General features: G+C 43.3%; 4 protein-coding genes and 1 long non-coding RNA gene across 26 annotated transcripts in view; 3 read left to right on the forward strand and 2 right to left on the reverse strand.

Annotated features, from left to right (window-relative positions):
* The window catches only part of ddx4 (DEAD (Asp-Glu-Ala-Asp) box polypeptide 4), a 12,854-nt gene extending 9,800 nt beyond the window's left edge, over nucleotides 1-3,054 (reverse strand). For 2 of the 3 annotated variants that reach the window (XM_052525147.1, XM_035775439.2), the window contains exons 1-6: nucleotides 2,916-3,054; nucleotides 1,405-1,439; nucleotides 1,214-1,229; nucleotides 397-456; nucleotides 270-320; nucleotides 137-184 (exon numbers count right to left, since the gene is read on the reverse strand). In XM_052525147.1, the coding sequence (XP_052381107.1) occupies nucleotides 137-184; nucleotides 270-320; nucleotides 397-456; nucleotides 1,214-1,229; nucleotides 1,405-1,422 (193 nt within the window). In that variant the 5' untranslated portion in view covers nucleotides 1,423-1,439; nucleotides 2,916-3,054. Of the gene's footprint in view, nucleotides 1-136; nucleotides 185-269; nucleotides 321-396; nucleotides 457-1,213; nucleotides 1,230-1,404; nucleotides 1,440-2,762; nucleotides 2,796-2,915 lie in introns of those variants that run through there. The other variant, XM_035775440.2, reaches the window with a different exon arrangement.
* A 10,182-nt stretch (nucleotides 3,055-13,236) lies between these two features.
* Nucleotides 13,237-41,516, forward strand: slc38a9 (solute carrier family 38 member 9). Of its 2 annotated transcripts, none has more exons than XM_052525150.1 (15): nucleotides 13,237-13,398; nucleotides 16,934-17,058; nucleotides 18,826-18,955; nucleotides 20,249-20,367; nucleotides 20,931-20,994; nucleotides 22,211-22,304; nucleotides 25,352-25,522; nucleotides 25,980-26,039; nucleotides 28,286-28,510; nucleotides 29,346-29,453; nucleotides 29,905-30,011; nucleotides 32,227-32,340; nucleotides 33,673-33,821; nucleotides 39,152-39,241; nucleotides 39,500-41,516. In XM_052525150.1, exons 2-15 carry the CDS (start codon nucleotides 16,964-16,966, stop codon nucleotides 39,663-39,665), a joined length of 1,692 nt encoding a protein of 563 aa, XP_052381110.1. In that variant the 5' UTR covers nucleotides 13,237-13,398; nucleotides 16,934-16,963; the 3' UTR covers nucleotides 39,666-41,516. The 2 variants fall into 2 exon arrangements, with proteins under 2 accessions (XP_052381110.1, XP_052381111.1); XM_052525151.1 differs by having other exon boundaries at nucleotides 13,282-13,398; nucleotides 16,940-17,058.
* LOC127931731 (uncharacterized) lies at nucleotides 33,832-39,144 on the forward strand. 17 transcript variants are annotated; one of them, XR_008142756.1, is made up of 4 exons: nucleotides 33,832-35,384; nucleotides 35,447-36,004; nucleotides 36,094-36,713; nucleotides 36,776-39,144. It is a non-coding gene; the product is annotated as an uncharacterized LOC127931731 (long non-coding RNA). The 17 variants fall into 17 exon arrangements; XR_008142759.1 differs by lacking the exon at nucleotides 33,832-35,384 and having other exon boundaries at nucleotides 35,444-36,004; nucleotides 36,776-36,837; nucleotides 36,900-39,144; XR_008142762.1 differs by lacking the exon at nucleotides 33,832-35,384 and having other exon boundaries at nucleotides 35,444-36,004; nucleotides 36,094-36,279; nucleotides 36,342-36,713.
* Nucleotides 41,517-48,874: 7,358 nt separating the features above from the next.
* sh2d4a (SH2 domain containing 4A) lies at nucleotides 48,875-64,242 on the reverse strand. 2 transcript variants are annotated; one of them, XM_035775442.2, is made up of 9 exons: nucleotides 63,945-64,242; nucleotides 62,788-63,125; nucleotides 61,637-61,796; nucleotides 57,596-57,791; nucleotides 56,269-56,401; nucleotides 52,159-52,357; nucleotides 51,254-51,384; nucleotides 50,032-50,249; nucleotides 48,875-49,700 (listed from the first exon to the last, which is right to left on the reverse strand). In XM_035775442.2, exons 2-9 carry the CDS (start codon nucleotides 62,960-62,962, stop codon nucleotides 49,608-49,610), a joined length of 1,305 nt encoding a protein of 434 aa, XP_035631335.1. In that variant the 5' UTR covers nucleotides 62,963-63,125; nucleotides 63,945-64,242; the 3' UTR covers nucleotides 48,875-49,607. The 2 variants fall into 2 exon arrangements, with proteins under 2 accessions (XP_035631335.1, XP_035631334.1); XM_035775441.2 differs by having other exon boundaries at nucleotides 57,584-57,791.
* Nucleotides 64,243-64,369: 127 nt separating this feature from the next.
* On the forward strand, nucleotides 64,370-98,123 carry LOC118372034 (uncharacterized). 2 transcript variants are annotated; one of them, XM_052525149.1, is made up of 8 exons: nucleotides 64,370-64,438; nucleotides 73,290-73,388; nucleotides 74,103-74,216; nucleotides 75,388-75,874; nucleotides 88,109-88,361; nucleotides 91,504-91,584; nucleotides 91,741-93,690; nucleotides 93,818-98,123. In XM_052525149.1, exons 2-8 carry the CDS (start codon nucleotides 73,351-73,353, stop codon nucleotides 94,342-94,344), a joined length of 3,450 nt encoding a protein of 1,149 aa, XP_052381109.1. In that variant the 5' UTR covers nucleotides 64,370-64,438; nucleotides 73,290-73,350; the 3' UTR covers nucleotides 94,345-98,123. The 2 variants fall into 2 exon arrangements, with proteins under 2 accessions (XP_052381109.1, XP_052381108.1); XM_052525148.1 differs by lacking the exon at nucleotides 64,370-64,438 and adding an exon at nucleotides 72,930-73,200.
* Nucleotides 98,124-138,410: the final 40,287 nt, after the last annotated feature.

Below are 138,410 nucleotides of genomic sequence, written 5' to 3' on the forward strand. Positions count from 1 at the left end.
ATATAATAATAATATAATAATAAATAATAATAATAATATATATATATTATATATATATCTTGAGTAAATACTCAATTTTACACAGCAATAATTACATCAAATATAAAGTATTTAAAATAATTCTGAGACTATGCACCTGAAGAGAAACTCTTGAAGTCTCCACCACCTCCCCTGGACCCTCGGCCTGTAAGTAAAAATTGCAAGAATTTCAAGTCAGTAGAGTAATAACTCAGACCAGTGATAAGAACCATTTATTTTAAATAACTTGCCTCTGCCACCACCAAAGCCACCACCTCCACTGTTCCAGGAGCTGACTTTATCTGAAGAGATCACAAATCTTAACATTGTTTCAATTCTTGCAAGTTACCTAATGGATATAAAAAGGCACAATCCTACCAGTCGGTCTCCCAAAACTGGAACTTTGGCCACCACTGGTCCACGAGCTCATTCCACTTTCTACAAAAACACATGCAAGCTCAGCCATTAAGCCTTTGTTACATCCTGTGATTATTTTGTTTAAAGGCTTTCCCAACACCCGTGAAAAATCAATATATCACTAGCCACTTTAAACAATGCTACCTAATATAATGTTTACATACCCTACATTATTCATACGTATATACTGTACTCTATATCATCGACTGCATCCTTATGTAATACATGTATCACTAGCCACTTTGTTTACATGCTCATCTCATATGTATATACTGTACTCGATAGCATCTACTGTATCTTGCCTATGCTGCTCTGTACCATCACTCATTCATATATCTTTAATTTTTATTTTACCTTTATTTAACCAGGCAAGTCAGTTAAGAACAAATTCTTATTTTCAATGACGGCCTAGGAACAGTGGGTTAACTGCCTGTTCAGGGGCAGAACGACAGATTTGTACCTTGTCAGCTCGGGGGTTTGAACTCGCAACCTTCCGGTTACTAGTCCAATGCTCAAACCCTGCCGCCCCATCTTTTTGTACATATTCTTTATCCCCTTACACTGTGTATAAGACAGTAGTTTTGGAATCGTTAGTTATATTACTTGTTGGTTATTACTGCATTGTCGGAACTAGAAGCACAAGCATTTCGCTACACTTGCATTAACATCTGCTAACCATGTGTATGTGACAAATAAAATTTGATTTGGCTATTACAGAAAACATGCCCATTTTGCCAAGGGAATCCAGCTAGTCCACATACAAATTACATGAACCTACCATTACTTGTGGTAACCTGCAAAGTAAAATAAAAAATGTTTTTAAAAAAAATGAATGTTGCATATGCTGATTTAAGCCAATATTACACATATATTGTCACTACTTGGTGTGAAATGTAAGCTTTGGTTCACAAATGACTCCACTAATATGTAAAGCATTACAGCTCAAATGACCTGTTTACAGTAATTTACCTCATCCCAGTTGTCCATGATCTACAAATGTGGTTCTGAAATCAAGAAAAGCCAAAAGTCAATTAACTGCACCTGGTTATCCATTACCTAGCTTGCTACATTTTAGGATGCGTTGGTAAATTAAATTTCACAGAACTCCGATAAAAACAGCCTACCCAGCTCTGCTAGGGCGTGTAAAATGGTCAGAGTGAAGGTTTCTCTCAATTGTGTCTGGAAGTAGCTTAGCAAGCTAGCTAACTTTAGCCAGTTAACTTTCTTGACTGCAGTTGTGAGGTCCGAACGCTCGGATCAATCCCTCATCCAGTGTGCGCTCTGAACCAGTCTCTCTGAACGGTCCTAGAGCGAATCGCTCTGAACAAGTCGCTCTAAACCAGTCTCTCTGAACGGTCCTAGAGCGAATCGCTCTGAACAAGTCGCTCTAAACCAGTCTCTCTGAACCGTCCTAGAGCGAATCGCTCTGAACAAGTCGCTCTAAACCAGTCTCTCTGAACCGTCGCTCTGAACGCTCCGGGAGCCAAACCTCTGAATTTACAGACGCCCGGAGCGCACTCAGACACTCAATGTATAATTTAATCACATCTTTAGTAGTCAATGTTTCAGAACACGTTTCGGAGGTTCTCTAGTTAACTAGCGCTACTATAGTATTATCAATTAAAACAAGTGTGACCACTGACTAACTAGCCAACATTAGTGTACTTTGTTGGGAAAGTAGAATCAAAGCACATAATGACATTGCAAGAAATTAGCTAGCTAGGTTGTTACACAGCCACCAGAAAGTACTTATTTTTTTCCAATACTGTACAATGACAAAATGAGCCTCGGAAGATGAATAGTCAGTGATATCAGTAAATCATCTCCCATCTAGGCCGCAACGAAGTAACGCTAGTTTATAACTACTTGTCACGCCATTTGTCTGCGGTCATTAACTCACCAAGTTTACCCAACACGTGCAGCCATTGATTTCGAAATGTAAAGACAACATTAACTAGCTAGATAAGCATTTCTAACAAAGTTCAGTAATGTTGAGAGCTAGATAACATTTAAAAGTTAATTATCCAAATAACTGACTATTGTTATTTTTTTTTAAATTGCCAGTCATGTACAATATGTAGCTCGTTGGCAAGCTAATGTTACCCTAGTTAATAACTGGCTGAACAAGCAAATTAGTCTCATGCTCGTCATGTTGACTAGATAATGTTAGCTAGATAGCATTATGTAGATTTATAAATAATCTGTCAAATGTCCCAAATTGCACCAAAAATTACAATATGAATGGTTATATGTAACAAGTTTTGATAACTAAACGTTTCAGTTCGTTAAAAGTTAACACCAAAGTGGCTTCCTATGGCGCTAATTACCTAGCCAACACGAACCTAGCGGTCTTCTTGCTAACCCATAAAGATTACTAGTTAAACAGCTAATTAACTTAAAGATACGTTTTCCTTGCAATCATTACAAACATAAAAGCATTTTGATGCACTGAGGAAAAAGTACAATTGAAACCTCCGTACATTTTCGAAACGCTTTCCCGCAGCGTCTTGATGTTCTTCCACGTGGCAGAAGGTTGTGGATCGTCAAAAAGAGAGCGCGCTTGTTGGGGACGCGATAAAAACCCAGCTGGACCGCGGGAGGGAGACAAGGATGAAAGGGGGTGTTACTTTTTATTAAAACATTTTATAAAACCACTGCTCGGGATTTATTTACTTATCATTGAAAGGTCATATCAACATGAAATGTTGATTTACAAATATATATATTTTTAAATATAAAACTATAAAGCTTTCTATGGCAGAGTAAGTGAGGAGTTACTATTTAATGTGACCTCCCATCGTTCTCATTTACATGTGGCTCATCCATATTAGTAATTATTTCTCCCTGGTATTTTTTTATTGAAACGGAGGGACTGTGAAAATATCTTTGTTTCAACAACTCAGACAAAATGTGTAAACAAGAAGCGCTGTAAAATCGATGTCATCCATGTTGTGATTGGCAATTAGGGTCATTGCTCCGGTCACGTTGTGTGTTAGGTCATGTCAATCACCTGGAGGAATGTTTTGGAACGTTCAGATAGAAAAATGTAATGTAGAACAAACATGCCTCTCTAACATGTACAATAAGGAATTATGTCGGCTCTAGTGATCTAATTTATATCTGCAACATTTGAGACCATCTGGCAACTAAACATGGTTCAGAGGAAACACAATGGTCCAAAATCATCTTAATTGTTTGATTCTTGGTGATTGAGGAAATTCGGCTTGTCACCAAAAGCACTCACAAACTTCTACAGATGCACAATCGAGAGCATCCTGGCGGGCTGTATCACCGCCTGGTACGGCAACTGCTCCGCCCTCAACCGTAAGGCTCTCCAGAGGGTAGTGAGGTCTGCACAACGCATCACCGGGGGCAAACTACCTGCCCTCCAGGACACCTACACCACCCGATGTTACAGGAAGGCCATAAAGATCATCAAGGACATCAACCACCCGAACCACTGCCTGTTCACCCCGTTATCATCCAGAAGGCGAGGTCAGTACAGGTGCATCAAAGATGGGACAGAGAGACTGAAAAACAGCTTCTATCTCAAGGCCATCAGACTGTTAAACAGCCACCACTAACATTGAGTGGCTGCTGCCAACACACTGTCATTGACACTGACCCAACTCCAGCCACTTTAATAATGGGAATTGATGGGAAATGATGTAAATATATCACTAGCCACTTTAAACAATGCTACCTTATATAATGTTACTTACCCTACATTATTCATCTCATATGCATACGTATATACTGTACTCTACATCATCGACTGCATCCTTATGTAATACATGTATCACTAGCCACTTTAACTTTTTTTTTTTTTTAACTATGCCACTTTGTTTACTTTGTCTACATACTCATCTCATATGTATATACTGTACTCGATACCATCTACTGTATGCTGCTCTGTACCATCACTCATTCATATATCCTTATGTACATATTCTTTATCCCCTTACACTGTGTATAAGACAGTAGTTTTGGAATTGTTAGTTAGATTACTTGTTGGTTATCATTGCATTGTCGGAACTAGAAGCACAAGCATTTCGCTACACTCGCATTAACATCTGCTAACCATGTGTATGTGACAAATAAAATTGGATTTGATTTGAGGTCACCTCTGGGCAGAGGAGAGCTTATCCTTGAATTGGGCAAATATTTTAGTGTAACCAGTGGTGCGTTCAGCAAGACACAACGTTTTGGAATGTTCTGATAGAAGTATCAATGTAGAACAATATATGCTTGTTTGACAAAAAGACCAAGAAATCATGTTGGCTCTATTCATGGCATTTCTTTCTGCACTGGTTGGCAATTGAAGGTGGCCCTGAGTTCCTATTCCCAACTATCTTTTATTCTGTACCTAACATTATTTTTCCACCAGAGGGCAGGAGCCTCATCTGACAAAAAAAATCCCAGATTGTAGTCTTATAAGAATAACACTACAATATAGATTCATACTGTTAGATATGATCATTTAGCCTGGTCGCCAGTCTCTGTAACATTCCACTCCTTGTACTCTGTTTCATGTGCCAAAGAACCATGAATGTGAACTATTTAATTAAAGATGAATTTTAATACAATATGTAACTTTTCAGGGACAGTACTGTCATTCTCAGTGAAAGCAAGTCTAAGAAGCAGTATATCTGCTCTACGTGTGCTATTCCTATAATTCCATCTCTTAAGTTTTGTTTTTATCTTTTACATTTGGTTTTGTACACCAAATTCAAACAGCTGAAAATACATATCTTCATATCTTTTTGGTTATTGAAAAGTTATTTCACAGTGGTTAAGATGGTACAATGATTCTCTACACTATGCATTGCTTGTTTTGTCACATAAACTGAAATTAGGGGAACTAGAAATGTAGCAATCAGGAAATGATGAAGTGATTTTTGCATATTGTACCTTTAAGCAAAGAGTGGAATAAATAACAGGTGGCGTTTGTTTTGCATGGCCCAGTGCCCCTGGTGGGTGAAGATTTCACTTAAAGGAATAATCCACTCAAAACCACAAATTCTTATGATTTATGTTGTTAAATAATGCAAATATGTGAGAACAATATATGCTGTGAAATGTTTTTGCGTTTAATTGTTCTAATAAGGTAGCCTAGTGGTTAGAGCGTTGGGTAGCCTAGTGGTTAGAGTGTTGGACTAGTAATCAAAAGGTTGCAAGTTCAAATCCCTGAGCTGACAAGGTACAAATCTGTTGTTCTGCCCCTGAACAGGCAGTTAACCCACTGTTCCTAGGCTGTCATTGAAAATAAGAATTAGTTCTTAACTGACTTGCCTAGTAAAATAAAGGTAAAATAAAAAGGTAGGAAGCAACATGTGTATCATCACTATTGGCGAGTCCAGATGGGAGGAGTCTACAGTCACATGTGGCATCCCACAGTGTTGGGGCATATCCTGTTTTTCATTTATATGCTTTATCAACTTCCACTAATGTATAACATCATCTTCCACTGCTACGCTGACGATAGGTCTACATTAACACCAAACCGGACACCCTCTCTGCCCGGGCAAAACTCAGCAGCTGCCAAGAGGACATCAGGGCATGGATGACAGAGACCTTCCTCCAGTTGAACAGTAGCAAGACTGAGGCTATACTTATTGGGACACCCAAGCAGGTCATCAGTGCTGGAAACACCTGTCCTACAATCAACTGCCAGATCATTCACCTGTCCTCTGTCACCTCCAACCAAGGAGTCAAGTTTGATCCTTCTCTGTCCTTCGAAGCCCACATAAAACAAATATGTAAAACATAATTTTTCCATCTTATAAACATCGTCTGGGTCATACTGTCACTCTAGGCGCAGAGAAACTGTGAGGATTGGATTATATTGAGCTACTCTAGGCGCAGAGAAACTGTGAGGATTGAATTATATTGAGCTGCGGGGCACCGGTCTGAGGTAAAAGCAGGTTAGGTTCTTAAACCGAACAGTAATCTGCAAAAAAGGCAGTCATCCAGAAACATACATCTGTTTTCCATAAAATATATGTTTGAATTTTCAAACTAGTTTTCATTGGGAATGCAGATAAAGCTTTTTTTTTTTTATATCAAAAGCAATCACTTTTACATGTGAAAACACAGAATCCTACTCATTACTCCACATGCTAATTATGTCACTTTTGTTTCACCGTGGGCTTTGACCGGGGCACATGGCTCACACCCAGGAGGCAGCCCAGTTTCCAAAACAAATGCAATCAACTTTCCTGGTGCAAAACACGCCTACCTGTGCTCCCGGGCCAGATTAATCAAATCCTCTCACTCATCAACGGCTTTAATCTTCTCTAGGATCAACTACGGCAAAGCGCTGTTTGGGGGCCTCCCAGCCAAATCACCAAAAGATTTGATCATATTACTCCAGTGCTAGCCTCTCTACACTGGCTTCCTGTCAAAGCAAGGGCTGATTTCAAGGTTTTACTGCTAACCTACAAAGCATTACATGGACTTGCTCCTACCTATCTCTCTGATTTGGTCATGCCGTACATACCTACACGTACGCTACGGTCACAAGACGCAGGCCTCCTAATTGTCCATAGAATTTCTAAGCAAACAGCTGGAGGCAGGGCTTTCTCCTATAGAGCTCCATTTTTATGGAACGGTCTGCCTACCCATGTCAGAGACGCAAACTCGGTCTCAACCTTTAAGTCTTTACTGAAGACTCATCTCTTCAGTGGGTCATATGATTGAGTGTAGTCTGGCCCAGGAGTGGGAAGGTGTTCCCCTCTTTCCACTGGGATTCTCTGCCTCTAACCCTATTACAGGGGCTGAGTCACTGGCTTACTGGGGCTCTCTCATGCCATCCCTGGAAGGGGTGCGTCACCTGAGTGGGTTGATTCACTGATGTGGTCATCCTGTCTGGGTTGGCGCCCCCCCTTGGGTTGTGCCATGGCGGAGATCTTTGTGAGCTATACTCAGCCTTGTCTCAGGATGGTAAGTTGGTGGTTGAAGATATCCCTCTAGTGGTGTGGGGGCTGTGCTTTGGCAAAGTGGGTGGGGTTATATCCTTCCTGTTTGGCCCTGTCCGGGGGTGTCCTCGGATGGGGCCACAGTGTCTCCTGACCCCTCCTGTCTCAGCCTCCAGTATTTATGCTGCAGTAGTTTGTGTCGGGGGGCTAGGGTCAGTTTGTTATATCTGGAGTACTTCTCCTGTCCTATTCGGTGTCCTGTGTGAATCTAAGTGTGCGTTCTCTAATTCTCTCCTTCTCTCTTTCTTTCTCTCTCTCGGAGGACCTGAGTCCTAGGACCACCTTGGTTTCTGTACAGCACTTTGAGATATCAGCTGATGTACGAAGGGCTATATAAATACATTTGATTTGGTTGTTGGTCACATACACATGATTTGCAGATGTTAATGTGAGTGTAGCGAAATGCTTGTGCTTCTAGTTCTGACTGTGCAGTAATATTTAACAAGTAATCTAACAATTCCCCAACAAATACCCAATACACACAAATCTAAAAGGGTGAATGAGAATATGTACATATAAATATATGGATGAGTGATGTCATAGGCAAGGTGAGGTAGATGGTATAAAATACAGTATATACATATGATAGGAAGTAATGTAAGATATGTACACATGATTAAAGAAGCATTATTTAAAGTGCCATTGTTTAAAGTGACTAGTGATCAATTTATTAAAGTGGCCAGTGATTGGGTCTCAATGTAGGCAGCAGCCTCTCTGAGTTAGTGATTGCTGTTCAGCAGTCTGATGGCCATGAGATAGAAGCTGTTTTTCAGTCTCTTGGTCCCAGCTTTGATGCACCTGTACTGACAAAGCCTTCTGGATAGTAGCGGTGTGAACAGGCTCAGTTGGTTGTTGTCCTTGATGATCTTTTTGGCCTTCCTGTGACATCCGGTGCTGTATGTGTCATGGAGGGCAGGTAGTTTGCCCCCGGTGATGAGTTGTGCAGCTCTGGAGAGCCTTGCGGTTGAGGGCGGTGCAGTTGTCGCGTACCAGGCTGTGATACAGCACGACAGGATGCTCTTGATTGTGCATCTGTAAAAATTTGTCAGGATTCTGGGTGACAAGCCAAACTTCTTCAGCCTCATGAGGTTGAAGAGGCTGTGTAAGTGGACCATTTCAGTTTGTCTGTGATGTGTACACTTTCCACCTTTTCCTGACACCACAGTTTGAGTGCCCTCTCTGCCTCCCTGTAGGCTGTCTCGTCGTTGTTGGTAATCAAGCCCACTACTGTTGTGTCTTCTGCAAACTTGATGATTGAGTTGGAGGTGTGCATGGTCACACAGTCATGGGTGAACAGGGAGTACAGGATGGGGCTGAGCACGCACCCTTGTGGGGCCCCAGTGTTGAGGGTCAGCGAAGTGGAGATGTTGTTTCCTACATTCACCACCTGGGGGCGGCCCGTCAGACAATCCAGGTTTGTGCCCCAGCACTACACAGCTGATTCAAATAATCAAAGCTTGATGATGAGTTGGTTATTTGAATCAGCTGTGTAATGATAGGGTAAAAAACTAAATGTGCACCCAGGTTGGGGGAACCCTGAACCTACAGGATCAACTTCTAAATTGTTACGTTTGCCAGCCAACCAGAAAAGCAAGGCGAAGCAATTCAGGCATTCTTGAAAGTCAGGCCAATCCTTGTCCTGCAAAGAAACATTATTTGTATAGTTGATTTTTTGTTGTTGTTGCAAGCAGTAGGAATTTAGAATGAAATGTGGAGTGGAGTTCATACTTACGTGATGACATCACATAGTACCTTCAATAGTATTCGGCAATCATCATTTATTTGAAAAACACAGTTTCCAACATAATTTTGTTGCAATAAAGAACATTCTACAAATGAACAATTCAGTGATAACTGGGGTGGCGTTAAGTGTGGAGGAAGATCAACTGTATGTAAGATTCCCAGTGTCTGTGACGCCCACTGTGACTCCCACTGTTTAGTGCGACTTATTTATTTATTTATTTTCACCTTTATTTAACCAGGTAGGCTAGTTGAGAACAAGTTCTCATTTGCAACTGCGACCTGGCCAAGATAAAGCATAGCAGTTTGACACATACAACAACACAGAGGTACACATGAAATTAACAAAACATACAGTCAATAATACAGTAGCAAAAAAGAAAACAAAGTATATATACAGTGAGTGCAAATTAGGTCAAATAAGGGAGTTAAGGCAATACATAGGCCATGGTGGCGAAGTAATTACAATATGGCAATTAAACACTGGAATGGTAGATGTGCAAAAGATGGATGTGCAAGTAGAGAAACTGTGGTGCAAAAGGAGCAAAATAAATAAATACAGTGTGGGGATGAGGTAGATGGATGGGCTGTATACAGATGGGCTATGAACAGGTGCAGTGATCTGTGAGCTGCGGGAGATGGGAATCTCCAGCTTCAGTGATTTTTGCAGTTCATCCCAGTCAGTGGCAGCAAAGAACTGGAAGGAAAGGCGACCAAAGGAGGAGTTGGCTTTGGGGGTGGCCAGTGAGATATACCTGCCGGAGCGTGTGCTAGCGATGGTGACCCGGTGGAGAGTGTGATGAAATGGAGAGGACACTATTTGTCCTGCTGAGTTTTGATGCAGTCTTTGCTTGACAAGGTCAAGTAAGGATATGTCATTTGTCCCATGAGAGCTTTTGTCCCAAACTATTATGGTGTTTTAGGTGCCAAGTTTATGGTCATGTTGCAGGAGTGTGTAGGAGGAGATTCCTATGCACACCATGTTAGAAGTGTGCAGGAGGGCATGAGACAGAGGACTGTGTAGTATCGGTGGAAAACGTTGTGCGTGTAAGCTGTGGGGGTGCCCATTGTGCTGCAGATCGGAGGTGTCCGGTTAAAGAAAGGCAGGTTGATGTTGCCAGGATCAGAGTAGTACAGAAGGTGTCGTATACTGAGGCAGTGAAGAGAATAGTAGAGGAAGATGGGTAGATGGCGAGGGATCCTGAAAGGATTCCTGTGAGTAGGCCGAGGCCAATTGAGTGATGGGAATAATATACTGTATGTTTCAGGAAGGGGGTTTCTTAGAGTTTATAGCCAGTCACAGAACATAGAGGTTGTGGTGGGTGTCCTCCTCTGGGTACATAACTGTACATACCATTTCTGTCCTCCTCTTCAATACAAAACCTAGGAGGCTTATGGTTCTCAACCCCTTCCACAGACTTACACAGTAACTATGACAACTTCTGTAGGATGTCCTCAAAACTATCAGAGCTCTTGCAGCATGAATTGACATGTTGTCAATCCAATCAAATGATCAGATAATGAATCTAGCAGGGGCGTGTATTCATGGATGCCAAAGGAAGCCAGGCTTCCCCAAATATCTGACCAATAATAGCAAAAAGTATTTATCTTTCGCCTCTCTCTGTGTTTTCATAATTTTTCGTCAATTCGCAGGTGGCTGAATTTCACCTGAGAAATCATCCGAGCAAGGGAAACAGCGCCCCTCTGTCTCAATATGTGTGGCCCATGTATCTGATGCTGTCTGGACCAAAACAGTATAAGATTTTGGTCCAGCTGCTATTTATTAAATAATTAGCCAATCAACTTTGAGCTGAGCTCAACTGTGGGTTATCCTGGTGCATCAAATCCATACTGGCTTCAGACCAATCAAATCACTTTTATACACACACACACAAATCAGTACCATGGACAGCCACATGATATTTAGCAACATTGATTGGACTAAATAGTTGTTTTTATTGTTTTTATTTAACCTTTATTTAACCAGGTAGGCCAGTTGATAACAAGTTCTAAATTACAACTGCGACCTGGCCAAGATAAAGCAAAGCAGTGCGACACAAACAACAACACAGAATTACACATGGAATAAACAAACATACAGTCAATAATACAATAGAGAAAGTCTATATACAGTGTGTGCAAATGGTGTGAGGAGGTAAGGCAATAAATAGGCCATAGTAGTGAAGTAATTACAATTTAGCAAATTAACACTGGAGTGATAGATGTGCAGATGATGATGTGCAAGTAGAGATACTGGTGAGCAAAAGAGCAAAAAAGAAAATAAAAACAATATGAGGATGAGGTAGGTATATTGGTATCTTTAAGTTTGTTTCAGTGTATTAAATTAAGCATACAGTTGAAGTCGGAAGTTGACATACACTTTAGCCAAATACATCTAAACTCGTTTTTTTGCAATTCCTGACATTTAATCCTAGTAAAAATTCCCTATCTTAGGTCAGTCAGGATCACCACTTTATTTTAAGAACGTGAAATGTCAGAATAATAGGAGAATGATTTATTTAATCTTTTATTTCTTTCATCACATTCCCAGTGGGTCAGACATTTACATACACTCAATTCGTATTTGGTAGCATTGCCTTTAAATTGTTTAATTTGCGTCAAACGTTTCACGTAGCCTTCCACAACCTTCCCACAATAAGCCGGGTGAGTATTGGCCCATTCCTCCTGACAGAGCTGAGTAACTGAGTCAGCTTTGTAGGCCTCCTTGCTCGCACACACTTTTTCAGTTCTGCCCACAAATTTTCTATAGGATTGAGGTCAGGGCTTTGTGATGGACACTCCAATACCTTGACTTTGTTGTCCTTAAGCCATTTTGCCACAACTTTGGAAGTATGCTTGCAGTCATTGTCCATTTGGAAGACCCATTTGTGACCAAGCTTTAACTTCTTGACTGATGTCTTGAGATGTTGCTTCAATATATGCGCATAATTTTCCAACCTCATGACGCCATCTATTTTGTGAAGTGCACCAGTCCCTCCTGCAGCAAAGCACCCCCACAACATGATGCTGCCACCCCTGTGCTTCACGGTTGGGATAATGTTCTTTGGCTTTCCTCCAAACATAATGATGGTCATTATGGCCAAACAGTTCTATTTTTTTGTTTTATCAGACCAGAGGGCATTTCTTCAAAAAGTACGATCTTTGTCCCCATGTGCAGTTGCAAACCGTAGTCTGGCTTTTTTATGGCGGTTTATAAGCAGTTGCTTCTTCCTTGCTTAGCGGCCTTTCAGGTTTTTTCGATATAGGACTGCAAAGAAACATTATTTGTATAGTTGATATAGTTGATTTTTTGTTGTTGTTGCAAGCAGTAGGAATTTAGAATGAAATAAACGGAAGCAAATGGAACGAAACAGGGATAAACATATTGGAATTTGTCCAATAGAAACTGTTGGACTAATGATTACACCCTGTATCAGCTCGATGCAGACAAGAGTGTGCAAGGCGGTGTTGAATGTGTCTCTGTTTGTCACCTTGATTACTCAAAATGTTCTCTCTTCCTGTGTACCTATTTTGTAAACTTTCATTCATAGGCTAGTTTTTCACAACCTCATGATGGGTATAGGAAGAATGTGAGTATCATGTAGTAGCCTAAACTTATCAATGTTACATTGAGCTGGGTGAATGGAATATGAATGACAGTCATCCAATATGCTGCAATTGAAATAAGGCCATGTCCATAAAACATTTTTTGGTCCTTCTCTGTGCTTGACATAGACTGAAATAGGTGCCGGTACTCATTTTGGGTGCCAGTACTGTTTACATTTAGGTGCAGGAGCTCCACAATACTTTTACGTTAATGTTTTATAAGAGGACCTGGAGCTCAGGCAGTGGACTGGACATTTGAGTTGCTGGTACTCAGCTCTGGTGAGCTCCTGCCCAAGTCACACTGGTCCTCCCTCATCTTAAACGGCAGTGACCGCCACTGGATGAGGGGTAGTGTTCTGTCCTCCAAGGCCGTCGACCGGGTGTAGGATTAGATAGGGTTAAACTATTATAGACGGTTAATAGTTGGCAGGGTAATTGAACTTTTTCCTAATTTGTATCATATTTTACCATATATAATGGATTGTACAGTAGGTGGCGGCATGCACCAAACATTTGTTTGCGGACCGCTATAAATATTATAGAAGAAGAAGAAGAAGAATGTTCATGACACGTTCGTGTTGTTTTCTTTTTCAAACTGTACGTTCGGACAAGTAGTCTTGGTGAAGGGCAGCCTCCGGAGGTGAGTATCAGACATTTTTATAATATGTAGTAGATACGTTTGCAAAGCTGGACTAAAACACAACCTCGAGGTAAGAAGGTTAATTTAGCTAAATTGTTTTAGAAGCTGTTTTGTGTTCAAATAACCAGCACCCCCTGGCTCGCTACACTATCTGGCTACTAACGTTCCTGTAGCTAGCTAGCTAGGTAATGTTCATATGTTTTTACCCCCCCCACCCACTTTGTTTGTTATCCCTTAGCTAGGTATGTCATAGGTGGTCAACGAGATTCTTGGTTAGGTGCCTATTGAGTAAGTATGCGGTGTATGTAATATCAATTAATTGCTATTGATAACATAGCAAGCTATAGTAGCTGTTTCTCATAATGAAACCTTGCCCACTAAATGAGCTAAATTGCTCTCCGACGGAAGATGAGTGTGATATATCTAGTATCAGATTGTTGCAGAGCGCAAGAAACACCATTTGTTTTTTAACCGATAGTAGAACACCGTACTTAACAGACGGGAAATTAGGCAATATACTGTTTTTAACACGCAGGTGTTTTAGGGACTGTCGTAAAATTGCAAAACCGGTGATGGCTCGTAAGCAAAAATAAAACATGTTTTTGCATTCCCATCCAGGACTGTTAGCCACATGAAGATTACACTCTGCATAGGGCCACCAATTGCTAAATGGCCCAACATTTTATTAGTTACCTATAACTACTGTGCTATATTTGACCCATTTACAATACTTTTCAAAAGCTTCCTATCTCGGTAAAATGGAGATGTAAAACCACATAATGTGAAGTCACTGACCCCCTTCATGCATGCAACATTCATTAGAATTCCAGTTCACCACTTCCCTGATTTTATAGGTAGCTTTCTTTATGAAAGCTAGGCCTTTTATGTATAAATAATTTTTTATATATATTTTTTAAGTTTTCTCCCCAATTTTGTGGTATCCAACTGTTAGTAGCTCCTATCTTGCCTCATCGCTACAACTCCCGTACGGGCTTGGGAGAGACTAAGGTCGAAAGCCATGTGTCCACCGAAACCCAACCAAGCCGCACTGCTTCTTAACACAGGGAGCATGAGACAAGATAGTAACTACTAACAATTGGATACCACGAAATTGGGGAGAAAAGGGGGTAAAATCTATGTACATAGTATCCCCACATTGAAACCAATATAAAGTCACTTTGAAAACAACTGGGATAAAAATAAGCTGTACCTTGCTCTATTGAGCTGTACCTTGAAATCATGTGATTTCTAGAAATATCAACTAGGATGTAACTTTTTTTAACAGTAGTTTATTTAGTAAATATTTTCTTAACTCTATTTCTTGAACTGCATTGTTTTTTTATTAATTAATTAATTTAGACCTGTATATAAGTAGGAAAGTCAATTAGATGGTCTACCAAAAGGCCTCCTGCAGGGGCTGGGATTAAAAAATAAAAAATATAGACAAAACACACATCACAACAACACAACACTACATAAAGAGAGACCTAAGACAGCATGATGGCAACACAGCATGGTAGTAATACAACATGGCAGCAGCACAACACCGGGTACAAACATTGGGCACAGACAACAGCACAAAGGGCAAGAAGACAACAATACATCATGTAAAACTGTCAGTAAGTGTCCATGATTGAGTCTTTGAATGAAGACTGTCCAGATTGAGTGTTTGTTTGCAGCTCATTCCAGTCGCTAGCTGCAGCAACCCAAGGATGTGTGTGCTTTGGGGACCTTTAACAGAATGTGACTGGCAGAACGGGTGTTGTATGTGGAGGACGAGGGCTGCAATAGATATCTCAGATAGGCCTCACTCCCCCCTAAGAGGGTTTTTATAAATAAGCATCAACCAGTGGGTCTTGCGACTGGTATACAGAGAGGACCAGTTTACAGAGGAGTATAGAGTGCAGTGATGTGTCCTATGAGGAGCATTGGTGACAAATCTGATGACCGAATGGTAAAGAGCATCTAGCTGCTCGAGAGCACCCTTACCGCCAATCTATAAATTGCGTCTCCGCAATCTAGCATGGGTAGGATGGTCATCTGAATCAGGGTTAGTTTGGCAGCTGGGGTGAAAGAGGAGCGATTACGATAGAGGAAACCAAGTCTAGATTTAACTTTAGCCTGCAGCTTTGATATGTGCTGAGAAAAGGACAGTGTACCGTCGAGCCATACTCCCAAGTACTTGTATGAGGTGACTACCTCAAGCTCTAAACCCTCAGAGGTATTAATCACTCCTTCTAGTCATTGAGCGAATGATTATCCATTTAAAAGTCTCGGTAGAAATATGTATGTTTGTATGTGGGTCAACACTGCTAAATTAATATAGGGGGAACACTGTTGAGCTGCTTTGTAGGTCATGTTTTTTAAGTTCTTGTTAGAACAGCCTTAAACAATATTTAATTTGTCCTATTGCTTAATCTGACACTGGTGATAAGATAAGATTGCTCTGTTATAAGATACAGTGGCATTTTGGCTACCGTAAGTGTGTCACTGCCAAGCCTCGAGTACGTGTCTCCCTCGCTAGGAACGTAAGACAGAGCTGTGAACTGACACTTCCTGGAAGTGGCATATGTTCTGCAAGTTAGTCTACATAGTTGTACATACACGCTCTCAGTATGTTTTATAACAACAGCTCTTTTCCCATGTTTAACTGGGGTACCTATGACCTTATCTTCCATGTAACCTGTAATGGTAAATTACATATGAGCTTTTTACAAATTCTTAAAAAATAATAACAATGTTAAGAAATTGGTGCTATTGCAGATCACTCTGTAGATAAGTTAATTGATTTGGTTGGTATTTTGTCCCACATCCTAATTTCATTAGGTCATTATTGCTGTTGATTGGTATTTTTTGTTTTAGTTCTGGATGATGATACTTAACAGATTTGAGTTAGACTAGTCTACTGTAATGAAATCTAAAATGTTATTTTTAATTGGCTAAAGGCTACAGCCGGCCTACTTGTTGTAAGTGGATTACATTTGTCCCAACCCAACACAATGACCAATCAGTGTGATTTTAATGTAGCCAATACAGATTTGCTACAGTACCATTGGACTCTAAAGTACTCTTCTTACATGACATCGTAAGGTTTTGTCCACTGTTTTAGTTAACAATAGAGGTAATCAATGATAGGCCAATCTAATAATCATCACTAGTTGGAGTAGTCCATGGGCCAGTGCAAAAATGTGTCCACTTCGGGGTGGCAGAGGTTTCGTTGTATTAAATTGTTCGCCACAAGCCCCTGATCAAAATGGAGAGCGGCATGCATTGTTGTTGGATTGTCCTCGCTGGAGGTTAGGTGGCATGTGAGTTCTCACCTCTGACCCCTAATGAGTCATGCAGTAGCAGGCAGTTCAGTAATGGATATTCCTGAGGAGGGCATATTAGGAGTAATTCAGAAACCAAGCTGTGTAACCACACAGCTTTAAATGATGTATCTAGTTTTTACAGTTGGGATAAGTTGGTGGATGGAAGTATTAACATTTTTTTTAAATCTAAAATGTTGATAATTTTTTTGTTCTTCTCCACTCAGGTGAAGACTAAGGCACTGATTGAAAGCATCATGGAAGGGGACAGTAAACCACTACTGGACCCAGTGTGTAGAGGAAGCTACACAGACAAAGGCTCCACAGATTCACTGGACCGAGGGGCAAGGAGGTAGGCTATTTCATAATCTCATTTGTACTGGGTGCGCTGGAGTAGCTCACAGCGGAAAATCTGACGGAATAAGCTTACACAGTTTTTTGTATGAACGTTGTATGATAAGATTATAATAATACTAGTATTTTATTGTCTTTTATTGAGCATTTGTTATCCGAAACTTAACTCGCAAATGGTTTGACTCAATATTTTCAAGCTTCAATCTGTAAATTCAAGTGAGATCTCTAACCTGACAGGTTAATTCAAGTTAATCACTGACCGCTCATGTGCCACACAATCTAGCATTGCTTTCACATGTCACAGTGCCAAAAATGTTTTTCTAAAGCCATATAGATCCACTCTAGGAGTTATGACTGCATGTGAATCTACTGTGCACATTAGCTCAGCGACCCCCAGCATGCCAGTGAGTTGTTTACTAGCCAGGAGAAGCCCTTAACTTTTATTTAACTTGGTTAGTTCCTGGTGTAACAGTCTTGTCACAATTTATTTAAACTTTTTTTTTTACCTTTTATTTAACTGGGCAAGTCAGTTAAGAACAAATTCTTATTTTCAATGACGGCCTAGGAACAGTGGGTTAACTGCCTGTTCAGGGGCAGAACGACAGATTTTTACTTTGTCAGCTCGGGGATTCGATCTTGCTACCTTTCGGTTACTAGTCCGACGCTCTAACCACTAGGCTACCTGAGCTGAGCTGAACCGAGCCAAGCCAAGCCAAACCAAGCTGTGCCGAGCTGGTCTGGTTACCATCCACCATTAGTATCAGAGCCAGCACAGTTTGGTTTGACACAATAAAGGGGAAGGCGGTCAACCCTGCTTCCTCAGAAGAGTAATGATCTGTCAGTGTTTGAAGTCAACAGCGTGCCCTCTGTGCCCTCACTTCACCCAGGGATTGTTTCAGGCCGCATCACAACCCAGGCATCCAGTGGATTAATCCACTTTGGTATTTCACAAATTCTAACAAGGTGATAGCTTGATTTATTAGAAAGATGCAGCATTGCTTTGCTGTAGACTTATTCCAGAACCCGGAGACATTGTTTTTCACGCTGCAGCACCAACTACACCATGTGTATGGGATATTCCGTCCAATGAAATGCTTACCAGTAGGTTCCTCCTCGACACTACAACAGCACAAAGAAATGTAGGACTGGAGAGGTCAATGTTTCTTATTTTGTCATGTCTTTTATGAGCAATTTTACTATCAAGCTTAACTGCTTTGGACAATGCTTTTCTGATGTCAGTAGAATCTGTTTTGTGGGATGACAAAGTACACAAGTGTTTTCATCACTGCTGTCTAATGTGTACCGGTCTCTCTTTCTGTCATTATGTAAGGACGGTTATACTGTGTGTGTGTGGAATAGGATGTTTTTGAGGCAAAATCCTGACCAATACTTTAGGAAAGGTTGCGTAATTTGGTTCTGGAAATCTTAGACAATCTTCTTGCTCATTTTAATCAGGGCTGTTCCATTATGGTATTGTACTGCGTGGACCTGGTTCCATCTAATACCTTTTCAAATGTTTCCTTCCTTGTTCCCTTCTTTGAGATAATCACTGATCTGTACTGTAAGTGTGTGTGTGGATAGGCATGGTTTCACTCCCTTGCTTTCACCAATATTTACATGTTAGGTCAGTGGGTTTCTCCAAGAAAATACAGCGTTTTAAAAAAAGTTTTCAAACTGGATCCATGTAACCAAAGAAGGTAGATAATTTTACAGTAAACTATTTAAGTCATTTAGCCTAATCTGTCTCTGTTTGTGTTGTCTTCAGGCCTTTCCACGTGGAGCATCGGAATATAGTGGAGAATGAGCCCTCTGAGAGGGTGTCAGCAGAGGCCTCTGTCCTCAGCAGCAGAGTGCACTACTATAGCCGACTCACTGCCTCCTCTGACAGACTGCTGGTAGGCTACACACACACACTGACAGACTTCTGGAACAACACACACACACACCACATGCGTGCACACACACACACACACTCACCACATGCACACACGTACACACCTGTTTTAAGACCAGTAGATGCATATTATTAGTAATATTCATATTGATCAGACTTGCTGTATATTAAGTGGTTTAAATAGTATTCATCAACACCCAATCCATCAGTCCGTACACGTGAAGCTGGGAGCTTGCACATAGGAACCTGTGTTCATGCCACTTGTATACTGTGGAGAATTGCGTGCCAATTGAGAGGACAATCATTGGGAGAGTAGACAAGCAATTGTCAATGGCTTCATTTTTCCTGCAGAGATCTGTTGAGAATGGTTTTGGAATGGCATATTACACAGTTCTGCCACTGGTGAATAAAAGTCCTGTTTTGTCTCTTAACAACAGTTGGCTGTGTCAATAACCTTAAGGCGTGCTTCCAAGGCGAAACAGTTTGGAAGAGTTTGAATGTGACATTTTGGACTTCGGTAAAGTTTTTTTGGGCTGTTCCGGCACACACATTTTTTCCCCCCTCGAGGCAAGCCGAAGTCTACGCCCCGTTCGTCTGTGATTGGTCAACAGTAGGGAATCTTCAATAAGTCTTTCATTCCAGAGACATGCATCATTCATTCATATTTTTTAATTGAGAAATACTGCACCAAACATCTTAGTTAGATGTACAATTGTGCAACTAAGTTCTTCCTTAGCAAAATTTAATGATAGATTTTTTTATTTGTTTGTTGTTATCTTAGATTCATTCAGACTATTTTGAGGAAGTGTATACTGGCTCCAGCATCTCAAAATGGACAAAGTACTATTGCCGCTTTTTCCAAGTATTTCAAGTGAAAGTGTCTTATGTATGTAAAAACACTCGAAGCATACTGAAGCATGCTGACGCCTTTACATCCATCCGCTTCAAATTGACCGCTTTCAGACACGCACCCTTTATTCATTTGAATGTGTTGAGAATTTGAAAAGTATGAAAGCCGACGGTCTGATATTCTAGAACACTGCTGTGCGTGTACGTTTGGTGCTCTGATAGACCCTTTAGGATAGACCCTTTAATCAATAATGCTTGGAATGTAGCCTCATTCTGCTGTGGCTGCAAAGCACAGGTCACTGGACTGTCTGTGTGTACATTTAGACTCTGAAATCCTATTGATTTGGTTAGAGCTTAGCCCCTACTAAGTGAGGTGGTTGTTGATTCAGCCATGGATCATGTTCATTAGGCACCAAACAGAACTATTTTTTCCCCCCCATGTCAGAGCCCTCCAGACCATGTGATCCCCTGTCAAGAGGAGCTCTACGTGTACAGTCCTCTGGGAATGGCCTTCAAAGTGACTGGAGGGGACGGAGGGGCCAAAAACCCCAGCATCATCACGATGTAAGCGCTCAACCATCACCACTGATATTTCCTCCATAGATTAGTTGCATGGTGCTAAATGCCTGTAAAAAAAATATCACACTGTACTCATCTTACCTCTTTACATCAAGTTGATAGGTTTACATGTAGGTTTATTATCTTACCTCGCTACATCAAGTTGACAGGTTTACATGTAGGTTTATTATCTTACCTCGCTACATCAAGTTGACAGGTTTACATGTAGGTTTAGTATCTTACCTCGCTACATCAAGTTGACAGGTTTACATGTAGGTTTAGTATCTTACCTCGCTACATCAAGTTGACAGGTTTACATGTAGGTTTATTATCTTACCTCGCTACATCAAGTTGACAGGTTTACATGTAGGTTTAGTATCTTACCTCGCTACATCAAGTTGACAGGTTTACATGTAGGTTTAGTATCTTACCTCGCTACATCAAGTTGACAGGTTTACATGAGGGTTTAGTATCTTACCTCGCTACATCAAGTTGACAGGTTTACATGTACTGTAGCTGGTCTAATTGTATGAATCCTCCAAATAACCATGAGGATTTTCTCCTCTTAGTTTTGCCATATGGAACACGATGATGGGGACATCTATACTCAGTATACCATGGGGGATAAAGCAGGTAATTCATCGATACTCAGTATACCATGGGGGATAAAGTAGGTAATTCATCTATACTTGGTATACCATGGGGGATAAAGCAGGTAATTAATCTATACTTGGTATACCATGGGGGATAAAGCAGGTAATTCATCTATACTCGGTATACCATGGGGGATAAAGCAGGTAATTCATCTATACTTGGTATACCATGGGGGATAAAGCAGGTAATTCATCGATACTCAGTATACCATGGGGGATAAAGTAGGTAATTCATCTATACTCAGTATACCATGGGGGATAAAGCAGGTAATTCATCGATACTCAGTATACCATGGGGGATAAAGCAGGTAATTCATCTATACTTGGTATACCATGGGGGATAAAGCAGGTAATTCATCTATACTCGGTATACCATGGGGGATAAAGCAGGTAATTCATCTATACTTGGTATACCATGGGGGATAAAGTAGGTAATTCATCTATACTCGGTATACCATGGGGGATAAAGCAGGTAATTCATCTATACTTGGTATACCATGGGGGATAAAGCAGGTAATTCATCTATACTTGGTATACCATGGGGGATAAAGCAGGTAATTAATCTATACTCAGTATACCATGGGGGATAAAGCAGGTAATTCATCGATACTACCAGTAGGTACCATGGGGGATAAAGCAGGTAATTCATCTATACTTGGTATACCATGGGGGATAAAGCAGGTAATTCATCGATACTCACCATGGGGGTATACCATGGGGGATAAAGCAGGTAATTCATCTATACTTGGTATACCATGGGGGATAAAGCAGGTAATTCATCTATACTTGGTATACCATGGGGGATAAAGCAGGTAATTAATCTATACTTGGTATACCATGGGGGATAAAGCAGGTAATTCATCTATACTCGGTATACCATGGGGGATAAAGCAGGTAATTCATCTATACTCAGTATACCATGGGGCATAAAGCAGGTAATTCATCTATACTCAAGTATACCATGGGGGGGATGAAACAGGTAATTGTGATTCATTTCTCTATCCTAACTGAATAGTCATTGTAATTCTACCATACAACACTGTAAGTAATAGCCCACATTATCCCAGATCTGTTTGTGCTGTCTCGCCAACTACTACTACTGATTTTGTTATAGTTAACATGGTTATACAGATCTGGGACCAGGCTAAAGTGTAATGCGTAGCCAACTCCCACTGACCTGTCTCTTCTACTTGCAGGCAGGGTTCACATTGGGCATCATCCTCCTGATCTCTATGGGTCTGCTGACTCTCTACTGCTGTCTCAGAGTGCTCAAATCACCCAAGTCAATACGTAAGACCATCAGCAGTGACTTAAGTGTTTCTCCTACCCTTGTATATGTGGGACGATGCCCCTCACGTGTCTTTCTTGCACCTCTGTCTAAAAGTGTTTAGATCAGGGCTGTCAAAACATCTGGCCCACGGGTGGTTTTAGTAAAACAAATAATGATATATTTAAAAAATATATATATTAATTGACATTGAAATGACTAAAGCTATATAAATTATAATGGATAGTCTTCACTCTGTTCAGCTAGCTAACAGTCATGTCATCGAAACAAAGCTCGACAGTCAGGGAGCATCAAATTGAAGTGATGGATAAGAGGCCTTTTTTTATTTGTGCAAATTTTACGGCAAGGAAATATAATACATTTTAAGTGCGTCACTTCCGGACTTCGGTGAAGACTGAATGCTGCCTCAGGTCAAAAATAGTTTGACACCCCTGGTTTAGAGTTCAAATTGTATTGCTTTCAATTGACAAGTCTGATGCCAGAAGGCCTGAAGGTATTTATTTCAGCAACAGTTGTGATCGTATTAAATCTGTCACAAGTTTACTTTAAAAAAAAAAAAAATTTGTATAGGTAAGTGCCAGACTGTTGAGAGGTTAGTTATGTGACATGGGATAATTGACAGCCTTGTTGTCCCCTCACATTGTGTAGAGTAGCTGTTGTCTGTAGAACATTGTAGAGTAGCAGTTGTCTGCAGTTGCCCAATGTAGATGAGGCTGCTGTCACACCAGCATGCTACTGTTAGCACCTCGGGGCATGGTGCGCTGAGTAATGTCATAGCAGGCAGTTTAACCCCGGTCACACGTGGGACAGTACTTTACTGTTTTACAAGCCTACAGTACATGTTCTATAACAGTGCATGAGGAAAGTATTCAGACCCCTTCCGTTTTTCCACATTTTGTTACGTTACAGCCTCAATCTAAAATTGATTTTAAAAAAAATTCCCCTCATCTACACACAATACCCCATAATGACAAAACAAAAACAGGTTTTTTAGAAATTTGTGCCAATTTTATAAAAAATATAAAACAGGAATGCCTCATTTACATAAGTATTCAGACCCTTTGCTATGAGACTTGAAATTGAGCTGAAGTGTGTCCTTGATGTTTCTACAACTTGGTTGGAGTCCACTTGTGGTAAATTCAATTGATTGGACATGATTTAGAAAAGGCACACACCTGTCTATATAAGGTCCCACTGTTGACAATGGATGTCGGAACAAAAACCAAGCCATGAAGTCAAAGGAATTGTTCGTAGAGCTCCGAGACAGGATTGTGTCGAAGGCACAGATCTGGGGAAAGGTACCCAAAAATGTCTGCAGCATTGAAGGTCCCCAAGAACACAGTGGCCTCCATCATTCTTAAATGGAAGAAGTTTGGAACTACCAAGACTCTTCCTACAACTGGCTGCCTGGCCAAACTGAGCAATCGAGGGAGAAGGACTTTAGTCAGGGAGGTGACAAAGAACCCGATTGTCACTCTGAAAGAGCTCTAGAGTTCCTCTGTTCAGCCATCTACCATTCAGGCCTTTATGGTAGAGTGGCCAGATGGAAACCACTCCTCAGTAAAAGGCACATGACAGCCCACTTGGAGTTTGCCAAAAGGCACTTAAAGGACTCTGACCATGAGAAACAATATTCTCTGGTCTGCTGAAACCAAGATTGAACTCTTTGGCCTGACTGCTTAGCGTCACATCTGGAGGAAACCTGGCACCATCCTGACGGTGAACCATGGTGGTGGCAGCATCATGCTGTGGGGATGTTTTCAGCGCCAGAGACTGTGAGACTAGTCAGGATCGAGGGAAAGATGAATGTGCAAAGTACAGAGAGATCCTTGATGAAAACCTGCTCCAGAGAACTCAGGACCTCAGACTGGGGCAAAGGTTCACCTTCCAACAGTACAATGACCTTAAGCACACAACCAAGACGACGCAGGAGTGGTTTCGGGACAGGTCTCCGAATGTCCTTGAGTTGCCTAGCCAGAGCCTGGACTTGAACCAGATCGAACATCTCTAGAGAGACTTAAAAAAGCTGTGCAGCGACGCTCCCCATCCACCCTGACAGAGTTTGAGAGGATCTGCAGACAAGAATGGGAGAAACTCCCCAAATACAGGCGTGCCATGCTTGTAGCGTCATACGCAAGGAGACTCGTGGCTGAAATCACTGCTAAAGGTGCTTCAACAGAGTACTGAGTAAAAGATCTGAATACTTAAGTAAATTTGATATTTCATTTTTTTAATTTGTAATAAATATGCTAACATTTTTAATAACCTGTTTTTGCTTTGTCATTATGGGGTATCGTGTGTAAATTGAGGGGATTTAAAAAAAAATCCATTTTAGAATGAGGCTGTAACAAAATGTGGAATAAGTCAAGGGGTCTAAATAATTTCCGAATGCACTGCATGCCAGTGGTACACCACCCTGGGGTGCGTTCAGTTTGTTTCAACGTTTGCTATATTACGGGGTGGTTTTTGCTGAATTATATTTTTCCCCAAAACGGTGCACACCTTTGTTCAACAGCCTTTGAGGTACGTTTGGGTCCTGTGTGGCCTGATCAATATGAGTGTGACCATTTTGAAAATCGGAAAACGCGTGCAGCACACCATATGGTCACTTCCTTCTGGGTTACCATAATCACAATGTTTTTCAACTGGTCGTTCAGTACCGTTTCCGTTGAATTCGACGTTGCACACCGTACTGAACGCGACCCTGCTGCTTTTGTCTCTATAGAACTGAATGCTAAAATCATATGGTACCAGGGGACTGTTCAGGAGGGGGTGACTTTACTGAACTTTCAAATAGAAATGTATTGTGCAGATCAGGTATAAATGTTTCATGTAGAACTGTGAGCCATGTCAGCTGTACACATTACATTTCTACCTGTTGTGATTGTTTCACGCCATTGAACACCCCAGGTCAAGATGGTGACCCCCCCCACAAAAAAAAATAATGTGTGGGAAACCAGTAGACAGTGGCCCTTGGGGACCCTTACATTGTCCATCCCGGTTAATGACTTGAATCACACCTCCTATTTGTCTGTCTCTGTTTTTGCAGCGTATATCGACACGTCAGACTGGGAGTTCCCTGACGTGTGTAAATATTACTTTGGGAAGTTTGGCCAGTGGTCCAGTCTGGTGTTTTCCATGGTGTCACTCATTGGTGCTATGGTGGTCTACTGGGTCCTAATGTCCAACTTCCTCTTCAACACAGGCAAATTCATCTACAGTAAGATCCTCTATAACTATATATATATATATATATATGCCATTTAGCAGACGCTTTTATCCAAAGAGACTTACAGTCATGTGTGCATACATTCTACGTATGGGTGGTCCCGGGAATCGAACCCACTACCCTGGCGTTACAAGCGCCATGCTCTACCAACTGAGCTACAGAAGGACCATATAAACTCTATAAATTAATCTACAGTAAGTCATAACTATAAACTAAATACATTTGTGTACTGTAATTCATATTCTCAATTATACAAAATATAGCCTATAGTACAAATACTGTGATTTACAAGAGTTTAGAGAACTATACAAACTTGACGTTATTTACGTTCTCAGAAGTAGAAAGGAACAGTCATTTAGTGTTTCACCAGTAGTCACACACCAAAGGATTTCTGAAAAGTTATCTTGTTCACCTTGAACTGCTACTAATCTGTTTCCGCCTTCTACAGACTATGCGCATAATGTCAGCATGTCAGATACAGAGTTTGGAACCAACGGGTCAGAAAGAGGTGAGACTCGTTCTTCATGTGTCATTTATGTATTACTATCCAATCTCTGGTTCGCTCCTCTCTCTCCCCATAGCCTGCTCTGGTTCGCTCCTCTCTCTCCCCATAGCCTGCTCTGGTTCGCTCCTCTCTCTCCCCATAGCCTGCTCTGGTTCGCTCCTCTCTCTCCCCATAGCCTGCTCTGGTTCGCTCCTCTCTCTCCCCACAGCCTGCTCTGGTTCGCTCCTCTCTCTCTCCCCACAGCCTGCTCTGGTTCGCTCCTCTCTCTCTCCCATAGCCTGCTCTGGTTCGCTCCTCTCTCTCTCCCATAGCCTGCTCTGGTTCGCTCCTCTCTCTCTCCCATAGCCTGCTCTGGTTCGCTCCTCTCTCTCTCCCACAGCCTGCTCTGGTTCGCTCCTCTCTCTCTCCCACAGCCTGCTCTGGTTCGCTCCTCTCTCTCTCCCACAGCCTGCTCTGGTTCGCTCCTCTCTCTCCCCACAGCCTGCTCTGGTTCGCTCCTCTCTCTCTCCCCACAGCCTGCTCTGGTTCGCTCCTCTCTCTCCCCATAGCCTGCTCTGGTTCGCTCCTCTCTCTCTCCCATAGCCTGCTCTGGTTCGCTCCTCTCTCTCTCCCACAGCCTGCTCTGGTTCGCTCCTCTCTCTCCCACAGCCTGCTCTGGTTCGCTCCTCTCTCTCTCCCACAGCCTGCTCTGGTTCGCTCCTCTCTCTCCCCACAGCCTGCTCTGGTTCGCTCCTCTCTCTCCCCACAGCCTGCTCTGGTTCGCTCCTCTCTCTCCCCATAGCCTGCTCTGGTTCGCTCCTCTCTCTCTCCCACAGCCTGCTCTGGTTCGCTCCCTCTCTCTCCCCACAGCCTGCTCTGGTTCGCTCCTCTCTCTCCCCACAGCCTGCTCTGGTTCGCTCCTCTCTCTCCCCACAGCCTGCTCTGGTTCGCTCCTCTCTCTCCCCATAGCCTGCTCTGGTTCGCTCCTCTCTCTCCCCACAGCCTGCTCTGGTTCGCTCCTCTCTCTCCCCATAGCCTGCTCTGGTTCGCTCCTCTCTCTCCCCATAGCCTGCTCTGGTTCGCTCCTCTCTCTCTCTCCCCATAGCCTGCTCTGGTTCGCTCCTCTCTCTCCCCATAGCCTGCTCTGGTTCGCTCCTCTCTCTCTCCCACAGCCTGCTCTGGTTCGCTCCTCTCTCTCTCCCACAGCCTGCTCTGGTTCGCTCCTCTCTCTCTCCCACAGCCTGCTCTGGTTCGCTCCTCTCTCTCCCCACAGCCTGCTCTGGTTCGCTCCTCTCTCTCTCCCACAGCCTGCTCTGGTTCGCTCCTCTCTCTCCCCATAGCCTGCTCTGGTTCGCTCCTCTCTCTCTCCCACAGCCTGCTCTGGTTCGCTCCTCTCTCTCCCCACAGCCTGCTCTGGTTCGCTCCTCTCTCTCTCCCCACAGCCTGCTCTGGTTCGCTCCTCTCTCTCTCCCCACAGCCTGCTCTGGTTCGCTCCTCTCTCTCCCCACAGACAATCATGTAAATGACTGCCGCACACTGTGTATACTTGCCAAACAAACAACTTTTCACTTTTGTTTTTGAATCTCCTACGCATCTGTCTAGGTGTTCCATCACGATATGTTCAGATGTGCAAAAGTGTTTTCTTCTATAGTCACCATCCTCTAGCCTGGTCCCAGATCTGATTTTGCTTTTGCCAACCATTGGCAAACTAAACTCTGTCCTAAAGTACTGCACCCTCGTCCTGTCCGAACTGCCTTCCCCAGTGGTCTGCCCGTTCCCTAACACCCATCTGCCTCCCCCAGTGATCTGCCTGTTCCCTAACACCCATCTGCCACCCCCAGTGATCTGCCCGTTCCCTAACACCCATCTGCCACCCCCAGTGATCTGCCCGTTCCCTAACACCCATCTGCCACCCCCAGTGATCTGCCTGTTCCCTAACACCCATCTGCCTCCCCCAGTGATCTGCCCGTTCCCTAACACCCATCTGCCTCCCCCAGTGATCTGCCCGTTCCCTAACACCCATCTGCCTCCCCCAGTGATCTGCCCGTTCCCTAACACCCATCTGCCACCCCCAGTGATCTGCCCGTTCCCTAACACCCATCTGCCACCCCCAGTGATCTGCCTGTTCCCTAACACCCATCTGCCTCCCCCAGTGATCTGCCCGTTCCCTAACACCCATCTGCCTCCCCCAGTGATCTGCCCGTTCCCTAACACCCATCTGCCTCCCCCAGTGATCTGCCCGTTCCCTAACACCCATCTGCCTCCCCCAGTGATCTGCCCGTTCCCCGACACGGGGGACCACAGAGGGAACTGCAGCAGCGGCATCAGCGGCCTCTACCTGAACACCAACAACTACGGCAACGACACGTCAGACACCGCCGTGTTCGACCGCTGGTGGAGCAAGACCAACACCATCCCATTCTACCTCATCATCCTGCTGCTACCGCTGCTCAACTTCCGCTCTGCTTCCTTCTTCGCCCGCTTCACCTTCCTGGGTAAGGACTGGAGGAACAGTGTTGCCAGTGTTTCTCAATCCTGGTCCCGGGGACACAAAGGGGTGCACATTTAAGTTTCCTCCCCCTAGCACTACACACCTGACTCAAATAATCAACTCATCAAACCTTTTGAGTAGAGGAATCAGGTGTATCACAGCAAAAACAAAGATGTCCCCGGGACCAGAATTAAGAGCTGGTCTATGCTAACTGAAGCTAAGTCCCAGTTTTTAATTTTTTTTTTTTTTTTTTCACCTTTATTTAACCAGGTAGGCTAGTTGAGAACAAGTTCTCAGTTGCAACTGCGACCTGGCCAAGATAAAGCATAGCAGTGTGAACAGACAACACAGAGTTACACATGGAATAAACAATTAACAAGTCAATAACACAGTAGAGAAAAAAAAGGTGTTCTTTTGCACTTTCCCTTTCATGGTTGAAAAGCATTGGTTAGGTGTAAGCATTAGTTAGTGAGTTTCCACCAAAGGAGTGTTCAACTGTACACTTTGGGAGAAAGGTATACATTCATTATTTATGTTTGTGAGGAGCTATTATGGATTTTCCAAGGTTTTTTTTGTGTTTTGTTTTTTTGTCTCTTTATCGTTAATGAAAGCTCAGGTCAATGATATAACCTTTTTTGCTATGGCTAGTGAAAGTTGTAGTCATTTTTGCTCATGGTTGTCAATGAGGCATGCAAACAATGACTTGACTCTGGAAAAAGCAGTCAGCTTTTTATTAAAGTGAAGTGAACGGCTTGACCCGAGTCATTGTTTGTTGTCTCTAATTTCTGGCTGCCTTGTATGACTTCTATTGCTTCACTGATCTCTATCGACCCCCCTAGGCACCATATCTGTGGGCTACCTCATCATCCTGGTCACACTGAAGGCTATTCGTCTGGGCTTTCACCTGGAGTTCCACTGGTTAGAATCCACTCAGTTCTACGTTCCAGGTAAATTAATATGATGACTAGGATTGAATTGTTTATGAAAAAAAGGTGGCAAAGGTGATGGATGAAGATGATGTAATTGTATGCAAATAGGTGCCGATAATGATAAATCACAATGTTATTGTTTACGATGAGGCGGCCCAGTGATTTTTTTTTTTTTTTTTTTTTTTTTTTTTTTTTTTTTTTTCCTTCCCCCCCCCACAACTTTGACCCCAAAATACCTTGGATATTGTCTGCCCATTAAACAACAATGCTATCTTAATCAGTGTTTGCAGACAGTTGGTGCCTTTTTCTGTTCAATTTCAATGTCTGGGTAGATTGATACCTTAGTTTGCGGTCAGGCCTTTACAAATCAATAGGATAACATGTCAAGTTAACTATGACAGACCCCTCCTTATTTGCTCTAAGTTAATTCATGCAACTAACTTAGTAACGTGTGTGTCCACCCCCCCAGAATTCAGGCTGCTGTTCCCTCAGCTGACTGGTGTTCTCACCTTGGCCTTCTTCATCCACAACTGCATCATCACCTTGATGAAGAGCAACAAGCACCAGGAGAACAACGTGAGTTAGTTGGCCACGCTAGCAGTTGTGTCTCCATTACACCAGGAGAACAACGTGAGTTAGTTGGCCACGCTAGCGGTTGTGTCTCCATTACACCAGGAGAACAACGTGAGTTAGTTGGACTGGTGCCCACATTTCTTACTTACCTCCTAAACCCCAACACTACCACCTGTTCACTGTGCTCCTCTGACACTGGCCTCCTGAACCCCAACACTACCTACCATCTGTTCACTGTGCTCCTCTGACACTGGCCTCCTGAACCCCAACACTACCTACCATCTGTTCACTGTGCTCCTCTGACACTGGCCTCCTGAACCCCAACACTACCTACCACCTGTTCACTGTGCTCCTCTGACACTGGCCTCCTGAACCCCAACACTACCTACCACCTGTTCACTGTGCTCCTCTGACACTGGCCTCCTGAACCCCAACACTACCTACCACCTGTTCACTGTGCTCCTCTGACACTGGCCTCCTGAACCCCAACACTACCTACCACCTGTTCACTGTGCTCCTCTGACACTGGCCTCCTGAACCCCAACACTACCTACCACCTGTTCACTGTGCTCCTCTGACACTGGCCTCCTGAACCCCAACACTACCTACCACCTGTTCACTGTGCTCCTCTGACACTGGCCTCCTGAACCCCAACACTACCTACTACCTGTTCACTGTGCTCCTCTGACACTGGCCTCCTCACCCTCCCTCGCACCAGGCTCCGCTCTATGGGAGACCAGGCTTTCAGCAGTGCAGCTCCCCAGCTCTGGACCTCCCTCGCTCTCCATGTCAGAACCTCACGCTCCATACACATATTCTAGTCCACACTAAAGACGCACCTCTTCACACAGGCTTACCCAGATTCTCTGTTGACTTAGATTTTATCCTCCATCTAGTTCACTTTCCTGGATAGTCTGTCATTATGTTTAGTGTTCTTTTATATACTTATTTTTAATGGGATTTTCTCGCTTTTTATCCTGCTGATTTTCTTGTATGTAAAGTCACTTTTAGTGTTGTGAAAAGTTCTTAAAATAACTTATTATTTTACATCTATGTCTGTAAATGAAAACAGTCTACAAATGCAATTTATTTCCAATGGGTGAACAAGACATGACTGTTAGCGACTATGAGCTAGTCCAATCAACTCATCAGTCCAAAGTTTAGCAAAATGTAACCTATCTTGGTCTTGCAAGATAGGTTAACAGCCAATGTGACGTTGTGCATGCTGTTTGGAAGATGCACACACACAGAGAGAGCTTTGCGATGCCTTACTGCTCTGTAGCGTTTGGTCTAACTGGGCCGTTAACTACTTATTTTCTCCAATTACATCAGTTTGAGACTGCTGGTGTTAAGCATGACTAACCATTAACATTTGACCACACACATTCTTACTTTTTTTAAAATTTGTAGTTTTTCATTTTTTTTTGCTGAACGGGCAATTTAAAACATTAGTCACACCGTGTCAGTGTTTTTTGTTCTGAGAACCACTGTTGAGACAGAAAAGAAGTGGCTTGTCAGCGTTACGGAGTAGACTAATCGTACGTCCCAAATGGGACCCTATTCCCTACTGCACTTTTGACCAGAGCCCGGTGCACTTCCCATTGTTCTATTGTTAAGTCTGGCTGTGGTCTCTGTTTCCTGTTCCTTTTTTTTCTTTTTCTCTTACCCACAACCCCCAGTATATTCAGTCTCTAGTCTCATTACAGTTACTGTTGGAAGCAAACTTTGAACGCCTCACATGCTTGTCCTGCAGATTTTGAGCAATTCATTTACCTGATAAAATAGACTACAATTGTCTCTTTTGCCAAGCTTTGAACTCTGAGTATGACTAAATATTAGCATAACCTGGTCACCAACAGTGCTGTGAAGAATAGTCTATTTGATTATGGTTTTGTTGCCCTTGAGCAAGGCACTTAACCCCTAACCTACTTTCCTCCTACGGCTGACCATGTGCTGCACCCAGCCTTTTGTGTGCGGGGGGGTTGAACACTGTCAGCAGCAACAACAAAAAGTTTCCCTTATATAATGAAGTAATAAAGATGTAATTCAAATGTATTTATAAAGCCCTTCTTACATCAGCTGATGTCACAAAGTGCTGTACAGAAACTCAGCCTAAAACCCCCAAACAGCAAGCAACTCGGGTGTAGAAACATATGTTCCATCTGTGGTGTCTATTGTGTTCAATCATGAAATGAACAGTGTTGTGTTGTCATTTCAGGTGCGGGACTTGTCTGTGGCCTACCTACTGGTTGGACTGACGTACCTATACGTGGGAGTGTTGATCTTTTCTGCGTTCCCCTCCCCTCCTCTGTCAAAAGACTGCATTGAACCAGTAAGGCTTTTCACTTCACTTTTGAAGAGAGAGGGTTTTATCATAAATGACAGGAACTGGACAACACAAGTAAAAGTTCTGAGACATGGAGGAGAGCAGAGTGGATATTATTCCCCTCTTCTTTGACTTCACCTCTAGCAGTTACGTCTTAACTCTCATGTCTACGCTATATATATATACAAAAAAAAGTATGTGAACACCCCTTCAAATTAGTGGATTTGACTATTTCAGCCACACCTGTTGCTGACCGGTATATCAAATCAAGCACATAGCCATGCAATCTCCATAGACCAACATTGACAGTAGAATGGCTCGTACTGAAGAGCTCAGTGACTTTCAATGTGGCACAGACGTTCAACATGGGCACTGTCAATTTCTGCGCTGCTGGAGTTGCCCCGGTCAAATATAAGTGCTGTAAGTGTCTCAATGCCAAGTGTCAGCTGGACTGGTGTAACGCTCGCTTCCATTGGACTCTGGAGCAGTGGAAATGCTTTCTCTGGAGTGATGTATCATGCTTCCTCATCTGACAGTCTGATGGACAAATCTGGGTTTGGCGGATGCCAGGAGAATGCTACCTGCCTGACTACACTGTGCCAACTGTGAAGTATAATGATCTGGGGCTGTTTTTTATGGTTCGGGCTACGTCCCTTAGTTCCAGTGAAGGGATATCTTAACGCTACAACATACAACATTCTATATGATTCTGTGCTTCTAACGATGTGGCAACAATTTGGGGCCATTCACTGTTTCAGCATGACAATGCCCCCATGCACAAAGTAAGGTCCATACAGAAATAGTTTGTTGAGATCGGTTTGGAAGAACTTGACTGGCCTGCACAGAGCCCTGATCTCAACCCCATCAAACACCATTGGGATGAATTTGAACGCTGACTGTGAACCAGGACTAACTGCCCAACATCAGTGCCTGTCCTCACTAATGCTCTTGTGGCTGAAAGGAAGCAAGTCCCCGCAGCAATGTTCCAACATCTAGTGGAAAGCATTCCCAGAAGAGTGGAAGCTGTTATAGCATCAAAAGGGGGACCAACTCCATATTAGTGCCCCTGATTTTGGAATGAGATGTTTGACGAGCAGGTGTCCACACACACTATATGACTACAAGTATCTGAGTTGGCTCCAGGGTGGTTTCCCGTAGGTACAGATCTAGGATCAGCTTCCCCTCACTCAATCCTAACCATAACCATCTAGTGGGGAAAATGCAAAGCTGGCCCAAGATCAGCGTCTAGGGGCAACTTCACCCTACTCCTTTTCAGTTTGGGGTTATGAAATGACAGTTGCCACCCTTCTGACATTCTGTCTTGTCTGTTTACTACAGAACTTCCTTGATAACTTCCCCAGCAGTGACGTGCTGGTGTTTGTGGCACGGACCTGTCTGCTTTTCCAGATGACCACTGTCTACCCCCTTCTGGGCTACCTGGTGCGTGTCCAGATGATGAGCCAGATATTCGGCAAACACTACCCCAGGTAACAACTGCCCCCACTGGCCCTAGCCTAGTCCCACAGTGGACGAGAAACCCTAGATGACTCAACCCTGGAACCGGAGTTTAGAAACTCTAGAGAATTCAAAAAACTGTACACCATTCTCAAGGAACACGTATTGTTTTAACACCAGAACTGCTAGGCTTCTCAGCCTCCATGCACCTGTTAAAGATCCGGCTGTCGGCTGCAGTGTCCTTTAGCCTACGAATCAGGTGAACATACTGTTTTGTTATTAGAGGTGTGACATCCTGGCTATACTCGTGATCGTATCCGTAAACTGACAGTTGGTGATCGTATCCGTAAACTGACAGTTGGTGATCGTATCTGTAAACTGACAGTTGGTGATCGTATCCGTAAACTGACAGTTGGTGATCGTATCCGTAAACTGACAGTTGGTGATCGTATCCGTAAACTGACAGTTGGTGATCGTATCCGTAAACTGACAGTTGGTGATCGTATCCGTAAACTGACAGTTGGTGATCGTATCCGTAAACTGACAGTTGGTGATCGTATCCGTAAACTGACAGTTGGTGATCGTATCCGTAAACTGACAGTTGGTGATCGTATCCGTAAACTGACAGTTGGTGATCGTATCCGTAAACTGACAGTTGGTGATCGTATCCGTAAACTGACAGTTGGTGATCGTATCCGTAAACTGACAGTTGGTGATCGTATCCGTAAACTGACAGTTGGTGCTCATGAGCAGAAAAAAACTGAAGGGTTTTATTGTGCTGATGTAGATGTTGACAAAATACCAATGTCCCTGCAGGTTTATAGAACAAAACAGCTGCAGATTAGTAGCAGCGCACGGAGAGGTGTCTGTTTATTGTCCTCAGCAGGCAGACATGTTTGTGGTCAGAATGCTCATCAGCGGTTCTTCTTTCCCTACTCTCACTTTGCTTGCTAGATATTATTCACATTGATGGCTTGCTAGCATACGTCCTCACCTATGGATGTATCATAGGGGGACGACGACACGCTGTTGGCAGTAGTAGTTGCTTTCTTTGTTCAATATCCTTCATCATTATTACGCTGTTCTAAATTCAATCATCTTCATCATTAAGTTAATTAAAATGTAATTGTAAAGCCATGTGCACAATTACCAGTTTCTATCAGCCATTCATCTATTGACAGCATTCATTCAGCGAGGAGAGAGACATTCGCGTCTGGGTACCAGCACCCAGCTGCCCGTTTTGTCTTGGCACCTTAATAGGGATGTAATGGTTCATCAATATGCCTGATTTTTAATATATGACTGCATCGGTCAGAAAATCTATTCAAACGTTATGAATCGCCAATTCACTAATGTTTTTTGCTGATATTACCTTAAAAGGTATTTTCCTATCTTCTGTGACGTCTTGAACTAAGCATGTAACTGTGTTCAGTCATTGATCTACAAGTAATTTTGTGCTGAACAACCCCAGGTAATATCAGTAGCCTAGTCAAACTGCTGCACTGTGCCCAGCTTCATGCTGAACAACCCCAGGTAATATCAGTAGCCTAGTCAAACTGCTGCACTGTGCCCAGCTTCATGCTGATCAACCCCAGGTAATATCAGTAGCCTAGTCAAACGGCTGCACTGTGCCCAGCTTCATGCTGAACAACCCCAGGTAATATCAGTAGCCTAGTCAAACGGCTGCACTGTGCCCAGCTTCATGCTGATCAACCCCAGGTAATATCAGTGGCCTAGTCAAACTGCTGCACTGTGCCCAGCTTCATGCTGAACAACCCCAGGTAATATCAGTGGCCTAGTCAAACTGCTGCACTGTGCCCAGCTTCATGCTGATCAACCCCAGGTAATATCAGTAGCCTAGTCAAACTGCTGCACTGTGCCCAGCTTCATGCTGAACAACCCCAGGTAATATCAGTAGCCTAGTCAAACTGCTGCACTGTGCCCAGCTTCATGCTGAACAACCCCAGGTAATATCAGTGGCCTAGTCAAACTGCTGCACTGTGCCCAGCTTCATGCTGACCAGACTGAGGTAATATCAGTAGCCTAGTCAAACTGCTGCACTGTGCCCAGCTTCATGCTGACCAGACTGAGGTAATATCAGTAGCCTAGTCAAACTGCTGCACTGTGCCCAGCTTCATGCTGACCAACCCCAGGTAATATCAGTGGCCTAGTCAAACTGCTGCACTGTGCCCAGCTTCATGCTGAACAACCCCAGGTAATATCAGTGGCCTAGTCAAACTGCACTGTGCCCACTGTGCCCAGTAATATCTTCATGCTGACTGTGCCCAGACTGAACAACCCCAGGTAATATCAGTAGCCTAGTCAAACTGCTGCACTGTGCCCAGCTTCATGCTGAACAACCCCAGGTAATATCAGTGGCCTAGTCAAACTGCTGCACTGTGCCCAGCTTCATGCTGAACAACCCCAGGTAATATCAGTAGCCTAGTCAAACTGCTGCACTGTGCCCAGCTTCATGCTGACCAGACTGAGGTAATATCAGTAGCCTAGTCAAACTGCTGCACTGTGCCCAGCTTCATGCTGAACAACCCCAGGTAATATCAGTAGCCTAGTCAAACTGCTGCACTGTGCCCAGCTTCATGCTGACCAGACTGAGGTAATATCAGTAGCCTAGTCAAACTGCTGCACTGTGCCCAGCTTCATGCTGACCAGACTGAGGTAATATCAGTAGCCTAGTCAAACTGCTGCACTGTGCCCAGCTTCATGCTGACCAGACTGAGGTAATATCAGTAGCCTAGTCAAACTGCTGCACTGTGCCCAGCTTCATGCTGAACAACCCCAGGTAATATCAGTAGCCTAGTCAAACTGCTGCACTGTGCCCAGCTTCATGCTGACCAGACTGAGGTAATATCAGTAGCCTAGTCAAACTGCTGCACTGTGCCCAGCTTCATGCTGACCAGACTGAGGTAATATCAGTAGCCTAGGCAAACTGCTGCACTGTGCCCAGCTTCATGCTGACCAGACTGAGGTAATATCAGTAGCCTAGTCAAACTGCTGCACTGTGCCCAGCTTCATGCTGAACAACCCCAGGTAATATCAGTGGCCTAGTCAAACTGCTGCACTGTGCCCAGCTTCATGCTGACCAGACTGAGGTAATATCAGTAGCCTAGTCAAACTGCTGCACTGTGCCCAGCTTCATGCTGAACAACCCCAGGTAATATCAGTAGCCTAGTCAAACTGCTGCACTGTGCCCAGCTTCATGCTGACCAGACTGAGGTAATGTCAGTAGCCTAGTCAAACTGCTGCACTGTGCCCAGCTTCATGCTGACCAACGGCCTGTTCTGATCTTAAACTTCTGCACAACACCTTCAGCTTTCAAATGCTAAAATGGCTTGTGGGATATTAGGTTGTCACTCAACTAATAAAGCCTATGTAATTTGCTATAGGTTATTATCTATGTGCTGTTGAAAATTGTGTTTTACCATAATAAAATTAAGTTACCGGAGACCACTCATCTGGCTATTCCTGCTGAACTGGCTTACAGTAGATTTTTATTTTGCTTCTTCAGGTTCACCATCAGTAATAGTTTTGCTTTAAACAATCAGTATTTTATGGTCATTTTTAGATATACAGGTTCAAGTTTAAAAACATGTTTTATTTATTTTAATTTTATGTCATAACGAAGACCGCAATCATTTTGCGAAGCGGACTGACTGCATGGCCAAAGCAGGAGGAGAAAAAATAAGCTCACTGAACTTCCAAATGGTGAAAAACATTCGAGAACACCTTCCTAATATTGAGTTGCACCCTTCCTTGCCCTCAGAACAGCCTCAATTCATCGGGACATGGACTCTACAAGGTGTTGAAAGCGTTCGACAGGGTTGCTGGCACATGTTGACTCCAATTTTTCCCACAGTTGGGTCAAGTTGGGTGGTGGACCATTCTTGATACACATGGAAAACTGTTGAGTGTGAAACAGTGTTTAATTTACTGATGTCTGGGTGGACTTTCAGCATTTTCTGGAGTCGTCACCTTAGCTGCCTCGTTAGCTGCCTTGTCTTCTCCAGACACGCTTTTTTCCAGATGCCCCAAACAATCGGAAAGGGGATTCATCAGAGAAAATGACTTTGCCCCAGTCCTCAGCAGTCCAATCCCCGTACCTTTTGCAGAATATCAGTCTGTCCCTGATGTTTTTCCTGGAGAGAAGTGGCTTCTTTGCTGCCCTTCTTGACACCAGGCCATCCTCCAAATGTCTTCGCCTCACTGTGCATGCAGATGCACTTACACCTACCTGCCTGCTGCCATTCCTGAGCAAGCTCTGTACTGGTGGTGCCCCGATCCCGCAGCTGAATCAACTTTAGGAGACGGTCCTGGTGCTTGCTGGACTTTCTTGGGCGCCCTGAAGACTTCTTCACAACAATTGAACTGCTCTCCTTAAAGTTCTTGATGATCTGATAAATGGTTGATTTAGGTGCAATCTTACTGGCAGCAATATGAAGCCCTTTTTGTGCAAAGTAATGATGACTGCACGTGTTTCCGTGCAGGTAAACATGGTTGACAGAGGAAGAACAATGATTCCAAGCACCACCCTCCTTTTTGAAGCTTCCAGTCTGTTATTCAAACTCAATCAGCATGACAGTGATCTCCAGCCTTGTCCTCGTCAACACTCACACCTGTGTTAACGAGAGAAACACTGACATGATGTAAGCTGGTCCTTTTGTGGCAGGGCTGAAATGCAGTGGACATGTTTTTGGGGGGATTCTGTTCATTTGCATGGCAAAGGGGGATGTTTGTAATTAATTGCAATTCATCTGATCACTCTTCATAACATTCTGGAGTATATGCAAATTGCTATCATACAAACTGAGGCAGCAGACTTTGAAAATGCTTATTTGTGTCGTTCTTAAAACTTTTGGCCGCGCCTGTACATGCATCATTTAGACAGACACATTCAGCTCCAGTTCAGAGAGGCCCACCTCGTGAGCTCATCAGCAGCAGATTTGAATTTAGAATGGTAAATTAATGTGTTTAAAGATGCACATTCCTACCCCTTAAGATAGGAAGAGGTGTGAGGGGGAAAATAAATGTAAATAGGCTCTAAATACTTTGCTCAGCTGTCAGAATTTTTATAACACAATGTAAAATAAAACGATATATAGGAAAAGTCAGTGAAAGGAGGACATTGCTTTCAAAATCGCAGATTTATTTTAATTACAACATCTATTGGCATGGGGCATTGGCCTATGTCAGTTCTAGTGTGAAAAGGTGATGTTAGTTGCAGTTTTTACCCCAGCTAATGTACCCCTCATTGGAAGGGGGCCCAGTCTTGTGTGTGTTGAAGCTTTTGATGGTTAAAACGAGCTTTCTACAAAATGTTACAATTCTTAATCTCTTTATCCCCTAGTTTCTTCCACGTTTTCACTCTGAACATTTTCATCGTTGGCACTGGTGTCTGCATGGCGAAGTATTACCCCAACATTGGCTCCATTATAAGGTAAGATGGCTGCTGAGATAGTTAAATGAGAGATTATGATGTTTGTAGATAAAGGTATTCCTTGCAAATGGAAAATAAAAATGCATTGAAATTATCCTTCAAATTTCCCCATTGACATTAATGCACGATTTGACACTATATAACATTTTATTTTCACACATGTTTAGCCCAGTCTCACAGTAAAGTAACACCCCCTCTTTGAATTCACCATCTTTTGCTCAGTCCATATAGATCTGTTCTCTCTGTTTCTCCTCCCAGGTACTCAGGGGCGACGTGTGGCCTGGCCCTGGTCTTTGTCTTCCCCTCTCTAGTCCACATGATCTCCCAGAAGCGTAGAGGGGAGCTCAGCTGGCCCTCGGCCATCTTCCACAGCCTCCTCATTGTCCTGGGCGTGGCCAATGTGGCAGGACAGTTCTTCATGTAGTTATGCCACTACTTGGTTGGTCTGTCCCTCAATGAAGCTGGGTTGTGTTCATTAGTCACCAAACGGAAGAAAATGGACAGAAACAGGGAGGTGGGACTAATTTTTGTTTTCCGATGAATGCCCTGATGATTACGACCCGGCACAAGCCTTTTGTATACATTGTGTACAGTTCAGAGAGATGCAGGAGACGGCATCCAACTGTCATGGTCTGGTTTGCACAGGGAGCAGTCTCTGGGGAATTCAAGCTAATGTCTTTGTCTTTCTACTTTAACTGCACGTTCTCTTCTTTCAGTGGGATTTTGATGTCCATTTAGATTGCTTCTTTGGAAATGTACATTAGTTTTGCTCCCTCCACAAACATGCTAATCATTCTGACTTTTTATTAAGGGCATTGACTTTCACCTCGGAACTATCCTCCTTCAACATGATGGTGCAGAAATGTTTTAGGTTATTTTATGTTGATTTAATTATATATTTTTTTGGTAGTTCAGTAGGACTGAGCTAGCCTTGCACAGCCTTGTTCACATGTACTGTTCTGATAACTAATCTTTTGTTATTTCCTCCTTTTTAGGTTGATTTATTTTGGGGTTTCCATTGTAGTTTGAACAATTTAAGCACTGTTCTTCTCAGTGTAAAATACACTCATATTTAATTTTTTGGTTTAAATGCAATTCATATGTAGAACATAGAAAGCAACCCAATTTAATAAGTTGATTATAAATAATGTTTGCGTAGGTTGCGTCAAAGTAGAACAGTGCAATGGCAAGAAGTCTGTGGGAGAGTTGTCAATAGATAATCATGTGGTCAGACTTTCTGTAGCATAATTCCCCAGAGAGTGAAGCATTTGACTGACAAATGTTACTGAATGATTCCCTTAAACGCGTTCCCCTCCCTCCTATTCTCCCCCTTCTGTTTGAACACTACGTTCTATATAGTTCATATTATTCTGGGGAAAATGCACAAATCATGTCCTGTATTCAGTCATCTTTTTGAGGGGGAATCTGGATGGAATTATTTGACGTGTAAAAGCAGGGAAGCAATTTGTGACTGTTAGGCCTTTTGAATTGTCTTGGCCCCTTGTGGATATTTGGGGGGAGTTCATTTGTTCCCTGGTTCTTAAAGGGAAATGCCACTCAAACTATTTTAACGTTTGTTTCATTAGTCCACTGTCGATACGGTCCAATAATGTTTTGCATGTCAAGCAATCAAGTTTTAAAATAATTTGTATGTCTTCTTATCGCATCATACTTTGAGAGTTCTATATCTTAAACTCAATTGCTGACGTAAAACATTTTGGGACCATGTCAACAGTGAACTAATGAAACAAATACGAACGAAAATAGCTTGAGTGGTATTTTTCCTTAAATGTATTACATTGTTATTGTGAAGTTGCCCCGAGATGCTGATCTTGGGTCAGTTTTGTAATTTCCCCACTAGGATTTGGAAAGCTAATCCTAGTGTAAACCTCAATGTTCATCTGCCATTTGACAGAATGATGCCATAGTCATTTTGGAGCACCAACCGTATACTTGAACAAATGGAAGCTAACTCTTTTGTTGTTGGTTATTGCTACATACGGTTCTTCACTCTTAATTCTTCAGAGAAACTGCACCTTAATGTTATCGGATGGATAAAGGGATTGTGTACGTTCACTAAAATGTTGCTTGTCATACGAAACCTGACCTCATTCTTTGGTAAGTAAGATGATAGCCGTTATGGTGTTTTTAATGGCAATTCACAGGGAGGTGTGTGTGTGTGGTTGTCTGAAATTACAGAATGAAGAGGGCAATGATAAGTAATTCAAATACGATCAGGATATAGTAATAAACAACATTACAATGAAGTAACAAACTGCTATTGGAATAATTTATAACCAATGATGGTTATAAATGCACCATTGATTTACAAAGGAAAACCGCGACTAAAAAGGTCCACAAAGGAGCAGACTTATAGAAACAGGCCTAATAGCCTTCAGCATGACAACGAAGCCAGTCTTAGCATACAAGCTAGCAATTATGTCTCCATATTAACATAGTTAGAGCTAAATAACTAGTGGAGAAATGTACATAAGCACATGGACAGAGTATTCACCGTAAAGCACATAAACAATACCTTGCTGTAAAATACTTTGCGTGTCCGCAGTTAAAACAAGGCAACTGTATACATGTGCTCTATAGAGCTCGCCAGCTTGTAGTCCTAAAAGCGTAAGTGAGTTACTTCTGGTTCGTTTGGCCATTCCTATCCGAATAAACACAGAAATAAGGTCTGAGGTTAACATCGGTTTAGGAGATGTATTCTATGAGAAGTCAGTTAACATGACCTTTATGAATTATGAAGCCTCAGTGCTTTTAAAAAAAATGACAAATGCTTAAAAATTCACAATGTTACATTACCTGATGAAGATTCTCATAGAAAAAATGTGACCTGTGTTTACGACAGTTTTATCCAAAAACCCTACAGAAATGAAATTCCCCATAGGCTTTGACCAACGAGCCATGGTGGCATTAGTGCCTACAAAAATACGCCATTACTATTGCTATCTATACATAGTGCATTTGGAAAGTATTCAAACCCCTTGACTTTTTACACATTGTTACATTACAGCCTTATTCTAAAATGATTAAAAACTGGTTCTCAATTTACACAAAACCCTAGAATGGCGAAGTGGAAATATGTTTAGAAATTTTAGCAACTATTTTAAAAATAAACACCTTATTTACACAAGTATTCAGACCCTTTGCTATGAGACTCAAAATTGAGCGCCGTTGCATCCTGTTTCCATTGATCATCCTTGAGACGTTTCTATAATTTGACCTGTGGTAAATTCAATTGATTGGACATGATTTGGAAAGGCACACACACCTGTCTATATAAGGTCCCACATTTGTCAGAGCATAAACCAAGCCATTAAGTCGAAGAAATTAGGAGAACCTTCCAGAAGGATAACCATCTCTGCAGCCTTCCACCACTCAGGCCTTTATGGTAGAGTGGCCAGATGGAAGCCACTCCTCAGTAAAAGGCACATGACAGCCAGCTTGGATTTTGCCAAAAGGCACCTAAAGGATTAAGGCTGAGAAACCAGATTCTCTTGTCTGATGAAACCAAGAATGAACTCTGGCCTGAATGCCAAGCGTCATGTCTGGAAGAAACCCTACGGTGAAGCGTGGTGGAAGCATAATGCTGTGGGGTTGCTTTTCAGCGGCAGGGACTGGCAGACTAGTCAGGATCGAGGGAAAGATGAACGTGCAGAGATCCTTGATGAAAACCTGCTCCAGAGCGCCCATGACCTCAGACTGGGGTGAAGGTTCACCTTCCAAAAGGACAACTACTTTATTTTACTTTTTTTTTTTTTTAACCAGGTAGGCCAGTTGAGAACAAGTTATCATTTACAACTGCGACCTGGCCAAGATAAAGCAAAGCAGTGTGACAAAAACATTTGTACAGTCAACACAGAAGAAAAAAAGAATCTATATACAGTTTGTGCAAATGTAGAAGAGTAGGAAGGCAATAAATAGGCGAAATAATTACAATTTAGCATTAACACTGGAGTGATAGATGTGCAAGTAGAGATACTGGGGTACAAAAGAGCAAAATGGTAAGTAATGTGGGGATGAGGTAGTTGGGTGTGCTATTTACAGATTGGCTGTGTACAGGTACAGTGATTGGTAAGCTGCTCTGACAGCTGATGCTTATTAAAGTTAGAGAGGGAGATAAGACTCTCGCTTCAGTGATTTTTGCAGTTCGTTCCAGTCATTGCCAGCAGAGAACTGGAAGGAAAGGCGTGAAATATACCTGCTGGAGCGCGTGCTACGGGTGGGTGTTGCTATGGTGACCAGTGAGCTAAGATAAGGCGGGGCTTTACCTAGGAAAGACTTAAATGACCTGCAGCCAGTGGGTTTGGCGACATATGTCGTGAGGGCCAGCCAACGAGAGCATACAGGTCGCAGTGGTGGGTAGTATATGGGGCTTTCGTGACAACGGATGGCACTGTGACAGACTGCATCCAATTTGCTGAGTAGAGTATTGGAGGCTATTTTGTAAATGACATCGAAGTCAAGTATTGGTAGGATAGTCAGTTAACGAGGGTATGTTTGGCAGCATGAGTGAAGGATGTTGTTGCAAAATAAGAACCCGATTCTAGATTTGATTTTAGATTGGAGATGCTTAATGTGAGTCTGGAAGGAGAGTTTACAGTCTAACCACACACCTAGGTATGTAGTTGTCCACATTCTAGGTCAGAACCGTCCAGAGTAGTGATGCTAGTCTGGCGGGAGGGTGCGGGCAGCAATCGGTTGAAGAGAATGCACTTTGTTTTACTAGCATTTAAAAGCAGTTGGAGTCCACGAAAGGAGTGTTATGGCGTTGAAGCTCGTTTGGAGGTTTGTTAGCACAGTGTCCAAAGAAGGGCCAGAAGTATACAGAATGGTGTCATCTGCATAGAGGTGGATCAGAGAATCACCAGAAGCAAGAGCAACATCTTTGATATATACAGAGAAAAGACTCAGAATTGAACCCTGTGGCACTCCCATAGACTGCCAGAGGTCCGGACAACAGGCCCTCCGATTTGACACACTGAACTCTGTCTGAGAAGTAGATGGTGAACCAGGCGAGGCAGTCATTTGAGAAGCCACGGCTGTTGAGACTGTCGATGAGGATGTGGTGGTTGACAGTCAAGCCTTGGCCAGGTCGATGAAGACTGCTGTACAGTATTGTCTTATCGATGGCGGTTATATCGTTTAGGACCTTGAGTGTGGCTGAGGTGCTCGGAAGCCAGATTGCATAGTGGAGAAGGTATAGTGGGATTTGAAATGATCGGTGATCTGTTTGATAACTTGGCTTTCTAAGATTTTAGAAGGGCAGGATGGTTATAGATCTATAACAGTTTGGGTCTAGTGTCTACCCCTTTTGAAGAGGGGGATGACTGCGGCAGCTTTCCAATCTTTGGGGATCTCCGATGATATGAAAGAGGTTGAATAGGCTAGTAATCAGAGGTTTAGAAAGGGAGGGTCCAGATTGTCTCGCCCAGCTGATTTGTAGGGATCCAGACTTTGCAGCTCTTTCAGAACATCAGCTATCTGGATTTGGGTGAAGGAGAGGCGGGGGTGGGAGCTGAGATATTGGCTGGGGTAGGGGTAGCCGAGTGGAAAGCATGGCCAGCCATAGAAAAATGCTTATTGAAATTATCGGTGGTGACAGTGTTTCCTATCCTCAGTGCAGTGGGCAGCTGGGAGGAGGTGCTCTTATTCTCTGGACTTTAGTGCCTCAAAACCTTTTGGAGTTGGTGCTACAGGAAGCAAATTTGTTTGAAAAAGCTAGCCTTTCCTTTCCTAACTGACTGGAGGCTGAAGGGGGTCTATAACAAGCCGCAATGGCGAGTCTTGTTTCTGGAAAGGTGTATTTTTAAAAGTAGAAGCTCTAATTGTTTGGGCACAGACCTGGATAGTATGACAGAACTCTGAAGGCTAACCCCACCCCCTTTGGCAGTTCTGTCTTATTGTTGGAAACTGGAAACTGTTAGTTAGGGATGGAAATTTCTGGATTTTTGGTGGCCTTCCTAAGCCAGGATTCAGACACTGCTAAGACGTCCGGGTTGGCGAAGTGTGCTAAAGCAGTGAATAAAACAAACTTGGGGATGAGGCTTTTTTTACGGTTACAGCTGTCAACAAATGAGAGCGCCTGGGGAATGGGAGTGATGCTGGGGGCTGCAGGGCCTGGGTTAACTTCTACATCAGAGGAACAGAAGGATAAGGGTACGGCTAATGGCTATAAGAACTGGTCAGCTAGTGCGTTCAGAACAGAGTAAAAGGAGCAGATTTCTGGGCGTGGAAGAATAGATTCAAGGCATAATGTACAGACTGGTATGGTAGGATGAGAGTACAGTGGAGGTAAACCAAGACATTGAGTGACGATGAGAGAGGTTTTGTCTCTGGAGGCACCAATTAAGCCGGGTGAGGTCACTGCATGTGTGGGGGGTGGAACAAAAGGGCCATCTAAGGAATATTGAGCCAGGCTGGAGGCGCTACAGTGAAATAAGACAAATCACTAACCAAAACAGCAATAGACGAGGCATATTGACATTAGGGAGAGGCATGTGTAGCTGAGAGATCATAGGGTCCAGTGAGTAGCTAGGCGAGCTGGAGACGCGGCGATTCAGACAGCTAGCAGGCTGGGGCTAGCAGATGGCACACAGCCGGGACAAGTCTCTGAATGTCTGAGTGGCTCAGCCAGAGCACGAACTTCAATCCGAACATCTCAGGAGAGACCTGAAAATAGCTGTGCAGCAAAGCTCCCCATCCACCCTGAAAGAGCATGAGAATCTGCAGAGAGGAATGGGAGAAACTCCCCAAATCCATGTGTGCAAAGCTTGTAGCATCATACCCAAGAAGACTCATGGCTGTAATCGCTGCCAAAGGTTCTTCAACAAAGTACTGAGTAAAGCATATGAATACTTATGTAAAATGTGATAAAAAAATAAATATATATTTGCAGAAATTTCAAACCTGTTTTTGTTTTGTCGTTATGGGGTATTGTGTGTAGATTGAGGGGGGGGACAAATGTTTGAATAAGGCTAACTTAACAAAATATGGAAAAAGTCAAGGTGTCTGAATACTTTCCGAATGCAGTGTATAAGCAATTACTTATTATTATTATTATTATTACAATCAGTCTTGTGAGAGAGAAAGAGCTTGGGGACAGTTTTGTAAGTAAGTTCTGTCTCCTATGACTGCTGGGTGAATCACTGAAGAAAAAAGGCCACAGTAAACATGTCCCCCATGAATGATGCAGCACCTCCCTTGGGCCAATCAGTGTAATTTTATAAAATGCCAGATCTCTATGACAAGAAGCACCATTCCCCCAAGTTTCGTCGAAATGCGTGCCAGTGGTGTCCGAGATATCGCATGGGTTAGCTAGACACACATCCCTGAGCATGTGTGCCAGATTTCAGCACTCAGTCAAATAGATCAAGAGATAAACATGTGCCAGTTATAGTGCCACCATGTGGTCGATATGAATGCTCTTACATATGTCGAGTCTTGAGTGTTTGCAATGTGTACCAATACAAATATTCTTGACTGATTTTTATGCGTATGTGCCAGACCACACCTGCATGAATGTTTCTTGGTCAATAGCAGCTATGTTGTTTTAGGTACGAGTCTGGAAAATATTGCGTTGAGACCTTTGTCCATAGACGCCACAAAGTTTTGTGCAAATCATTTTTTCAGTACCAGAAGAGTAGCCTTTGACACATTTCTCACAATTCTTATTTGTTCCTTGTGAGAGGGACCTATGTACCAAATTTCATGACTAAGTCAAAACGGACTGACTTTTTAATTGTATTTTCACTTGTTATAGCACCACCATCTTGCCAATCAGTGTAATTTTGTAAACGGCTGCTCTCTGTGGCAAGACGCAGCATTCACCTAAGTATGGTGCCAATGGTGTCCGAGATATCGCGTGTGACTAAAGGACGGATGGAGACAGATACACAGTACCCTCAACCAATTTCATCGTGGGGGAAAATGAAGGTTACATGCACTATGATTTGGTACTTACTGTTGCATTAACATGTACAATGTTTTATCGGTAAAGAAACAGAAAAGGCAAGATGCGCCAGGGGGAATTGCGCTGATGCATTGAAGTTCATTGAACAATTATTATTCATGCTTGGCAGAGAAATGCACAAGGCGAGTAGAACAGAGACCGTGCATAAAGTAGAGAATCCCGCCCATGCACAGAAGAAATGCACAAGGCGAGTAGAACAGAGACCGTGCATAAAGTAGAGAATCCCGCCCATGCACAGAAGAAGAAATGCACAAGGCGAGTAGAACAGAGACCGTGCATAAAGTAGAGATTCCCGCCCATGCACAGAAGAAGAAATGCACAAGGCGAGTAGAACAGAGACCGTGCATAAAGTAGAGAATCCCGCCCATGCACAGAAGAAGAAATGCACAAGGCGAGTAGAACAGAGACCGTGCATAAAGTAGAGAATCCCGCCCATGCACAGAAGAAGAAATGCACAAGGCGAGTAGAACAGAGACCGTGCATAAAGTAGAGAATCCCGCCCATGCACAGAAGGAGAAATGCACAAGGCGAGTAGAACAGAGACCGTGCATAAAGTAGAGAATCCCGCCCATGCACAGAAGGAGAAATGCACAAGGCGAGTAGAACAGAGACCGTGCATAAAGTAGAGAATCCCGCCCATGCACAGAAGGAGAAATGCACAAGGCGAGTAGAACAGAGACCGTGCATAAAGTAGAGAATCCCGCCCATGCACAGAAGGAGAAATGCACAAGGCGAGTAGAACAGAGACCGTGCATAAAGTAGAGATTCCCGCCCATGCAAACACCTTTTGCTGGCTGGAAGAACGGTCCAGAAAAGTCTCATCTGCAGCCTCTTCCTTTTTTAAAATAGTTTATTAAAATTGCTAGAGTAGAATGACTTCTTGTTTTAGGAATGTGTGGGTGATACATTTAGTAGAACCCATTAATGTATGCTGCATTCACACAGGCAGCCCAATTCTGATCTTTTGCCCATTATTGGCAAAATATCTGATCTTAATGGTCTGAAAAACAAAGTGGCAGATCGGATTTCAGCTGCCTGTGTAAACCCAGCCGTAGACTCCCCAAAGCTGAATCAGTTATTGTTTCTTTGCAGGTAATGTATTATGTTTATAATGTGCTTTTAGAAAACAAAAACTGCAACATGAAATTAATCTCTTTGTCATGTGTTTTGTCAGACTCCTATAGGGGTATAATCCAAACCACGATTCATTAGTTAGCCAGCTAACTTTGATAAACAACCAGACGTAACTATTGATTTTCCGGTTCGTAAAAGCGAAACCTAGATGGGTTTTTGGTTGTTGAGTCAATTACACCATGCCCATCTTTCAAAAAAAAATGTAAGCAAGATAGCTAGCCAACTCATTGAGCATGCTTTTTGTAGTAAGTACTAGCATACTCCTCAGGTCAGCATTGATGGTGCTTTTTGTAGTACTAGCATACTCCTCAGGTCAGCATTGATGGTGCTTTTTGTAGTACTAGCATACTCCTCAGGTCAGCATTGATGGTGCTTTTGTAGTACTAGCATACTCCTCAGGTCAGCATTGATGGTGCTTTTTGTAGTACTAGCATACTCCTCAGGTCAGCATTGATGGTGCTTTTTGTAGTACTAGCATACTCCTCAGGTCAGCATTGAAACCAACTAGACAGTTGCAATAAAAAGTGCAGAATTTATTCAAGTGATTCGTCCCTAAACAGGTGACTGTTGTTTGTTGTCGCTGTCAAATGTGCCTTTACAATACTGGCCACCTGGTACTTGTCTATGAATACATTAGCAGAAATGATATTACAGGCCTGTTCATATTGTACATGTGGGATAGAGGAGGTCTAGATATAATAGAAAGTCAGTGGCTTGACAGTTGGCACTGGGGGGATAAGAGTCAACACGGATGTGAAACTTTCTGAACATCGCAGATAGAAATAGAATTACTTGAGCAGACACGATTTTCTAGTATGAAGTCAACCGAAGTTCCTCCTTGATAAAAAAAAAAGAAGGTTATTCTATTATTGTTCTTGTCTACATGAGACATCGTAATTGGTTCTAAACATTACACTTCTATCTGAACATCCTGTAAATCCTCCTGAGAAAAAAAAAAAAGCTATGTTGTTTATCTAACCATAACGTGAGTCTCTCGTAGAAACACTTTGTTCCACAGAGATCCGTCTCATGCCTGAAGGTTGTGTCTTAATATTCTAAAGTGGCTTCCTTCCTTGTCTCTTTCCCACCTTGACTACTGTCCATAGACTTTAAAAGCTACTGACAGGTGAAACCACTTGGTCTCGATCATTCACCTGTTGAGACCTTTCTGACCAGTGGTCATGCAGGAAGGAGATTAGGAAAGGAGTCTGTTTTAGACTTTTGGGACATGACCCTTGCAGGGTTTCAGGTAAAGAGGTCTGCATAGTCCACACCACTAGGCCTCTGGCCACATGGCTGGAGCAGCTGCTCCCCTCCTGACATGGTGATTGGCTCCCCCTGGTGACAGAAGAAAATGCAAAGCGTCATTATTCTGCTCCACTTCAACAGTTCACGTGAATACAAAACAAGGTACATTACAGTCTCAATATTGAGGAAGAGAAGAGGTGATATTCAACATACCACCCACAGAAATCCTGTATTATTTCAACTTTAGTCATTTAGCACACGCCTATCCAGAGCGACTTCTAAGTGCATTCAACTACAGTAGGCAAAACCACCAAATATCACAACCATTGCCAGTAAAACCCTCAAAGCTACCCTAAACAACCCCCAAACACAACATTTTGTTTTTTAAAGCACAAAATACGGGCTCTAGATGTGCCACTACCTCATGGAACTCCACAAGCTCTGCCAACGAGGTGAATCTGATCTGGTGTCCCAGCAGCATGTAGCAGCCCTCTGTCGCGTCAACGAGGAAGTGTTTAAACTCCTCTTTGCATCGATAAGACAGGACGTATCCCAGAATCCTTTCGCTGACCCTCACCAGAAAGTGCCCGGGTTCCCCCTCGCTCAGTAAGTCCTCGGCTTCCTGCCGCGAAATGATGCCTTGGTGGTAAAAGTAACGGTGGGTCAGTTATTAAGTATTGCCAAGTCAGAATGACACCCTGATGTGACATATTAAGGATGGACCACATACATGTACGTGTTTTACTCTCCAGAAAACTACCTGTAGCCCTGAGATACTTGTGGAGATCTGACAGGATTTAATAGGTTTAAGCAATATAACAATAGCTCCACTTGGCCTTCTGATAGGCCAAATTCTAATTCCTCCATATTGCAACCCAGTCAGAGCTACACAAGTGCATCTAGGGAGTAGGGAAAAGGAGGTGTTTCTGGACAGGGCCGTTGCTTCCGTTCAACATGAGAAACCTGTCTGGGGTGTATTCATTAGTCGCATACCGCAACGAAAACAAGAGTTTCTATTGGACACATTGAGGTCGGTCCCTCCCTGTTTCGTTCCATTTGGTTCCTAGTGAATACACCTCTGATCATGCCAGTCCTTTCAGATACATATTAAATATAGCAGAAGTCCCAAGGCAAGAGAGTTACTGATAAACCCGCTGTATAGCAGCAGAATTTGCATAGGTGCCCAGCACCTACTATGTCAGGGGTAGCTAGGCAACTCTGGTCCTGGAGCGCCCAGCATGTACTTCACGTTTTTGGAAGACCAAGTGTGTTGAATCTAGGCCATGACTAAACAATTAGTTGGTCAGGTCTGGTGCCTAGTTGGAATACTGCAGTACCTGCGGCACTCCAGGAATAGGGTTACCTACCCCTGCACTGTGTGGTTCAGTAAATTGATCAAACTTGGGTGTTCTGTGGTATAATTAAGATATTACAAACAGTAGGGGGCATCAGACCTAATTCTAACCAACTGTGCTGCGTGGCATGGAGACTGATGTGGTCTCTTCACACACATACAGTAAATGACTTCCGGTCAAATGTAAACGAATTAAGATTGATTTGCGGCTATTTGCATATGTTGTTCATTCTAGATGGAATCCTCTTGTTAAGTTTAGAAACATTTCCAGTTCAACTTGGCCCCTTACCATGGAACCAAGACGCTATGCGACTCTGGTCCTTCTGGAAACCCGCTCGGTAAGGCAGCTGTTCCTCCTGGAACCATCTAATAATGTGCTCCCTGCTGGAGGTGGACAGTGTGCGTCGCACCCCGTGCTTCCTGTCAGGCAGCGAAACAGAGAGAAAAAGTGGGTCAGGCAGTCAGCCAGCCAGTGAAAGGCATTCATGTGTTTAAGCTCTAAGGCTCAGTGTTTTTCTGCATGGCTTTGTCTGAAAGGGGAATCCCTAGACATCAGCTTTCAGTGAATGAGACAAACCATCACAAGCACAAGGATTGACATGTACTTACAGGATGACTACTGCAAAAAAACATTACCATATCAGGCTGGTGGAAAGATTGGTTCACTAATACCAGTGTGAATATAGAGTGGATTTAACCATCTATTCAATAATATAACTATTATTGAATAGTTATATTATTGACCTTCAGACCTGCAAAGTCCTAAGTGGTAGTCACTAAGGGAAGGGATTAGGGTTTTGGGCTGTGCCACAGCAGATGACTGGATACCATTGAGTTTCAGTGGGGTCGAGCCTAGTCCAGGGTCTATTCAGTAATGTCAAACATCCTTAACGGTGCAGATATAAATGTAATTAATAGAGCCAACATAACTGCAGAATGATTCCCTACTCCACATAACCAACAATAGTATTTATATCGGAATGTTCTAGAATGTTGGACCCTAGACCTCCTGAACAGCAGGGTTGGGGTCAACTCCGGAAATAAACGGACATTCCGATTCCAACAAATGCACACATTTCCCCGAGAAGTATTGATGAACATTTTAATTTCAGTTTCCATCCTGAATTTAAAAGGAATTGACCCCAACTCTGCCGAACAGGCCTTGTATTACTGTGAAGGCACAGGTCAGCTCACGGGTTAAGGGTGTCGCTGGTCACAGTAAGGTTCCTGGGTTTGGGTTTGGGCGGGAGGGCAGGTCTGTCCCCGCCGAAGGCCTTGGTGACGGCAGCCACACGGCCTCGCTCCAGAGCCTTGACCGATTGCCGCCGGTGGTCATCACGGGTCTGCTTGGCAATGGACCGGCGCCGCAGGTCAGCCGCTTTGGACTTCCGCACTGTGGAAAACATAGAAGAATACAAAACACATACATGTAAACTCTCTCACACACACACATAAAATCCTACATTCATGGTTCTTCATATATATATGACGTTTGTTTTTGTTAAAATTAAGTGAGATAAATAAAAAAAGAGAACGTTAGATCTGCATAAACCCATCTGAACATGCCATAAGGTTCTATCTGCAATCCAATCACAAGCCTGAACGAATAAAGATGAACCAATCAGAACACATCTTTGCCATCTCCCTCCAAGTATGGTCTAGGCTTAGAGGGAGATGGCAAAGACCTTACTATGACCAGCGACACCCTTAACCCATGAGCTGGCCTGTGCCTTCACAGTAATACAGGACCTGTTCAGCCAACAATAATGGCACGCAAGCAACAACAACAAAAAATGGTCAGAAATGGTAAAGTAAATGATGTTGCCACATCGTTGTTCAGTGATGACAGTCATTTGTATGATAATCATAATGCATTTCATAACGTATTTGATGTGTTCTGACTATCTTAGTGTTATTCTAATCACTGACCACGTTTACATTCACACCAATATCCCGTTATTATTCAGGATACTCACGTATACAGTTTTTTAATTGATGCATATAAATAAAAACATCATATCCTGTTTACAATAACCCGAAAAGGCTTGTATCCCGGTTATGAGAAACCCGGATAAGATGCCTGGGATATGCTGATGTAAGACGGAATACTGTGGCATGTCAACATCTTATATCCCGTTTACTGTTGCGTTTTTTTTGTGGTCTGTTCATGCTCAGTTTCACAAATCACTTCATAAAAGCAGGCTACCTGCACAGTTCCATCCAGCATAATAATTTAGCCTACTATAATTAATTTACTACTGGCGACTTTCACCTCTAATTTAGGCAAGTTCCTGCTTATAATTTCCTACATTTGGTAGGCCATATTATAATTTCTGACATAGTAAGAAACATGCAGCTTCTCTTCTAGAATATAATTATTTATTTTTACCCCTTTTTCGTGTTATCCAATTGGTAGTTGCAGTCTTGTCCCATAGCTGCGTCTCAGGTACGGACTCGGGAGAGGCGACCGTGCACTGCGCCCTAACCCGGACGATGCTGGGCCAATTGTGCGCCGCCCCATGGGTCACCTGGTCGCGGCCGGCTGCGACAGAGCCTGGACGCGAACCCAGAATCTCTAGTGGCACAGAGAGGACTCGATGCAGTGCCTTAGAGCACTGTGCCACTCGGGAGGCCTGCCCCAGAAGACTAAATAAAGTAGTGCTCTTCAGAATAATGTCTTACATTGATAAAATGAATGTATTAATAATCTAGTTAACAGTGGTAAAGTTGTCTGTTTCGTTTAGGGACCGGGGAGAAAACCCAATAACTCCAAAACAGTGGTAAGATTGTCACTGTGCAAAATGTCATCAGTTTGACCGATTTTTAAATGAACAGCTGAGAAAACGATGTAACATGTTTCTCATAAGACTTCAGTTTGTCTTGGGGCATATTTTACATGGTTGAAATACTGTCTGCTTGCATAAGTGTCAAAAGATAACATTACATGCACATTCACAGAGATGCTGAAATCACATTTCACTGTAAGAAATGCATAACCTAATTCTGCAGGAGTTAATATTAGATTACTCTACATGTGAGAGGTTATTGGCCTACGGTCAGTGTCCTTATTTCAGTTACTATTCCATTTATCCCTTATACTTAAATGAGGAATATTCTGTTTATTCATGGATACTATTGAGCGGGCGACAGAGATAGATGGATCTATCCATCTCTATAGGTGCGTGTAAAACAGCTTATCCCAAATAAGGCCTTAAGCAGGATATGAGCTCTTAACCGGAATACTATGCACATGTAAACGTGGTCATTTACATTTTAAAAACGTTGTCTAATTCCTTAGTGTCAGAACCTTCTTGTTGAACCCAGATTGACATTTCAGAGCAATAAGGTTCTATCTACCACTGGACACACCTACTCATTCCAGGGTTTTTCTTTATTTTTACTATTTTCTACATTGTAGAATATTAGTGAAGACATCAAAACTATGAAATAACACATATGGAATCATGTAGTATCCAAATAACTTAAACAAATCAAAAATATATTTTATATTTGAGATTCTTCAAAGTAGCCACCCTTTGTAGCCAGCCTTGATAACAGCTTTGCACTCTCTTGGCATTCTCTCAACCAGCTTCATGAGGTAGACACCTGGAATGCATTTCAATTAACAGGTGTGCCTTCTTAATAGTTAATTTGTGGAATTTCTTTCCTTCTTAAGCCGTTTAAGCCAATCAGTTGTGTTGTGACAAGGTAGGGGTGGTAAACAGAAGATGGTATTTTACCAAAGTTCAAGTAACAGCTAACAACTGTTCAGAGGAGACTCCGTGAGTCAGGCCTTCATGGTTGAATTGCTGCAAATAAACTACAACTAAAGGACACAAATAAGAAGAAGAGGCTTTCTTGGGCCAAGAAACACGAGCAATTGGCATTAGACAGGTGGAAATCTGTCCTTTCGTCCTTTCCTTTGAGATTTTTGGTTCCAACCGCCGTGTCTTTGTGAGACGCAGAGCTTCTACTCAATATCTCAGAACAGATATAACCTTAGTCCCAAGGTTACGATTTGTCTGGTTACCCTACTGAATGTAAACAAACCGTTTCACAAGGCCAAGAAACAGTCATCTGTGTAATGATCAACTGGTGTGCCCTATATAGCTCTATCCAGAGGCTCAAGGGGGTTTCCTGCCTTCCATACATTTTATTTCAACCCATTTATGATTGGTGCTAAAGTGTTAAGTGTGAAATCAGCAGAAAGGGTTTTCACATTCAGAGAGGCAACAGTGGAAGACTGGTGTACATTTCAGACTAAGCACAAGACAAACATATGTCCACACTTTGGCAGAAAATGAATTTTTAAAAAACATTCAAAGCAGCTTGATTATTTATATTGTTAATCAGTGCAACTGAAGGTCAGCTCTAATCTTTGTCAAACAAGATGGTTAAATATTAACTTGTGTGTTGGAACTATATTCATTATACTTGGGAGTTTGCCATGGAGGAAATAATCATCATATTGTATATGATGTATTAATGTTAAATTGGACAAACGTACAATACTTAAAATCCTATTTATACAATCTAGATGTTCAGGTCGGTGGTAAACTATAGGACTGCACGGATCCCCCAGACATGTCTTCTCCTTCACGAAATCAAAACCTTTTCCAATGAGGTCAACATATTTTTGCAGCCATTCTGAGATCATGTTGAGTGTTCTAAAATTAGCGCCAACAAAGAATGGCAAGTAACACACATCACCCCAAGCCATGCTAAGGATCTGGCTGAGGACCGAGGTTTCCAAGGATATCAGGAATCACATTCTGGGCTTGTCCAATAGATGGGTTAGCTGACAACGTCACGAAAGCGATGCTTCAAAGCAGGCAGAAGTCTGTCACTTGTTATTCTGGATGGACAGATATTACTACCAACAATGACAAGAAACTACCATGTGGGGAATCGTAGGTGACTCGTTTCAGCTAGTTTCTTCTTCTTGATACCATGGCCTGTTTTGAGGCGTTTTGACTGATTTCATGTCAATGCTAATATGGCTAGAATTCCCTAGCTAGCTAACCAACCAACAACTGTAACGATGTAATTGAGAGACAACAAGTGCTCATTGTGCAAATGGATGTTTTCAATCAACATATTGGAGACTAAATATAGTTTACATGTTTTCAACAATCTAAGCCAACCCTGTCCATTTTGCCCCATAGTTGCACCCGTGAAGGTTTTGTTGCTGCACAACCAACCAGTCTATAAGAAAAACCGGTTTTAATGGCAATCTTCTGAGATGTGAAGCTCGACTGCAAAAATGATGACCTAGAATGTGTGTGTGTGTGTGTGTTTGTTTACATGAATCTTGCCAGTGTTGGTCATCTCTCTCCTCTCTGATCTCCCTCAAGTCCATGTAGATCTCCTGCTTTCTCTTCTGCTCCACTCTTCGCACCTCTTCCTCAGCCCTCCTCCTCTCCTCCGCCTCTCTTTTCTGAGAGAAAGAGGGGGAAGGAGAGAATGAAATGTCACCAGTGAACAGTAGTGGCTAAACAAATAGTAAGACTGTGGTATTGAACCAGGGTCATGTTCATTAGAGCACACCTGGCAAAAAGTTAAAACATTTTGTTCCTCCTCCAGAGTTTTACCTGCAGTAAATCAAGTCCATTTCAAACACTGTGTAAAGACAGTTATGCTATGAGCTCAAACAAATGTATTTAATCATCGTTTTGAACTGGCCTATATGGGGAACTGACTGTTTAGGAAGGACATTGTTCTAAAAGTTGGTCAAATGAACGATAACTGGAAAGCGATTATATGGGTTGTTTAGTTAACGTGTTATTGTCTTGAGGATGTGGGCAAACAATACCATTGATGAAACATTGAGTTGTTCCTGTAAGTTGACAAAATGAGCTTTCAACACCTATTGTGAGGCTAATTGTTTTATATCAATGCATCATCAACTTCCTTGTTTACATAACTTAAACACTCATACTGTGACAATATTATAGAATGACATTATTTTAATCAATGGGCTAATACTTAACCATACAACCTGTCGAACTGTACTTATGATCAAAACCCTTGATGCAATGACTGTAAAAACCTTAGAATAATTGTTCAACTGTCTTAAGATTTAAGGCAAGCGGCCCCGGAGAACTAGAGTACTGAGAGGGCAGGCTTTTGATCCAGCAAATCACAAAAATAAGTCATTTCAACAAATCAGCCCCCCTCTTTCAGTTACTGGCCCAATGCTCTAACCACTAGGCTACCTACCGCCCGTGTAGTCAACTGGATTTCCTATGGGTTAAGGAAGGATCACACAATTCCATCCAGGTCATCAGGAAGGAACGGCAAATGAATTAACGAGTGAGCAAACATTCCATAAAGGCCTTGCCTTTATACCTGTGCAAACAACACACTAGGTGGCAGGATGTACCCTTTCAGTTTGTTTGCCAACGTAGAAGTAATAGAGAAACTAAATTAACTACTTCAAAATGGAGATTATATCTGTCCCATGGGCCGCTGCCCATTGAGGCAATGTCTATCCAAGTCTATAGCTGGAAGAAAAGTCTAACTCTCTAAATAAGCTGTGGCATGTGAATTAGTTCAAAATTATGGGCTTGGGGGGCCTTAATGATGGGCTTGGGGGACCTTAATGATGGGCTTGGGGGACCTTAATCTCCACCTCCTGTTGGCTCTGCTCCTGAGCTGCAGCCCGTCGCTCCACCTCCTGTCGCTCCACCTCCTGTCGCTCCACCTCCTGTCGCTCCACCTCCTGTCGCTCCACCTCCTGTCGCTCCACCTCCTCCTTCCACAACTGCAGCTCTGAGTCCATCAACACACTGGAGAACCTCTTGACCAGCTCCGCCTCCTTCTTCACCCTACCACACACACACACACACACACACTGACTGAGAACACACACGAGCACCTGTAGATCTTTACCTGTCCACTGATTTGTAAAGCTTTCCCTAAAAATCTAAATACCTTCCACCTCTCCAAATAGTCCCATGGCCCCTCCAATGACAGTCCACAATCCCCTACCTCGAGGCATGGATAGAGGAAAAGAGCTACAGATATGTCCTATCCATACAGGCACATGGCAACTACTATGAGGAAAACAGGAAAACGCTCTCAGGTGATTTTATTATAACATTTCAACCCTTCATCAGGCATCCACGGAGCCTGGGAGCATGAGTATCCATGGACCCTGGGAGCATGAGTATCCATGGAGCATGAGTATCCATGGACCCTGGGAGCATGCATGGAGCCTGGGAGCATGAGTATCCATGGACCCTGGGAGCATGAGTATCCATGGACCCTGGGAGCATGAGTATCCATGGAGCATGAGTATCCATGGACCCTGGGAGCATGCATGGAGCCTGGGAGCATGAGTATCCACGGAGCCTGGGAGCATGAGTATCCATGGACCCTGGGAGCATGAGTATCCATGGAGCATGAGTATCCATGGACCCTGGGAGCATGCATGGAGCCTGGGAGCATGAGTATCCACGGAGCCTGGGAGCATGAGTATCCATGGACCCTGGGAGCATGAGTATCCATGGAGCATGAGTATCCATGGACCCTGGGAGCATGCATGGAGCCTGGGAGCATGAGTATCCATGGAGCATGAGTTTCCATGGAGCATGAGTATCCATGGAGCATGAGCATGCATGGAGCCTGGGAGCATGCATGGAGCCTGGGAGCATGCATGGAGCCTGGGAGCATGAGTATCCATGGAGCATGAGTATCCATGGACCCTGGGAGCATGCATGGAGCCTGGGAGCATGAGTATCCATGGAGCCTGGGAGCATGAGTATCCATGGACCCTGGGACCATGCATGGAGCCTGGGAGCATGAGTATCCATGGAGCATGAGTATCCATGGACACTGGGAGCATGCATGGAGCCTGGGAGCATGAGTATCCATGGAGCCTGGGAGCATGAGTATCCATGGAGCCTGGGAGCATGAGTATCCATGGAGCCTGGGAGCATGAGTATCCATGGAGCATGAGTATCCATGGAGCCTGGGAGCATGAGTATCCATGGAGCATGAGTATCCATGGAGCCTGGGAGCCTGAGCAGCAGTGTGCAGCGTTCACCTTATTATTTACCATGAATTCACCTACACCTCCAGCAAAAATTACCTCGATGTGCGTATGTGCTTCAGATGTTTTAACTACTATGAGGACACACTCCTAACACCACGCAGATTGACGTTTATTGGGGTGAGGCTTGTCCTGGAGGCAGAACTGAGCGATTTCAACTCGATGGGCCAGCTGCTGAGTCAAATAGGCTACATTCTAAAAATGTATGAAAACAAAAATGTGCTTTTTGGTCTTCATATATTAGGGTTAGCAGTGTGTTTAAGGTTAAAAATCAGAATTAGATAACATTAAGCATCCATCAGCTAGTTACCACTGCCTCCAGAACAACATTCATGATGAATAAAAGCTAACCCGCTGAGGACTCAACAATAGAAGGTCTGAGGACCTTCTTCTGAGGAGTGGAATGTTATGACACACATCCAGATCAGGATGGTAACAGCCAACATGCAGGCACTGAGGACCAAGTCGTAATTTAAACACTTGCCTGTAACTTTATTTTACCCCCTTTTCTCCCCAATTTCATGGTATCCAATTAGTAGTAGTTACCGTCTTGTCTCATCGCTACAACTCCCGTACGGACTCGGGAGAGACGAAGGTCAAGAGCCATGCGTCCTCCGAAACACAACCCAGCCAAGCCACACTGCTTCTTGACACAACGCACATTCAACCCAGAAGCCAGCCACACCAATGTGTCGGAGGAAACACCGTACACCTAGCAACCTGGTCAGCGTGCACTGCGCCCGGCCCGCCACAGGAGTCGCTAGTGCGCAATGAGACACGGATATCCCTGCCGGCCAAACCCTCCCTAACCCGGACAACGCTGGGCCAATTGTGCGTCACCCCATGAGCCTCCCAGTCGCGGCCAGCTGCGGCAGAGCCTGGGCTCGAATCCAGAATCTCTGGTGGCACAGCTAGCACTGTGATGCAGTGCCTTAAACCACTGTGCCACCCGGGAGGCTGCTTCTAACTTTTTACAGCGATTTTACAGATCTCCAGTTAGGATTTGGCCCAGAATTATCAACACATTCATTTAAAATGGAGAATGTGGATGTTAGAGAACACACTAAAACAGGATTCTGTGATAGACTGTCTGTAAAAAAAGTTGTTATTTTAGTTTTAAATTTAGAAACCACTTAGTAAGAGAACTCAAGTATCCACAAGTACAGAACAGTGGGGTGTGAGACAGCATGTTCTCAAATGGAATTCTATTATATAACCCATATGGGCGGTTAAGTAAGGCTTTTGTCTGACCAGCCTTAGAGAAGAATTTGAAACGTCAGAATGATGTCAATTTAGTAGAATGTTCAACAACAATGTTCGCACATACAGATGATGGAATGTGAAATTGCGAAGGGGCATGAAGACAGAGGAATTCATACAGGACATCATTGTTTTAGCACTATCCATGGTTCAATGTGATAGCAAATCATCACAATCTACTTTTGTATTTTTTTCTCTCAAAATGGCCACCATCTTGGAGCTTTGTCGATGATACAAAAAAAAAAAAAGAGTCACGGAGAGCAATGAACAATACGGCCAACTGACTGAGCAATAGAAAGGCATTTGTACACGGTGGCTGCCATCTTTATGCACCTTCTCCATTGGAAGACGGGCATTTTGTAATGGCTGGAATCGAAAAAATGGGAATGTTTTAAACACATAGCGTTGCATTCAATACATTACGACGAGCACCTCTGACTTAAAGTGACACCAGCCACCTGCTCACAGGAACTTTAATTTGTTACTTTTACTTATCACTTATTTTTTCTTAACTTATTAAAGCATTTGTTGTTTAAAGGCCTGTAAGTACGCATGTCACTGTAAGGTCTACTACACCTGTTGTATTTGGCACTAACCAGAGGTGGAGATGACACATTGTTTCCTGCCCACACAAGTTACCATGTCTTCTGATTGCAGGTTAATTTGGGGTTATACATACCTGTGGCTCAACCAAACTATTACAGCAGCCGGTTATCATTATCACCACACTAACAGGGAAACATGACTAAGAAGTCATACTCCCCCACAGCGTTGAATCACTTGTTGTTGTGGGAACAACGTTATAGGCAACACTATCAGTGTTGAGTGCCTGACTCAATAAAAAGAGAGGTTTAGTTGAACAAATGTTTAACTTGGGCTTCCTGGCTGGGAAGGGCGATGTCTAGATTAAACCAAACTATAGCCCTGTGGGTATTACAGACAGCCAGAGAATCTGTGCAGAGCCTACCTTACAGGTCATTTTGTGTTGGCTGGTGTGATAAGCCACAAAGACCATAGACACACACTTTGCCTACATCAACCACTGCATCCCATTACAGGGTCTGTAAATTAAGTAAGTGTATATGCCACTGTTCAATACAACAAGCTTAACCACCTGTCAGAAAGCGGTGTTATTGGTGGCTATGACAACCATGTCTGTCTCCATAGAAGGTGTTCTATTTAAAGTGTTAAGAGTCAAATATGTGGCTAATGACCTGACAGACAGGTCTCTCTGTGCTTTGACTGACATATTTAACCTTTAACATTTTTTCCAATGACAAAGGGCGTTTGGCACGACAACGAGCACAAACGTTGCACTGCTAAAAAAAATGTACAGCATGTGATGTCATTTCCTCCCACCTGAGCTCCTCAGCCTCTCTCTGGGCCTGGCAGGCTGCCCTCTGGGCTATGATGTCATCACAGATCTGCTCGTAGGACTGGTCGGCAGGGTGGTCCCCCATCACCCACACCCATACGTCACTATCCATCCCTGCCAGCCACTGTACACTCTTCACAGAGGCTGATGCACACACACACACACACACCACAGACACACACAGCACAGGCAGTTAAAGAAATACTGTGCTCATTAATCCTAGCATAATATTGCTCAATTCATTTTCCACAGTGCAACACAGTTGTAAAACACAGCTGCAGTTGGACTACTTTAACAGGAGTGAATCGTACTCTCCATCACTACATCTGAACGCAACGTTTCAGTGGAGATCCCGATATGTCCTTTAGTCTCCAGTTTGGCATATAACTAGCTGGGTTTCTCAACACCACGGTATGTAAATCTCTGTGGAGTTGGGTTGCAACGACTGTGGGCGGAGTGTTCCTCGGACTACATCAAGTCGCTGTCAGTGGATACGAGGAAACAGTCGGTGGTTTTATAAGAAAGTATGGATCTAAGCAAACAAAGGCAGGCAGCTACAGAAGAAAAACTTAAGTACACGGTAAGGGTTTCAGAATGTACATTTTCGAACATATCGACCTGACAGCGACTTGATGTAGTTGGAGATCCAACCCCCCCACACACACACACACACACACACCATTGATGTGATGAACATCATGGAGTTGAGAATAACTCAGCTAGCATATAGAAAAACAGAAACATCCCAGGAGACCAACAGTAAATGTGCTTTTCACAGAGAGAGGAATGGAACTTATCCAAAATGGAACCTAATTCCCCCATAGGGCTCTAGTCAAAAGTAGTACACTATTTATTTTACCTTTATTTAACTAGGCAAGTCAGTTAAGACCAAATTCTTATTTTCAATGCCGGCCTAGGAACAGTGGGTTAACTGCCTTGTTCAGGAGCAGAGCAACAGAGTTTTACCTTGTCAGCTCGGGGATTCGATCTTGCAACCTTTCGGTTACTAGTCCAACGCTCTAACCACTAGGCTTTCTGCCACTACAGAGAAGTAGTACACTAGAAAGTGAATAGGGTGCCATGAAGGACACACACACACAACCATTCATTGTCAGTGTTGACGGCTCACTGATACCTTTCTTGGGTTTCGTCAGTGTGGCATCCTCCTTCTCTAGTCGAGCCTCTCTATCCTTCCAGCGTCGGACCTGTTCCTCACGCATCTTAATGAACAACACCTGCTTCTGCTCCTCGCTCAGCTCAGCCAGGAGCTCAGGTGATATGAACATGTCCGTCAAAATCTGCTGAAGCATCTTAGAGCTGCAATGTCTCACCAACAGTATGCAGAGAAAACTTTGGTATTAGCAGAGAACACCTGGTGTTGGTTGGATGTTGGGAGTTTCTCAGTTGAAACAGGGAGTTGTTAATCATCTAATGAAGGCTGGTCCATGCCTGTATTCACTCTCTGAATTCCCACTGAAAGAAACAGAAATGTCCATAAGAAATGGCTGCTTTGACCATAACTGTGCATCAGAGTACCTGCTGCCTTCTCCACACATTTTCTATTGGTATAGCCAGTACAGTGCCTGATATGTTTGTTCACATCACAGGTCAGATGTTGCAACTGGTGTACACACACACACACACACACACACACATAGGAGTATGTAGGAAGACAATAGTCCAGTCTCTGAACTCTCACATTCTCAATCGACTGTGATTCGTGCTTAATAAGCATGGGAGAAACAGTTATACTATAACACAACATAATGATCTCGTGGTGAGATAGCAGCCCATTTTGGCTCGGTGTCGCCAACTGTATGCAAACAATTAAAAGGTGGCTGCGGGACATAGGAATTTGCCGTGCGAAGTAAATTTTAAATACAGTGATTGAAAACTCGTCAAATACATTGAATTGCACGTCGACTGTTAAGACATGGCTGTCATTTTGATTTTCAAATAGTAATAGGATACAGTGGAGTTCACTACAACCTGCCCATTTAACTACCAGTATCTACTTAAATACTTAAGTACAGAAACGTCACGACACAGACCTACAACAGCTAGAGTCGGGACGTTAATTAAAGGAAGATACAACAACAAAAAAGTAACTTAAGTCCATAATCAACTATGACTAAGCACATTCACAATGGATGATGATCATCCTGGCAGTAAATGACAACGCCGACTTAACATTTGCAGTGTTGATATATTTGTACTATCACTGGATATTGAAATGGTAAACAAAAATACGTTCCATACATTTCATTACGGAGTTCATCCAAATGTACTTACCGCTAGGGTATATATCCTGAAAGTGGAAATCACAGGCGATACGTGGGACGTGGACGCCTTAAAAAATTACTTGTTTACAAAATCTCCCATGGGAATGTTCGGCATGAGTCACACTATGGGCCGATGGTCACGCCTGCAAATGCATATATTTTTCCTGTAGCCTACTATTTAGCGGTATTTCGCAGGTTTAACGAAAATGACAAATGTTCCGTTGCCGGTAACGTTTTCCGTAAGTTACTTATTTCCTAAATGAAGGACAAAAGTGCCAACAAGTTTCGCAAGAAAAAAAACACTCCTTTATGCAAATGTTAATATTTGTCGATCCCACCCACTGTTATTGCAGGTAGACTACTGCAGCGTTCAAAACAACTGGAAACTCGGAAATCTCTGACTTCAGTGCGTTAAAGACAACTGGTAACTCAGCAAAAAATTGGTCTGCAGCCAGATCTATCTAGTCTGTCCAGGAGAGAGTGCAGGAGACTAATTTACTTCAGGTAAAAGTAATGCTATTTTGTAGGGGTCTAAATTGTGTGCAAATGATCAGTAGGCTAGAGACTAGTATGATATAAACAATTGTCAGTGTTATGGCACATTTTCAGTGGCACATGTAATAATGCAATGTGCGTTATGTGCTGACCAGAACAATTATTTATGGAACTATATATTTTATCAACAACTTGTTTATAAAATAGGTGGAGAGCAGATGGACAGACAGACAAAAAGATAGACAAACAACAAAACAGAAAGACATTGGCAAGATAGGGGCATTTCAACCATAAAATACCTAAATAAATGTGAATGTTTGAGTGCTTCATTTTGAGTATGATGCTTGCAGTAATAGAAGACAGGTAACTGAAGCGAATAGGCCTATTGTTTCCTGGGAGCAGCGGTAATGTTGTCGGCTACAGTAGATGCAATGTTATCTGAACTAGAAATAGTTACGTTGTCAGTGTCACATATTTTGGACCTCATATTCAAACTACCGAAGAGTACCATGTGATATTGTACCTGGAACAGCGGTTGCTGTGGAATAACTAGTTTGCACGTTAGTGGTTATTATTATAATGGAGCTCATTGCTGTCTAGACTATATTGAGTGTCATGTGTTGCAACGTGGTCTCAGAGCATTTCAAATGATTCTGTATGTCAATCCGAGACACTCTTTCGTATATGTTACGAATTTGCAACACGCATGATATGTTACGAATTCCAATTTGTTGTGGCTAACAACAAAATGCTAACAATATCTAGCTCTAGGGGTTAGATTAAGGTTAGGAGTAAAATTAAAGGGTAAATGCAGGGTTAGCTAAAATGGTTAAGGTTAGGGTTATGTGAAGGGTTAGCTAACATGCTACGTAGTTGCAAAGTAGCAAAAAGAGTAGTTGCATAGTTGCTAATTAGCTAAAGTTGTCTACAATGAGATTCGAACACGCAATTTTGGGGTTTGATAGACGTTTGCATAATAAGTAACCTATTTTATGTAACCATACCAAATGTAACATATCATACTAATTTGTGAGTTCCGGAATGACATTTACTATGTTTACGTCGAGTCTACGTGACCAGTGTTGAAGACAGACCGGCTAAACCTGTCAATTTCCCGTCTATCATCTATGCAGATGATTCTGCACTGTTGGTTTCCCACCCAAAGCGACGTGGTTGAGAAACCCTCAGGGCTGTACATAATATTTTTTTCATGTTATAATTTTTAATTTGGTTTATTTACTAAATATTTATTTTTAACTCTATTTCTTGAACAGCATCGTTGGTTAAGGGCTTTTAAGTAAGAATTTTACGGTAAGGTCTACTAAACCTGTTGAAGTCGGCGCATGTGACAAATAAAATTAGATTTGATTTGAAGAGAAAAACCTTGTCATGTTGTTTGTACACAAGATGGCGCTCTTGTTATATCTGTCTACACTTTCAGTTGAGGCCTAAATAACTATAATCAAATGTTTTTAATTATACTGAATAAAGTGGGATGACCCGAGGAGGATTCAATTGTAATTCGATGTAGGGTCTACTGTTATTATGTGTCAATGTTTTAATTGTATCTATCCTTTAACATTTCAGTGACTGAAATCACTACAATACCTTTAACTTAATAACCCCTCTGCAAAGCACACATTCGGGCGTGCTAGGCAGGCTAAGCTATCGATTATGGCCTACTGTCAATTTCCCGTCAACCGTCTATCATCTATGCAGATGATTCGGCACTGTTGGCTTCCCACCAAAACAAAACATGTGGTTTATTTTTTTTAATGTTTTTATTTCACCTTTATTTAACCAGGTAGGCTAGTTGAGAACAAGTTTTCATTTACAACTGCGACCTGGCCAAGATAAAGCTAAGCAGTGCGACACAAACAACAACACAGTTACACATGGAATAAACAAACATACAGTCAATAATACAATCGAAATGTATATACACAGTGTGTGCAAATGAGGTAGGATAAGGGAGGTAAGGCAATAAATAGGCCATAGTGGCGAAATAATTACAATATAGCAATTAAACACTGGAGTGATAGATGTGCAGAAGATGTGTTAGCAGAGATGCTGGGGTGCAAAGGAGCAAAATATTTTTTTTATATTTTTTATTTATTTCACCTTTATGCTCTCATCCTTCTAGACCTATCGGCTTCCTTCGATACTGTGAACCATCAGATCCTCCTCTCCACCCATTCACATTTATTTAGGTATTTTATGATTGAAATGCCCCTATCTCCACCCTCTCCGAGTTGGGCATCTCCGGCGCGGCCCACGCTTGGATTGCGTCCTACCTGACAGGTCGCTCCTACCAGGTGGCGTGGCGAGAATCTGTCTCCTCACCACGCGCTCTCACCACTGGTGTCCCCCAGGGCTCTGTTCTAGGCCCTCTCTTATTCTCGCTATACACCAAGTTACTTGGCTCTGTCATAACCTCACATGGTCTCTCCTATCATTGCTATGCAGACGACACACAATTAATCTTCTCCTTTCCCCCTTCTGATGACCAGGTGGCGAATCGCATCTCTGCATGTCTGGCAGACATATCAGTGTGGATGACGGATCACCACCTCAAGCTGAACCTCAGCAAGACGGAGCTCCTCTTCCTCCCGGGAAGGACTGCCCGTTCCATGATCTCGCCATCACGGTTGACAACTCCATTGTGTCCTCCTCCCAGAGCGCTAAGAACCTTGGCGTGATCCTGGACAACACCCTGTCGTTCTCAACTAACATCAAGGCGGTGTCCCGTTCCTGTAGGTTCATGCTCTACAACATCCGCAGAGTACGACCCTGCCTCACACAGGAAGCGGCGCAGGTCCTAATCCAGGCACTTGTCATCTCCCGTCTTGATTACTGCAACTCGCTGTTGGCTGGGCTCCCTGCCTGTGCCATTAAACCCCTACAACTCATCCAGAACGCCGCAGCCCGTCTGGTGTTCAACCTTCCCAAGTTCTCTCACGTCACCCCGCTCCTCCGCTCTCTCCACTGGCTTCCAGTTGAAGCTCGCATCCGCTACAAGACCATGGTGCTTGCCTACGGAGCTGTGAGGGGAACGGCACCTCAGTACCTCCAGGCTCTGATCAGGCCCTACACCCAAACAAGGGCACTGCGTTCATCCACCTCTGGCCTGCTCGCCTCCCTACCACTGAGGAAGTACAGTTCCCGCTCAGCCCAGTCAAAACTGTTCGCTGCTCTGGCCCCCCAATGGTGGAACAAACTCCCTCACGACGCCAGGACAGCGGAGTCAATCACCACCTTCCAGAGACACCTGAAACCCCACCTCTTCAAGGAATACCTAGGATAGGGTAAGTAATCCTTCTCACCCCCCTAAAAAGATTTAGATGCACTATTGTAAGTGGCTGTTCCACTGGATGTCATAAGGTGTATGCACCAATTTGTAAGTCGCTCTGGATAAGAGCGTCTGCTAAATGACTTAAATGTAATGTAAATGTATTTAACCAGGTAGGCAAGTTGAGAACAAGTTCTCATTTACAATTGCGACCTGGCCAAGATAAAGCAAAGCAGTTCGACAGATACAACGACACAGAGTTACACACGGAGTAAAACAAACATACAGTCAATAATACAGTATAAACAAGTCTATATACAATGTGAGCAAATTAGGTGAGAAGGGAGGTAAAGGCAAAAAAGGCCATGGTGGCAAAGTAAATACAATATAGCAAGTAAAACACTGGAATGGTAGTTTTGCAATGGAAGAATGTGCAAAGTAGAAATAAAAATAATGGGGTGCAAAGGAGCAAAATAAATAAATTAAATACAGTTGGGAAAGAGGTAGTTGTTTGGGCTAAATTATAGGTGGGCTATGTACAGGTGCAGTAATCTGTAAGATGCTCTGACAGTTGGTGCTTAAAGCTAGTGAGGGAGATAAGTGTTTCCAGTTTCAGAGATTTTTGTAGTTCGTTCCAGTCATTGGCAGCAGAGAACTGGAAGGAGAGGCGGCCAAAGAAAGAATTGGTTTTGGGGGTGACTAGAGAGATATACCCGCTGGAGCGTGTGCTACAGGTGGGAGATGCTATGGTGACCAGCGAGCTGAGATAAGGGGGGACTTTACCTAGCAGGGTCTTGTAGATGACATGGAGCCAGTGGGTTTGGCGACGAGTATGAAGCGAGGGCCAGCCAAAGAGAGCGTACAGGTCGCAATGGTGGGTAGTATATGGGGCTTTGGTGACAAAACGGATTGCACTGTGATAGACTGCATCCAATTTGTTGAGTAGGGTATTGGAGGCTATTTTGTAAATGACATCGCCAAAGTCGAGGATTGGTAGGATGGTCAGTTTTACAAGGGTATGTTTGGCAGCATGAGTGAAGGATGCTTTGTTGCGAAATAGGAAGCCAATTCTAGATTTAACTTTGGATTGGAGATGTTTGATATGGGTCTGGAAGGAGAGTTTACAGTCTAACCAGACACCTAAGTATTTGTAGTTGTCCACGTATTCTAAGTCAGAGCCGTCCAGAGTAGTGATGTTGGACAGGCGGGTAGGTGCAGGTATCGATCGGTTGAAGAGCATGCATTTAGTTTTACTTGTATTTAAGAGCAATTGGAGGCCACGGAAGGAGAGTTGTATGGCATTGAAGCTTGCCTGGAGGGTTGTTAACACAGTGTCCAAAGAAGGGCCGGAAGTATACAGAATGGTGTCGTCTGCGTAGAGGTGGATCAGGGACTCACCAGCAGCAAGAGCGACCTCATTGATGTATACAGAGAAGAGAGTCGGTCCAAGAATTGAACCCTGTGGCACCCCCATAAATAACTGGGGATGAGGTAGTTGGATGGGCTATTTGCGGATGGGCTATGTACAGGTGCAGTGATCTGTGAGCCGCTCTGACAGCTGGTGCTTAAAAGCTAGGGAGGGAGATATGAGTCTCCAGCTTCCGTGATTTTTGTAATTTGTTCCAGTCATTGGTAGCAGAGAACTGGAAGGAAAGGCGGCCGAAGGAGGAATTGGCTTTGGGGGTGACCAGTGAAAAATACCTGCTGGAGCGCATGCTACGGGTGGGTGCTGCTATGGTGACCAGTGAGCTGAGATAAGGCAGGGTTTTACCTAGCAAAGAATTATAAATGACCTGGAGCCAGTGGGTTTGGCAACGAATATGAAGCGAGGGCCAGCCAACGAGAGCATACAGTTTGCAGTGGTGGGTAGTATATGGGGCTTTGGTGACAAAACGGATGGCACTGTGATAGACTACGTCCAATTTGCTGAGTTGAGTGTTGGAGGCTATTTTGTAAATGACATTGCCGAAGTCAAGGATTGGCATGATTGAAGGAGGCTTTGTTGCGAAATAGGAAGCCGATTCTAGATTTAATTTTGGATTGGAGATGCTTAGTGTGAGTCTAGGAGGAGTGTTTACAGTCTAACTAGACACCTAGGTATTTGTAGTTGCCCACATATTCTAAGTCAGAACCACCCAAAGTAGTGATACTGGACAAGGCGGGCAGGTGTGGGCAGAAGTATACAGAATGGTGACATCTGCGTAGAGGTGGATCAGAGAATCACCAGCATCAAGAGCGACATCGTTGATGTATACAGAGAAAAGAGTCGGCCCGAGAATTGAACCCTGTGGCACCCCCATAGAGACTGCCAGGGGTCCGGACAACAGGCCCTCCAATTTGACACACTGAACTCTGTCTGAGAAGTAGTTGGTGAACCAGGCGAGGCAGTCATTTGAGAAACCAAGGCTGTTGAGTCTGCCAATAAGAATGTGTTGATTGACAGAGTCAAAAGCCTTGTTCAGGTCGATGAATACAGCTGCACAGTATTGTCTCTTATCAATGGCGGTTATGATATCGTTTAGGACATTGAGCGTGGCTGAGGTGCACCCATGACTAGCTCAGAAACCAGATTGCATAGTGGAGAAGGTATGGGGAGATTCGAAATGGTCAGTGATCTGTCTGTTAACTTGGCTTTCGAAGACCTTAAAAAGGCAAGGTAGGATAGATATAGGTCTGTAGCAGTTTAGGTCTAGAGTGTCTCCTCCTTTGAAGAGGGGGATGACCTCGGCAGCTTTCCAATCTTTGGGGATCTCAGACGATACAAAAGAGTTTGAACAGGCTAGTAATAGGGGTTGCAACAATTTCAGCGGATACTTTTAGAAAGAGAGGTTCCAGATTGTCGAGCTGCGCTGATTTGTAGGGGTCCAGATTTTGCAGCTCTTTCAGAACATCAGCTACCTGGATTTGGGTGAAGGATAAATGGAGGAGGCTTTGGCAAGTTGCAGTGGGGGGTACAGGGCTGTTGACCGGGGTAGGGGTAGCCAGGTGGAGAGCACGGCCAGCCGTAGAAAAATGTTTACTGAAATTCTCAATTATCGCAGATTTATCGCTGTTAACAGTGTTTTCTAGCCTCAGTGCAGTGGGCAGCTGGGAGGAGGTGCTCTTATTTTCCATAGACTTTACAGTGTCACAGAACTTTTTGGAGTTTGTGGTACAGGATGCACATTTCTGTTTGAAAAAGCTAGCCTTTGCTTTCCTAACTGACTGTGTATATTGGTTCCTAACTTCCCTGAAAAGTTGCATATTGCGGGGGCTATTCGATACTAATGCAGTACACCACAGGATGTTTTTGTGCTGGTCAAGGGCAGTCAGGTCTGGAGTGAAGCAAGGGTTATATCTGTTCCTGGTTCTACATTTTTTTGAATGGAGCATGGTTATTTAAGATGGTGAGGAAGGAACTTTTAAAGAATAACCAGGCATCCTCTACTGACGAAATGAGGTCAATATCCTTCCAGGATACCCTGGCCAGGTCGATTAGAAAGGCCTGCTCGCTGAAATGTTTTAGGGAGCGTTTGACAGTAAAAGCCCTCAGTGCTGAACTTCTGAATGTCAGTAAATGGCTATATGACAATAAGCTGTCACTTTGCTTGGAAAAACAGAGTCCATCTTGTTTGGGTCTAAAGTGAAACAAATTAAATCCCCTGACTTTAAGGTGGTAGTAGCTGACTTAGCAGAAGACTGCATAAGACTGTTAATTATCTTGGACGTGTGCTAGATACCCATCTGACAAGGGAGAGGATGGCACAAAAAGTTTTCTCCAAAGTGAACCATAAAATTAGGTTTCTGGATAAGTGCAATGGGGTCATTGGCAAGGGCTCTTGTTCAGTGCCACTTTGACTATTTGTGCTCTTCCTGGTACAGTGCCCCCAAGATAATAAAAATAAATTGCAGACATCTCAGAGCAAATTACTCAAGATTATTCTTACAATTCCAACACTTCCACATCTTGACCATTCCCACTTTGAAAGCCTTAGATGCCTCAAAGGGGAGGAGAGTCTCAGAATAAATTGTGTCCTGTGAATAAGATTGTTAAGAGTATTTTTTTCCTTTATTTTACTAGGCAAGTCAGTTAAGAACAAATTCTTATTTTCAATGACAGCCTAGGAACAATGGATTAACTGCCTTGTTCAGGGGTAGAACGACAGATTTTTACCTTGTCAGTTCTGGGATTCAATCTTGCAACCTTTCGGTTACTAGTCCAACGCTCTAACCACTAGGCTACCTGCCACCCCATGGTCTCCAGGTATGGTCCCCGGGTACCTATGTACTACTTTAACTTGGTACTGGATAACCTAAACTATTCCACTAGAAGGTGTGAACAAACGTTGTTTGTTTTAGATTTAAAAGTGCTATGGGGAAATAAACTTTTTATACTCAGCTGCCATTCTTTGGAATAGTCTTCCAAAGGATTTGAAATGTATAAAACCTCCATAGCTATTTTTTTTTTAAATGGCTAAATAGTAGTATGTCCCAAAAGTTAGTCGTGAGACTGTAGGATGTGGCTGAGAAGGAAATGCCTGTTTATTTACAAGAGTTTATTTACAAGAGTGTACAAAGCAGTCATCAAGGCAAAAGGTGGCTACTTTGAAGAATCTCAAATATAAAATATAGATTTTGATTTGTTTAACACTTTTTAGTTACTACATGATTCCATATGTTATATTTCATAGTTTTGATGTCTTCACTGTTCTACAATGTAGAAAATAGTAAAAATAAAGAAAACCCTTGAATGAGTAAGTGTTTTTTTCTTCTAAAAAATATATATTTTCCTTTATTGTCTCCTAACCCTAACACCCATCCCCTAATCCCGCTACATGTTCTGAGCTATTGATATGAAAATTGGTGGACTTTGGACACTACGAAAGTAGCTTAAAGGAACGGAACAACCTAATTAGCCTACACGGTACATTTACAACTAGGCCAAACCCTGAGCTTAGTTCAGATTTACCACCAGATTTACCACCACATAAGCCACGATTACAACCAACCCGTAAACTTTTTACTATCCCAGAACTTAATGTTAAACTACTGATTATAAAACATCTGAGTCAAACATTAGATGCTTTATGCAAAACCTTGTGTGATATGTGATAACAATTGTGTCTAAAATTGTAGTGTGAAGAAATATTTTGCTGCTTTCCTAATTAAATATCTTCTGAAGGGAGGAATCTGTAGGTCAGTTGTAACATACTGAAGAATTACATTTCAGAGTTGTTATTAGACTTTGGAAAGACTGACTGGCTTTAGTGTTCAGAAAAAAATGACTCCCCAAGTCCCTTCATGTTTTTGGTATAGTTGTTAAAGTTAGATTCACTTAAGGTTAGTGCTATGTGGGATCCTTGGGACATTCAAAGGCCAAAGTTGAATATGAAGCCACTGTCTGTCAACAGTATCTGTCAGCCGACTCCGCCCATTGAAAAGTTTAATACGCCATTAACATAGGAAGATCAGGGGGGCTAAGGGTGCTGAAGAACTGAGTTCAGTGAGTATGAGTAAATTGGTTTTTGAGGTTGAAATTGTTATTGCGTTGTTGCACATAGAGCATTAATGTATTATGTTTGTGTTGTCTAGGTAGCCTTCCTGATTGCGAGATCTCTCTGAGCAGCATAGTCTTAAAGAGACATTAGACGATATGGAGCTTGAGGGAGACCCTGAAGTCGTGAGTAGGAGGTGAGTCAGAGAGAGGGGCTGTCCATAATAGAGCAATAACAAGACTTCCTCTGTTTTGATTTTATTAGAGGATGTTTTAAGCGATTGATTTTAAGAGACTATATTTTTGACGCTACAAAAGCAGCGTAAAGAAACACAACGTCCTAACTATTCTACATGGTAAATGTACAATACTGTATGTGTCCTACATTGAACTATGCTGCTGGAATCTGGGGTTTTAAAGAATTTAAAACAGCTAACACTACAAAAAAAAAGAGAGCCTTACAATGTTTTCTGGGAAGTGTATAAGACCTGTGAGAAAAGGCAGAGGGTTAATTAAATGATTAGGTTATGGAACCGTCTTATCAATATATCAGAGGACAGAATTAAAAAAAAGTTTTTAAACTGAGATAAAACACACAACTACCACTGGAGAAAGGAAGTCAATTACTAGTTAAATAAAGGTATATTTTTTATTTTTTAAACGCTGGAGATGCAATAATAAAATGTATCAATTAATCAAATCCATCAATCATGTACAACTATCTGAGGCCAAACCCTGAGCAAAGTTCAGTTTTACCACTGATTATAGTCCAGAATTACAACCAACCCATAAACCTTTACAATCCCATAAATTAATGTTACACTACGGATTATAAAACATCTCTGAATCAAAAATGAGTTGCTTAAAACAAAACCTTGTGATATGTGATAACAATATTGTCTGAATTGTAGTGTCAAGGAGGAGCGAGTTGAGTCACCTGGTCTCAGCTGCCTGTCTATGAAGAGTAACAGGTCAATGTTTGAACCCATTCACTTCAGAGGAGAAACCATGCACCCGGATCTAAGGTGAGAGGTTTGAAAAAGGCCAGACTGCAACACTACATAGTTTCAGCCCGGTCGCACCAACTAGATATAGGATAGTACACGTTTTTTGAGCACAAATGGTCTGTTCACACCAAAATAATATAATCAGCTCTATCATATGAATCCGCATCATGTGACATGGAGGAACGTATCATATCATGAGACATGGAGGGATGTAATCATGTCATGTGATATGGAGGAACATATATCATGTGACATGAGCTGCATTCCGAACACGCAGTCCTCTCAGTCCTCAAATTAAGTGGATACTTCTGATGACGTATCATAACATATGATGAGTTGACAGTTGCAGGGCAAGGAGCGAGGGAAGAATTAATGAATTTTAAATGGACCACCCTTGCCCGGAAATTTGTCACTTGTTCATCCTACAGTTGTGTTTTCAGTTATCATGGAAAAACCAATAGCTGTTGTGTGTGTTTATATGCGCTACAGTCAATTATGATTGCTTTTCATATCTAGGCTGGAAGACAAAGCATCCGCAGACATCGAATACTAGCCATCCAAACGATATCAGGTCAAATGGAAAATTACAACGTATAAGTGTGATGTTAGGGAAAGTTATATGAGCTAGCTAACGTTTCCAAAAGCTAACCAAACAAAAACATCATTACTTTTACGATACGTGTTTGTGCGGTCATGTGCATCAGGAGCATAATTTCTGACTGTTTTTACTTACATGTTGACTTCTCCATATTGATGTTGGTTTTAAGTTTCGGATTACTTTTCTTAGCGGATGTACAATCATCGCAAATTGAATTATGGGGCGTTTCAGGATAGCACACTCGATCACAAACGAGGGCTGTTACGTTGCCAACTTCCTTTGCTTGGCTAATTCTTTGGACCGACGGCAAAGATGGCCGCGTGAGTTTCCCGAAGGGCATAAAGTGAGGGTGTCTTTTACGTGTTTGAAACGCAGCCATAGAGGAATGTATCATATCATGTGACATGGAGGATCGTATCACACCATGTGACATGGAAGAACCTAAAAAAATATAATATAATGTTAATTGGTGCGACCAGGTTGACCGTTTTGAAGGAAGGCAATACACAGTTAACTCTGTCTGTCTGTCTGTCTGTATCTCTCTCTCTCTCTCTCTCTCTCTCTCTCTCTCTCTCTCTCTCTCTCTCTCAGGGCCAGTTTGCTGACTGTACATCAATTCAGATGCCCTTTGTGTTCAGATGTGATGACAAACCCGGTCTCCATTCCCTGTGGACACAGTTACTGCAGGCAGTGTATCAGCACACACTGGGCCCAGCCCGGCCATGCAGGAAACTATGTGTGCCCCCAGTGCAATAAGAGATTCAGAGCCAAGCCTGAGCTCTACGCTAACGCAGCCTTGGCCAAGGTGCTCCACGAGCTCCAGCAGGCAGGCTTCAGTCCTGCCCTCCCTGCTCTGGGCTACGCTGGGCCCGTGGATGTGGCATGTGATATATGCTCTGGCCAGAAGCTGAGGGCGGTTAAGTCCTGTTTGACCTGCACTGTCTCCTACTGTGAGCCTCACGTCAGGCAGCACTACACCATCCCAGCTCTGCAGAGACACACCCTGGCCGATGTCATTGGATACGGTGGACACAAAGACCACCATGGTATCACTGGAAAGACAGAGAGAATCAAAGAGGTACTGTCATTAGAAATATAATATTAGACATGACTACAAGCACTTATCTGGGTTGTTCCACCAATCGAGTACTTTTTGGGTAGTGTAATTTGGTCATTTAAATGTTTTTACATTTTAGCATTCGGTCATAAAGGCACATGAATAACTTCAATAATCATGTTTTCCCATCACAAGAGGTGAAATAAATAAAATGACTGTAGTAAGTGGCAAATAAAGTAACATGTTTGACCATAACAGGGTTGATGTTTTCATCTTAAATCGTCCATAAATCCACTTGTGACAGGGCCAGGGGTAAGGGAGAGGGCCAGGGGTAAGGGAGAGGGCCAGGATTATGGGAGAGGGCCAGGATTATGGGCCAGGATTATGGGAGAGGGCCAGGATTATGGGAGAGGGCCAGGGGTAAGGGAGAGGGCCAGGGGTAAGGGAGAGGGCCAGGGGTAAGGGAGAGGGCCAGGGTTATTGGAGAGGGGGGCCAGAGCAGCGAACAGTTTTGACTGGGCTGAGCGGGAACTGTACTTCCTCAGTGGTAGGGAGGCGAGCAGGCCAGAGGTGGATGAACGCAGTGCCCTTGTTTGGGTGTAGGGCCTGATCAGAGCCTGGAGGTACTGAGGTGCCGTTCCCCTCACAGCTCCGTAGGCAAGCACCATGGTCTTGTAGCGGATGCGAGCTTCAACTGGAAGCCAGTGGAGAGAGCGGAGGAGCGGGGTGACGTGAGAGAACTTGGGAAGGTTGAACACCAGACGGGCTGCGGCGTTCTGGATGAGTTGTAGGGGTTTAATGGCACAGGCAGGGAGCCCAGCCAACAGCGAGTTGCAGTAATCCAGACGGGAGATGACAAGTGCCTGGATTAGGACCTGCGCCGCTTCCTGTGTGAGGCAGGGTCGTACTCTGCGGATGTTGTAGAGCAGGGGTGTCAAAGTCAAATGGACGGAGGGCCAAATAAAAATTTAGCTACAAGCCGAGGGCCGGACTGTTCGAATGTTCATTGAAAAATTTTTAAATGACGCATATAGTCTAGTGAACCTAATTGAACCTACTGAAAACCTAACAAATATATTCCAATATGATCAGATAAATAAAGCAATATTTTCTTATGGCTCTGTCAGTAATCTTTAATTTTCAACAGACACAAAAGACAAATTTCCTTTATATAAAAATCCCCATAACATGAACATTAAATGAAAGAAACCGGTATTCAAGGCACCATCAGTAGCCTATATTTTCTATTTTAGCAAAAGTGGGCTAAATTTACTTCAAAGAAAAAAACAATAATAGCAATTTTCTATCATCCACTCAACTGAAATATTTTTAAAATATAATTGGATTGAAATACAATAAAATAAAGTGCAAAAATCTATTAATCAAAAACAACACTTTGTTTAAGGAGAAGTAACATGCAGTGAAAACAAATATTAAACTTTAACTTTTAAACTTGAACTGAGTAAAAACTCTAAATATGTGATTGCACAGTAATGTTCACTTGTTTGAGGTTGAGGGTGATACTTGGTGGTGTCCCATCTTTTCCACAAGTTCATCAATGTTCGGGGGAAGGCTCTGAGCTGAGGAAATCCTCAGAATTGAGTGGAGGTGTTCAGCAGTAAGTCGACTTCTGTGTGATGTTTTGTTCAAGTTCATCAAAGAAAACAGTTGTTCACACAGGTATGTGCTGCCAAACATAGACAACGTTTGAGCAGCCTGGATGCGCAGCTGGGGCATTGTGTCGGGGAGGAAACGGGCGAACTCTGCAGCACCCACTGCCGCATATTTTGCCCTCAGTGCATCATTGCATTGGAGGTCAATCAACTCCATTTGGAGGTTTGGTGGTGAGCTTTCCACGTCAACAGCAAATGGGTTACCGAGCAGTTCCAACCTGCTTTTTTGTGCTTCAAAGTCAGAAAATCGGCGTCGAAAGTCAGCGGCAAGCATACCTATTTTATCAGCCAACTGTGCGCTCGGGAACGCACTGGTAGAGAGCTTCTCTTTCATGGTCTGGCAGCTGGGAAAGTGGCTCAAATTTTCTTTCCGCATCTGCGTCTCCCACAGAGTCAGTTTGGTTTTAAATGCCTTCACTGTACTGTACATATCAGAGATGACACGATCCCGACCCTGCAGCTGCAAGTTCATTGCATTCAGATGACTCGTAATGTCACACAGAAAAGCCATTTCACACAGAAACATTTCGTCTCGGAGTTGTGTTGTGTCTTTCCCTTTGCTGTCCAAGAACAGACAAATCTCCTCACGAAGCTCGAAACATCTTTGAATCACCTTTCCCTGGCTTAGCCATCGCACCTCTGTGTGATAAGGCAAATCACCATGCTCCGTTTCTAACTCCGTCAGAAATGCCTTGAACTGGCGGTGATTCAAACCTTTGGCTCTGATAAAGTTAACTGTGCGCGTGATGATGCTCATTACATGCTCCATTTTCAAGGCTTTACCGCACAACGCTTCCTGGTGTATGATACAATGATAAGCTGTCAGCTCACCTGTCGCGTTTTCCTCTTGCATCTTTTCCCGTATCTTCGCCACCAGTCCGCTCCTGTGTCCACACATCGCAGGTGCTCCGTCGGTTGTCAAACCCACGAGTTTTTCCCAAGGCAGCTCCATCTCATTTACACATCTTGACACCTCTTCATACAAATCATGCCCCGTAGTTGTGCCATGCATAGGACGTAAAGCCAAAAACTCCTCTGTCACGCTTAGGCTGGAGTCCACTCCGCGGATGAAAATTGACAACTGGGCAATGTCAGAAATGTCGGTGCTCTCATCCACAGCCAAGGAATATGCAATGAAATCTTTTCCCTTTTTCACAAGCTGCTCTTTTAGATTGATGGACAACTGGTCTACTCTCTCGGCAATGGTGTTTCTGCTCAGACTCACATTTAAAAGAGTTGCCTTTTTTCTGGGCAAACTTCGTCACAAACTTTAATCATGCAGTTTTTGATGAAATCCCCCTCCGTAAATGGCCGGGCTGATTTAGCGATCTCTTCTGCCAAAATAAAACTGGCCTTGACAGCAGCCTGGCCTTGTGATTTGGCTTTTTTGAACAGAGCCTGTCGAGATTTGAGGCCTCGTTTTAATTCCTCTGCCTTTTGTAGCCTTTGTTCCATGTCCATATTCTTGTTTTTGTCCGCGTGTTTCGTTTCATAATGTCGTCTCAGATTATACTCTTTCAGTACCGCCACACTTTCTCCACACAGAAGACACACAGGTTTTCCAGCTACCTCCGTGAACAAATACTCCGACTCCCACCTTGTTTGAAACCCCGGTTCTCAGTGTCCACCTTCCGTTTTGCCATTTTTGATGGGTATCTGAAAGTTAATTTTACTGTGATGCTGACAACTGCTGTGCCAATAAATATTGAAATGAAGCAGCCTACTGCTCGGTGCGTCACCGTTGCATTGTGGGAAATGTAGTATTGGTGCGTGTAAAAGATCTGCGGGCTGCCGGCTTGCTGCGGTCTGCGGGCCGGTTCTAATAATAAATCAAGATCATCCCAGGGGCCGTAAAAAACCTTCTCGCGGGCCGGATGTGGCCCGCGGGCCTTGACTCTGACATATGTGTTGTAGAGCATGAACCTACAGGAACGGGCCACCGCCTTGATGTTAGTTGAGAACGACAGGGTGTTGTCCAAGATCACGCCAAGGTTCTTAGCGCTCTGGGAGGAGGACACAATGGAGTTGTCAACCGTGATGGCGAGATCATGGAACGGGCAGTCCTTCCCCGGGAGGAAGAGCAGCTCCGTCTTGCCGAGGTTCAGCTTGATGTGGTGATCCGTCATCCACACTGATATGTCTGCCAGACATGCAGGGATGCGATTCGCCACCTGGTCATCAGAAGGGGGAAAGGAGAAGATTAATTGTGTGTCGTCTGCATAGCAATGATAGGAGAGACCATGTGAGGTTATGACAGAGCCAAGTGACTTGGTGTATAGCGAGAATAGGAGAGGGCCTAGAACAGAGCCCTGGGGGACACCAGTGGTGAGAGCGCGTGGTGAGGAGACAGATTCTCGCCACGCCACCTGGTAGGAGCGACCTGTCAGGTAGGACGCAATCCAAGCGTGGGCCGCGCCGGAGATGCCCAACTCGGAGAGGGTGGAGAGGAGGATCTGATGGTTCACAGTATCGAAGGCAGCCGATAGGTCTAGAAGGATGAGAGCAGAGGAGAGAGAGTTAGCTTTAGCGGTGCGGAGCGCCTCCGTGATACAGAGAAGAGCAGTCTCAGTTGAATGACTAGTCTTGAAACCTGACTGATTTGGATCAAGAAGGTCATTCTGAGAGAGATGGCTGGAGAGCTGGCCAAGGACGGCACGTTCAAGAGTTTTGGAAAGAAAAGAAAGAAGGGATACTGGTCTGTAGTTGTTGACATCGGAGGGATCGAGTGTAGGTTTTTTCAGAAGGGGTGCAACTCTCGCTCTCTTGAAGACGGAAGGGACGTAGCCAGCGGTCAGGGATGAGTTGATGAGCGAGGTGAGGTAAGGGAGAAGGTCTCCGGAAATGGTCTGGAGAAGAGAGGAGGGGATAGGGTCAAGCGGGCAGGTTGTTGGGCGGCCGGCCGTCACAAGACGCAAGATTTCATCTGGAGAGAGGGGAGAAAGAGGTCAGAGCACAGGGTAGGGCAGTGTGAGCAGAACCAGCGGTGTCGTTTGACTTAGCAAACGAGGATCGGATGTCGTCGACCTTCTTTTCAAAATGGTTGACAAAGTCATCTGCAGAGAGGGAGGGGGGGGGGGAGGATTCAGGAGGGAGGAGAAGGTGGCAAAGAGCTTCCTAAGGTTAGAGGCAGAAGCTTGGAATTTAGAGTGGTAGAAAGTGGCTTTAGCAGCAGAGACAGAAGAGGAAAATGTAGAGAGGAGGGAGCGAAAGGATGCCAGGTCCACAGGGAGGCGAGTTTTCCTCCATTTCCGCTCGGCTGCCCGGACCCCTGTTCTGTGAGCTCGCAATGAGTCGTCGAGCCACGGAGCGGGAGGGGAGGACCGAGCCGGCCTGGAGGATAGGGGGCATAGAGAGTCAAAGGATGCAGAAAGGGAGGAGAGGAGGGTTGAGGAGGCAGAATCAGGAGATAGGTTGGAGAAGGTTTGAGCAGCGGGAAGAGATGATAGGATGGAAGAGGAGAGAGTAGCGGGGGAGAGAGAGCGAAGGTTGGGACGGCGCGATACCATCCGAGTAGGGGCAGTGTGGGAAGTGTTGGATGAGAGCGAGAGGGAAAAGGATACAAGGTAGTGGTCGGAGACTTGGAGGGGAGTTGCAATAAGGTTAGTGGAAGAACAGCATCTAGTAAAGATGAGGTCGAGCGTATTGCCTGCCTTGTGAGTAGGGGGGGAAGGTGAGAGGGTGAGGTCAAAAGAGGAGAGGAGTGGAAAGAAGGAGGCAGAGAGGAATGAGTCAAAGGTAGACGTGGGGAGGTTAAAGTCGCCCAGAACTGTGAGAGGTGAGCCGTCCTCAGGAAAGGAGCTTATCAAGGAATCAAGCTCATTGATGAACTCTCCGAGGGAACCTGGAGGGCGATAAATGATAAGGATGTTAAGCTTGAAAGGGCTGGTAACTGTGACAGCATGGAATTCAAAGGAGGCGATAGACAGATGGGTAAGGGGAGAAAGAGAGAATGACCACTTGGGAGAGATGAGGATCCCGGTGCCACCACCCCGCTGACCAGAAGCTCTCGGGGTGTGCGAGAACACGTGGGCGGACGAAGAGAGAGCAGTAGGAGTGGCAGTGTTATCTGTGGTGATCCATGTTTCCGTCAGTGCCAAGAAGTCGAGGGACTGGAGGGAGGCATAGGCTGAGATGAACTCTGCCTTGTTGGCCGCAGATCGGCAGTTCCAGAGGCTACCGGAGACCTGGAACTCCACGTTGGGTCGTGCGCGCTGGGACCACCAGATTAGGCTGGCCGCGGCCACGCGGTGTGGAGCGTTTGTATGGTCTGTGCAGAGAGGAGAGAACAGGGATAGACAGAGACATAGTTGACAGGCTACAGAAGAGGCTACGCTAATGCAAAGGAGATTGGAATGACAAGGACCAGGGGTAGGGGGAGGGCCAGGGGTAAGGGAGAGGGCCAGGGTTATAGGAGAGGGCCAGGGGTAAGGGAGAGGGCCATGGGTAAGGGAGAGGGCCAGGGGTAAGGGAGAGGGCCAGGGGTAAGGGAGAGGGCCAGGGGTAAGGGCCATGGATAAGGGAGAGGGCCAGGGGTAAAGGAGAGGGTAAGGGAGATGGCCAGGGGTAGGGGAGAGGAACAGGGATAAGGGAGAGGGGTAAGGGAGAGGGCCAGGGGTAAGGGAGAGGACCAGGGGTAAGGGAGATGGCGAGGGGTAAGGGAGAGGGCCCAGGGTAAGGGAGAGGGCCAGTGGTAAGGGAGAGGGCCAGGGGTAAGGGAGAGGGAGAGGGGTAAGGGAGAGGGCCAGGGATAAGGGAGAGGGGTAAGGGAGAGGGCCAGGGGTAAGGGAGAGGGCCAGGGGTAAGGGAGAGGACCAGGGGTAAGGGAGATGGAGAGGGGTAAGGGAGAGGGGTAAGGGAGAGGGCTAGGGGTAAGGGAGAGGGAGAGGGGTAACGGAGAGGTGCAAGTTTAGTCATTTTTTACCTTCATACTGGCTTCACATGCTCGTGGAAAATAGGAAACTGGGAAGTGGAAAGTACGACATGATAGTGTTCAAATTATGTTGAAGTCATAACAATTCTTTAACCAATACAATTCTAGCTTGCTTGATAATGTAGCTAACAATTCTAATAATAAAGTTAGCTAGCTTGCTTAATATTGACAATTTTTTTTATTTTTTTTATTTATTTCACCTTTATTTAACCAGGTAGGCAAGTTGAGAACAAGTTCTGATTTACAATTGCGACCTGGCCAAGATAAAGCAAAGCAGTTCGACAGATACAACGACACAGAGTTACACACGGAGTAAAACAAACATACAGTCAATAATACAGTATAAACAAGTCTATATACAATGTGAGCAAATTAGGTGAGAAGGGAGGTAAAGGCAAAAAAGGCCATGGTGGCAAAGTAAATACAATATAGCAAGTAAAACACTGGAATGGTAGTTTTGCAATGGAAGAATGTGCAAAGTAGAAATACAAATAATGGGGTGCAAAGGAGCAAAATAAATTAATTAATTAAATACAGTTGGGAAAGAGGTAGTTGTTGGGCTAAATTATAGGTGGGCTATGTACAGGTGCAGTAATCTGTAAGATGCTCTGACAGTTGGTGCTTAAAGCTAGTGAGGGAGATAAGTGTTTCCAGTTTCAGAGATTTTTGTAGTTCGTTCCAGTCATTGGCAGCAGAGAACTGGAAGGAGAGGCGGCCAAAGAAAGAATTGGTTTTGGGGGTGACTAGAGAGATATACCTGCTGGAGCGTGTGCTACAGGTGGGAGATGCTATGGTGACCAGCGAGCTGAGATAAGGGGGGACTTTACCTAGCAGGGTCTTGTAGATGACATGGAGCCAGTGGGTTTGACGACGAGTACCACTGAGGAAGTACAGTTCCCGCTCAGCCCAGTCAAAACTGTTCGCTGCTCTGGCCCCCCAATGGTGGAACAAACTCCCTCACGACGCCAGGACAGCGGAGTCAATCACCACCTTCCGGAGACTCCTGAAACCCCACCTCTTTAAGGAATACCTAGGATAGGATTAGTAATCCTTCTCACCCCCCCCCCCCTTTAAGATTTAGATGCACTATTGGAAAGTGACTATTCTACTGGATGTCATAAGGTGAATGCACCAATTTGTAAGTCGCTCTGGATAAGAGCGTCTGCTAAATGACTTAAATGTAAATGTAAATGAGTATGAAGCGAGGGCCAGCCAACGAGAGTGTACAGGTCGCAATGGTGGGTAGTATATGGGGCTTTGGTGACAAAACGGATTGCACTGTGATAGACTGCATCCAATTTGTTGAGTAGGGTATTGGAGGCTATTTTGTAAATGACATCGCCAAAGTCGAGGATTGGTAGGATGGTCAGTTTTACAAGGGTATGTTTGGCAGCATGAGTGAAGGATGCTTTGTTGCGAAATAGGAAGCCAATTCTAGATTTAACTTTGGATTGGAGATGTTTGATATGGGTCTGGAAGGAGAGTTTACAGTCTAACCAGACACCTAAGTATTTGTAGTTGTCCATGTTGTCCAAGTCAGAGCCGTCCAGAGTAGTGATGTTGGACAGGCGGGTAGGTGCAGGTAGCGATCGGTTGAAGAGCATGCATTTAGTTTTACTTGTATTTAAGAGCAATTGGAGGCCACGGAAGGAGAGTTGTATGGCATTGAAGCTTGCCTGGAGGGTTGTTAACACAGTGTCCAAAGAAGGGCCGGAAGTATACAGAATGGTGTCGTCTGCGTAGAGGTGGATCAGGGACTCACCAGCAGCAAGAGCGACCTCATTGATGTATACAGAGAAGAGAGTCGGTCCAAGAATTGAACGCTATGGCACCCCCATAGAGACTGCCAGAGGTCCGGACAGCAGACCCTCCGATTTGACACACTGAAATCTATCAGAGAAGTAGTTGGTGAACCAGGCGAGGCAATCATTTGAGAAACCAAGGCTGTCGAGTCTGCCGATGAGGATGTGGTGGTTGACAGAGTCGAAAGCCTTGGCCAGATCAATGAATACGGCTGCACAGTAATGTTTCTTATCGATGGCGGTTAAGATATCGTTTAGGACCTTGAGCGTGGCTGAGGTGCACCCATGACCAGCTCTGAAACCAGATTGCATAGCAGAGAAGGTATGGTGAGATTCGAAATGGTCGGTAATCTGTTTGTTGACTTGGCTTTCAAAGATCTTAGAAAGGCATGGTAGGATAGATATAGGTCTGTAGCAGTTTGGATCAAGAGTGTCCCCCCCCTTTGAAGAGGGGGATGACCGCAGCTGCTTTCCAATCTTTGGGAATCTCAGACGACACGAAAGAGAGGTTGAACAGGCTAGTAATAGGGGTGGCAACAATTTCAGCAGATAATTTTAGAAAGAAAGGGTCCAGATTGTCTAGCCCGGCTGATTTGTAGGGGTCCAGATTTTTCAGCTCTTTCAGAACATCAGCTGAATGGATTTGGGAGAAGGAGAAATGGGGAAGGCTTGGGCGAGTTGCTGTTGGGGGTGCGGGTGCTGTTGACCGGGGTAGGAGTAGCCAGGTGGAAAGCATGGCCAGCCGTAGAAAAATGCTTTATTCAAATTCTCAATTATGGTAGATTTATCAGTGGTGACAGTGTTTCCTATCTTCAGTGCAGTGGGCAGCTGGGAGGAGGTGTTCTTATTCTCCATGGACTTTACAGTGTCCCAGAACTTTTTTGAGTTAGTGTTGCAGGAAGCAAATTTCTGCTTGAAAAAGCTAGCCTTGGCTTTTCTAACTGCCTGTGTATAACGGTTTCTAGCTTCCCTGAACAGCTGCATATCACGGGGGCTGTTCGATGCTAATGCAGAACGCCATAGGATGTTTTTGTGTTGGTTAAGGGCAGTCAGGTCTGGGGAGAACCAGGGGCTATATCTGTTCCTGGTACTAAATTTATTGAATGGGGCATGTTTATTTAAGATGGTTAGGAAGGCATTTTAAAAAAAAAATATCCACGCATCCTCTACTGACGGGATGAGATCAATATCCTTCCAGGATACCCCGGCCAGGTCGATTAGAAAGGCCTGCTCGCTGAAGTGTTTCAGGGAGCGTTTTACAGTGATTAGTGGAGGTCGTTTGACCGCTGACCCATTACGGATGCAGGCAATGAGGCAGTGATCGCTGAGATCTTGGTTGAAGACAGCAGAGGTGTATTTAGAGGGGAAGTTGGTTCGGATGATATCTATGAGGGTGCCCGTGTTTAAGGCTTTGGGGGGGTACCTGGTAGGTTCATTGATAATTTGTGAGATTGAGGGCATCAAGTTTAGATTGTAGGATGGCTGGGGTGTTAAGCATGTTCCAGTTTAGGTCGCCTTAGCAGCACGAGCTCTGAAGATAGATGGGGGGCAATCAGTTCACATATGGTGTCCAGAGCACAGCTGGGGGCAGAGGGTGGTCTATAGCAGGCGGCAACGGTGAGAGACTTGTTTTTAGAGAGGTGGATTTTTAAAAGTAGAAGTTCAAATTGTTTGGGTACAGACCTGGATAGTAGGACAGAACTCTGCAGGCTATCTTTGCAGTAGATTGCAACACCGCCCCCTTTGGCAGTTCTATCTTGTCTGAAAATGTTGTAATTTGGAATTAAAATTTCAGAATTTTTGGTGGTCTTCCTAAGCCAGGATTCAGACACAGCTAGAACATCCGGGTTGGCAGAGTGTGCTAAAGCAGTGAATAGAACAAACTTAGGGAGGAGGCTTCTAATGTTAACATGCATGAAACCAAGGCTATTACGGTTACAGAAGTCATCAAAAGAGAGTGCCTGGGGAATAGGAGTGGAGCTAGGCACTGCAGGGCCTGGATTCACCTCTACATCGCCAGAGGAACATAGGAGGAGAAGAATAAGGGTACGGCTAAAAGCAATAAGAATTGGTCGTCTAGAACGTCTGGAACAGAGAGTAAAAGGAGGTTTCTGGGGGCGATAAAATAGCATCAAGGTATAATGTACAGACAAAGGTATGGTAGGATGTGAATACAGTGGAGGTAAACCTAGGTATTGAGTGATGAAGAGAGAGATATTGTCTCTAGAAAGATCATTGAAACCAGGAGATGTCATTGCATGTGTGAGTGGTGGAACTAATAAATTGGATACGGTATAGTGAGCAGGACTAGAGGCTCTACAGTGAAATAAGCCAATAAACACTAACCACTAGGCTACGCTGCCGCCCCGCTACGCTGCTTACGCCTCTTGGGGTAAGCCGCTGGACATAAGAAGTTAACCTCTTAAGAATCCAAATATTTTTTTCAATTTCCACCTAAAATGACATACCCAAATCTAACTGCCTGTAACTCAGGCCCTGAAGCAAGGATAGGCATATTATTGTTACTATTTCAAAGGAAACACTTTAAAGGTTATGGAAATGTGAAAGGAATGTAGGAGAATATAACATAATAGATATGGTAAAAGATAATACAGAAAGATAATAAAGAAAAAAACAACCGTTCTTTTGTATTTGTTTTGTACCATCATCTTTGAAATGCAAGAGGAAGGCCAAAATGTAGTTATTCCAGCCCAGCTGCAATTTAGATTTTGGCCAATATATGTGCAAAGTTTTAGACTGATCCAATGAACCATTGCGTTTCAGTAAAAGGATTTGTATCAATACTGCCCACGTGTGCCTAATTTGTTTATTAATAACTTTTCAAGTTTAAAACTGTGCACTCTCCTCAAGCAATAGCATGGTATTATTTCACTGTAATAGCTACTGTAAATTGGACAGTGCAGTTCGATTAACAAGAATTTAAGCTTTCTGCCAATATCAGACATGTTTATGTCCTGGGAAATTCTCTTGTTACTTACACTTTTAACATAGGCCCTGTTGTTACCTCATATTCCAGCGATAATGCCTTGCATTACGCCTGGGAAGAAAACACACAACTTGCCGTTGGCTCAACTTACACTAAGGCAAACATTTTGACAATATTAGCCCACACAGCTACAAGGATGCACTTTCATGCCAGGTTTAGGACCTCATTTTAAGCTTATATAGACCCCAACTGATGTATAGAACAATCTTAAAATGATCTACTTTGGTTTAGATACAAATATCATGAAACCTACAACGCAAACCTATAACTCAATTTTCCACCCCAAAACACCAGAAAATTGACAAAATGAGTGGAAATATCTCACATGCTTTTACATTATGATTAGACTATTATGTGTTCTATGTTGCTTTTGAAAAAATTATTAAAAAAGTTTCACTATATTAAAACGAGAATGTCATTCACATAACAGGGTTGACCTTAAAATGAAAGAGAGACATAATGTATCACTAAACACATGGAATAAATAATAATAATAACCAGAAATTACTTCAAAGCAACAAAATAACTTTACAATGAGAAATTGAGAAATGTTGTGATTTCATTGGGTAAGAATCTTCCTAGAAGTCAGAAAAACAAAACGCAGATTTTCTTTGCACTTTCGCAAGTCTTTATTCATAAAAATCTGATTTATTGAATTTTCCATGCAGTCTTCATTATTTTATATGCACTTCATTTAATATAACAGGCTTTTAAAATTAGTTATTTGTGCACAATCTCTACTTAAATCATCAAAGGGAGGAAAAACGTACTCCGTTCGTGGAACGACCCAACTATTGTTGATATAATGAGACTTACTGTGTGTGTGTCCTGTTTACTCTTCAGGAGAGAAATAATGAGAATGAGGTGGAGGGGAGCGTCTCTAAAAAGATGAAGATGGGGGAAGAAGATTCTGAGCTGAAGAAAATCATCTCTGAGCTGAAGAAGGAGAATTCAGTATTAAAACAAGAGGCAATTGAGAAACAACGGATGGACATCAGAACTGCTGACCTGTATAAGACCATCAACAAACTCCGCTCAGACCTTCAGCAAAAAGCAGCTGAGACTGAGAGAGGAAACCTGGAGAATATTACAGCTGGTCAGTGTTAGGGTTGAATATTTTACCGGTATTTTACAAATGTTTCATTCCGAGAATAAATCACTTTTCTCCCGGGTAACCCGGTATTTCACGCCAAAACCGAAAGTGTGATTCAAAAGCATTGTAAAGCATATACTCGACCATGGAAACCCATTTCATGAAGCTCCCGACAAACAGTTATTGTGCCGACATTGTTTCCACAGGCTGTTTGGAACTTGTTGCAACCGAGGACAGGCGATTTCAGCACATGGCTGTCCTGTTCTGTGAGCCTGTGTGGCCTACCACTTCGCGCTGAGCCTTTGCTGCTCCTAGACGTTTCCACTTCACAATAATAGCACTTACAGTTGACCAGGCAGCTCTAGCAGGGCATAAATTTGATGAACTGACTTGTTGGAAAGGTGCCATCCTATGACAATGCCACGTCGAAAGTCACTGAGCTCTTCAGTACGGGCCATTCTAGTACGGGCCAATGTTCATCTACAGAGATTGCATGGCTGTGTGCACAATTTTATACACCTGGCAGCAATGGGTGTGGCTGAAATAGGTGAATCCACTCATTTGAATGGGTGTCCACATCCTTATGGCCATTCAGTGTATTTCCCCAAATGTTAATGGCCTACCTCTTTCTCTCTCTGTTGTTGCTTCATTAATTAATCGTCTTCAACAGTTACATTTAATACGTTTCATTGTCCTTATCTTAATCATTCTTGAATAATATAAGAATTAGATGCAGAAGGCTTTCACTTCTCTTCATGAAGATTGTATGGTTATGGATCTGAATAAATAACTGCTATAACCTACCGCATTTGCTCTTCTTTCAAACTACCCGTGAGTTCTATTGGCTGCTGTATTTAACATTCAGCAAACAAGAGCTTATGTCCCTCTTTGAATAGTCTTTTGGTATAAGAAATGTTTAAAAAAATGTCCAGCAGCCTATTCTAGTCTTGCTTTTCCTGCATGGGAGAGAGCTAAGGAGTGTTTTTTTAAGGAGAGAGGCCAGCAGAGCACAGGTGTCTGGGTATTGAGCAAGAGACAGAGTCTATTGCTCAATATGATGGGTTATTATAACCCATCATTAATTAATTAAATATAAGGCTATTTGAATGTAATACCTGAAAGAGGCTCGGACATCTACAGTGCAATCAGGAAAGTATTCAGACCCCTTGACTTTTTCCACGTTTTTTTACATTACAGCCTTGTTCTAAAATTGATTAAATAGTTTCCCCCCTTAATCTACACACAATAACCCATAATGACAAAGCAAAAACAGGTTTAGACATCTTTGCAAATTTCTTTAAAAGAAAAATATCACATTTACATAAGAATTCAGATCCTTTACTCAGTACTTTGTTGAAACACCTTTGGCAGCGATTACAGCCTCGCGTCTTCTTGGGTATGACGCTGCAAGCTTGACATACCTGTATTTGGGGAGTTTCTCACATTCTTATCTGCAGATAATCTCAAACTCTGTCAAGTTGGATGGGGAGCGTCGCTGCACAGTTATTTTCAGATCTCCCCAGAGATGTTCAATCAAGTCCAGGCTCTGGCTGGGCTACTCAAGGACATTCAGAGACTTGTCCCGAAGCCACTCCTGCATTGTCTTGGCTGTGTGCTTAGGGTCATTGTCCTGTTGGAAGGTAAACCTTTGCCCCAGTCTGAGGTCCTGAGTTCTCTGGAGTAGGTTTTAATCAAGGATCTCTCTGAACTTTGCTCCGTTCATCTTTCCCTCGATCCTGACAAGTCTCCCAGTTCCTGCTGCTGAAAACATCCCCACAGCATGATACTGCCACCACCATGGTTCACCATAGGGATGGTGCCAAGTTTCCTCCAGACATGATGCTTGGTATTCAGGCCAAAGAGTTCAATCTTTGTTTCACCAGATCAGAGAATCTTGTATCTCATGGTCTGAGAGTCCTTTAGGTGCCTTTTGGCAAACTTCAAGCTGTCTGTCATGTCCCTTTTACTGAGAAGTGGCTTCTGCCTGGCCACTCTACCATAAAGGCTTGATTGGTGGAGTGCTGCAGAGATGGTTGTCCTTCTGGAAGGTTCTCCCATCTCCACAGAGGAACTCTGGAGCTCTGTCAGAGTGACCATCGGGTTCTTGGTCACCTCCCTGACCAAAAGGCCTTTCTCCCCATATTGCTCAGTTTGGCTGGGAGGCCAGCTCTAGGAAGAGTCTTGGCCTCCATCATTCAATTTAAGAATGATTGAGGCCACTGTATTCTTGAGGACGTTCAATGCTGCAGACATGTTTTGGTACCCTTCCCCAGATCTGTGCCTTGACACAATCCTGTCTCGGAGCTCTACAGACAATTCCTTAGACTTTATGGCTTGGTTTTTTCTCTGACATGCACTGTCAACTATGGGACCTTATATAGACAGGTGTGTGCCATTCCACATCATGTCCAATCAATTGAATTTACCGCAGGTGGACTCCAATCAAGTTGTAGAAACATCTGGATGATGATCAATGGAAACACGATGCACCTGATCTCAATTTCGATTCTTATAGTAAAGGGTCTGAATACTTATGTAAATAAGTTTGCAAAAATGTCTAAAAACCTGTTTTCACTTTGTCATTATGGGGTATTGTGTGTAGATTGATGAGAGAAAAAAGGGATTTAGTCCATTTTAGAATATGGCTGTAACGTAACAACATTTGGAAATATTCAAGGGGTCTTAATACTTTCCAAATGCAATGTATAGAGATATATATCAATCTACAACAGGATTATCTATTTTGGATGCAATTTGAATGGATTTGATAGAGAGAGAAAGATGCTGAGATCGGTTGTCTGTCCCCACCCTGGGCGTTGAAGATTCATCATGCAGAGGCCATAGAGAAGCTAGAGTTAGATATGGCATATATTTAACAGTTCCATTCCATGCTGTTCATAGAAATAATTTATTATAATTTTACGGGTTTCTCACAGTTATTTTTCCCAGGAAAAGGGAGTGGTTTTAGGCGGCAAATCCCAGTAAATCTCGGTGTCTCCCGCAATCAACTCTAGTCAGTGTGACTATGATCCTATCAGAATGACAGTTATATATTTCTGAAGTAAATAAGATAGTATTATCAACATGTCTCCTTGTGTGGACTATTGTCTCATATCTTACTGTTCTCTCCCATGTGGTCTCTCAGGCTGGGTGGAGGTGCCAGCTCTGGGTCGGCCCATTCACCCTGGAATGCTGTATAACTGTTGCTCTGAGTCCTTCACTCCAGGTAACTCTACATTTAAGTGATATCTGCACCGATTATGTTCAGAATTATTATGTGTTTATAGGGATAGTGGAATGCATGAGAATAATATAAATGTCTTGGAGAATATGGAATTATATTAAATTATAATACTGTACATGACATTTTCACTCCCTTCAGACTTCTTGTGTGACTCAGACAATAAGATAAAAAGGAAAATATCCCTGCCGTTTCCATTCACTGAGACCAAGGTAATAGAGACAGACTCTCTGCAGGAGAGGTTTAGAGCTCTGGGACTGGATCAGCCAATCAGAAGCAGTTTCCTGTCTGGACTGGTGGATGTGGGAGGAGCTGCAGAGTATCTAAACCATCCTCTCCTGCACAAAGGGGATTATGTGACTCTGCACTACAAGAGAACCACCCGACTGGATCAGTTGACTTTCTTCCTGTTAGAGAAGGTGAGGCGTCCTGAAGTGATTGAGCAGCAAACATCCACACACATGGTCATGGCTGTGACATATGGAACTCAGGCCTTCATCGTTTGTAAGACCAGCAGAACATGGACCATGAGCAAAGTTATCAATAAACTGAAGAAAATGATCCAACTTCTCACAGCAGAGGACGGAGCGGCTCAACTAGCTACATCTTCTGGTCTCACCTGTACCTACTATGGAGATCTTGAGACAAATAGAGGTGATAGAGAGTTAACTGATCTCAGTGAGTCCTTCCCTAAGCTGCTGGGTCTCAGTGGAGAGAATGCTGTTCCTCTGAGAGTTTGGCTCTGCCCTCTGAAGAACCTGTACCCTGCAGCAACCTGTGTGAGGGAGATCAGTGAAGACCTGCAGTCCAGGGTAGAGAGAGAGATGGAACACTACAGATACACAGGCACAAGGTGTGAGGAGATGGTAAAGCATGAGTGGGTCAGTAAAGTTCAGGACCTGAAAGATAAATTTATCAATTTTATAGATCTCATTCAACAGTACCTAGTTCAACTGCAGAAACTCATGGGTAGAATTTTGGTGTCTGTGAGGTCAGGAGTGCAGGAGGAGAAAGCTGTTGAAGAGGAGATGAAAGGTCATGATCTGTCCCCGTTCAGAATGGAAGCAACAGGACAGTGGCTGGATGACAAACAGGCTGAGCTGAAGTTCCTTGAATCTCTTGACTCTAAAATCAGATCTAAGATGGTGTCTACAGACCAGCTGCAAAAAGTCATTAGTAATTCAAAGACAGACACTGTGGTGTGTTTCACTCTCACCTCTCTGGGTGAAACAGACCTGTATCTCTCATCCCTGAAGCAGCATCTTGACTCCCTGCAGACATACTCACAGACCAGGCCTGGCCACCGCTACCAGCACACTCAACCCTGGTTCAAGTCTGAGGAGAACAAGGAGAGAGTAACAACGTCAGCTAGAGCTTTTCTTGATTTCGTTAAGGTCACCAAGAAACTCAAGTTCGTTGCAACCTCCATTCCAAATGATTCCACTCCTGGAGCCTCCATCCGTCTCTACCAGGGAGGCAGGTTAGTGGACTCTGACTATGAAGCTGTGTCAAAACCTGAGACCGTTAAGGTAGTAGACACAGAGCAGAGTAGTGTGACCCTCCTCTTATCCCCGTCAAAGACTGGACACACTGACAGGTTCAGAGTGGAGTACAGACCTGTCAGACCTGACCTGTTCTTTCTCCATGAGGAGAAGAACTGGAGAAGCATGACGACCAGAGAAAATGGGAAAGCCGTTGTGATATCAGGCCTGGAGAGAGATACACAGTACCAGATCAGACACAGAGCAGAGGACATGGCAGGAGTGACTAGTGAGTTCAGTGACATCACTGTGGCAGAGACTGGGTCAGGGTCTGAGCCTGGGCGTCCGGTAGTCCAGTCAGCAGACAGAAACTCGGTCACTCTGACCTGGAGAAGACCAGTGGAGGCTGCAAAGGGACGGCCTGTGCTCCACTACAGACTGGAGTACAGAGAGGAGGGACAGGACGAGTGGGTCATACTGCTAACAGACAGGGACGAGTGTGTGTACTCCCTAACACCCACACACACCTCTTGCAGAGTCAGAGTGTGTGCCGTCTATAGAGAGGGAGACATGAGTGAACCTAGCAAAGAAACAGTCATCCCACTGGCAGGTATGGTTATTTTGAGTATTATATTATTCATACTTCAGTATAACATGCGCCTGTTCCAAAATCTAGTAAACCATCATGTTGTATCTCAAAGCATTGTGATCGTGGTAATTGTTGTTCCTCTCCACAGCTGATGTGACTCTGGACCCTGATACAGCTCACTGTGAGTTGATCCTGTCTGATAATGGGAGGAGAGTGACAGTAGGAAAAAATAGGAAGGTTCCTAATAATCCACAGAGATTTGATGGGTGGGCCTGTATCCTGGGAAAGGAGGGCTTCCGCTCTGGACGACACTTCTGGCACGTGGAGGTGAATATTGGGGTGGAGGCAAGTTGGGCTGTAGGAGTGACCAGGGAGTCTGCTGAAAGGAAAGGATGGTTCTCTTTCTCTCCAAATGAAGGTTACTGGTGTCTAAGTAAACCTTCTTGTAGTTCCACCCTGTGTGTCTTCAAGACCAACCTCCCCTGGCCCTCTAACCTCAAAGTGTTGGATGTGTGTTTGGATATTGAGGAGAGGTGGGTCTCCTTCTACAATGCCGTGTCCAGGAGTCACGTTTACACCATCACTGACATGGTCTTCACTAAGGGAGAGAGGATTTACCCACTGTTTCGAACTTATGGAAGAGATAAAGGCCTTGTGATCCAGGAGCCTAAATAGACTTCCAGGCATCATAAGAACCCTTGAACAGAAAAGTGGGCAGTCATCCAAAGAGCAGACAACATTAGAGGTTCAGGGTGCGTCCTAATTATCTCCCTTTGTCCCATAGTGTGCACTTGCTCACCGCCCTTCACTGATTTGAAAGAAAATTACTGGTATAAGAAATATGGTGGAAACTAACTCCCACTAGCACATGACTCCACCAATCCAAAATATTAATGGGGAGTAATGAACGAGTGCACACTTCAGGAGGAAGGGAGAGATTTTTGGGACACAGACTCAGCGTGTGCGACGTTCTGTTGCGCGGTTTAGGGAATTCCATAATCACACACCAGTGCTGTACCTCCCTCTAGTGGCTGGTTTCTGCAGCACATATGTCTGCCAATGTGTGAATAGAAATCTCCAGGGGGTCAGCAACGGCGCCAAAACAGCCTGCAGTGGGGGGATGTTGCTTCATACATACATACATACATACATACATACATACATACATACATACATACATACATACATACATACATACATACATTGTATATATACATACATATATTTTTTTTACCTATATTTTCCTTTATTATTTTCCCCTAACCCTACCTCCCATCCCCAAATTGTAGTGAACTTATAGACAACAGCACTTAGGCTTCTACTTCGAGCTTATACATACTATATACATTTTACTGACACAGTATATTTAAAATGTGTTATATTTTGTTTGTTTTAAATCTCATCTTTTAGCTACAATCAACGCACTCTATCTCTGAAGACCATCCAGTTTGATACATTTTTTTGCCATATATTTTTAACTGTGCTGTTTCACAAACATTTTGAACGTATGTGTATATACAGTACCAGTCAAAAGTTACTATGAAATAACACATATGGAATCATGTAGTAACCAAAAAAGTGTTATATTTGATTTTTATTACATTTTTTAGATTCTTCTAAGTAGTCACTCTTTGCCTTGATGACAGCGTTGCACAATCTTGGCATTCTCTTAACCAGCTTCACCTGGAATGCTTTTCCAACAGTCTTGAAGGAGTTTCCACGTATGCTGACCACTTGTTGGCTGGTTGAGAGAATGCCGAGAGTGTGCAAAGGTGTTATCAAGGCAAAGGGTAGCTACTTTGTTATTTCATAGTGTTGATGTCTTCACTATTATTCTACAATGTAGAAAATAGTAAAAAATTAAGAAAAACCCTTGAATGAGTAGGTGTGTCCCAAATATTTACGGTATATTACAATTTTGTTTTTAATCCCACCCTTCAGCACAACCCCTCCCATCTATCTCTTAAAACAATCCATTTTTTATTTCAATATGCCATATATTTTACAACTGCGCTGTGATGTTTCACAAAAGTTCTGAACCTTTATTTTCTCATAGTTTCTAGAGATTGTAAATTAAAGATAACATTTTTTGCTTAAAGTATTATATTATTGATCGATTGACTATGACATTTCAAATCACCTAGTAGTGCTAACTGCAGAGTTAGCTCCAGGTAAATGTTGCACTTCTTTAACCAATCATGTACCTGCTACCAAAAACAATCTACATATGGACAAATTATCTCCATGATTCGGTCTCTTCGCAGCAAAATCTGCAGAGCTGGGATTGTTGTATCCCCCATATAACATTCTATTGGTTACAAGAATTTTGTATAATTATTTAAATGGAAAAATTCTACATTTTGAATCCGTGTTTTGTGTATCAGTTCATAAACCATGTGCAATGGAATCAGTACATCGAAAATCTCTTTCCAATTATTTTGCAATCTATATGGCACAGCTGTCAATGTTTTGGTCCTTAATTGAAAATGGTTTACTTTTTTTATTTATCACAATTTTCTTTAACCAATTTTGGTCTTTAATGCCGACAGACAAGTTCCTTACTTTTTCCCCCTTCCACTTTCATTTTCCACTTTTGTGGTAATACTGCAATTCATTGATTGTAATTTTGGGTAGAGCAAACATTTCCAAATATTTTTGTTAGCTGCATGTGTGACAACTCCACCAGTCCTATTTATGATATGATTTACAATGATTCTACCTTTTTAAAACTTTTTTTGTATAATGTCTTTTTTAATCAATTACTATGTTTGAGTTAACCACCCTTTGTTGTATACTTTCTTCTGTATTTTCTGGTGGATTAAACTGAAATTGCAACCAACTTTCTATGGCTTTTTAAAAAAACAGTGATATTTTGGAGATTTATTTCATTTTCAAATAACCGAAAGTGAGAGGTTGTAATCTGAATATAGGGAAAAGGGCAATAATTGAATATGGGGTGAAACATTCTTACTAATCTGATAGAGAACCAGTTCGGATTTAAGTATTACTTTTAGTATGACTGACGCTTTAGTGAGAGGTCTAATGCTTTAATATTTAATCACTTCTGCCCATCCGATTTCCTACTCATTATATAAAAAGGCCTGTTTAATTTTGTCTGGCTTGCCGTTCCAAATAAAATTTGAATATTTTTTGCCCATATCATTTTAAAAAACAGGTCACTAGGTGTAGGCAAGACTATAAACAAATAGGTAAACTGGGATATGACTAAATAGTTAATCAGGGTGATTTTTAAAAAAAATAGCTAACATTTCGATGGCCATAACAAATAGATATGCCGATAGTGGACAACCTTGTTTAACTCCTCTTGACAGTTTAATACTTTCTGAGAGGAATCCATTATTTACTATTTTATACCTAGGGTTACTATACATAACTTTAACCCATTTTATAGTACCAGTCAAAAGTTTGGACACCTACTCATTCAAGTTTTTATTTGGACTATTTTCTATATTGTAGAATGTAGTGAAGACATTACATCTATGAAATAACACATATGGATTCATGTAGTATCCAAAAAAGTGTTAAACAAATCCAAATATATATTTATATTTGAGATTCTTCAAAGTTGCCACCCTTTGCCTTAATGACTGCTTTGCACACAAAGCTGGTTGAGAGAATGCCAAGAGTCTGCAAAGCTGTCATCAAAGCAAAGGTTGGCTACTTTTAAGAATCTCAAATATAAAACATATTTTGATTTGTTTAACACTTTTTTGGTTACTACATGATTCCATATTTGTTATTTCATAGTTTTGATGTCTTCACTATTACTAGAAAATAGTAAAAATGAAGAAAAACCCTGGAATGAGTAGGTGTGTCCAAACTTTTGACTGTATAAATTCCAGTCGTACTTTATCAAAAGCTTTTTCAAAGTCAGCTATGAATACCAGGCCATGTTTCCCAGATTTAGTGTTCTATTGTTTCCAGTACTTGTCTTATATTATAGCCAATGTATCGTCCATGTCTGATTAGGAGGAATAATATCCAACAATACTTTTTTAATTCTATGCGCTATGCATTTTCCTAGAATTTTTGCATCACTCCGCTGAAGTATAAGTGGCCTACAGTTTGGTCAATGGATCTGTCACACCCTGATCCGTTTCACCTGTCCTCGTTATTGTCTCCACCCCATCCAGGTGTCGCTTGTTTTCCCCAGTGTATTTATCTCTGTGTTTCCTGTCTCTCTTTGCCAGTTTGTCTTGTATGTTTCCTAGTCAACCAGCGGTTTTCCCGTTCTCCTGCTTTTTGCATTCTCATTTTTCTAGTCCTCCCAGTTTTGTCCCTTGCCTGTTTCTGGACTTTACCTGCCTGACCTGACCATGAGCCTGTCTGCCACTCTGTACCTCTTGAACTCTGATCTGGTTTGGACCTTTTTGCCTGTCCATGACCATTCTCTTGCCTACCCCTTTGGATTAATAAACATTGTAAGACTCCAATCTGCCTCCTGTGTCTGCATTTGGGTCTCACCTTGCGTCTTGATCGGATCCTGTTTCAGTAATTATGAAATAAGACCTTCTTGTTGAGTATCTCATAATCAACCATTTTTGTAGGAGTGGTTAAAACATGCTAATAACGGTCCTCTGAGTATATCAAAAAGGTTTGCTATACCTCCACTGGTTTGCCATCCAACGCTGGAGTTTTCCCAGACTTAAAGGCTTGAATTGTATCAAGAAGTTATTCCTCTGTAATTTGTCCTTCACATGAGTCTTTCTGTACAGCTGTTCATTTTTACATAATTAATAGAAAACAAATCCATACAGTCATCTTTGGTTAGTGGAGATGGAGGAGACTGAAACAAAAACATATGCTTAAAGTACTTCCTCTTGTTGTGGGAAATTCTAATCACGTGAGCGTTAGACTTTGTCATTTCTTCAATCAATGTATCTTTATTACATAATTATTGTTAAGCATACATTTAAACAAACAAAATACATATTTCTGGTGCCTGACATTTCCTCCATGGTAAACAACCTTCATTTGAGTTGCTGAGTTTAATACCTTATCAAAACACTGACTCTGGAAAATAATAAAAAACATACAATTAACATCACACACACGCTTCATTACAGCAAATGGGACAATCATCCTGCTGACAACTAGCACAGTGGTGGGGTCAGTGTGATGGAAAGGTCAATTTTGTTTAGAACCCTTCCTAAACCGGTGACAGAGACCCCTCTTTGGGCACTTTGTACACACAGTGTGGAACATGAGCTCTACATTTGGGCCCTCATGCTCAGGATTGAGGTCCTCATCATCAGAGATGTTGTCAAGAATAGGTCAGGGAAATCATTCAGTTTCCAAATCATAATTAAAACCCAATTATCCAACCGAGTTTAGAATGACATTGCTCAGTGATTCACGTTGGTTCTATCACTCAAAGTTAAAACTCTCAACTTAGCACACATCGGCTCTAGCAGAATGTATATTTACATTAACATACAGTGTAATTATCCATAATTCTAGCATGAACTTTCTGGTGATAATTACAGATCAGTATCTCAATGCATTCTTAGTCTAAATTACTATACATTTTGCAGTGTGTAGACCTCTACAATCAACTTAATACCCCAATACAGGCACAGTTGACCAACCCCCTTCCCTCCCTGTCACTGAGTCTTCTGGAGTCTCTTCATTTTCAGATCACTTTAAAGTTAGTCCTCCCGATGGCACACATGTTCAAAGTGGATGGCCCTTGATAATGTCTTTCACACTGTCCTTTACAGTCCGTTATGACTTGTCCATTTGCCAACCAGTATACCAGCAACATGAGAGAAGTTTGCTCACTCCACGTGGACTTCTGTCGCACTCCTGAGAGAAAAGGCATGAGAGCACAGGCAGTTGATAGCATCGACTGGATGCTGTGTACAGGTTGCTGGCTCGGACTCAGGTCTCACGGTAGAAGTGGTGAAGGACCATACTGAACGCCATTTTCTCCTCATTACTTCAGACGGTTAGAGGGGGTTTAGGTTCACACTTTTCTCAGTCAAATTGTCCCTTTCATGCAACTAGATTTTTATTTATTTATTTTTTGATTTAACCTTTATTTAACTAGGCAAGTCAGTTAAGAACATATTCTTATTTACTATACATCTGTGGTCCAAAGATACCATCTGAGGTCACCTTCGCAATAACCTCGAGAGAGGACAGATCAGAACAACAGTTTAGTTTAGGGCATTTCCGAGTCAAGAAATCCAGACAAATTATTTACTGTATGACAAGTTATTACTTCTACCAATATTCTTAATACACATTTCTAAGACACATGTCAAAGAGAATAGCTACATATACTCCCCCATCATATCGATGACCTCACTGCAGAGCTACAGGGAGGGAGTTAGGTGGCTAATTCTTAGGGAGAAATTTTGCTCATCCAGCAGACCCAATCTGGTGAGATTCGTATTAAAGCAAGATAGAAATTTGTTAAGGGATTTTTTATCAATAATGACTAATTATGTATACATTTCAATCAGGTCTGACTAATCAGAATACTATTATGTTACTGTATATGTATGAATTTTCTTTTAATCCTAGTACTGAATATAATGTGTGTAAATATAATCAAGAATTAGAACAATGACTGTCTGTTCCTTGGTAGAAATGAATGAACTTATCGCTAGACTGGCTAGAATGCTTATCTACACAGGGAGACCTTGGCTCGGATCATAAATTATCTAAATGAGGAGAGACGATGTGGGAAGGCCTGAGAACTATACAGCCTTTGTACCAGGGTGAAGAAGAGACGGGACAGTTCAAAAACTAATGATGTCATTTTCAGTTTATAACCTGTGGTAAACTGTATCACGTTCAGTACTCTCGAGAATAAACGATGCTGATTGATTTTGAGACTGGTCTCTGTCCATTTTATGCAAATAAGAGTCTTACAAATTCTTAGGAATTGACAGAGTGTTTCATTTTAATTGGGTATTAAAACATATAGGAATTTAATTCCTGTAACAGAAACAGAACAAACAAAACAAACAGTCATACACTTCTGCATATATCCTTTGATACACTGCTTCCTTTTACAGGCAGGTATCAATCTGCATATTTAATCAAAAAGCCTTAAATTCAAATAATAAATAATAACAAATCGAGTTAGAGTTAATACCCTTACATATGACCTTTAAATCAGTGTTGCATATGACCTTCAAATCATCAAATCAAATCACGTCAAATGTATTTATAAAGCCCTTCTTACATCAGCTGATATCTCAAAGTGCTGTACAGAAACCCAACCTAAAACCCCAAACACTAATCACTAATCACTAATAACAAATCATCACCCAATGTCTCTCGCCTCTCCAGTGAGGGTGATCAAACCACACTAGAAAGTCAGGACAGAGGTCATTCATCCCCTTTCCCTTTCCTTTCCCTGTACCTCAGACTAATTATTTTTTTAAATTTCAAACATTTCATACATTTTGTATACCAGGTTTACATTGGGTGTTTTCAGTACATTTCTTCTCAAAATAATTGACGTGTTTAATTAAAATAAAAACAGAAAAAAATGTAATTTGTGTACCCCTTAAGGTACATCCTCATCCTAACCTGTGAAAACCACACTAAAACCAAATGAAAAGACCCCACACAAGAAATCAAACACGGTATTAACACCACTAACAAATATTCATAACAAATCAAATCAAATGTATTTATATAGCCCTCCGTACATCAGCTGATATCTCAAAGTGCTGTACAGAAACCAAGCCTAAAACCCCAAACAGCAAGCAATGCAGGTGTAGAAGCACGGTGGCTAGGAAAAACTCCCTAGAAAGGCCAAAACCTAGGAAGAAACCTAGAGAGGAACCAGGCTATGTGGAGTGGCCAGTCCTCTTCTGGCTGTGCCGGGTGGAGATTATAACAGAACATGGCCAAGATGTTCAAATGTTCATAAATGACCAGCATGGTCGTATAATAATAAGTCAGAACAGTTGAAACTGGAGTAGCAGCACGGTCAGGTGGACTGGGGACAGCAAGGAGTCATCATGTCAGGTAGTCCTGGGGCATGGTCCTAGGGCTCAGGTCCTCCGAGAGAGAGAAAGAAAGAGAGAATTAGAGAGAGCATATGTGGGGTGGCCAGTCCTCTTCTGGCTGTGCTGGGTGGAGATTATAACAGAACATGGCCAAGATGTTAAAATGTTCATAAATGACCAGCATGGTCGAATAATAATAAGGCAGAACAGTTGAAACTGGAGCAGCAGCACAGCCAGGTGGACTGGGGACAGCAAGGAGTCATCATGTCAGGTAGTCCTGGGGCATGGTCCTAGGGCTCAGGTCAGTTGAAACTGCAGTCCAGGTGGACTGGGGACAGCAAGGGCCCAGGGTCCTCCTAGGGCTCAGGTCCTCCGAGAGAGGAAGAAAGAGAGAAGGAGAGAATTAGAGAACGCACACTTAGATTCACACAGGACACCGAATAGGACAGGAGAAGTACTCCAGATATAACAAACTGACCCTAGCTCCCCGACACATAAACTACTGCAGCATAAATACTGGAGGCTGAGACAACAGGTGTGTTGTGTGTGGGTGCTTGCGAACCGTAGTGTAAACCTAAAACACATCAGATGATAGTATCCCCTTGAGCAGAACACCTTCTAAAGTAAACAATCCCCAGAACCCTGACACCAATCTTATCATCTTAACCTGTTGCATTGATTTAGTCAAAATATACAACCTGTTGTTTAACAAATCTATTAGGACCTTCAAAAAGTTGGTTCTGTCTTATCATCTTAATATTCAATACTAAAACATTTACTTCAATCTACTTTAAATAGGGCGGCAGGGTAGCCTAGTGGTTAGAGCGTTGGACTAGTAACCGGAAGGTTGCAAGTTTAAATCCCCGAGCTGACAAGGTACAAATCTGTCGCTCTGCCCCTGAACAGGCAGTTAACCCGTTGTTCCTAGGCCATCATTGAAAATAAGAATTTGTTCTTAACTGACTTGCCTAGTTAAATAAAGGTAAAAAAATTAAACAAAAATACTTGACACTGTTCCTCGTAATGGAAACAGATTATAATTTTAAATGACATAACCTTCTTTCATAAATTAAAACTGTAACATTTAGTAATAATAATTAGAAATAGTCAGAGTGTCTCCCATTCAACTATTCATAACTCTGCTCCTAATGTCCCATTTTGGCCTTTACATCCTGTTTGAGTTCAGTGAGTACTACTCACTGTCACTCGCAGCTTATCTATTTTTTCAGCCTCAAAGCTTAATCCTTCTATTCATCATTTAACCTTGTATTGAAACTCAGCTGCTTCAAACTTCACATGACTAAAATATGGCATTAGAGTACTATCCAAAAAATCACTAATAACATATTACCATTCACATTGTGTCAACACTCATTAAGTTTACATCAACACTCCTTATCAATGTCTACGTCACTGTCCCTTATCGTAAGATTTAGAAAACAAACAAAAAAACATGATTATTCTCTCCTTGTTAGAAGGCAATGTTTTGATTGTATTATTAAATGTCTGTTATTTTAAGATTAACATGTAATGCGCCAAATTCACAAAATACCTCAGCCAATTCCTAAGGGAAAATATATATTTCGGGGGGAGCTAAAATATTTCCCAATACTAGAGCCTCTTATTGCCCACAATTCATTGCTGTTGTAGCCTTGTTTTATCATTATAATTCATACCCATGTTTAGTTATCAATTATGATCATGGTCACAGGTCTATCGCAATTGCCGATCGTCTGTTATTAGAATGCATTAGATTTAGTTAACTGTCCCTTCTGATTAGACTACAGGTAATATAACTTGCTGTTGTTGACAAGAATATATTCAGTTCATATCCATATGATTAATATTTGATTCAGTGATTTAAATTACGACCTCATTCTCACTCAGTAGGCTACTCCAACAGACCATTAGGCAGCAAAAAACGTTTTTACCTCGAAATTGCCCTGCTATTCATGTTTAATAAATTAGCCTTTCATATTGAACTAAGCAAGCCACTAAATCATTCAGTTTACATCTTAAAACTAATTTTTAGGCTTTGTGGGCAGGTTTATAAAATAATTTAAAAAATGCATTACCATGACAGAGAAAATCCCATAAGCGTTTATAATTTTATTGGTTAGGGTTAAGTCAAGTCCCCTACCATTACCAAAAGTGGATATACACCAATCTTGTTCTGAGCATATTTCCCAAACCTATTTAGGCATACAATGCAAAACCTTGTTTTTATTGAATGATCGATAAACGGACCACACTGAACCTGTCAGAATACGTTGACACCCCTTGGGGAGGTCTAATTATGGAGTGCAAGTTCTATATTATTAGAATTTTTTACCATTGTTACTTTATCAAATCTCTAGTAATTGATTATTCCCACATAAAATTTCTCATGTTTTCATATCCTCACAGAATCCCCCATATAACGTTATAAATCAAAACTTGTTATCCAAATTTCAATCACTTATTATGCAAATTTCTATATATTTTCCCCCAAATGTGAAATTATCAAAATTTCAATCTCTTATTACCCAAACTCCAGCTTAACACTTATTTCCACCCTCACACAACTCTCATATCACATTCACACAGTACTGTTCCCAAACATACTTAATCAATATTTTTGTAACATGCAGGAATATTTTCTTACTTATACACGTTTCTACTTCAGGACTACTTCCTGGAATTACATAATTTGCACATTTGCATTTTACCATACTAACGCAGAGCATTATAATGCATTTCACACCTCTCCTTACAACAACAGTATGCTCACAACCTCATGTTTTCTCCTCTCAGGACAGTATCATCAGAACTTCCTCTCTATTATGATGACTGCTTAAAAATCTTATAATCTTAAGAATGGCAGTACGGTCACGACTCTGTCTTTTACTTGAGGGAAGTATGGTCACGACTCCGCCAGCCCCCTCTGGAGTATCCTGGGCAGGTCTCTCCTGTATCTGTCCACCGTCCCTCTCTGCAGGACCCTGGGCAGGTCCCTTTCTGCTCCCTTAATGAAGTGCTGGTTGCCTTGAATCACACCTAGAGTGATTCCCATGCACGGATGACCCTGGTCCTCTGGAGTGGTCAGCAGACAAAGATAAGGATCGTGAATGTTGTTTGAAATTCTAATCAAGTGAGAGCGACTTTGTAATTTCTTCAAACAATTAACCTTTATTATCAATTTAAGAATTGCAATAATGGAGCTGGTCAACGAATCACCCATAGGTTAAAAAAATATACTTAGTCATGGTTGATTCCTCTCCTCTGCGGCAGATTGAGGCATCATTAGCTACCTTGTTTTCTTCTTGTGGTTCTGTGTACTTTCTCCACTTTCTGGAGGACCGAGTTTGGAAATCAGTGGAATTAGATTATGATAGCTAAGAAGATGGAGAAAATTCTGGCGTTTGAATGCAAATATGCAGACAGAGTCAAAAAGGGAACACAGAGAAAGCTGTTGTAAAACACCTGTCTCCGGATTACATCTTCAAACTAAGGGCAACCATGGCATCCGTGATAGAGAGGGAGAAGCGTCCATCCATGTATACAGGTAAGAGAGTCTAGCTAGCTACATTTTCGGATATTACACATTAAACATTTTGTCAGGAAGTTGTTTTAATTTCATGTTAAAGTGTACTGTTAGCTAGCTAGCTAACATTAGCTGGCTGGCTAGCTAGCTAATGTTACGTGTATGATCTGTGTAGTAATATTATTCGTATCTCCGAGATATTTGCATTGCTAGTTATAGCCTAATGTTAGCTAGCTAACATTGAACCTGGTTGGTTAGCTACCTGCAGATTCATGCAGGGTGTACATTTACATTTACATTTAAGTCATTTAGCAGACGCTCTTATCCAGAGCGACTTACAAATTGGTGCTGACATCCAGTGGAACAGCCACTTTACAATAGTGCATCTAAATCTTTTAAGGGGGGAGGTGAGAAGGATTACTTTATCCTATCCTAGGTATTCCTTAAAGAGGTGGGGTTTCAGGTGTCTCCGGAAGGTGGTGATTGACTCCGCTGTCCTGGCGTCGTGAGGGAGTGTGTTCCACCATTGGGGAGCCAGAGCAGCGAACAGTTTTGACTGGGCTGAGCGGGAACTGTACTTCCTCAGTGGTAGGGAGGCGAGCAGGCCAGAGGTGGATGAACGCAGTGCCCTTGTTTGGGTGTAGGGCCTGATCAGAGCCTGGAGGTACTGAGGTGCCGTTCCCCTCACAGCTCCGTAGGCAAGCACCATGGTCTTGTAGCAGATGCGAGCTTCAACTGGAAGCCAGTGGAGAGAGCGGAGGAGCGGGGTGACGTGAGAGAACTTGGGAAGGTTGAACACCAGACGGGCTGCGGCGTTCTGGATGAGTTGTAGGGGTTTAATGGCACAGGCAGGGAGCCCAGCCAACAGCGAGTTGCAGTAATCCAGACGGGAGATGACAAGTGCCTGGATTAGGACCTGCGCCGCTTCCTGTGTGAGGCAGGGTCGTACTCTGCGGATGTTGTAGAGCATGAACCTACAGGAACGGGCCACCGCCTTGATGTTAGTTCAGGGTGTTGTCCAGGATCACGCCAAGGTTCTTAGCGCTCTGGGAGGACATAGTAACGTTATGAGTTGGAATTATGGTTCATTGTTTAGCTAGCTAAACAAGACTTCACTCTGCATGTAACTATTTCAATAGAATGTTTATGATGTCACTGCGACAACTGTCAATAGACGTAGCTGGTAAATTTGTTCTGGCTATCTACTGCTATTTCAGAGCACTCTCGTCTGAGTGTGCCAGAGCACAGAATAATTGCCAAATTTACGAACGCTCTGGTTGAATATGGCCAGTGTCAATAAACGTTGGCAAAAAGCATAATTAAATTGTTGCCAGCAGTACAGTTACAGTCACCAACGCTCTGGATAACATAACAGCCTAACCAGCTCTGCTAGGGCAAGTAAAATGGTCAGAGTGAGCTGTTCTCTCATTTGTGTCTGGAAGTTGCTAGCAAGCTAGCCAACATTAGCCAGTTAGCTTGAGTGCTTGACTGCTGTTGTTTGTTCAGAACGCTCAGTTCAACCATATTTTTCGGCCAGAGCGTCCAGTGTGCGTTCTGAAGCTTTACGAACGCCCAGAGCACAATCTGGCACTCCAGATTAAATTTACGAACACACCCGTAGTATAAACCAGCCTTTAATCTAGAAATCTTTGGTTGTTTAGTACATGGTCTCACGTTATTCCTTGAAGAGATGGGTGGGGCTAAAGCTTAAAAGGGTGTGAACGATGCTGAATGGGTGTAGACAAAGAAAAGCTCTCTGGTAGGTACCAAAATATTAATGGGGCATTTTCTCAAAAGTGAGTTTACAAGTTTAATAACTTTCAAAGCAGAATTACTTTCCCATTGTTCCTCAACTGTAGTGTGTGATATACAATTTTCTGGCTCTGAGTCTCTAATGTAAAAAACACCATTTCAAATTTTGCTCCATAAGACCGAATCGAGCCAGTCGGTCACATTTTGTTACAATACAGCCTTATTCTAAAATGAATTTGTCACGCCTTGGTCATTGTATTTTGTGTTTTCGTTATATTATTTGGTCAGGCCAGGGTGTGACATGGGTTTGTGTTATTGTATTTTCGTATTGGGGTTTGTAGTATTTGGAATCGCGGCTGATTAGGGGTGTTGTATAGGCTTGGCTGCCTGAGGCGGTTCTCAATCAGAGTCAGGTGATTCTCGTTGTCTCTGATTGGGAACCGTATTTAGGTAGCCTGAGTTTCGCTTTGTATTTTGTGGGTGATTGTTCCTGTCTCCGTGTAGTTTCACCAGATAGGCTCGGTCACTTTGGTTTTTCTTTTTTACTTGTTTTGGAAGAGAAGAGAACGAGCGCCATTCTCCTTGCGGAGATGGTGCTAAATACATCAACACGGTCGGTCCCTGGGATTGGGCTGGCCAACACGATTCGGTTTGCTTGGAAGGAAAAGGAGTTGGAGCCTTTAGGACGCGAAACTTTTGGAAGGATAATATTGATGGGGATTCTAAAGCTGACGGTGAAGGACGTGTTTTGTTTCCAAGGCAACTCGTTGGAGGGAGCAAACGACGTGGCACTATATACAGAGGAAAAACACGATGATATCCTGAGAAGGGCAAGAGCAGTGGGAGGTGAGAGGCCGATGTGCCACTATGAAATAACAAGCCTGGCGAATAATAACTTTAGGGTTGTAACTGTCAACATTTACAACCCTTACGTTAAGGACGAAGAGGTGAGGGCTTTTCTGGGCAGATACATGGATAACGTCTCCTCAGCAAGGCACCTCAAAGACTCCCTTGGGTTTTGGAATGGGAGGAGAGGCTTCCAGGCGCTCCTCAGAGAGGACCCAAAGGGACATGGTGGCTACCTCCATCCTCCTGCTATGTTGTCCCTAGGGGCTGACAGGGGGACGTTGTTTTATGCACGTCAGCCCCCATTTTGCAGGCGCTGTATGGCCTACGGTCACATATTCGCCTCGTGCAGCACAAGAAAATGCAGATTTTGTGGATCTGAGGAACACGAGGCGAGGGATTGTGACAAGCCTAAGACGTGCCATGGGTGTGGCTCGTCAGCACACCTGTGGCGGGAGTGCCCGGCCCGTCAGAGGTCATATGCGTCTGCGGCTGGGGGGGGAGCAGGGGCGGGGGATGGGGGAAGAAGAGGAGGGGAAGGAAGCACGCCTCATGACCAGAGTACAGGTCCAGAGGGGAAGGCCACAAGGAAGGAGGAGGAGCAAGAAGCGGCGGATGGAAGAGAGAAGGAAACGGAAGGCACGGGAGTAGGAGAACCAGGAAAAGCGGCGGAAGAAGGCAAACGAGTGGAGGAGCATGAGAGAGAAGAAAGCGAGGGAGGAGTGGTGGAGAAGGAGACGGTGGAAGAGCAAGTAGACTGGGGGGAAAGTGCCCTGGTGGAAGAGATGAGGGGTATGGTGGAGGAGCTGGCGGGGGGGAGGGTGGTATCTCTCCACTGCCGCCATCACCAAAGAAGAGAATGAAGAGGAGGGTGCGATTGGCCGACAGTGAGAGGGAGGGGATGGCCAAGAGAGTGATGGGGGTGGGAGAAACCTCTGGGTTGCTGCTGGTTTCCCCAGGCCCTCAATTTCTGTTGGGTGGGGACACACCTAACAAGACTCAGGACTGGGTACAGGAGGAGGTGGGGAGTTTTTTGTTTGGGGACCCCAATTTTTTTCCAAACCAGCTGCAACACTGGGGAGGGGGAGGATTGTGGGGGTAGACCCAGGGTGCAGGGCACCCCGGAGCCAAACACTATTCCTGCATCCTGGGATGGTGAGATGGAGGAAGAGGGGGGATGTCGGGAGTACGGATGGTGTTCTCACCGGTAGATATGGAGCAGGGGAGCATCGGGTGAGTCTCCTGTTTTTTTTTTTTCTGTCTGGGTTTAGAATTTGAGTGTATTACATGTTTTTATTTTTTCTTGGGGTCTAATTTTACTTTTGTTAGTTTAAATGTAAGGGGTTTAAGGGATTTTGTTAAGAGGTTTGATTTTTGTTTTTTACAGGAGGTTCACCTGAGGGATGGAGGGGATGTTAGTAGGTTTAAGAGGGAGTGGGACAAGGGGGAGTCGGTTTGGGGTATTGGGGGGGTGCACTCATCGGGGGTAGGGATTTTGTGTGGGCACAGGGAGGTAAAATGCCCGTTCCATGATCTCGCCATCACGGTTGACAACTCCATTGTGTCCTCCTCCCAGATCGCTAAGAACCTTGGCGTGATCCTGGACAACACCCTGTCGTTCTCAACTAACATCAAGGCGGTGGCCCGTTCCTGTAGGTTCATGCTCTACAACATCCGCAGAGTACGACCCTGCCTCACACAGGAAGCGGCGCAGGTCCTAATCCAGGCACTTGTCATCTCCCGTCTGGATTACTGCAACTCGCTGTTGGCTGGGCTCCCTGCCTGTGCCATTAAACCCCTACAACTCATCCAGAACGCCGCAGCCCGTCTGGTGTTCAACCTTCCCAAGTTCTCTCACGTCACCCCGCTCCTCCGCTCTCTCCACTGGCTTCCAGTTGAAGCTTGCATCCGCTACAAGACCATGGTGCTTGCCTACGGAGCTGTGAGGGGAATGGCACCTCAGTACCTCCAGGCTCTGATCAGGCCCTACACCCAAACAAGGGCACTGCGTTCATCCACCTCTGGCCTGCTCACCTCCCTACCACTGAGGAAGTACAGTTCCCGCTCAGCCCAGTCAAAACTGTTCGCTGCTCTGGCCCCCCAATGGTGGAACAAACTCCCCCACGACGCCAGGACAGCGGAGTCAATCACCACCTTCCGGAGACACCTGAAACCCCACCTCTTTAAGGAATACCTAGGATAGGATAAAGTAATCCTTCTCACCCCCCCCCCCTTAAAAGATTTAGATGCACTATTGTAAAGTGGCTGTTCCACTGGATGTCATAAGGTGAATGCACCAATTTGTAAGTCGCTCTGGATAAGAGCGTCTGCTAAATGACTTAAATGTAATGTAAATGTAAATGTAAAAGTGGAGGATTCTTTTGTGGTAATGCAGGGGAGGGTTATAGGGGTGGATGTCACGATAAAGGATTGTAAATTTAGATTAGTGGTGGTGTATGGGCCACAGGTGGTGGCAGACAGGAGGGAGATGGTGGACTGTCTGACGCCCCTGTGTGTCACAAATAGGAAATTAGTGATAGGGGGGGATTTTAATACAGATTTAGGAAGAGGGGGGGATAGCAGTGCAGGCGCCATTGCCGGGCTAATGGCTTGCCATGGTCTGGTAGATGGTGGTCTGCACACTACTCCGAAAATGGACAGTCCTACATGGCGCAACTCCAGAGGGGTTGAGCGGAGGCTCGACTATATTTTTGTACTGTTTTCTTTTCGGATCACGACGGGGTGCTCCTGCAGGTGGGGTCGCCACTCTGCCTCTTTGGTAGGGGGTACTGGAAGTTAGATCAGGATGTGCTGGAGGAGCAGGCTTTTGTTGACAGGTTTTATGGTTTCTTTTGGAGGCTTGAAGGCCTCCGGTCCATGTGCGAGGGGGTGTTAGAGTGGTGGGAATTAGTTAAGGTGAGGATTAGGGCTTTTATAATAGGGTATTGCAAGAGGAAAAAAAGGGAGGAGAGGAGGGAGGTGGATCGTATCCAAAGGTTAATTGAACTCGAATACGAGGCAGGCAACCTCGGCGGGTCGTTTGACTTTGAGAGATCCGCAACCCTAAAGGCGCAGCTCAGGGAGTTGCAGGAGCGGAAGGCTCGAGCTTTCCTGGAGCGTGCGCATAGTGGCTTTCTAGAACATAATGAGACTTGTTCTGCTATGTTCTTTAAGTTGGTTAGGGCCAGACAGAGTAGGAAGGTAATGCATGGTGTTAGGGAAGAAAATGGTAGTATAGTTAGAGAACCAGAGGATATGGTCAGGGTGACAACTGATCATTTCCAAGGTTTATTTAAGGAAAGGGAAATAGATGTAGAGCAGGGAAATGTGTTTTTAGAACACTTGTCCAGGCGGTTGCCGGAGGACATTAGAGAAGTGATGGAGGCCCAGATCTCACTAGAAGAGGTTGAGAGCTCTCTTAGGAGGATGGGAAAAGGGAAGGTGCCTGGGATGGATGGGCTGCCGGCTGAGTTTTATCTCAAGTTTTGGGGTATACTTGGACCAGTGGTCCTCGAAGTCTTGAAAGCCATCCTTGAGACGGGGGTCCCGGGGGGATCAATGGCTGTTGGTGTGCTGTCACTTTTATATAAGAAGGGGGAAGTAACAGACCTTGGCAACTGGCGGCCGTTGACCATGCTGTGTGTAGATTACAAGCTACTAGCAAAGGTTTTAGCAGACTGGTTGCGCACAGCCCTTCCCTACATCTTCCATGAGGATCAGATGTGCGGGGTAGAGGGCCGCTCTATTAGATGGAACCTACAGTTAATCAGGGACTCCATCGCTTGGGTTGAAGATAGAGGACTGCCTTTAATGGTAGCAGCGCTAGATCAGGCGAAAGCCTTTGATCGCGTGAATAGATCCTTTTTATTCAGAGTGTTAGGTCGATTAGGATTTGGGGAGAAGTTTATAGGATGGATTCGTACATTATATGTCGGAGCGGGGTGCCGAGTTAGTGTAAATAGTCACTTGGGTGACGTTTTTGACCTCTCGTCTGGGGTCAGGCAGGGGTGCCCACTCTCGGCTCTCCTCTTCGTTCTGTACATGGAGCCTCTGGGGGCTGCCATTAGGGCAGACACAGGGGTGGAAGGCTTGCTGATCCCTGGAAGTGGTGGGCTGCGTGTTAAGATGACGCAGTACGCCGACGACACTTACTTGCTGTTGTGCAAGGACTCGTGCCTGACAAGGTCCCTTGCCATCTTTGGGGATTTCACCCGAGCGTCGGGAGCAGTTCTGAACCATGCAAAGTCTTCCGTCAAGTTTTTCGGAAGATGGCGCGGTAGAACGGATGTGCCTGGGGGGTTATCTCTCTGTGAGGGGGCCCTGAGGATTCTCGGGGTCCATTTTGAGACCTCCGGCTCAGCGACGCTAAACTGGAACATGCGTATCGCAGTGGTACAGAGGAAGCTAGCAATGTGGAAGGCTAGGTATTTGTCTTTTATGGGCAAAGTCCTGGTCCTAAAGGTGGATGTGTTGCCGTCTCTTTTGTATTTGGCATACATCTACCCATTGCCGGCTTGTCTGAGGAGGCCTCTAGTGAGGCTTGTGTTTCAGTTTATGTGGAGTGGCAGGTGCGAGTGGGTCGCCAGGGCACGCATGATCTGTCCCATCGGGGAGGGAGGTAGGGGGGTAGCACATTTCCCCCTCAAGCTGGACACAATTTTTGTTTCTTTCTTGTTAACGGAGCTTGCTCAGCCAGTGATACACCCGTCCGGTTACCTCCTGCGGGTGTTCTTCTCGTATCAGGCGAGAAGCATAATGGTGTCGTCTAACACGGGTCCTCGGGCGGAACAGCTGCCGTGGCACTTTGGTCATGCGGCCAAGTGGCTGCGTGCGCACCCTGAGGTTGAAGTTGCCCGAGTAGGTTTAGATCACAGGCACCTGTACGAGGAGGTCAGAAAGGCAGGGAGTCCGGCGCCTGTAGTGGGCATCTCGGAAGTGGTCTGGGAGGGAGTGCAGGCGCGGGGTCCGGACAACAGGCTCAAGGACCTGAATTGGTTGAGCCTTCATAAGTGCTTGTCTGTACGTTCCATCTTGTACCGGTATAGTTTGGTGCAATCCCCCACCTGCCCAAGATCCTCTTGTGGCAGGGAGGAGACTGTGCGCCATGTCTTTTAGGACTGTGCCTTTGCCGGAGTAGTATGGGCTAGGGCACGGGTGTTGTTAGGTTTGGTAAAGGGGGATTTTGTATTGACGTGGGCCAGGTTAGAGAGGGGTGTAGGGAGAGCGAGAGGGACGGATAGGGACAGGTTTCTGCTCTGGCTTCTCATGAGTCTCTTTAAACGGGGGCTGTGGGAAGCAAGGCAGAACATGGTGAAGACAGGGAGAGATTGGGGGTGGAAGGGATAGTGAGGAGGGTGGAAGGAGATTTGAGGGGGAGGATGAAGAGGGAGGAGAGGAAGTGGGGGCAGCATGCTGCTTGGGAGAGGTGGAAGGGGGGTTTAGGGCTGGGTGTCATTTAGATTTGTAAGAGGATAGATTAGGGACGGGGAGATAGGGAAAGGTATTTTGTAGGGTGACAGGGAAAGGTATTTTGTAGGGTGACGGGGAGGGAAGATGCTCCCCTGAGGTTTTGTTTGAGGTTTATGTTTAGTTTAATTAGTTTAATTAAAATACCATTATTTGAGTATGTATGTAAATTATGAGTTGTAAAGAATGAATGGTATTGAAGATAATAAATAATTTTTAATGAAAAATATAAAAAAAATAGGCTGTAATTAGGTTTCACGGTCCGTTTTGTTGTTATTGTATTTGTATAAGTTATGTTCATGTATCGCGATCCTTCATTAAAGATCATGAGTAACAACCACGCTGCATTTCGGTCCGACTCTCTTTCGACAAACGAAGAACGCCGTTACAGAATCACCCACCACACACGGACCAAGTGGCGTGGAAACAGGCAGCGACAGCTGGAGCAGCAAAAAGAGGATGAATTATTCGGAGAATGGACATGGGAAGACGTGTTGGATGGTAAAGGTTGTTATACTTGGGAGGAGATACTGGCCGGAAGAGATCGCTTCCCATGGGAACAGGTGGAGGCACTAAGGAGAGCAGAGGCAGCCGGAGATAGGAGCCGACGATACGAGGGAACACGGTTGGCAAGGAAGCCCGAAAAGCAGCCCAAAACAATTATTGGGGGGGGGGGGCTTAAATGGAGTATGGCTATGCCAGGTAGGAGACTTGCGCAAACTCCCTGTGCTTACCTGGGGGCTAGAGTGGGCATCGAGCCAGGTAAGGTTGGGCAGGCTTGGTGCTCAAGAGCTCCAGTGCGCCTGCACGGTCCGGTCTATCCAGAGCCAACTCTCCTTGTTTATCGTGAGGAGCCAAGGAGGAGACCAGAACCAGAGCCGGTGTTAGAGGTGAGCGAAGCAGAGACTGTGAAGGAGTTAATGGGGAAAGTGGAGGAGAGAGTAATGAGGGAATTGCTAGCATGGTGCTATAGGTACGATATTCGTCCGACGGAGCGTGTCGGGGATTTAATGGCACCTGGGTCAGCGCTCCATACTCGTCCTGAGGTGCGTCTTAGTCGGCTGGTGAAAAATGTGCCAGCCTCACACACCAGGCCTCCTGTGTACCTACCTAGCCTTGCACGTCCTGTGCCAGTCCTGCTCTCAGGCTCTCCAGTACACCTTCACGGTCCAGTCCATCCTGTGCCACCTTCACACACCAGTCCTCCGGTAGCAGCTCCCCGCACCAGCCTTCCTTCCCTCCTGCGCTGCCGGAGTCTCCCGCATGTTCAGCACTATCAGAGCCTTCCTCCTCTACAGCGCTGCCGGAGCCTCCTGCCTGTTCGGAGCAGCCTGAGCTGTCAGTCTGCATGAAGCAGCCAGAGCTGCCAGTCTGCAATGAGCTGCTAGTCTGCAAGGAGCTGCCAGTCTGCAAGGTGCTGCCAGCCTGCATTGAGCAGTCAGAGCTGTCAGCCTGCATGGAGTATTTGGGATCGCGGCTGATTAGGGGTGTTGTATAGGCTTGGCTGCCTGAGGCGGTTCTCAATCAGAGTCAGGTGATTCTCGTTGTCTCTGATTGGGAACCGTATTTAGGTAGCCTGAGTTTCGCTTTGTATTTCGTGGGTGATTGTTCCTGTCTCTGTGTAGTTTCACCAGATAGGCTGTAATTAGGTTTCACGGTCCGTTTTGTTGTTTTTGTATTTGTATAAGTTATGTTCATGTATCGCGATCCTTCATTAAAGATCATGAGTAACAACCATGCTGCATTTCGGTCCGACTCTCTTTCGACAAACGAAGAACGCCGTTACAGAATTAAATAATTTTTCCGCCTCATCAATTTACACACAATACCCCATAATGACAAAGTGAAAAACAGTTGTTGTTTTTTTAATTAAAAAATGTTCTGAAATATATATATATAAAAAGTAATCAGACCCTTTGCTATGAGACTCTAAATTGAGCTCAGGTGTATCCTGTTTCCATTGATCATCCTTGAGATGTTTCTACAACTTGACTGGAGTCCACCTGTGGTAAATTCAATTGATTGGAAATTATTTGGAAAGGCACACACCTGTAAGGTCCCACATTTGACAGTGTATGTCAGAGGACAAAATAAGCCATGAGGTCAAAGGAATTGTCCGTAGAGCTCCGAGACAGGATTGTGTCGGGGCACAGATCTGGGGAAGAGTACCAACACATTTCTGCAGCATTGAAGGTCCCCAAGAACACAGTGGTCACACAGTGGAGATCCTTCCCCTTCCCCTGAAACACCCACACGCTGGTCCCCCGTTGTAACCATTTTCCCAAGCATCTCTGTGCAGTCAGAACTTTGATTATTTTGTGCCACCAGGGCCACAATAAGATGCCCTCTCTCTGAATGTCCGAGTGTGACCCCTTCCCGATTGGTTACTGCAGCTAATGTTGCCAGCTCTGCCACTACCTGGGTGGGGGCACCCCACCGGAATCCCCACCGGCTCGGTACAAGGTCGTCAAGGTTCTCATTAGTAGCTTTGAGAAATTCCTTGTATATTATGCTCTCCCATCAGGGGGCTCTGGCTTTGTAGAACTAGCCCTGCCAGGCAGGCTCAGAATCTTGAGGGGGCGGTGCTGCTTTAGTGGGTCTCTGACCGCATTTATCTTACTGTCTTGGCTGCGTATAGCCTACTCACAGTAGGCCTATAAAACAGATAAGGATGGGTCTTAGTGTGAGGGTCTCTCAGGTAGGTGTCTAGGGGATAGGGTTGGGGACTGTCTCATCATGATAGGACAATAAATAAATTAACTGTATTTATTTAAAAATGTATATCCCATATCTGCACAGAATTGAAAGCTCTCTCTCATAACCCATGCTCGCAGACACACATGGGCTCTGGGATTTACAACCATTTTCCTTTTTCACTCACTTAACTCCACACTTTTCAGAACACAAAAACACACACCTCAGCTTTCATGCCAATATACCCACACGTACCCACACACTGTGCCTTCTATGTCCTCTGTTTGCTGTGTTTTTATCTCTACCATGTTGATTCTGAGTACTTTGTGTTCCAGTTCCTTATACAAGTTTTCTTTATTTACAGACAGCCTGTGGCACACTCCAATACTCACACATAATTTACGAACAAAGCACGTGTTTAGTGAGTCCGCCAGATCAGAGGCAGCAGTGATGACAAGGGATGTTCTCTTGATAAGTGTTGTGAAGTAGACCATTTTCCTGTCCTGCTAAAAATTCTAAATGTAACAAGTAATTTGGGGTGTCAGGAAAAATGCATGGAGTAGAAAGTACTTACTTTTCCTTGGGATTGTAGTGTTATAAATGTACTAAAGTAAATATAAATAGTAAAGTAAAGTACAGATAACCAACAAAACGACTTAAGTAGTACTCTATAGTATGTTTACCTAAGTACTCTTACACCACATGCCACAAACACCCTTTTGGCAAAAAGAAACAACAGATGTTTAAATATTTTATATTTTATATAATGAAGAATCCTTTCAGAGTTCTTGGACTTGACAGACTGGTTCTCGTGTTCAGACAAAATGACTCCTTTATTCTTCACCAATTTTTAGTAAAGAGTTGTTGAAGCTAGATTCACAAGATGGTGCCACTGTACAATACTCCCAGCGCCAACAGAGGAGATAACAAAATGACACATTTCAGGTTAATAAGACTGTGATAAGGTCAAGGCTGGGTGAAACAACGCAACACTAGACAATCTGTCACTATAGGCAACCTGTCAGCAGACTCTGCCCCTTTGGAATGTGAAAGTGAAACGTTCAACACACCATTTTTAACAGAGGAAGGGGAAAAGGACAAATGGTTTGGTAAAAAAAACTAATCCTAGAAACCGAATGTAGATTTTAGTATGGGTTCTTGTGATCAATTTTAAGAGAATTGACTGTATAATAATGAAATTATTTGGAACAATGCACAAAGAATGACATCTCACCTGGAACCCTGCCATGACCCACAAGTTGGTCACGACTCACAGTTTGGGAACCACTGACTTGGGCATTAAAGTAAGAGCAAATGGGAAAGAAGAAGACTTGTTTTGGGTCGATTAACAATAAATATCTCACTTGCGACCTCTGCAAAACACTTGACTTCATCTTGTATTAAATAGCAAGCAAACTCCGATTTTCCCAAATGGCATCCTATTCACTATATAGTGCACTCCTTTTGACCAGGGCCCATAGGGAATAAATAGGGAATAGGTTGCCATTTGAGATACAACATGTGAAAAACTCAGCGCTAAGAAGTTCAAGGGCCAGTCCATTAGTATTCCATTGAGGAGATGCTTGAGAGTTAACCAGACTGAACAAGTCTTTGTGCTTTGGATCTTGAACGATGGGGTTTGGTTGGTTTTGGTTTAAGTTGAAAGATCAATGTAAAAAACTTGTTTAGGAGTTAATATTCCTTGTTTTGAAATATTGTGCAGTATAATCAGTGGTGTACTTATATATAAAAGTGAATCTAAGATTACAAGGAATTCAGCTGAGAAGAAAAGAACGTTTCACATTCCTGTTCCCACACGTTACTTTGACCACACAATATTACACTCAGGACATTGATATATATTTTCTTTACCATTTAGCAGTACTTCGACCTTGCATTGCAACCTTTTAGACCAAAATTATATCAAATCAAAGTTTATTGGCTGCGTAAACAGTTTTGCTGATGTTATCGTTTATGTGTCTAGCTCCAACAATGCAGCAATAGAATAGCAATACGTAATCCTACAAAAAATAAAAGAACAAAGAAATGAAGACATATCAGAACGTGTTTGGAATATAAATAAATATATACGTATGAGAATAGTGTGTATAGACAATATATGAATATAATATAATTGTAAGAGTGCCTGTGTGTAGCTGGTGTAGAGGAGTCAGGCGCAGGACAGCAGATATGAGTAATACACGTAATTTACTCAAGTATGTCCACAAATATAACACAATAATTCTAGCCCACAATAACGGACCGTATTACAAATAAACAATCACTCACAAACAAACATGGGGGGGTTAAACAAGTAATTGGGGGATTGAAACCAGGGGTGTAAGAAAAAGACAAAACAAATGGAAAATGAAAAGTGGATCGGCGATGGCTAGAAGTGACGTCGACCACCGAACGACGCCCGAACAAGGAGAGGGACCGACTTCGGCGGAAGTCGTGACACACTGGCCTTGTTAGTGGTTAGTGTCCTCCCCTGAAAAAATGAAACCCTTTGCATCTCTGTTTGGCATTCAGCAGATGGATTGGGGGTAAGGCCCTGCTATAGACAAGCATCCTGACCAGGATGTGTTCTTGTTCATCAGGCTGCCCCATGCTACAGAAACAGGAGATGGGCTCCTGCTCTATTTTTTAAATTTTACCTTTATTTAACTAGGCAAGTCAGTTAAGAACAAATTCCTATTTTCAATGACGGCCTAGGAACAGTGGGTTAACTGCCTGTTCAGGGGCAGCACGACAGATTTGTACCTTGTCAGCTCAGGGGTTTGAACTTGCAACCTTTCGGTTACTAGTCCAACGCTCTAACCACTAGGCTACCCTGCCGCACCTATGAGCTGTTCCAAATCACACAAGCCAAGGCTCCTACTGCAAGGTTACTGACTTATAATAAAAGTAAGTGCTTACCCATACAAACATATCCTTTATCATCAACCCATTACTTCAACAGGGTCTTTATGTAAATGTGTCTGTCCTTTATGGTCTCCTTTGTGGACACTATTCTTAACAGTGCAACACTAGGGGCTGTATGGAGACTTGAACACAATATTCCTTTAACAAAAGACTTGCTATTGGTAAGACTGCGAGAGTCCCATTGCTCTTATGGTGTGCTCCTTTTATATGGAGCCTGTGGGACCACATTCAAACTACTGAATGGTCCCTTTTTGCTGCAGTCATTGGTTACGGTGAGCCCTCAGCCTGGTGTGAGTTTCCTAATAAAGAACATGAAACGTTGCACCTGGGATAGGACATTATTTAATTTTGTCATAACAGGATCGTAATAGAACAAAGGCACTTCTCAAAGCCATGATATATAGCTGGCTGGCTAGCTAGCAAAGCCATGATATATAGCTAGCTGGCTAGCTAGCAAAGCCATGATATATAGCTGGCTGGCTAGCTAGCAAAGCCATGATATATAGCTAGCTGGCTAGCTAGCAAAGCCATGATATATAGCTAGCCTTATTTCTGGCATATATTTTTATATATATATATATATATATATATATATATATATATATATATATATATATATATATATATATATATATTTTATATATATTTTTATTTCCATTACAGCATATTGGATGACTCTCATTCATATTCCATTCACCCACTTTAATGTAACATCAATAGGTTTAGGCTACTACATGATACTCTAATTTCCCTGTACCCATTATGAGGTTGCTACAACCTAGCCTATGAATGAAAGTTTACAATGTAGGTGCACACAGGTTGAGATAAAATGTTGAGGTGACAAACAGTGACACATGGACAGACAGTAGTACCACATTCAAAACCGCCTGGTACACTCTTGCCTGCATCTAGCTGATATAGGGTATAATCATTAGTCCAACAGTTGCAAACAAGAGTTTCTATTGAACAAATTCAGATATGTTTATCCCCATTTTATTCCGTTTAAGAAAAGTTTTTCAACAGAATAGCTGAATAGCTTTTTCAACAGCTGAATGAATATACCCCTGATCACGTGTAAACACAGTTAACTTTCATAACAGCCATATTGTATTCCTTCTCTATGTGCTCTCCTCCTTTCACCTTTCTTTTAGTCGCTTGTGGACATCAATGCACAACACATCAGCTGTATCTGACCAGGCGAAGATACCTTACCAAGCCTTTCCACACACACACACACACACACACACACACACACACACACACACACACACACACACACACACACACACACACACACACACACACACACACACACACACACACACACACACACACACACACACACACACACACACACACACACACACACACACACACACACACACACACACACACACACACACACACGTAACCTGTAAAAGCTGGACATTCAGCTAACACACATTTAAAGAACCCACAACATGCATCGATTTAGGAAATACACAGAGGAATAGAACCCACAACATACATCGGTATAGGAAATACACAGAGGAATAGAACCCACAACATACATCAGTATAGGAAATACACAGAGGAATAGAACCCACAACATACATCGGTATAGGAAATACACAGAGGAATAGAACCCACAACATACATCGGTATAGGAAATACACAGAGGAATAGAACCCACAACATACATCGGTATAGGAAATACACAGAGGAATAGAACCCACAACATACATCGGTTTAGGAAATACACAGAGGAATAGAACCCACAACATACATCGGTGTAGGAAATACACAGAGGAATAGAACCCACAACATACATCGGTATAGGAAATACACAGAGGAATAGAACCCACAACATACATCGGTATAGGAAATACACAGAGGAATAGAACCCACAACATACATCGGTTTAGGAAATACACAGAGGAATAGAACCCACAACATACATCGGTGTAGGAAATACACAGAGGAATAGAACCCACAACATACATCGGTATAGGAAATACACAGCATAAGTATAAACTGTGAATATTTTTGGGGAATTGTGTCCAGCATATTGTCTTAACCTTTCATTTGGGTTGTTTGGGCTTCTCTGGGATTATCTCTCATTGCTCTCCCACCAGGCCTGCATGCACATTGAGAGAAACAGCATATTGATAAATATCACGACATTAAAGCATTAAACTGCACTCTCTTTGACCTGGCACCAGCTATAGAAAGCAGGAGAAGAGCAGCCTTCCTCCGGTAGGTACAATACACCGAACCACAGACATGGTCAAACTACCAGTTTCCTAACAGAAAGCACATGTTTCCTTAGGAAAGGACATGTTTCATTAGGAAAGGACCCAACATTAGGCTGCATTGCTCGCTGCACATTTGCTTTTGGTTTGCAGATTGCCCCTCCTAGCCAAGCTATATGAACAAATACTGAGACTGCAGCATCTGCCTTTGAGAGAAAGAGAGAGAGTGAGTGTGTGTGTGTGAGAGAGTGGGGCGGGGGTGCGCAGGGGGGGGTGCGAGAGAGAGAACCCAGGCAGAGACTTGAAGGTTTTAATTTGCAGAATGTTTACAAAATATATATTTGGGAATAGCACTGGGCATGGGCTCAAAGGCAATAACCATTTCCTGGTCCACGTTCCAACGGAACTCTATAATTTTCTGTGTTTACGCAACCGCTGATGTTATCATGTTGGTACGTGACATTGTTTTAGAAGTGGTATCATAGACCAATTAGACATGGCCCTAGACAGTTTGTGCCCTGTTGAGTGTTTGATGTCAACAGTGTTGTACAGGCGTGGAGGGGTTAGGGGGACATTCCTCTGTTGTTCCCAAGAGAAGGACAGTTTGGTTTCAGAAGATGGATGGGGCAGATGGACATGTACATCATTTGGCTGAGAGGGTGAGGACCTGTTATCAAAAGTTTCACAGTGAAGATTGTGTGTTAGGAGGAGACGTGCTAGATAGCAGTAAGGTTGAGTCAATGAGAGGGTCTGGATAGCAGGATGACTGAGTCAATGAGAGGGTCTGGATAGCAGGAAGACTGAGTCAATGAGAGGGTCTGGATAGCAGGAAGACTGAGTCAATGAGAGGGTCTGGATAGCAGGAAGACTGAGTAAATGAGAGGGTCTGGATAGCAGTAAGGTTGAATCAATGAGAGGGTATGGATAGCAGTAAGGTTGAGTCAATGAGAGGGTCTGGATAGCAGTAAGGTTGAGTCAATGAGAGGGTATGGATAGCAGTAAGGTTGAGTCAATGAGAGGGTCTGGATAGCAGGAAGACTGAGTCAATGAGAGTGGCTGGATAGCAGGAAGACTGAGTCAATGAGAGGGTCTGGATAGCAGGAAGACTGAGTCAATGAGAGGGTCTGGATAGCAGGAAGACTGAGTCAATGAAAATGTCCTTTTGATTTTCCGTGAGCAGCTGAATGTCTCTATTTATATAGAACAGGTGGGTCTAATCCTGAATGCTGAAAAGCGCATTCCAGCCGGTGTCAATTTCACAAGTTACCACAGGAAAAATCTATGACATTAAAATGCCTATTTACTCTGTTCCATCTGACTACACAATCCACTGTCTCATCAGCCCAGGCAGGGAAGTTATCCACTATAAAAAGCATCCAGACATTTTCTCACATTTCGGCTGACATTATTTATGTACCTTGTTGGACCGCGGTAGTGGTCTCATCTCAAGGTCTCAGTGTTTGCCCCATTGAGGACATACACACGTTTCAGTGTTCTTTCACAGATAATTCCATCAAGGCATTGTGAACTATTTGTGACAGAGCATACATGTCCATGAATGTGTGGTGGTCAGAGAGACCAATGACTGCCAGTAAGTGAGAGTTTAAAGGGTTATGTTCAGTAGTACACCATAGCCAAATGTAAGAAAGCATGGTTCTTTCTCTTTCTCTTTCTCTGAAAGTTTGTTATTGGACAAATCCAGATAGTCCCTCCCTGCTTGTCTGTTTTCCTCGATTACATTTCTAATGAACATGACCGTGGATATGGGAAGGGTCTGCATGTCAGGATCCAGACGTTGGATCTAATACTTCTCCGTGTTGACAGATAGGGTCTTTGGAGGTGCAGAGGACAATCCAGTGGGCTTGTGGTGTAAAGCTGTCATCACGCCTGTTGGTCACGTTCCTGTGATTTCTTTAATGGTTTAGGATCGTACCAATGACCTCCTCTCAACATGTGAGCAGAAGTCATGTTAAGTGGTCCAGGTAGATTGAAAGACTGCATTGAAAGGGGAAGTGCCCTTGATAGTCATTTGTATTTCATTTTTTACATAGTAGGCTACAAATGTGGATATCTTTATACTCACCTCTCCTCACTTGTGACATACATATAATAACAAAGGACAGTTTAATTTGAGTATGAAAATATACTTATTGAAATTGTTTCATCATGTGTTTCTCACATGACAATCTCAAACATTTGATCCTCCCATTTTCAACAAAAATAAAATAATATTGTAGCGAAATTGGGGGGTAGCCCCCACCAAGACTTGAATCCCAGTCAAGCTACGTTCAAGCCAACACCTTAACCGTTACACCAAGAGGTCTGAACGTCTTGATGTGGTTGCTAGGTGACTTGAGGTTGCTACAATATCATCACAGAACACAGAAAACATGTACAAAATGTACAAAATAATAAAATATACATTCTTGACTGGTTTGCATTCTGATGTCAGAAGAAACAATAGTATTTTATTGTGTAGGAAATAATAATTCCGCATCAGACCTGATTGAAACAGAAATAATTTATATTTATAACATGAAAATGAATCATTGTGGTACAGCATAGCCAGTGCACATATATCTCTCCTGGATATGATTGGAGGAAGTTATATTTTCATGCCAAGACATCAGCATGCAGGTGGTATTGGGTGTGGTAATATAGTCCTTCCAAATCCCTTGCCTCTGCAGACCTCATTACTTCTCCAAAACATGCATCACCAAAGCTAAAGAAATGAATCTCAAAACATTGAATGACATTTACCCGTGTAATGCTTTCTCAAGACGGAGATTTAACTTTGACATTAACCGTTGTGTGTTTTGTCACTCATATATTGAAATGGCAGAACATGTTTTTCTTTCACGTCAGCCTATTCAAACCTTTTGGGGTGTATTTCAGTACTGGATGACATATAATGGTCTATTCATACCCACTTTAACATGTAATAATATCAGGTTTGGTTTTCTAATGGAGGACAGGAAAGCTGAATGGATGTATACTCAAAAAACAAAAATATAAACGTAACATGTAAAGTGCTGGTCCCATGTTTCATGAGCTGAAATAAAAGATCCCAGAAGTGTTCCAATAAGCACAAAAATACATTTTCCCAAATTTTGTGCACAAATTTGTTTACATCCCTGTTAGTGAGTATTTCTTCTTTGCCAATATAATCCATCCACCTGACAGGTGTGACATATCTAGAAGCTGATTAAACATCATGATCATTACACAGGTTCACCTTGTGCTGGGGACAATAAAAGGCCACTCTAAAATGTGCCGTTTTGTTACACAACACAATGCCAGATGTCTCAAGTTTTGAGGGAGCTTGCAATTTGCATGCTGACAGCAGGAATGTCCACCAGAGCTGTTGCCAGATATTTTAATGTTCATTTCTCTACCATAAGCCGCCTCCACAGTTGTTTTAGAGAATTTGGCAGTAAGTACAACATTGACTCAAAACCGCAGACAACGTGTAACCACACCAGCCCAGGACCTCCACATCCAACTTCTTCACCAACTGAGGAGTATTTCTGTCTGTAATAAAGCCCTTTTATGGGGAAAATTTAATTCTGATTGGCTGGGCCTGGCTCCCCAGTGGTTGGACATGGCTCCCAAGTGGGTGGGCTTGTGCCCTCCCAGGCCCACCCATGGCTGCACCCCTGCCTAGTCACGTGAAATCCATATATTAGGGCCTAATTTATTTATTTCAGTCAATTCAATTGACTGATTTCCTTAAATGAAATGTAACTCAGTAAAATCGTTGAAATTGTTGCATTCATATTTTTTTTCAGTATTTGTAATTTACCTTTATTTAACTAGGCAAGTCAGTTAAGAACAATTTTTTAAATTTTCATTGATGGCCATGAACAGTGGGTTAACTGCCTTGTTCAGGGGTAGAATAACAGATTTCTACCTTGTCAGCTCAGGGCTTTGATCTCGCAACATTTCAGTTATTAGTCCAATGCTCTAACCTTTAGTCTACCTGCCGCCCCAAGCTGAAAAAACTTGATCATCAGAGCAAAATATTTAATTTACAAATAAAAAAAAATGACCTCCCCTTGTTAAGTTATAAAAACAAGCCATTGATATTTATACAAATCTCTGTAATTTGATTCCTAATTCCTGGATGTTTGTTTTATTTTTATTTGATTTAAGTTTGCTCAGTGTGTTTATTGAAAGAAATTGTCTTTCTATATGTGAATTATTCCCGTTAGATTTGTGAAAATGTCAACAACAAAATAAATCATTAAAAGTCGCTAAATTTTGACAGAATTCCGAATGCGCAGATTTGACATCAGCAAATATAGTTGTGATTCACAGAAGATGATTCCCCACTCTCAAGTTTCATAAATTAGTTGCATACATTCTCAAATTGAGTTGCATGCTTGCAAATCTTACTGAATTCATTCACGTAATCAGATAAAAATATTTACTACGTATCCCGCCCCAAAAATCTGAATGAGTAACTACATTTTTCCTTATGCGCATGTATTATTGTATTATTTTACCTCACTAATTCTGCAAATGAAGTGCAATTATGCAATTAAAGACACACAATTGGATTCAGATTCTTTGTACCCTTTTGTCACAATCAGAACACCGCCAATTCATGTGGACATTGCCAAGACAGGTTCTGATTGACTGGATTATGTCATCATCACAAGCCTGCCACATTCAAGATGCAGGGGGCAGGGTCCCAACTATAGACTTAGTGAGACAACACATCTTTGTATCGTCCAATTCTGGAGTCTGTGAGGGCATGGGCAGCGCCATTGAGGCCATCTCCATTTTTAAGTAGTCCAAGTTCTTATTCTGCTTATATGAGTTGGTAAACAAACTGAAAGGGTGCATACTGCCACCTAGAGTGTGTTGTTTGAACAAGTATAAAGGCAAGGCCTTTATGGAACGTTTGCTCACTAGTTAATTAGTTTGCTGATCCTTCCTGATGACCTGGATGGAATTGTGTGATCCTTCCTGATGACCTGGATGGAATTGTGTGATCCTTCCTTAACCCATAGGAAGTCGCACCCAGTTGACTACTTTAAAATGGTGGAAGTCCTCAAAGCAAATCTACATGCAAAAACAGGCTATTTCCAAGTAGTGATATATATGTATCTCTAAGGTCCTAACAGTCGTCTTAGGCTATGATGTCTGAGGAATGTCTTGGTAATTAAAGACATGCTACAGCCGTATTTGGTTGACAAACTAGTTTTCCTCCATGTAGTGAATGGCTTCTCTGTTTCTGCCTGGTCATTTCACTTTTTTTAGTTTACCTTTATTTTACTAGGCGAGTCAGTTAAGAACAAATTCTTATTTTCAATGACGGCCTAGGAACAGTGGGTTAACTGCCCTGCCGTCCCAGTCATGGGCTGCGACTGTTTAAAGTGTCTCCTGTGCTTGGGCTGAGGAATGGGGATGTGATTGCATTCATTCGTTTCCTGCTGTCTCCACAGACAGACCATGCCAGAGGATTCTAACATATGACTCATCACAACAAAATATTGTTTCGGGAATGTTGTAATTTTCTGAATAATGTCTTGGGAATATAGTTTTTTTTAAACATGTTTTTGTTTGTTTAAACATCGCCTTACAGCAATAGTCAAAAGAGGCAGGTCACGGTGCATCTGGATGTCAAAAACTCTATTTCTCATGTGTTGCAACTGTGCACATATAAATGAATGTACTCAACAAACGTATCAATTACTTTAATATTTTCAAATTGGAGTAACCCTGCCATCCCCTGCTGCATCCCCTGCTGCATCCCCTGCCATCCCCTGCCCCTTTCCTCCCAGCAGACTCAGTCCTCCCCTCCTGCTCTTTGGCTGAGTGACTCATTGCGAACTTACAGAACAGGGCTGTGGGCAGCTGAGTGAAAATTTAGGAAAACGAAACTTCCGGAGGACCTACGATCCTTCCACTCCCTCCCCTCAACCTCCTTTTCCTCTGTATCCGCTGCTAAAACCACTTTCTATCACTCTACATGTCAAGCTTCTGCCTCTAACCCTAGGAAACTATTTTCCACTGTCTCCTCTCTCCAATTTGAAAGAAGGTTGACAACATCCACTCCTCATTCATTCAACCTACTGAGTCCACTGGTCCCAGTCACACAGAACTACCCTACTGAGTCCACTGGTCCCAGTCACACAGAACTACCCTACTGAGTCCACTGGTCCCACTCACACAGAACTACCCTACTGAGTCCACTGGTCCCAGTCACACAGAACTACCCTACTGAGTCCACTGGTCCCAGTCACACAGAACTACCCTACTGAGTCCACTGGTCCCAGTCACACAGAACTACCCTACTGAGTCCACTGGTCCCACTTACACAGAACTACCCTACTGAGTCCACTGGTCCCAGTCACACAGAACTACCCTACTGAGTCCACTGGTCCCACTCACACAGAACTACCCTACTGAGTCCACTGGTCCCAGTCACACAGAACTACCCTACTGAGTCCACTGGTCCCAGTCACACAGAACTACCCTACTGAGTCCACTGGTCCCAGTCACACAGAACTACCCTACTGAGTCCACTGGTCCCAGTCACACAGAACTACCCTACTGAGTCCACTGGTCCCAGTCACACAGAACTACCCTACTGAGTCCACTGGTCCCAGCCACACAGAACTACACTACTGAGTCCACTGGTCCCACTCACACAGAACTACCTTACTGAGTCCACTGGTCCCAGTCACACAGAACTACCCTACTGAGTCCACTGGTCCCAGTCACACAGAACTACCCTACTGAGTCCACTGGTCCCAGTCACACAGAACTACCCTACTGAGTCCACTGGTCCCAGTCACACAGAACTACCCTACTGAGTCCACTGGTCCCACTCACACAGAACTACCCTACTGAGTCCACTGGTCCCAGTCACACAGAACTACCCTACTGAGTCCACTGGTCCCAGTCACACAGAACTACCCTACTGAGTCCACTGGTCCCAGTCACACAGAACTACCCTACTGAGTCCACTGGTCCCAGTCACACAGAACTACCTTACTGAGTCCACTGGTCCCACTCACACAGAACTACCCTACTGAGTCCACTGGTCCCAGTCACACAGAACTACCCTACTGAGTCCACTGGTCCCAGTCACACAGAACTACCCTACTGAGTCCACTGGTCCCAGCCACACAGAACTACCCTACTGAGTCCACTGGTCCCAGTCACACAGAACTACCCTACTGAGTCCACTGGTCCCACTCACACAGAACTACCCTACTGAGTCCACTGGTCCCAGTCACACAGAACTACCCTACTGAGTCCACTGGTCCCAGTCACACAGAACTACCCTACTGAGTCCACTGGTCCCAGTCACACAGAACTACCCTACTGAGTCCACTGGTCCCACTCACACAGAACTACCCTACTGAGTCCACTGGTCCCAGTCACACAGAACTACCCTACTGAGTCCACTGGTCCCACTCACACAGAACTACCCTACTGAGTCCACTGGTCCCAGTCACACAGAACTACCCTACTGAGTCCACTGGTCCCACTCACACAGAACTACCCTACTGAGTCCACTGGTCCCACTCACACAGAACTACCCTACTGAGTCCACTGGTCCCAGTCACACAGAACTACCCTACTGAGTCCACTGGTCCCACTCACACAGAACTCCCCTACTGAGTCCACTGGTCCCAGTCACACAGAACTACCCTACTGAGTCCACTGGTCCCAGTCACACAGAACTACCCTACTGAGTCCACTGGTCCCAGTCACACAGAACTACCCTACTGAGTCCACTGGTCCCAGTCACACAGAACTACCCTACTGAGTCCACTGGTCCCACTCACACAGAACTACCCTACTGAGTCCACTGGTCCCAGTCACACAGAACTACCCTACTGAGTCCACTGGTCCCAGTCACATATAATCACCCTACTGAGTCCACTGGTCCCACTCACACAGAACTACCCTTGACCTTTTTCTCCCCTCTCTCACCAGATGAAATCCTGCGACTAGTGAGGTCCGGCATCCCGACAACCTGCCCGCTCTACCCCATCCCCTCCTCCCTTCTCCAGACAATCTCTGGAGACCTTCTCCCATTCCTCATCAACTCATCCCTGACCACTGACTGCGTCCCAACTGACTTCAAAATGGTCAGAGTTGCTCCCCTCCTCAAGAAAACAACACTCGATCAACACTTCTGACGTCAAAAGGCAGACCGGTATCCCTTTCTTTCCTTTCCAAATCACTTGAGCATGCTGTCTCTAACCAACTCTGTCGCTATCTCTCACAGAATGATCTTCTTGACCCTAACCAGTCAGGCTTAAATACAAATCACTTAACCAAGACTGCTCTCCTGTGTCACAGAGGCTCTCCTCACTGCCAAAGCTGACTCTCTCTCTCTCTTCTGTTCTCATCCTCCTAGATGTATCCACTTCACCCTATAGGGAGGGGCTGGGCAGCCCTGCAAATCTTGGATTGAATTTGACCTTGCAGGCCGTTCCAACCGGATTCACCCAGGACTCGGTTCTAGGCCCTCTTCTCTCTATACAGTGTATTCTCAAAGTATTTAGACTTTTTCCACATTTTGTTACGTTACAGCCTTATTCTAAAATTTATTTTTGTTTTAAACCCCCTAATCGATCTACACACAATACCCCATAATTACAAATCGAAAACAGGTTTTTGTAAATGTAAAAAAAAAAATAATATTCAGACCCTTTTTTTATGAGACTTGAAATTGAACTCAGGTGCATCCTGTTTCCATTGATCATCCTTGAGATATTTCCACAACTTGATTGGAGTCCATCTGTGGTAAATTCAATTGATTGGACATGTTTTGAAAGGCACACACCTGTCTATATAAGGTCCCACAGTTGACAGTGCATTTCAGACCAAAAACCAAGCCACGAGGTCGAAGGAATTGTCCAAAGAGCTCAGAGACAGGATTGTGTCGAGGCACAGATCTGGGGAAGGCTACCAAAATCATTCTGCAGCATTGAAGGTCCCCAAGAAGACAGTGGCCTCCATCATTCTTAAATGAAAGAAGTTTGGAACTTCCAAGACTTTTCATAGAGCTGCCCGCCCGGCCAAACTGCGCAATCGGGGGAGAAGGGCCTTGGTCAGGGAGGTGACCAAGAACCCGATGGTCACTATGTCAGAGCTCCAGAGTTCCTCTGTGGAGATGGGAGAACCCTCCAGAAGGACAACCATCTCTGCAGCACTCAACCAATCAGGCCTTTATGGTAACGTAATAAAATTTGGAAAAAGTCAAGGGGTCTGAATACTTTCTGAATGCACTGTACATATCCTCACATAGTATCTCCTATCACTGCTATGCGGATGACACAAAACTAATTTCTCCTTCCCCTCCTGACACCTAGGTGGCGACATGCATCTCAGTGTGCCTGACAGATCTCAGCTTGGATGTTGGCTCACTGCCTCAAGCTCAACCTCGACAAGGCGGAGCTGCTCTTCCTCCCGGGGAAGGCCGTCCCGCTCCAAGACCTATGTATAACGGTTGACAACTCCAAGATTTCCCCCTCCCAGAGTGCAAAGAACCTTGGCGTGACCCTGGACAACACCCTGTGGTTCTCTGCAAACATAAAAGCAGTGGCTCACTCCTGCAGATTCATGCTGTACAATATTGTAACGTACGACCCTACTTCACATGCACTTGTTATCTCCTGTATGGACTAGTGCAACTCGCTGTTGGCTGGGCTCCTCGCTTGTGCCATCAAACCCCTGCAACTAATCCAGAACACCACAGCCACCTGGTGTTCAACTTTCTCAAGTTCTCCCATCTCACCCCGTTCCTCCGCAAACTCCACTGGCTTCCAGTTGAAGCTTGCGTCCAATTCAAGCTTGCGTCCAATTCCCTAAGTTCAGGCTATGCTCAAACCCTACACCTCAACCCTTTCTGCCAACTCTGGTCTCTTGGCCCTCTTGACACTTTATCTCTACTTTAAGCAGTGTTTTGCCATCAGCGTCATGTCATTGTGATGTTCTACCTGCTACACAGAGCTTGTGTATTCTATTCTCCCCTACGGTACCATATCCATCCGTTATGCATCAGTACAATAGCTTTGGTCCATTTTTTTGCAAGTGCTCTTAAATTGTTGCTCATGGTTGTGCAAAATGATCCTCTAATTTCACATTTTACTTTTGTTTACATTGTGAACATAGTCAAGCTAGCTTGAGTTTCTGCTAGCTAGTAGCTTCTCAGTAAAATAACCAGTGGTGTCTAGTGGAGGCCATATGCAACCCAAATTAACTTTATTTCTCATTGTTTAAATTCAGATAGAATGAACACGCGTGTCAGCCGTCAAATGTAACCTTGCCGATTCTTGAGCCTGGACGCTGCATTGGATGTGACGCAACATAGGCAGTATAGCAGCTTTCATTGATTTCAAGGGAAGCATTCCCTTTTTAACATCTGTCTGACGCCAACGCCGGTCACCCGATGATTGAATTGTAGCGGGACTGTTAGACTTGCAATTGACCCCCCACTAGCAATGACTTTGCACTTAACTTCTTTATTGAGGACATGACATTACTATGACATGTGGTTGTCCCACTTCACTATCTTAAGATGAATGCACTAACTGTAAGTCACTCTAGATAAGAGTGTCTGGTAAATGGCAGACATGTGAACAACACAATGTATTTTCTTCCTCCTTCACTTTAATCATTGCGTGTCATGTTGAGAAAATGGCGATTTCAATCATAACTTCACCCGTTTTGAGTTGAAACTCCAGCTATAGGTCTGTGCTGCTCTGAACCAAACTGACATCTTACTTCTACATGTAGCCCAGGCATGATTAACAGAACAATGGCCCTTTCAGACCTCCCTCTGTTTTGACTGGAATTCCTCCTCCAACGCACGGCACTGCAATTAGGTCGACCTCTGGGCTGCCGGGGTCAACATCTGGGTCTCTCTTTCCAAGGACTGGCACCTGGTCTGTCTGTCTGGGCGAGCTGAAGTGATTGTTTAAATGGAACTCCTGTGTATCACATTCCATAAATCATCAAACAATCCTTGATAACTAGGCAGCCCCACGCACATGTGCACACACACACACACACACACACACACACACACACACACACACACACACACACACACACACACACACACACACACACACACACACACACACACACACACACACACTGATTTGAGCGGCATTGTCAGCACAGCTTGTCACAGTATGGCAGGGTTATAGCTGGTGTGTTTGATGGGATGAAGAAGGAGATGACTAGGATGGTGGTGCTGGTGATGATGATGATGACGATCATGTCGACTACAGATTATGATTATGTGGAATGGAATCAACAGTGAAAGCTATTGATATTGTTACATTGGAACGTTACAGTACGTTCTGTAACTATGTCAACAGGGCTAAAGGCAGCTATACAAACAAAAAATATTACTGGGTGACTGTTTTGTGTCGACCAACTTTAACTGGAGCTTCAGCAAACTGGTCCAGGTGGTGTGAAACATGGAGAGAGAGAGACGGGGCCTGTCGATTAGCCCTGGTCAAAAGTAGTGCGCTACATAGGAAGTAGGGTGCTATTTGGGACAGAGACAGGGTGGCTGATGGTTCTCATGTCACTCTCTGACCCATTTCTTTATTGTGGGGAGAAGTGTGTCTCTAATTAGCACTGACCTCGAATCAGAAGGAAATTAATTTCATAAATCATGTCCTAATTTTGAAACCCTCACATTAAAAACGCTGTCCTCTTTACACATGCATCTGGTTTAGGAACAGGAGATTTCAAGAAGCTTATTGGAGGTTTAAAAAATATATATACATTGCTACATGTTTAAAAAATATATATTTACTATTTTATCCTGCCACCAACCCCCCCTTCGGATGACAACATTGTTTTTTTCTATCAAGTTAAAATAGAGTTTAATTTTCAATACTTACACACTGTATGAGTTTGAAGGTGTATGTATTTGAAATAGTCATGATGAAATAAATATAGGTTACATATTCAGGCACCATACTGCCATCGTACAATCACCTCAGCCTGACCAAGACAAGCATGCAAATAACTGTGTGTGTGTGTGCGCATATGTGTGTCTCACTTCTCCAACGGTAATATATCAGGTTAAATATACAGTAATGTCCAAATGGATGAAGATAAAAAGGTACCCAGTGAGTGACAACATCCTTGAATAGCAGGAAGCTGTGTCACACAAGGAGAGGCAGTGGTTACCAACTGAACTGCCGGGATGAATGAATCGTTACTTGGGAAACTAACTTACTGCGGAAGAGAAGGCATCTAAATGAACCAAGATGTTGAACTTTTGTCAACAAGTGCTGTCCAAAGGGTTGGTACCGACAAAGGCTTCCTTGGCCACACAGACTTTGTCACATGCACATGAGTGCACACACAAGTGGACACACACACACACACACACACACACACACACACACACACACACACACACACACACACACACACACACACACACACACACACACACACACACACACACACACACACACACACACACACACACATGCACACACACACTTTTATTCCATTCCAGAACCTGTCATCACATACGCACAGTAATGCATCTTCATGACCTGCTGGCTGACATTATTTAGATGCACTTTAAGTACACTCTTAGAAAAAAGGGTTCCAAAAGGGTTCTTCGGGCTATCCCCATAGGAGACCCCTTTTGGATATCAAGTTAGAACCCTTTTGGGTATCAGAAAGAACCCTCTGTGGAGGGTACCAGCAATTATTCTACAAAGTGGTTATCCTATGGGGACAGCGGAATAACCCTTTAAGGTTCTAGATAGCACCTTTTATTCTAAGAGTATGTAGGCTTTTTGTATGCACAGTGTGGGACCATTGTACAGTGTAGCGCTATTGCAAGTGTGCTGTTCTGGTGCTAATGAAAGAGGCGAGCATAAGATAATTTCCTCTGAGCACAATCAATGCATTGTGCTTAACTGACACAAGCATACTCTTTGGATTAGAGGCAGAACGAGAGCAGATTGGAAACAGCTCTACTTCTGTCATACACAACGGCCTTCTATAGGAAAACCAGGGATGTGTGGGCCTACACATGCTTTATAGACGAAATGGTCCCCTACGTTTCTATTGAATTTGCTGTGTGACTGTTTTTTTTGTAGCATTTGTATAGAGTGTTCCCAATATTCTATGCATACTTCCTTTAATGTCACATCAACATTTAAAATGTTATAAAAAATTACATAAAACATTTACAATTATTGTACATAACATGTCTGTCTGTCTGTCTGTCTGTCTGTCTGTCTGTCTGTCTGTCTGTCTGTCTGTCTGTCTGTCTGTCTGTCTGTCTGTCTGTCTGTCTGTGTGTGTGTGTGTGTGTGTGTGTGTGTGTGTGTGTGTGTGTGTGTGTGCGCTTTTGTCGTGTCTGGATGGACAGGTCAGTCATTGTGCTGTTCCACTGAGTTCAGGGTGTAATACAACGCTGTATTTCCCTGGGCAATCAGCTGGAAACACCTCCTATCCCTATCATCACAATCATCTGGTTCACTGGTGCCATCACTGTTAAGTAAACACACTGCCATTTGACAATGAACAGAGAGGAAGGAGAAATATCGGACAGGTTGTGACTACTATGCAAAAATGTAAAATGATTCCTACAGAGACAAATACATTATTTCAACATAATTAGGTCTGCCTGTAAAAATAGTAAGAAGCAACACAACATTTAAAAAAAAGTATGAAGCACAATGAAAGTCAATCCCTGAATATGTTATTTTGTCAGTTGCGGAACTGATTATAGACATATTGTCAATTCTACAGAATGTCTGAATATCTTAACCTCTCCTGCGCTCCGGTTTGAGGGTGCCGATGACACATAAGAGGGTTTGACAGTGTATTTTCCCCCACTTGACAAAGTATGCCTTTGAGAACCTGCGATGCTAAATAAGGTCGCCAAAAAATCTCAGTTTGGGGTACATGGAGCGAGAGAACGAGGTAACAGAAAAAGAACGGAGAGACCACGGGAAGCACACCTTTGCGCGCATGTAGCAAGAAGTTCAGCAACGTTACATGGTATTTAATTATCTCTCTCATACACGTACATTTGAAGCCCTGCTGGATCTGACCGCTGTTTCCTTTGCAAGAGATTTTGGACACAATGATTCAAGAGTGAAGGTATACTTTCATGAAAGTAAGTCAATGACTGATTCCAGAAACTGCCTCTTGTAAACGACTGTAAGCTTCAATTAAAAACCAGAGTTGGTTCGGAGAATTGACTATAAATGGTACATTTAAATTATTATAAGGGGGAACTTAGCATCTGACTCTATGGTTTATGTCAAGTTGTGCAAAGGGGAAGTTTCAGTAATTGGATTTGAGGTATTTGAGTGACCTGGAATAAACTTTAGTCACCTTGAGATGTAGATGATGGTGGGTGGGTGCCTTTTATGACCTGAGGGAGGATGAAGTGTCATGTACATATTTTGATACTATATAAGTGGCTGAGGTATGTGTACTGGGGAGGAAAATGTTAAACTACTGAACAAAAATGATCATTACATTATTACAGCATTGTAAAAAATAATTGTTATTATTATAGACACAACAGAGAGTTATCAGCCCTCCAAAAGAGTGATGATTACCTTAATACATTTTTTAAACCTTTATTTAACTCTGCAAGTCAGTTAAGAACAAATTCTTATTAACATTGATGGCCTACACCGGCCAAACCCGGACGACGCTGGGCCAAATGTGTGCCACCCTATGGGACTCCCAATCAGAGCCGGATGTGATACAGCCTGGATGACTTGGGAGGAGAAGAAAATGACATATTATTTGATCCTTTTCATACCAGATCCACTTGTGTCTTATTACATTATCTTGCTTTTACTTGAATGTAAACGTTCCATCAGAACAGTATGCTGTATCAATACTTCCTGTAGAATAGACTGTTGGTGTATTAACATGTCTTCTGTTCTTTTTCCCCCCAATACACTGACTCACCTTGCTTTAATACACTGACTCGCCTTGCTTTAATACACTGACTCACCTTGCTTTAATACACTGACTCGCCTTGCTTTAATACACTGACTCGCCTTGCTTTAATACACTGACTCGCCTTGCTTTAATACACTGACTCGCCTTGCTTTAATTCACTGACTCGCCTTGCTTTAATACACTGACTCGCCTTGCTTTAATACACTGACTCGCCTTGCTTTAATACACTGACTCGCCTTGCTTTAATACACTGACTCGCCTTGCTTTAATACACTGACTCGCCTTGCTTTAATACACTGACTCACCTTGCTTTAATACACTGACTCGCCTTGCTTTAATACACTGACTCACCTTGCTTTAATACACTGACTCGCCTTGCTTTAATACACTGACTCGCCTTGCTTTAATACACTGACTCGCCTTGCTTTAATACACTGACTCGCCTTGCTTTAATACACTGACTCGCCTTGCTTTAATACACTGACTCGCCTTGCTTTAATACACTGACTCGCCTTGCTTTAATACACTGACTCGCCTTGCTTTAATACACTGACTCGCCTTGCTTTAATACACTGCCTTGCTTTAATACACTGACTCGCCTTGCTTTAATACACTGACTCGCCTTGCTTTAATACACTGACTCGCCTTGCTTTAATACACTGACTCGCCTTGCTTTAATACTCGCCTTGCTTTAATACTGACTCGCCTTGCTTTAATACACTGACTCGCCTTGCTTTAATACACTGACTCGCCTTGCTTTAATACACTGACTCGCCTTGCTTTAATACACTGACTCGCCTTGCTTTAATACACTGACTCGCCTTGCTTTAATACACTGACTCGCCTTGCTTTAATACACTGACTCGCCTTGCTTTAATACACTGACTCGCCTTGCTTTAATACACTGACTCGCCTTGCTTTAATCCACTGACTCGCCTTGCTTTAATACACTGACTCGCCTTGCTTTAATACACTGACTCGCCTTGCTTTAATACACTGACTCGCCTTGCTTTAATACACTGACTCGCATTGCTTTAATACACTGACTCGCCTTGCTTTAATACACTGACTCGCCTTGCTTTAATACACTGACTCGCCTTGCTTTAATACACTGACTCGCCTTGCTTTAATACACTGACTCGCCTTGCTTTAATACACTGACTCGCCTTGCTTTAATACACTGACTCGCCTTGCTTTAATCCACTGACTCGCCTTGCTTTAATACACTGACTCGCCTTGCTTTAATACACTGACTCCCTTGCTTTAATACACTGACTCGCCTTGCTTTAATACACTGACTCACCTTGCTTTAATACACTGACTCACCTTGCTTTAATACACTGACTCACCTTGCTTTAATACACTGACTCGCCTTGCTTTAATACACTGACTCGCCTTGCTTTAATACACTGACTCGCCTTGCTTTAATACACTGACTCGCCTTGCTTTAATACACTGACTCGCCTTGCTTTAATACACTGACTCGCCTTGCTTTAATACACTGACTCACCTTGCTTTAATACACTGACTCGCCTTGCTTTAATACACTGACTCGCCTTGCTTTAATACACTGACTCACCTTGCTGTTTTCTGAATAAATTATACAATGCCTAGAATGAATCTAAATAGCCTGTTACTATAAGTAACTTAACCTTACATCTTGTGCATTCAAGAGTAGCATATGCAGTCATTTCAATTACATAGGTTGTCTTTAATGTTATCTTCAAAATCGCAAGAAAGCATCATTAAGAAGGAATCGATGTTAGCATACAGAACCCCATAGCAATGACAGCAAATAGTGTCCATCAGCAGTAAAATGCTCTAACGGTCCGACTCCCTTCAGAAAGACTTCCTATAAAGAGAGGTTTGTTTCCCAGACAGATTCCTCTCTGTTAGGACTAGGTCAAAAGCTGTAGGCCGGGATTATGACAACGCCCCCCACTCTTTCCTTTTATCACGACTGTGAATGTTTGGTTGGCCGCCCTTGCAAGGCACCACCATGTCTTCTGCCTTATCACTACACCGCCACCAGCATCCAAGGCATGTGGGCGAGAGACCAAGACTTCTGAAGGACTTTAGTTTAACTCTGTCCACACTCCCAACTGGTGCTTATATTAGACTACATTGCCTTTGGAGTCTTTCTGAAACTAGGCCATTGAAAGGCAGACATTGGGCTTGTAACATTGTGGGGACTATCAAAAATATATATGGATGTTAAATACCATTCAATTTGATGGTTCTGACGTGGAATGAGTAGTTTAGCTTTGAGACTGACCCTTTGGAAGGATCGTATCACATTCAACGGCTACTTTTTGTGGTACTTGAAATTATGAATAAACACTTGTTTTCTAAAAAAAGCTCTTG

The sequence above is a fragment of the Oncorhynchus keta genome, chromosome 9 (assembly GCF_023373465.1).
Source record: "Oncorhynchus keta strain PuntledgeMale-10-30-2019 chromosome 9, Oket_V2, whole genome shotgun sequence".
Lineage (NCBI taxonomy): Eukaryota > Metazoa > Chordata > Actinopteri > Salmoniformes > Salmonidae > Oncorhynchus > Oncorhynchus keta.

What these genes read in the sequence shown, in the direction of transcription:
- slc38a9 (XM_052525150.1), top strand. Translation starts at nt 16,964, where the DNA reads ATGGAAGGGGACAGTAAACCACTACTGGACCCAGTGTGTAGAGGAAGC. An exon ending in CACAGGCAAATTCATCTACA is followed by an intron (nt 25,523 to 25,979) that starts GTAAGATCCTCT and finishes CGCCTTCTACAG; the next exon opens with ACTATGCGCATAATGTCAGC. An exon ending in CAAAAGACTGCATTGAACCA is followed by an intron (nt 32,341 to 33,672) that starts GTAAGGCTTTTC and finishes TGTTTACTACAG; the next exon opens with AACTTCCTTGATAACTTCCC.
- sh2d4a (XM_035775441.2), bottom strand. Translation starts at nt 62,962, where the DNA reads ATGCTTCAGCAGATTTTGACGGACATGTTCATATCACCTGAGCTCCTG. An exon ending in ACTGACGAAACCCAAGAAAG is followed by an intron (nt 61,797 to 62,787) that starts GTATCAGTGAGC and finishes TGTGTGCATCAG; the next exon opens with CCTCTGTGAAGAGTGTACAG. An exon ending in CATAGCGTCTTGGTTCCATG is followed by an intron (nt 50,250 to 51,253) that starts GTAAGGGGCCAA and finishes TTTACCACCAAG; the next exon opens with GCATCATTTCGCGGCAGGAA.
- LOC118372034 (XM_052525149.1), top strand. Translation starts at nt 73,351, where the DNA reads ATGGAGCTTGAGGGAGACCCTGAAGTCGTGAGTAGGAG. An exon ending in AGACAGAGAGAATCAAAGAG is followed by an intron (nt 75,875 to 88,108) that starts GTACTGTCATTA and finishes TTTACTCTTCAG; the next exon opens with GAGAGAAATAATGAGAATGA. An exon ending in CTCTGAGTCCTTCACTCCAG is followed by an intron (nt 91,585 to 91,740) that starts GTAACTCTACAT and finishes CACTCCCTTCAG; the next exon opens with ACTTCTTGTGTGACTCAGAC.